The sequence below is a fragment of the Rhipicephalus microplus genome, chromosome X (assembly GCF_043290135.1).
Source record: "Rhipicephalus microplus isolate Deutch F79 chromosome X, USDA_Rmic, whole genome shotgun sequence".
In the NCBI taxonomy this organism is placed as follows: domain Eukaryota; kingdom Metazoa; phylum Arthropoda; class Arachnida; order Ixodida; family Ixodidae; genus Rhipicephalus; species Rhipicephalus microplus.
The window spans coordinates 445,156,333-445,277,489 of NC_134710.1; the positions used below are offsets into that span (position 1 = coordinate 445,156,333).

The window sequence follows — 121,157 nt, forward strand, 5'->3', positions numbered from 1 at the left end:
GAAACCTAAATGGTTGCATCTGAATGTATTGTCATCTCTCTTCGAATTTTCCACAGTTGCATAGGTTGAAATGCCATAAAAAGGTACACGCACAATGCACACTTCGTTATTTTTTGGGTAACTGCAATATTTCAGAACTGAAAAAATTACTGCACTTTTTGCCTCAATTTCCACAATAGCTGCGCATCCAAGCATTATATATCTGTATACTATTTTACCAAATAATGACCCACAACACTGTCGCAATACAACTCCTGTGCAAAAACAAAAGAAAAAGACAGACACTCATAAAATACAATCACATTGTTGTGAATTCACATATATCTCAAGCTAATGAGCAGTAAATGTCAAAATGCAATTCTAGAGATGAATATTCTCATTGAGAGAAGGCTTACTTGAGTCTTATCAGCACTGCAAAGCACAGTTTTCTACAATGCTTAATCGAAGAAGATATGGTGCTACGATCGTTGAGTCACCATGAGACTGATGGGTAGTACACGGACTTGCCTAGTCTTCGTGCCGGCGGCTTAATACACTTGTGGCTTCGTTTATTGTTGTGCTTTGGAATTTGTTTCGGATAAAACAATAAATCGTTGTGAACTTAACGAACAGATATAAATTAGTGAGCCGGCAAAGGTCAAGGTGAAGTGTAACCTCTGCATTGAATTTAGTCTTGCAACCAAGTGAATGCAGCCACATGGAGCTAAGCAGAGCGAAAAGACAAAGTCTAGACAAATCTTCGTACTACTACTAATCATTGCCATGCTGGCTAAGTGTCATGCATTGTAGCTTCTGTTACAATGGGGCAAGCATTCCCTGTCTGTGCTTATGGGAAATTATGCTGAAATCTACTGGATGTCAATAGGCAGGCAACAAGTCTGTCACAAGCTAGGTTGAATGAACTCGTAAGAGAGTTGTGAAAGCACTGTTAACGCTGGGCATTCTAAGGTGCAATGTAGTGCAAATATTATTGAGATTTTGATTTCGTCCTGTCCTCACCAGTATGTTGTGCAAGTGTGACTAAACTACTGTGTTGTTCCATAAGACAAATCTTAAATGAACAACAAATGACAGGTCAATGTTCTGGTGTGTTTCTAATAAAAATACCATGAGAAGTATTATACAAGACGATGCCAGGCATCAACTGCATTCAATATTAACTTCAATGAAAGCTCAAGGAGCATGAAAAATAACCCCATTCACACTCAAACTGGTGCCTCAATTTGCACAGCCATCAACTTGCTGTCCTTTGAAAACACCGACTCCTTCCTGTAAGTTCATACACAAGAAAGCACTGAAGTCTTTCTTTGACTCTAGACAAAGAAGTCTTTCACCAGCAAGCATACAAGCACTTTAAAAAAATAATATGCAACAACCTTTCTCAAGCTCATGACAACGTTTCTTATACAAAAAAAGTTCACATATGTAGAAATCTTAAGAAATTGAAACAACGACCCATATGTAGTACCCAAGCCAAAAGGAATCCCATACAAATTTCTCTCGAAAGGCGTGCATGAGAAACTTGTATAGGTCCTTGTCAACTTTGGTCAAAGGGATACAAAAGAGATGTACGAGGCCTTTGCTTTCTGCCAGAGAGCCAATCAATGTGCGTGCATTCCGTCACTTGATCTGTTAGACAAGAAAGTCCACTATCTCACGTCGCGCACATGAATAGAATAGAAACCCAATCTCTTTAATGCTTTCCTTTAGCTACATATGCTTCGTTTCTTCAATAAAGTGTTCACTTGAGAGTCGGTGCCTGTCCTAGTGTCCCGATCCGGGAATAAAATAAATTTTTTGGCAATTGAGACTCTTTCTTTCTGAGAAATCTATATGGCCTTGATGCGACACGCTACAAAGAGGTGGCTGTCAGTTCCTCTTTCTTGCTCTTTCCACCTCTTTGTGAGATTCCACAGAACCAATTTCCAGTATGCCACAGTAATCGGCCAACAAAGGATTTAAAGTTGACCATGTAGAGGAGTGCCAGCTAAACATAATGAACCTAACTTTTTTGGAGAGCATATGCTCGTAGCACACATTCTGTTTGAATGATTGAATAAGAACTCTGCAAGAGGAAGCAATTAAAAAGGATATCTAATGTGGTCAAAGAATTTTATTGCGGGCACCTTGATGTCCTGGCGACAATACTGAAGCAGTGCAAGGACTGCCCCACATGTGTTCTTTGTAGCCCTACGCAGCTTTGCAATATACAAAGCTCCTGAAAATCAGTAAAACGTTCTTTTGCAACAACATCAAAAAAGGGATCCAACAGGAGAGTTGTTCTTGAAATGGTCACTGACATTCATGCTCCCCTTGCTGATGTCTCCTGAGGTGGTCTTGCTTCTGATGGCATAAAGGGGTCTGAAATGGCCGTTTGCCTATATGAGTGAGCAGGTGGCTTTTCAGTGCACCCAACTGTAAGAAGCTCTGGGGGCGTAGGTTGCATTTGTAAGGCCGCTCACCAGTGTGAACCAGAATACGTTTGTTTAGGTTACCTATATAACAAGTGCTATAGTCACAATTGTAACTCTGGTGGCAGCCCCGCTGACGTGACTTCTTCCCACCATCTGTAGTAGCTGGAATGCAGATCATCATTGCTGCACAAAGAAAACAAGATAGGTGACTCCATTTAAATTATGGAGTTTTACTAGTCACTATACAGTTATGCCACGTCTAAGTGAAAAAATGTGGGTAAACTTAGACCTACCTAGGCTTCTTATATGTATACCTAAATCAAACAAGTGTTTCAGAATTTCACCCTTATTTCAATCTAGTGACTAGCTGTAATTATATAAGACCAGGGAAACAAAATGAGACTAATGCTCTTACACACTAAATATTTCTTGAAAATGCTTTAATGGCAATTTATGAAACAAGGAACGGCAGGTGAACCTTATACATTGCTAATATACGGTCATTGAAGAAGCTGATCCTAAATTGGAAAAGTCAGATCGACGTTTATTAATGTCCACCTGCGTGCGGCAGTTAACCTAGCTCCGAATTAGCTACAACCTAGAGAGATAAAATTGATCAGCAAAACAGAAAAATATGAAATTAGGTTGTTTGCAAAGAAAACCACAAAAAGGATCTGGTGCAAAGATGCAAGGTATTTGCAATATACACCCATTAACAAGAAAGTATTATCACAAATTCAGCAAAATGTAGGCTTCAGGGATACACTAGTGTTCCCCATCTAAAAGTAGAATCAGATTATTCTTGATATTTGGCAACCTTAAAAGAAAAAAGAAGGGAACAAAAATAACGCCAATTGTCGAAACTATCAGGCATAAAAATATTACTACATTATAAAATTAGGTTTTGCACGTGTTTCAGGCTTGTTATCCAAATACATCAAGCGGAAAAAATGTCAAATTTCTTCGAGGAAAAAAATAGAAAGCTGTCACACTCGAATGTTAGCCATAACAACACATTATGAACTCCACTTTTAAATATAACACAATTCTGGGCAGTTACAAAATATGCAATATGGCAATGAAGTTGGGACTTTATGAAGACCACCATTAAACTCATTATTGGTGTCATATACATGCACTGACCAACTTGAAATTATCACACCTCTACTGAATATGTATGAAAATGTTACTCAATGAGGTGAAATGCTATTTGTACTTAATGATGCACAAAAGCCTCATAGCCTTCAGCTATTGCGAACAAGGTTTGTAAAATCAAACGACATGGACAGTACTCAGGGGACCTAATTAATATATTATTGAAAAAAGATGTCATGCAGTGACTGCAGCACTGACAAACTATTGCTGAATTGATGTAGAAATAAAAAAAAGTTATGGATGACAGCACTTGTATCATAATGCAATGGTAACAATTTGTCATAGCAACCACATTCAATCAAAACAATAAATGAACATCATTCAGACTCCATTTTAGAATTCAATAAAAGCAAATGAAAACAATTTTTCAATGAAATTATTGGTGGTCTTTCAGGTGCAAAGCTGCACCATACAGCTTGAAAGTGCCTGAAATAATATGATTTCATACATCCTTAGAACAAACATTCAAATAAGTAATCACAAGAAATTAGCTTTCTAAATAAACTGAACTGATTTAGTCAACCAAAACACCGGCACACTAGTGATTTCATCAAAATATGTCAAATGGTGCACTTTTAAAAGACAGTGAAAAACTAATGATATGAGAAAATGTACAGTACTTTAGAATGCACACCGATAATTTAGAGCTAAGTGATCTATTTGAAATGCTTATAATAGTTGCCAGCATAGTTCATGGTTAAATATTGTCCCGAGTGTTTCATCCTTATCACAACTCGGCCACTGCAGCCATAATTTGAAAAGGCAAGGAAATAAATCAAGACGGATGCGAATAATAAATTCCTCAGTAAAAAAGTCATGAGGGCAATTTAAGAGCCAAAGCGGCACCGATCTGCCTTTTAAATTTACTTTGTCTGCACATCTGCGAGTGCAACAATGCGAAGTTGTTTAGCTACGTTTGCAGTTACCAAAAATATACATTTAACGCAATCGCTCACTTTCTACTTTTTTGCAACTGTATAAAGAAATTTTTTGCATATCTTTACACATGCAAGCATACACTAAAAAAATGCTATAACAAAAATTATGCCACTCTGAATAGCACAAATAGTGGCAACAGAAATATAGATTCCTACTTCCTCAGTCGTGATGCTGAAATGGCAAGCGGATGCCTGCATTGAAAGAATACTGGAGAGAAAAACTACTTTTCCCATCTTTGTAAATCACCCTTAGACAATAACGAAGTCACAACAATAGCATTGAAAATATGCTTTGTAAAGGAGGAAATCTGAAAACGTAATGCCAAAATTACAATGCTACCTCGTAATTCCCACCCTTGCTCGCTACAACGTCGTACATTTGGGCGGCACCTACGATAGGCCAATGCAGTCCTTAATCAGTGAAAACTAAGTGCGTTAAACAATGAGAGGGCCAGAAGCAAATGCATGGAGTTTGAGCGTACTTTTCAGCCGACAAGGTAGAAAAATAAAGAAACACTTAGAAATCAGCGAGGCCACGCTGGCATCCGCATGCTAAGATTTTGCCATGTAATTTGAAAATGAAACTTTGACCTTCATTACCCGTTTTAGTATAGTTGTTAAAGCTATTATGCCAAAAATATTGATAATAAAGCTTTCATAAAATAATTTATCAGTCTACATTGATTCATCACTTTACTTTCTCAATGCTCTAAGGGGAACCAAAGATAACCAAGCAAAAATAGGAATAAAAAAGAATTTAAATACCGAATAAAAGGCACTTTTCTGAAGTTTACCTAAATTGAAGCAATACCATGAATAATGAATGATGCTCTCAATACATGGATATTAAAACACAGCCAGCACCACTCCCATCAAGTCCCTAAACAATAGAATCTCTGCAAAGTGAATATGCTAGAGCCCAGAGATAACACACACATGTGCACAATAAAAAGGACAAACTTATTTTGCATTGTAAGCAAAGAATGAAGAGATGCAAGATGACTACGAAATACAGCCAGCTGCATAATGTAACATCACGTAATCAAAAAGACAACAAACTAAACACGTAGGATTTGTGACAATGCCCTTTTTCGAACACTAATTGTCCCCGAGGATTTGGTGGTTTTCCCTCAAAAAAAAGGAACAGATGGTTACCAATAAGCAAAATTTCTTGGCTTAAAAATATCGCTTCTACATGAAGTGCACTTTTGTAGTGCATCTGAATTTGGCACTATCGAAGTTGTAAACAGAACATTGTGTTGATTGTTTTTTCTGCTTTATAAGCCAATTATTATAAATATTGTTTGTCTTCCACTTTCGCCTAAAGATGTGTGTCATCAGGTCGCCGGGCGCGTTTTGTTTGAGTCAGCAGGATTAACACATAAAGCGAACACATAAAGCGAACAAAAACACGAACTTTGTTGCACACACACACAGACATAAAAGATTACACGCAGAAAAATATAGCCAACAATAAATAGATAGGTTCCCGGAGCAAAGTATAGTACCATTCCTATACAGCCAAGTCCCACGCGCGTCCATATCGACCAACTCAGACACTAATGATATGCAAGGTCAAATGATATGCAACTAAGGACAAATGATATGCAAGGTCTCGGCTATTTACGACAAGTATCAGTCGCGCCGACACCTGAGCGTAGCTCACCACGTGCATCCGGACTTGTTCCTGCTGATGTGGAAAGGCCTGCCACAAACGCTCCAAAGTGTGAGGATGTATTTCTGATGCGGTGGTTGAACTAGTGCCGGCAGGTACTCCGGTCACGTTACAGGACCCTCTGGCCCGTGCGCCGTTAACGGCACAACGGGTGTCTGCCAACCCGGGCCCATTGAAGGTCGGCGGCGTGATGCTGACCTGTCCCAGCCACTCGCTGCACCACTTGCCAGCTGGACGACAAGAGCGCAAAGACAGTAGCTTGCCGAAGTGGCGACTCAGGCGAATCTCGACGCATCGCAGTCATTGGACAAGAGACAGGCTGCCTCTATCACTCGCTGTACTCTTCTCCGTCGTGCCAACATTTTTCTCGTGCGCGCACTCCTCCAATATGGCGTCTCCGCGGGCACTTCGTCCTTCCCCTCCCACCTTTTCTCTTTTGGGATCTGACCCATTTATTTCTTGTCTTGCTCTCTTTTCTTCACTTCTCTTGTCATCCCTGACAATGTGGCATGCATGCTGGAAAGAATGCCTTCTTTTTATCCCAGTACGTTGCCAACTATGCAACACACTATGGCCAATCTACAGTGCAACGAGTTGCATAGAGACATTTACCGCTACTTACTGCCGCAACTTTTACTGCCGCAATTGTGCCGTCATTGACAAGCTGAAATTTCCAATAGACGCTGTTGAGCTGCTTCAGAGCTTCCGATCCTGGGCATCCTTTCAAATACTAGAATTTCATTTTGCTTGGATGAAGTTCATTCATGCAAACACATAGAGGGTATACGCATGTGCAGGGTTTCCCTTCAGGGGAATAGAAGTGATGGTTTATCCTAGACCTCCCCTCCCTCAGGAATGTAGGCAGAAATTTTTGGTGGGACGAACACCCTTCATCTGAAGTAGGGGTGGCCCGGCAGATGTGGTGGAGTGTCATTTTGGGTGCATTTTGGGTATATAATAATAATAATAATAATAATAATAATAATAATAATAATAATAATAATAATAATAATAATAATAATAATAAAGACATTGCGCCGGGGGGCACGAGCATGGTGTGCCCCCCCTGGCTATGCCACTGCCCTCCTTCTCATCCCCGTGCACACACTTATGCTTTAGCCCCGCCGCAGTGTCCAGTGGCTAAGGTACTCGGCTGCTGACCCGTAGGTCGCGGGATCAAATCCCGGCTGCGGCGGCTGCATTTCCGATGGAGGCGGAAAGGCTGTAGGCCAGTGTGCTCAGATTTGGGTGCACGTTAAAGAGCCCCAGGTGGCCGAAATTTCCAAAGCACTCCACTACGGCGTCTCTCATAATCATATGCTGGTTTTGGGACGTTAAACCCCCTATATCAATAAATCAAAACCTATACTTTAAGGTGTCCGACGCCTTGAGCTTGTGTTGAATTCCAATGGCATGGTCAAAACAAGATTTTTCGTTACTTTTAGGATATGTGTGTACCAACGGCAGAATGAAGGCGGAAGTCAGCAGTTCCAAGGAGAGAATCAGAGTAGATTGAGAGCGGGTGTCACTGTGGAGAATGAGAAGCTACCCCATTCGAAATTTGTAGAATGGACCGAAACTCGGGGTAACCTAGTTCCTTTAACACATTTGCTTGCTTGGAAGCACCGCGGTAGTCGCTTCTTTTGGTGGTAATGGTGGATAACATGAATGATCGAGTCGACAAATTGTGCGGCATTGCTTGCGCTCCTCAATAGCGACAGTTTCATGTAAACGAAATTCCACACATGCGATTCATCGGATAGTGACAGAAATGTTGAAACTACTGCGTATAAGGAGGAAGTTGGCAGCCAATAAAGTAACTGTATGCGAAGTACTCTAGACAACTCATCACTCGAAAGATAAATATTTCCTCTCTGCCTTGCGCCAGTGGCACGTATTCTGTTCCAATCACGTATCCAGGGGCATCACTCTACGCCATAGTCGCATGCTTGTTCGCAGAGTCCATTGTCTGCTCCGACTCTGCCATTAGAATACAACATTAGACTCGTGGTGTAGAGACACAGCAAGCACCTACAAATGCAGATAACCTTGCATGGCGATACTGTGCTGGTAACGGTGTTGTGTATCATGGTACAAACTGTAAGCGATTGCTTGGGTAAATGCCAGCAGTTTAAAACGGTAACACTTGTGGATGAATTTTTGTCGGGCAGGTCCTCACAAATGTCAATTGAGTTGCAAGCCCACCAGTGAGCCTTACTTGATGTAGCTCTTGATTCAGGAAAAGACAAAACTCACAAGAAGGCAGATTTAAGCATCAGTTAAAATGCTCACAAATAGTGCCCTCATGATACTGCCAACATTGCAAGTAGCACTGTACATTCGCAAGCACTTTCTTCAAAAGAGAATGCAGATTGCGGAGCGGATACTTAAATATTGTTTAACTGAGTAATGTGCTGTTTGTTGAACCATGAAGTTTGCAATAGAATTTCAAGCACCAGTGTAGCACAGTGGTAAGAGTACTGGCTTGCCTTGCAGGGGGCCTTGGTTTGATTCTTATTCTGTCCTCAGTATACTTATTTCTTTTTATTTCACGCGATAGTCATTATAGACACTGGCAATGGGAGACAACTACAGCGTCGGAATCAGCCCTTGTGATCTCGTAACAGGTTTCGCTCCAAAAAAGTATCTATGGTCCTAGTACAACCATGGTAAATAATTAACTTTGTTTAATTGTAATATGAAAGGACACCCCATGCGCTGTCTCTTTTTGGATGTTTACTATTGGAGAGCACCACGCATGTCATATTCGCGAAGGCTTCAGAGAGATGAGAACTGTAATGGGGCATTCAACATTTCCTTGTACAGTATTATTTTGCCTAATGCAAATAGCAGTGCACGTGTCAGTCCAAATGTAAATTTTTATTCCTATAATAAAACAGTCGTTGTGCCATTGTCAGCAACAACATAACTGCCGATTACTGAGCTGCAATCGAGCCCACTGAACACGCTGGGAAACAGGAGTGCATCGCTTGCACTAGGGGCATAAGGCTGTAACCATCAGCAGAGCTAGAGTTCAACCTAGCTAGCCTTTGTTAGTAATGCCAAGCCTTTGGTAGAGACCCTAAGTTTCTACTAGTCATACTAAGTATGGCCAGACTAGGCAGGACATGTAACATAACTGCCTGCCACGTGATGTTGTGATTTTGGCCATGTGAATAGTTGTTACATGGTTGCAGGTGAGATCATGTCATATGACTATTTGTTACATGATTCATGGATGGCTTGGCCGTGATGTCATGAACACAGGTTCTAAAAAGCAGAAAAACAGGGACTTCACTATCGCGGCTTTGAAGACAATTTTAATCGATGGCAAAGCAACGTGGCACAAACATCTATGTGTGTTAATAATGAAATAACCTCTATGTGAAGTTTTGATGACATTAATGTGACATCAGAAACGTTGTGTCCCCGCATGCTGGTGCTCCAATAATGTGCTTTCAGTGATCTCAGTGTACGGCAGTGTACACATTATAGTGTACCTATTATGCGATGTTGCACAGTTTTAGTCACATGACTGCATGTTACGTTATTTTTAGTCATGTGACTAGATGGTGCGCGATGTCATGCAATTTTTCTCCACCAACTGGTAGCACAACGTTGCATTATTTTAGTTGTGCAACTAGTTGAGTGATTTCAGTCTTATGATTATTGCAAGATATTAATTCACTAGACGAGTTACGCAATTTCAGTACTATGACTAGTTGTTACAAGATGTTACACGATTTGTTAGTCACGTAAAAGATTCAGCTATCATAGTTCTTGTATTTCATACCCGACAAATCGATGCAAATGTTGCGGGAGCAAGGCATAAATCGGAGAGGATGAAGTGAATGCGTACCGCTCCACGATAATGATAATTACTGTTCACACTATCAGTGCATTGAAAAGCTCAGAGAGCTTTTCTCTTGAGAGCAGTCTTAACTGAACAGCGCTTAGGTCGTGCTTTGGAAGAGCTGAAAAGAGTAACAGTCCCCATGTGAGATACAAAAGTACCAAGAGGTGTGACCCGATATGTGAACAAAAACAAAAAAATAAATCATTTGACCTGTCACTGTCTACGAGGGTTTGCAGAAGAAGGTAGCTGCGCACTGGTGATTGAAATTGCATATTCATGTGCAATTCAGAGCGAGGCCTTTTGATGATGCAGCAGCCCCTTAAAGCGAGTACAGGCACGACCAACACAGTCCATCTCCTGAAGGATTCACCCAGCAACACTGTAGGTAATCAATCCTCAGAGTGCCTTGGGAGCAGTGGAGCACCTCAATAGGCCAAGAAGTGTCAAAAAGTCGGACCTAACGGGCCCACACACCACATCAACATACCACATCTACAGTATGAAAGACAATCAATTCATTAGACTGTGGCAAGGACCACAAGACCTCAATATTATTGTAAACAGCAGCCTTGGGCACGTTGAGGTTGCTATCAATTAAGTTGACAAAAACAGGCAAGATCAACCCGTTGTATTGGTGTTTCTAATGACAGGGTTAACCAACTAAGCACAGCACTCCTTTACCCCTACCAGTGCCTCACTAAGTACCACAACGCGCTGCTATCTTCCAATAGTGTTGAAGACTGCTTGAGTTATCTGTACACCGATTTCCTGATTTGCTGGTCTTCTGTTCCCATTCAATACAATAATCACGGTTTGTAATTCGTCTGTTGAGTTAAGTTTCTCTTGAAACAGTGGTCGCAGATCTGAACCACTTGTTTGAAGTAACTACCAGAACACTTGAGAGCACAGAGAAGCAAGAACATGAAGATAATTATGACATGAGCACTCTAACGAAGCTTGTGTACTGATCACTTCCCTCTTTCATTATTTGTGTGTGCTTAAGTGCTCTTCTATACAATACACACCTAACAAAAAATCTGTGCTCTTGTGAAGTAACTAGTAACTAGATGATTAAAAAAAGAATCGAGTACTCTAGGCAGGCATTCTCAGATCGCGAGATGTAGTCCACCACTATACTTCAAAAGAAAGAAATAACAGATGCATATCGCTGGTACTTACAGGACTGAAACCTGGAGGCTTACAAAAAGGGATCATCTTATATTGAAGATGAAGCATGGCATGTAGAGAAAAGAGATGACAAAAAGAGAGCGAAGTAAGTCAAGTAGCAAACGGTTCTTGATTTCGAGTACGACGTCTCACTCGAAATCAAGAACAAGAAATGGGCATTGGTAGTGCATGCACCAAGAAGAAGATAAGTACTGATAACTAAGAGTAAAAGATTAGATACAAAAAGAAGCCAAGTGTTCTAGGGCAAGGCAGAAAGTAAGACGGACAGATCAGATAAAGACGTTTGTAGGAATAACATGGCCATAAAAGGCGTAGGGCCAGGTAGGCTGGCAAAACATGGAAAAGGCCTCAACTCCCTCCAATGAGCATACCTAAATAGACGATGTAGTATTGCGTTCAAAGAAAAAGAAACAGCGAAATAGGACAGCTTTTGGTGTAGATAAACAGTTTGTGCTTTTATGTCAAACTTATCTTAGTGTGTAGCATGGACCAGCCCTAAAAATCATAACAGTGTTGCCATGAAGGAGTCGGAATTAGACAATGCTATCATGTCATGTACTTGCCGAGAGAATAGCAAAGCAATCTAGCCCTTCCTTGGAAGCAGCCTGATAACAAGAATTTATTCACCTATAAGCGCCATAAGCAACGAGTGACGCTCAATGCCCTCTTTCAGACTACCTTGTCTTGTGCCAGCGGAAGTTGTCTAAAGACCCTAATAAAACTTTTTAAAAATGTAAAATGGGTGAAATCGATTAAGCTTACGGCTGGATATGATAGTGTGGACATTAGGGTATTCACAAATTTAATAAGGATCATAACTGGTAGAAATCAGTATGAATGTACGGGACAGAAATTGGCAGTGGGGATGTGGCTCCAGAGGAGGCCAGCGGGTTGGTTATAAAACCACTGTTCTGGTGTGGTCCTGCATGTTATTTCTCGTTGCTCAACTTTACCATCTGACGACTTTGTGACCTAGAGCGCCTGACGACATTTGGTGGATGAGCTGGGTATTTCCAGACTTGGAACTCCAAAACCAGACCCTCCCCCCCCCCCCCCCGTGTCTGTCATGTCTAAGAACACTGGGCCGAGCAAGCCTCTATAGGAACCGCCTGCGGTCACCTGTTGAGGTGCGCTACGCCAACGAGATCCTACCATGTTCAGTGGAGCTAAAGATCAAAACGTCTACAATTGGTTGTCATTGTACAACAAAGTCAGTGTGACTAATAAGTGGAATGAAGCAGATAAGCTCCACTACATTAACTTCTACCTCTCAGGAATCACCAATACTTGGTTCCACATGCATGAATCAGAGTTTTCCGCCTGAGCGGCACTAAAGACTACACTCCAAGATGTATTTGGATACTTCGCAATCCGCAAGCTTCGGGCAGAGCAGCCGCTTCGTACTTGTGCTCTACATAGAGCTGAAAACTTCACCAACTACATTGAATATGTAGTGGACATTTGCCATCGCATTAACTCGAACATGACCTATGAGGAGAAAATAAAGAGCATTATGAAGAGCATAGAGAACGATGCCTTCCAAATGCTCTTGGTGAAGAACCACGAGATGATTAACGAAGTAACGACTATTTGTAACAGCTACGAAGAAATACGTAAGCAACGCATTTCAACGCACCGAGATCTCGGACTACATGGCGCGCTTTTGGCACTCAGCATCAGTTCCTGTGCGGCCCCCTCCGACCAATCGTTTCTCGATCAAGTCAAGCAATTTGTTCAAGAAGTCGCACTCCAACTGTTTCTTCTGCCAGTCACCTGGCGTGGCATACTTCAATAATGCTAAGTATAGCCGTAACGCCTCTATCTAGAATTTGACTAGAGGCTAAATCTTGTAGGCTGGCGAACCAGAAAAAAAGGACACACCCGACTTCTAACACTAGCCGGACCTCCATTTTGTGTATCTTCAAAAGTGCATTCCTTCTCATTCCAGATGTACGACGGCGCAGCCTGCGCAAAACACCCATTCCACATACACTCCTTTTGTCGCGACGTATTCACTGTAAGGGTGCCAATTCACATCTGCATTACAAATAACTCCAAGGTGTTTTAATGATTCTTCTTGGGGATTATTTTGGAGCTTATAAATAACAGATATGTGCACGCGGTCTTGAACAGGAAAATGAGAAAAGCACACCTGTTAGTTTTCAGGTTTAGCTACAAACCGTCAAGCCAGTTTTCCAAGTCCTTTAAGTGTGTTTGCAAGATAATATAAAAACTAAGAATTTCATTTGCCGTAGAAGAGAAAGCAATTGTGATTGGCATAAACATAAGTCTTCACATCTGGATGACTGAATAGTACTGAGCGGGATGTTCAACAGTGCGGGAGAAAGTACGGAGCCTTGAGGTACACCGTGGGTTTGTTTGTGCTTGCAAGCAGAAAGGGAACCTTGGAAACAATAATATTCTCCTAAAATTATCGAAATCCATGCTACAATATAAGGAGAGAACATATGTCCCGATAGCTGTATAATTAAATTAGTGAGATCTACGCTATATTAAATGTCCAAGGTCACTAAAGCTGAGTACTGCATTTCGTGCCAGGAATTATTATTTCGACTTTATAAGGTCTATACGCGTTTGCCATATTGAATATTCAGATCTGAAACTAATTTCGTAACAGCTCAGCGATTGTTTCTTAACAATAAATTTTCATAGCAGCTCTGAAGAACCCTTTCGATCAGCTTCAATACATTGAATTTTAATGCAATCGGCGTTATGTTGTTAACAATAAAGCTACCCTTTGCTTCTTAAGCAACCGTATAAACTGGGCATTCTTCCAATCATGGGGCATCCACACCTTAATAAAAGAATGGATAACAAGACCTACATGACAGCTTGAATATTCCTATCTTTATAACTGTACTTCTTATTCGGTCGCGACCTTGTGCTGCATTCGGCAATTATTCCATAATCTTATCCCGTTTGGACTTCCATATTTCTTTGTACTTCCAGAAAAAGGATGTCGACGCAAAATTGGGACGTCGGATATCCAACCTACGTTCTAGTTCTTCAGCCAATTGCCTTAATCATACCCGTAGTTTTTGCGTGGTGTAAACCACCAAGGCTACATTTTCTGGCATCAGAATCTTTTTTATAGCGCGGAGAAAATTGAACAAAACGCGAATGCTATTCGATTTAGACAAGTAATCGAAATCCCTCACACATATCCACGAAGATGATTGGGCAAGAAGTAGAAAAAGTACACGCAGTGTTTACTGATTCCGCGATTTGCGAGAAAAGACAGCGAAGAAACTCGCGTTTCATACAGAATCACAATGAATTAAAGTAAGCAATCGCAGTCATTTCTTAATTTCGAAAAAAAAGTGAGACAGACTCTATGTCACGATGAAGGGTTAGCTCGAGGGGATGAAATAAAAGGGAATACGCGTCTTCTTTTTCACTCGAGTGCATGGCTACTTGTCAATTTTTGTTTTTTTTTCAATATTAGATGGATGGAGGAACTTGTCCAGACAAACGCGACTAGCGCGTAGTGGGGTTTTTCCACGCTGTTACGGGCAGTCTAAGCCTTACCGGCACGTCGTGGGCTCTCTGGATGGCCCGAAGCCGATCCCCCTTGTAGGGGATTCTGATGGTGAAGCACCAGATGGCCGAATCGGCTTGTGCCCACTAATAAGAGGCATCGCCCGAACGTATGCTCTTAGTTGGCTGCTTTCCCAGAACACAGGCATAGTTTTTTCTGAAAATACCCTATGTGGTTTACGGCTAATCCATCATATTGGGTACGCGAAGTGCAACAATTTATAGTATTGCTATATCATAGTAAAGCCAAAAGCTGCTCTATTTTGGTGCAAAGTTAACTCGAGAAGTTTCAAATGCGAATGCATTTCATAAGGCGCGGTCACACTTGAGAAGTGAAGTGAAAATGAAAATGGCAGAGCGGCCGGAAAACCACGACCGTGTCCGTCGAATATGTCCCCATTCGTTCGGCCCCATCCCGCCACTGTTGCCGTCGCTACCTTTGCAATTACGATAGCTATAGCGCGAGAACAGAACGACAATAAAGAGAGAAGAACACGTTTGTTTCGTGTCCTTGTTGTCTCTTTGTCGTTGTTCTGTTCTCGTGCTAGAACTATCGTCATGTCATACCAACTAGCCCAAGCTGCCACGCTTCTAACTTCACAATAATTTCATATGAGCGTGCTTTCTGAGCACTAAAGGTCGAACAAAATTTTAGCTATTCACGCAAAGTACCGAAAAGAAACAACTCGCACCTTTTTAAACGTTGTTTCGAGAAATATTCCTGCAGAAACGACACGAACGAACGCAGCGGCTGCGGCGGCGATTTCAACTAGATTACACAAAAGCGACACAAGTACGTTGGGGCATGCCAACTCTTTGGAGGTGCACCATCTGATTCTAGTGTTCTCGGCGTTCGTTATTCAAACCAGGCTCTCGATGAACGCATCCTCGTTCTGGCCGTCAAGCTTCGTTGTGTTAAAGTGAGCTAGAATAGGGTAGTGGGCTCCCTCGCCGGTCGGCGCCATGCGTTGCGGTGACGTCACCATTGTCACACAAACGTGCTTCGGCGTGCCTCCTGGGCGTGGCGCCACCGCCGCATTAAATGTAGCGAGAGTTGGCGCTGGGGCAATTGCTGCCTGTTTGGAGTGGCGGTCGGTGTGTGCGAGTTTTATTACTTTGAGAACTCGTCGCGCTTTGCATCCTCAATCCCCTAAGTTATTCGGCGAACAATGATGTGGCCTGACAAGCAGTGACCCTCAAACAAGGTTGAAATGCTTCCGTGGCGGCAAAACCACTGTTTTGCGCCAGGCTGTCGTACAGGTTACGTCCACGTGTAGGGCGGCAAGAAGCCGTCTTTGTTCGGTGTTCCGAAGGATGCAGCCCCGAAGAAGCAATGGGAAAGAAATTTGCCTCGAGCGGACAAAGCCCTGGACGACACATCTGCCGTGTGTGACCTTCATTTTCAGCCAAGTATGTGCTACGGGACTACGTGCATATAATCTACTTGACTGGACTGCGTGACACTATAACCAGTGCGCTAGATATGTTTTCTTGTTTGACAGGGAAAGTAGCATTTAAATACATAATGACATCAAAGACCAGTCAAGACCCATTAGAAAATTTATTTGGTATTATACGTCAATCATCCGGCAGCAACAACCATCCCACGCCAACTCAATTTTTGCTAACCATTACTTGTCTGTCATTCTATGGGCTCGTGAAAACAGTTAGCAAGAGAAATTGTGACCAAGGCGAGCTAGCTTCATTGCTGGAGATCAATGCTGCTACTGACACACTGCCACAAGACGATTCAGTTGGCCGTGCAAGCACTGTGGATGAGCCTGTAGTGCCAGCACCTATTGACCACAACCAGCATATTGCTAGAAGTGATTCCAGGCTGATCTTTTATGTTGCTGGCTATATTGCGCGAAAGTGTGTCATTAAAACAAACTGCGAAGTTTGCATAACACTACTCACGATGCCAGCTGAAGGAGAATATTTTTAGCTCACTCGTCTAACCACCTTTCGTGACAAAGGTGGACTGTTGTATCCATCTAGCCACCTGTATTGTTTTGTGAGCAAGCTAGAAAACATGCTGACAGAGTGCTTTTCTTGCTACAAGTTGCATTCTGACAGCATTTTGGATGTATTGACAATCGTGAAAGAAAAGTTTACCCAAAAAGTTGGGTGCGCACAACATGCCCCTGGTCTCTCAAAAGACGTATTCAGCTTTTATATTGTTACGTGGTTTTGTGAAAGGCATTAATTCTGATAGAACCGAAAAGCTGGAAAAGGCAAAGCATCTAAATTTGAGCCGCTGCTCCTGAAGAAGAAATATCCAGTAAGCAACTGTGCTCAATATATATCTGATAAATAAATTTTCATGTACTTGTGCCCAGTACTTGGAAAGAGTGGCTTCCTGTTTTTCCTATCTGTGGATATTTGAAGTCTTTGCGTAGGAATATTCAATGCAGAAATAGCCAAATAACCGAGCCAAGATAATGGAGATCTGCAGAAAGATGAGCAGCGTAAATTTTTTAAATGCTGTGAAATGTATAACATTAAGAGCTCGTGGGTGTGTGCTCACTCCTGAGCATGTGCCAAGGTCAGTATCGCTAACAAATTCATACGCTCGTAAAAGGCGTGCGTGACGAAAGTAGGGCCCAAGAAATGCAAAGAATCCAGTTTACAATTGATAGCCGCGCCACGTAAGCTTTGAAAAGTTTGCCATCGCTGCTTATCACTTGTAAGAGAATTTAAATGCATCTAATGTTTGCACAGCATTCCTTGCATGCATCGAGTTCTGCATGCAGTTTATTCGCGCGAGTTACGCCGACAGAGTTTATGAAAAGAATGTTCTTTACAGCTTTATTCGCACGAGTACTGACGGTATTCGATGTGTTTCATATAACATCAAATAATGAGCTAACAGTTTAGCTGCATACACCATGCTACAGTGTTCTAGATGGTTACCTACGCGCACAAGTAGGCCCATGGCCTACGCACCTAGCTCCACGCAAGTTTTCTTTATTTTTATTCTCTTAGCGACATCAGCATCACCGTTTACACTGCCGAAATTCGCGCGCATTTCCGTCCAGTGCATGGGATAACAGCGCACAAAAAGCATGATTTCAGTTGCGCACCAACGCCTGCGTTGGGCAGTGCCCTACATTGAAGTCGCTGGTGGCGCCACCACAAGTGTGACATACCCAGCGTCAAGCAGCGATTTCAGCAAAGCCATTAGCAGCATGGCTAGTTTGCGATTTGAGCCGACGTGAGCCACCGCAATTGGCCGCGAGATCAAGCAGAGTTGCCGCCTGGTAGCAATCGGCTGAAACGGTGAAGCGTGGTTGCTCCTTGCGTCGTTTACTGGTGACGTCATGTTTCTAGGTGCACGCACGCCATAATTGATTTCAAAGTGCGGTTTGTCCGGTCATTTCAGTGCGGGTGTAACTGTTTCTGCGTATGTCTAAAACGACGTACGAAATGATTTGGTCTTGCTCGGATGCTAATGCATTGTAATAAGTTTGACGAGTGCAGCTTTCCACAGTGCTGTTTATTGTCGTCACTTCCTCCAATCACCAAATAATTGCAGAGCTGGTGCCACTTTCTGTTTCAAGCACATCGCAAAATGCTCTTGGTGTCTTCTCAAACATGAGGAATAATAAATGCTGTGTGTATGCAGCGTTTTATGATGACTCGATTGTAAAAAAAGAAAAAAAAACAGGCTCACGGTAAAGCACTTCCGCGCTGTTGGTAGGAGTACAACCACGTCACTGTAGTTAATCGATCATGCGATGTGCCTTAGTGGTGTTTATCTAGACGAGGTACCACTACATATAAATATTACTATATGTCTTCACAAATATCACTATTATATCACTCTGAAACGTGGTTCCGAAAACACAGCGCGGTTTATTATTGCATCTCCACCGTTGTTCCAACTCCTTCTTTTTTTCCTCAGCAGAGTACCCACTACTAGCTAATGTCCCAAGTGTGTCGTGCCAGAAGAAGAAGAAAAGTATGCCACAGATAGGCCCCCCCCCCTGCAGACAAGTGGCCGTGGGCACTTGAAGAAAAAAAAGATCAGACGGAGCTTGTCATAATGGGTGCCGGCTTGATCATTTCAATGCTGACTGTGTCTTCATGCCCATTACGCAGGATTGTAAAATGATGTTCAGAACGCTTGTTGACTGGGAAAGGACCGTCATAGCGAGGCTGAAGAGCACGGCTAGACGCATCGACACGAACAAAAAGGTGTGAAGATGTCTCTAGGTTTGCCGGTAGAAAAATGTCGTTCTTAGTGTGAGCTCAAGTTGATGATGGGCGCAAGGTTTGCATGAAGATCCGCAAACGCTGGGCGAAAAAAGATGGATCCGAAACTCTCTTCGTAGTAACAGGGCTGACGAGGACACCAGGCAAACGGAGTATGCAGCCATAAACCATTTCGGCTACAGAGCAGGCAAGTTTTGGCCGAAGTGTTGAACGCAGGCCGAGAAGCACGATTGGGAGGTGTGATACCCAATCTTCTGCATGAGGCTGCGAGGTGAGTGCTGCTATTAGATGACGGTGGAGTCGCTCCACTAAGCCATTTGATGCTGAATGATACGCAGTTGTGCGAATACGCGGAAAACCAAGCAGAGATGTGACAGAGGCGAAAAGCGCTGACTCAAACTGTCTGCCTCGATCAATAGTCACCGTTGATGGTACACCCAAAACGGCTAATCCAGGTAGCAAGAAAGGTACCAGCAACTGTTTGTGCCGTGATGTCGGGCATTGGAGCTGCGTCAGGCCACCTAGTGTACCTGTCAATACACGTAAGCAAATACGTATTTCCCCGACATGGAGGTAATGGCCCGACAATGTCTAAATGAATGGTGTCGAAACGTGCATCACGGAGAGGGAATTTTCCCCGTGGAGGCTTGGTGTGCCATTGCGCCTTGATACGCTGACATGCTCTGCAAGTGCAACCTCAGTCATGAATTTTTGCGTGTATGCGCGGCCAGACATAGCGTTCAGTGACCAGATGTTGCGTAGCTCTTACGCCTGGATGGCAGATGGAGTGGAGGGTGTCAAAAACAGCACGACAAAGCTGTAAAGGAACATAGATACGAGTGCAGCTGTCGTCGTCGTCGTCGGGAAGTTGATTTGTTCCAGTCGGAGAGGTGAAGAGGATCGGAGTCATGGAAGCTCATCGTCTAATGCATGTGCCTCCGCGAGCGAGGACAATGAAAGGTCGGTGGTGCCTGTTGTGGCATTGATGGTAATACGACTGAGAGCGTCCGCTGCACTGTTAAAGCTGCCTTTTACATAAAGATTGTCTGTGGTGAATTCGGCGATGAAAGCAAGGTGTCGAAGTTCTTTAGGAGTGTGCGTGGCACTGCAGGAACGTAAAGCCCAAACAAGGGGCTCGATGTCCGTAAGAATGGCAAATTGTCGCCCTTCAAAGAAGTACCTGAAACGCTTTACCGCAAGGTAGGCTGCGAGGAGCTCCTGTCCGAAAGTACTATATCGGTGCTCAGTGTCGTGTAACTTGCTGGAAAAGAAGGTAATTGGAGCCCATGCACAATTGATCCATTGATGAAGAGCGGCCCCAACTGCTTCTGAAAAAGCGTCCACCATAAGGCTAGTGGGAGCAGTTAATGAGGCTAATGAGGCAGTGGCCTGGGCGAGCGTGGTCTTAAAGGTGGCAAAAGCTGGATCCGCGACCGTGTCCCAGGGAAGTGCGGCTGACTCGGCTTGCGAAGACAAGAGTAGTGCTTCCAGAGGCTGCGGCAGTGTGGAGCGTGTAGGGATGAAGCGGCGATAAAAATTGAGGAGTCCGAGAAAACGTCGTAGACTGCGTATGGACGTGGGAGGCGGGTACTCGAGGATAGCTTGAACCTTGTCAGGTAGAGGAGTGATGCCATCTTTAGCGATCTGATGTCCGAGGAATGCTATTTCCGAGACTCCAAACTGACACTTTTCTACATTGACGACAAGGTCATAATCACGCAGTCGAGTTAAAAAATGGCGTAGATGTGCCTTGTGCGTTTCAGCGTCCTTGCTGGCAACGAGAAGATCGTCGATACAGGAGAAACAAAACAGTAAGCCTCTTGTGACTTCGTCTATAAAACGCTGAAATCTCTGAGCTGAGTTTCTCAAACCGAAAGGCATTCGTAAATACTCATAGAGCCCAAATGGGGTAATTATTGCAGTATTGAGAATGTCAGAAGGCTCATCGGGGATCTGGTGATAAGCTTTGACAAGATCAAATTTCGAGTATACAGTTGTGTCGGTTAAAAAGGCAGTACAGTCCTAAATATTGGATAGGGAGCGATGACTGCATTCAGAGCCCGATAATCACCACAGGCCTGCCAGTCATTGTTCTTCTTGGGAACCATGTGTAGCGCCGATGACCACAAGCTTGATGACGGACGAATGATTTGCAACTGTAACATATGCTCAAACTCGTTGCGAGCAATTCGAAGTTTATCAGGGCCAAGTCGGCAAGGGTGGCAGTGAACCGGTGCGCCAGAGCTAACAATGCAGTGGGTCACAGTGTGCTTGGGGGTCTTATCTCTGGGAGACTGCGTTGTAATCTCCGGAAACTCGTTTAGCAGAGCTGTATATGTTGATGTGAGCGGTTTCACGAAAGCGGGCTTTAGGGCCGTAGCACGTGACAGAAAACCATTGACCGATAAGGTGGTATAGCTATCCACCAGGCGACAGCGGTTCATATCCACGAGCAGATGAAACGCCCAAAAAAAATCGGCGCCTAAGATTGCGTAGCGTACGTCCGCTATCCAAAATAATCACTGCAGTTTCCTCTTAAGACCGAGATCAAGGGTCAGAAACTTCTGTCCGTAAGTTGCGATGACCAAAGAATAAATCACTTGTAAAGGAGTTAACTTCTCCCGAAGAAGCTGGTCAGTTTTGGACGCTGGAATTATGCTGACTTCTGCTCCAGTGTCCACCAGCAAGCGCAGACCTGTGGTTCTGTCGGTAATGTGAAAGAGGCGGCTTGATGCTAGGCCTTGATCACCGGCCGCTGTTATTAACGATCTGCATGAGCGGTTCCCATGCGCCATGAGCTAGGTGGTACACATCTGCGAGCCGGGGCACGAAAACGCCGGTGATAATAACATGTGTTCTGCGGTGAAAACAGTGCTCGGGCGTGTGGAGGGGCCGTTGTGGAGCAGCCGACGTGAGTGATGGTCGATGTGGACGAGGATGGTCATTTAAGTTGCGAATGCTTAGCAATTGCAGACGCAAGTTGGCGACTTCAGCTGCGAGACTTTTTACCGTTTTTGAAGGGAATCTGCTTCGGAAATCGGAGAGGTGTGGGCAGCGTTTATGACTGCCGAAGCAACGTCCTTCATGTCATCGGCCATTTCTGCCAGCTCCGACAGCGGCTTATCCTGAGCTGGGACAAGAGCCATTCGCATGATAGGTGGAAGACGCTGTAGAAACAACTCACATAGTATGGATGTTTTCGAGCCGTCCGGATGGTCCCTAGCACGTGCTGCAGGTGACGTAGAAACTGTGTGGGACGCTGGTCCCCGAGCTCTTCGTTGCACAGAAGTTGCTGAATGCGCCGATGCTTAGGCGGAACGAGTTGGTGAAGAAGAGCCTGTTGGACTATCGTATATGGAGTGTAACGAGGCGGGCGGACGAGGATGTCACGTATTTCAGCGATTGCCTGTGGCGGCAACACTTCAACGAGGAGCTCATGCTTGCGCACTTCTGACGTGATGCGATGAATGCGAAACTTGTTCTCGGCTTGAATTAACCATAAGGAGGGATCGGCATGCCACAGCTGTGGTAGCGTCATGGTAGTAGTACCTCCAACAATACCCGAACAGCGCCCATGGCCGGGTGCAGTTGCAGTGGTACCAGAGCTGAGGCTCTCGAGATGCTCACGCTGCTCCACGGAAGGTCGCGTTCGTAGTCCGGGTCACCAATAAATATAGCACTCTGAAACGCAGTTCCGAAAACACAGCGCGGTTTATTAATGCATCTCCGCCATTGTTCCAACTCCTTCTTCTTTTTCCTCAGCAGACTACCCACTACTAGCTTATGTCCCAAGTGTGTCGTGCCAGAAGAAGAAGAAAAGTATGCCACCCTATCACATAAACTGTGAGAGTTTGGTATTTACCTAGTACTTAGAATAGTGTTACCATGCGCAACCGTGTGCATAGATTTTGAACTGTTTAAAGACCCCATACGTTGAAAATAATTCAGATGGCATGTTTTATATATATTGTCGTACAATTTCACTGGGAATTTCATCTTTTTACTTTGTTTTCAGCGCTTGTACGGCATTGGTAGTGACCGACGAAAGACAGTGGTAACTTTTTGTCTGAAAAAAAAATGCTTGTCTCATTAACCAGGCCTTCGTTGTAGCACCGTCATGCACGTCATTCATCCATGAAAGCTTTCTGCTGAACTCTTATATAAGGTTTTTCCTTGTGCGAGAACATGTGCGTACACGTTGTGAACGCAGTGTAGTGCAAAGCGCCGTCGCCCACTAAGCTTTCTTGATTAGATTTATCGACTGTCCCGCATGTCATGGGGAACAGAATGAAAAAAAAAAATCATATGCGTATAAGGTGCGAATGATGGTACTGAAATATTTGCCTATATATGCGGGCTTTCTACGATCTTCCTTTCTCACTTTTTTGTAGTATGCAGATGAAAAGGTTGTAAATAAGTAGTTCAGTCACGCTACAGCCATGCTTAGCAGGCCGAACACAAGCTAACCCCGTACAAACAACGCAGCAAAGGCGTGATATTGTGCGAAAGCGTAAAGAGAGTGACCCATGGCAAGCATCCCTATGAAAGGCAGAATGCAATTTACTCGCGGGTAATTTTAACGTTGCATAGACGTTGCGCACCGATGCAGTAGAGAAGAGCGTAGATATTAACAGTAAATTGTATTCAACGCATTTTATCCGCTGACAATCGGCTCAGACCGCAGGCAACGAAGCGCTGCTGCGTCTATTTGGATACGCGTCGTCGACCACCTATCCGCACTTGCGTGGCAAGGTGCAGCCACCTATTGAACGATCTTACCACAAATAGTGCCTAGAATATAGTTTTATTCTAGGCACTATATCACCCTCGAAGCCTTTGCCGCCTTGTTAAACCTGCAGCTGGCTGGTTAGATCACGTGGTTTGATGTAGCGCATCCAGAGCCATGAAGCCCAAACCAGATTTGCTTTCGCGTGACGAGAAATTGGTCTCGGACCTATTCCTGCGCCGTGGCCACGCGACATGGTATTCCGGCCACTCGGGCGGCAAAACGAACCAGTTTCCGAAAAGCTCAGCCGCTTTCGCTCTCTTCATAGCCTGTGAATGCGCCCTCAGTCGGGGCTATATCATGCATCCGGCGTTGTCCACGGTGGTCTCCGCGTACTGGCAGGTGTTATCTCTCCACTCTCACTCCTTCTCCCATAGCAACAGCTTCGGGCGTGCACGCTTATCCTGGTCCCTACCAACTGGAGCATGTGGTGCGAGAGAATGAAGGAGAGAGTAAGTACAGGGCCGGGTCGGATGTTGTAGGCTATGCGCGTTGGCCTTGCCCGCTGTACCTGTCTAGGAGAGCAAAATTTGTTAAGGCAAATAAATCATAGCATTCCAGCTTATGCACTCCTCAATAGTCTCTATAGCCATCCGGTTCACGACGTAAAAAAAAACGCACGCTCATTGGTGCAGGCTTCTCTGCGTCGGCCTTTGATATGCAAACGGTACTCCTCTACAAAGCTGTTTCATACACGGTCATAGGTTTAGATTCTTATATTTCATGTTTTTTCTCCTGCTAAGAAAGGTGGAAAGAAAGCAGTGTTGCTGAATAGGGGTTACCGATGACTAAAGTTGCTGGTAGAAGAGCGATAACCAAGAATCCTTTGTTCAGGGAATGATTGCAACAACATTAACGCAGGAAGAAAGCTGGGGATGGAAAGAGGCGATGACGGAACACAATTAGACAAAGTTTACTGGATAGGCGCTGTCCTGTCAACTTCTTGCGCTTGTGTTCTGTCACCCGCCTGTTTTATTTCAACCACGTTCAACTTTAGTCATCAGTAACCACTATCCAGCAGCACTCCTTATTACTACTTTTCTTTTGCAAGAAAAATGAAACTTTGGCCGTATACGAAGCAACTTTGGAGAAAAGTGTCATTTCCATATACCAAATGCCGGACGTTTGAAGCCTGCACCGATGAGCATGCGTGCAATACTGACGTCGAGAAGCTGATATGGTTGGTGACAACGCCGTGGGAGACTATTGCGGAGTGCTTGAGCGGGTCTATTTCGTCGCGTCGACAATCGGCGGCGGCGCTTCAGTTACTTAAACGACGAATGCGTGCGTGCGTGTGTGTGTGTGTGTGTGTGTGTGTGTCCGGGGGAGAGGGAGGATACCATTGTGCATTAGGATTTTATATACGACATAGCAAACAGCAAATCCAAAGAAGAGCGTGAGAGTCGGCGTTATTCACGAGCGACCATGGAAATCAGTCGGTGGAACAGGGTGATATCAGCGCAGAGATATACCTTGTTAGTATGTTTAAAGCAGTACTTACACCTTTTTTCGGAGGTGAGTTTCCTCTGCCATACAAATCTCCCCTGAACAAGAATGTCTCTGAGCAAGTGTGACGCTATGCAATTGCTCAGAAGATGTCTTAATAACACGAAATTGCTTTATGCCGGGGTCCACCACGGCTTCACTGACGTGCTTCTGTTCCGCAAGTGACGATAAAAATATATACTGAGACATTGCAAAGATAAAGCAGAAAGCAAGCATTCGTCACGTGGAATTGAACCCGCTGACTCTAAATTTTAAGCACGTGGCGCTAACAACTACGCCACAAAGCATATGTTGTTTGATATGTGAATGACAAGCCATTTATATTCACCATAAACTGTTTGGCAGTCACCAGAGCTTCCTATCTTGAGCGCGTTTACGTTATAAGTGATGCAACGGGCTCGCGTTAGCCACGCTCTGAAGGTCGTCGCCTCCACACAGCGTGGTCTCTCTTGCGCACTCACTCATTAGACGCAGTTTGGGAGAGGACGGTCCCTTCGCACGCTGCCGCGGCGCGTTTACGAAAGGAGCGCGCTGCTGACATAGCACGCAGGAAGAATTGTGAGAGTTGTTCGCGCTCGTCTTATGTATACTTGTGCGCTCGTTTTGTGCGTCTATCTGTTTGAACAGAGTGCTTTAAGTGTCGAGCTGTCGCAGTTGTTAGTCCGGGCTTGTGCTGTGTATGCTAATATAGTGCGTGCTTTTTGCTTGAAGTGTGCGCATCGAATTTCGAGCTGCTTGGCGATCTTCACTTGACTTTGCAATTTATTGCTGTTGCCAAAGCAATGCACAATAAACGCTCAAATATTTGTGTATTGACACGTTTATATTTCGTGTGATACGGATTCCTATGAATGGTGATCAGCTACGTTTTTTTATCATATTAGAGCCTGCTTTGTCGCGGCGCACCTACCGCCATCGACAGTAATTTGACGTCAGCCTACAGTACTAATTTTAGGGACTTCATGAGTGGTTGTGATGATGTCAAGCAGCAAAACAAAAATCAGTAGATCCCACGTACCGTAAGAATCGACGTTATCCGAAGCATGTCGAAGGAAAATGAGCGTGTCACAATTTTTTTATTGAGCAAGACGTTATGAAATGACACTAAATATATGAACAAATATCGCACTCACATACATATGTCGAAAAGTTACGGATGTTTATATAACCAGTTGTTTCCACTTCAGCAACAATGCCAATAGGAACATGCCGACTAGCAACACCAGAAGCTTATATGAAGCGCTGATACTCGCGATGATGCTGGCCCTTGACACTGCGACATAAATCAACTTCAGCGCGTGGCAACTAACCACAATTGACGTTAACGCGACGTGACGGCTGCATCAAATTAGTACATATGTAATGATAGGCAGCACTGCAACCACTATTGAAACTTCACAATGAGTAGCGTCTATTAGAAAAGCATTTCCGAGACCTGGCTAGCTCTTTGGTAGAATGTTGCATTGCCACAGAGAACACTACAGTTTGATTCCAACTGGAACGCTGACACTTAATCTTTGCATTCGTCCGCTCAAGCTACCGATTGGAGTTAATTCTTGAGGCTCGTGCGTTTTAATTACCTATGTGTGTTCGCGTCGTTTCTCGGTAGATCCTAAGTGCCAATCACCTGCGGTACATAGGAGCATATCAGTGGCACACACTCCCCCATGGACATGTGCCACTGTCAGGCGGGAAGTGTTTGACGACATACGCGACAGTAATGTGACCATGTTCATGTTTTATTCAGTGCATTATATTTGTCAAACCATCTTACCCTCTCATGCCAATTTTGGTTCACGCCAAGTAAAGGGGGTGATCACGAGAGCACCCAAACGTAAGGAGCTAGATGGATAGATATAGATAGATACGCTCAAAGCCGCTGAAGTTAGCTAAGAAATGCATCGCATTTTAAAAAACTCGGCAGATTGCACGTACCTTGGGAATCAACGTTATGCGAAGCATGCAGAAGGAAGGTGAGCTTGTCGCAATTTTTCATGAAGTGACACGTCAGGAAATGACGCTAAACATATGTACATATATTGTACGCACACACATACGTTGAAGAGTTGCAGATGTTCAAATACCCACTTGTGTGCAGTTGCGCAACGATGCCAGCAAGAAGATGCGTATTAGCTACACCAGACGCTGATATGAAGCTCTGATGCTCGTGAAGATGCTGGTCCTTGACACTGCTGCATAAATCAACTTCAACGCATTGCAACCAACTACGATTGACGTGAACCCGCTGTGACGGCTGTATCGAATTAGTACATATATAAATATAGACAGCACTGCAACTACTATTGACGTTTCTTCAAGAGTAGCGTCGATTTCAAAACTAGTTCCAAGACCTGGCGTAGCTCAGTGGTAAGCGGCTCCATTGCCACACAGCATGCTTAGGTTCGAATACAGCGGGGACGCTGACCCTTATTTTTGCATTCGTCGGGTCAAGCTACTGATGTGAGGTATTTCTTTACGCCCATGCGTTAAAAATTCCCATCTGTGTTTTCGTCGATCATCAGTAGGAACTAAGTGTCAATCACCCGCGGTACATATATGCATATCAGTGGCACAGAATCGCCCATGGGTTTGTGCCACTGTCTGGCGGGTAGTGTTTGACGACATACGCGACGGAAATGTGAATTTATTCATGTTTAGACAGTGCGTCATATCGCCAAATCATCTTACCCTTTCATGCTAATTTTGGTTCACGCCAAACTAAGAGGATGATCACGAGAGCACACTAACGTGAGTGAATAGATTGATAGATATGCTCAAAGTCGTTGAAGCTTGCTAAGAAACGCTTCGCATTAGAAACAAAATGCCTCCTTGCGCGCTGACTTTTCAATAGTCATCTCGTGCGTGCAGGCACTGTCATCGAACGAACCTGTGAAGCGAGTTAGTCGAGTCTGGAATGGTGTACACGCGCAAGCACGTGAAATATATGTTTATCAGAGATTGTTTGGTTTCAAATTTGTCATCATGGCACCCAGATTTTGCCCTGTGGAGCTTTGCGCCAGTGCATTTGGGAAGAATAGGTGCATGTTTCACCGATTTTCGTCTAATCTGGCGCTGATACAAACGTGCGTCGACATCATGTGCCGTGGTTGAGGAGGAAACTGTGTGCCAACCAAGCGCAGTTTACTCTGTTCGCTACACTTTACTACGGACGCGTACACGTGCGACATTCAGTTGCTGACCAACTTCGGATTGTCGACAAAGAATCATGCCAACGTTTTGTCCCCCTGTCGCAACAGTTGTCACACGCGCGGCGCGCAGCACACCAAGAATGCGATCAAAGAAGCAACGCATGGACGTGGATGCGTCACGAAAACTTGCGCGTGCACCTACTACTGCCTGGTGGCGCTGCTCTTACTATATATATCACTTAATCAGAAACTATCGGCAATAGGCCATTAGAAATATGCAAAACAAAGAACAGACTCTTATATATAGCTTATCCGGGTATCACTGGGGCGTATGACAACGTAAATGAGAAAATTTTGCAGGATATACTGAAGACAAGAGGCATATGCGACGACTATATACAGCTCTTGAGAGAGGTACACCGACCATATACAGTTGAAAACAAAAGCTAAAAATTAAGCAGCAATCACAGCGTTCAATTAGCAAGAATCTGAAACAGGGATGTCATTTTCCTCGCTGTTATTCATGGTGCTCATAGTGACGATAAAAAAAGCACGAAAAAATAGCAGCATCGGGTTCAATCTATCATATGATCCAGGGTAGTGCGGTAGTAAGCAGAAGCTTCCAGGTCTGTGTTATGCTGACGACATTGTCCTATTTGTGGACAGTCAGGGAGATACAAAGCGGCTGGCTGATATATGAGGAAAGGAAGGCGAGGCTCTAGGACTAGGATTTAGAGCAAGAAATTGTGCATTAATGGTATTTGATAATCATGAAGACGAGGTGGTCGCAATACAACGCCAAGTAATACCGAGGAAACCTCGGATTATGGATAAATGAGCGAGATAGTTATATGAATTTACACGAAAAAACAACCAAAGCAAAGGGAAAGGAATGTTTCAATGGTGAAAGGCAAAGCGTTATGGGGATACAATAAATACGAAGTGCTTCAAGGTCTGTGCAATGGCGTAATCGCTCCGGTACTTACATTGGAAACTCAGGGGTGTGCATGCAATCAGAGGTGCTATCAGCAATCGATGTAAACGAAAAACTGTAGGACGCCTCGCGTTGGGCGCTCACGGGAAGACAATATATTAGGCTGATGAGAGAGATATGGGATGGACAGGCCTTTAAGTAAAGGAGGCTTTGAACAAATTAGGATTAGAAAAGAGCCTTAATGAAATGAAGGAAAATTGGCGGGTAGGAAAGGTTTTCAGGTGTTCGTATAGAAAGAGCGTGGACACACTGTGGAGAAAAAGAACTAGGAGGCTCACCAGTACATCTACGGTTGGCAGTGTGGACGATATGGCAACGACAAGCAACGTCAGAGAGAGCGGAGAGGATTTATTGGATGACAGTGATGAAAAAATAAGCCGGCTTACGGTAACTACCAGGGAGGGCAAAAAGAAATAAGAAGGTAGAGGTTTTAGAATAATTCAAGGAGAAGCGCCTCACTGACCGTATAGCGATGTCAGTTTGCTTTAAAACGCGTGGGTATAAACAAAATTCAATAAAGAAGAACAATGCGCACTATGTTTCACAATTACGGGAAATCTCGGATCGCATGACACGTGATGTTGCTAGCGCTGTACTCGCGTTCCGCCGTATCAGATGATACGGTTCAATATATGGCCCTTCCAGTGTCTGCACATGCAGGAGCTGCTGCCAATGCATAACTGCAGACCTGGCCATACCGCGATTCGCGCATTTCCCCAAGTGTGAAACAGACTGTACATGGTGTGGGAGAAGTAATAAAATGAGAGAACATGTTTTGATTGAATGTGGCTAGATCCGCCAAGGCATTCGTGTGGTTACCTGCTGACATGAACCTTGGGTTTGAGGGACAACTAAGGAAAGCTGAACATGTCCGCGATAGAAGCAAGTAAGAGACGGTTAGAGTATTGGTGGAAGTAGAAATAACGGAGAGCACAAAATGAAGTCATTCTGCCTGAAGAGGCAGAGAGATGTACCATGAATTAATATTTTTCTTTGTTACGATAAGATCGAAATACTCGAATTAGTTAAGGCAGTTGACGAGCATAAAAAGAAAGATTTCTTTTCGTTTTTTTTTGTCGAGCATGGTTGCACGCATGCCACCACCCCGTTATAAAACGGGCGCTCATAGCATTCATCCACCCATGCATTCATCTATGTCTTCAGGAGACAGTGGCAACCAAAACTAACTTTTGAGAGCTGTATGATTACTTTTTGATGGCGCACTCACGCTTACAGGTACACAATCTTATTCTGTCCGGGGCTTAGCTCATCAGTTTACGCAAAAAATGATAACTGAAACATTCTGTGTAAGTAGAGCTTTTGATTTCGTAAGCGAAAGTTATTGTTTGCGGGAGTTCTAACCCTAAACGCGGCCACACTAGTAATATATATTGGGCGTGGCTATGCAGACATTTTGTAAGGGTGTCTTGATTGATTTGTTTTGTTTATTGATTGATTGATTTGTGGGGTTTAACGTCCCAAAACCACCATTTGATTATGAGAGACGCCGTAGTGGAGGGCTCCGGAAATTTCGACCACCTGGGGTTCTTTAACGTGCACCCAAATCTGAGTACATGGGCCTCTAACATTTCCGCCTCAATCGGAAATGCAGCCGCCGCCGCCGGGAATGGAACCCGCGACCTGCGGGTCAGCAGCCGAGTACCTTAGCCACTAGACCACCGCGGCGGGGTAAGGGTGTCTGCAGCAGCTCTTCCAATGCAGGCAGCTTTTGGAAATATTGCAAGTGATAACTGCAGAGTCTCTCAAGATGATGACACGGAGAACCACACAATTAGGGCTCTACTGACTGTGGTATAAGACTAAGAATGAATGTGCTTTTCAGCAGTTCCTATCTGGTCAATCCTGCCATCTTGCAAGACTCCGCAAAAGTTATTAAAATTTTGAAATTTTCCATGACCATGTCCTTCAAGTTGCTAATTCACATTTGCACCGTGAGTTGCTGAATTACAATAGACTAACCACCACGGAGATCCTTAGTTCCGAGTTTAAATCCTGGACATGAATAAAATTTTATTTAGCTTAGCTTTTCTTTCTCATAAGTCTGCATAAATTTTCTTGTGTGGTCACGCGATGTACGGTTGTTTGAAAATATAGATGGTAAATCTCTAGGAGCCTGTTCGCTCTGCGCTGACAACGCTCGTCACATTTTATTGCTTGTCCAACACGACATCCACAGTCATCGCGTGGCTGTCGCCTTCGGCGTAGGCGACGGTATCCCTCGGCGGAGGGACTTCTTCCGCACCCTTCCCTTCCTCTTTGTCTTCGCCGTCACCGGAGATGATGACTTTGCCCCGTTTTTTGGCGAAGCTTAAGTGGCCTAGCTCATGGGTCTGCTGGTCCACAAGGTTGTTATCGTATGACTGGCGTCGGTGGCGCCTCGCCTTGATGGTCACCGTCATCGCGGTTAATTTGCGGTGCAGCCGACCCGGCTTATATTGTCGGGATTCGGGCCAAGACCTGACAACGGCATTCAACTTCTATGGGTGACCTACGAGCAGCCGGCCTCACACAGGTCCCGCTCGGAGATCCAGCCCGGTAACCGGGGCTCAATGCCCCGGGCTGAGAGCCGAGATTCCGGTGGATGAACGTCGGCACCGTTTCGTGATGAGCAACGCCTGCAACGGTCAATGGCAAGACGTTTTGAAGAAACACTGAAAAAAATAGAGTTTGCCAATTTATTCAGCTGTTTTCATGGTACCGAGAGCAGCGCTTGCCGGAAAATTTGCGCATGGTAAGCGAGAAAACGGGCGAGAAGGAAACGCGGGTGGCGAAGCCACCTCGATGTTCATACACACTAATCGTGTTACCGTTATAACTTTGATAATATTTACTAGAGCCCATAGGTCTGTAAAAATATGAACGCACTCAGACTGACTCAAGAAATGTATCTTGATCTTTGCAAGCACTCGAGCCCAGAGTCACTATAATATTACTCACACGGGATCACTTAGACTAAGACTAACAGCTAGTTCTGAGTAGGTGGGAGTCCGCATGAGTCTACTAATTAGCCAATTATCATTTTCGACCACGATGCCGATATACTTATATACATATATCTCACCAATACAATAAGAACATTGCTGTAACAGATCACGAGATAAATTTATTAGTAACTTCCCAGAAAGATTTGGCCGGGGGGTGAAGGGATTAAGGCACGCGACATTTCTGATCAATAAATAGTGTAATGCCAAATGAATGATCCTGTTTTGTAATATGTTGTGTAGATGTGAGTATAAAACAGAATCCAGTTATCGCTGATAGTAATGTTGAAGATGAGCAGATGTGACCATAGCTTGGCAATAAAGTACAGCTCACTCAGTCTTACTGAAGAAATGTAAGTGGCACTTTAGACACACTGGGACTAACTCTCACCGAACTAATTCAGACTCGGACTCACGGCACGACTTCAGTCTCAGTAAGTCCGAGTGAGCCAATATTTGCTAGAGCCTACGAAGTGGCGAGTGGGTTAAAGGGAACTACTTTGGTGCTTTTACGTGTGGTATCACATCGTTTCTTCCTAAGGCACTCTTCGTTTTGCCTGTACTGACGTCTGTGCTCTAACGAGAATGCTGACGTCACGTAACACCGTAAATAATTACCCAACGTACAGGTGCGTACCTACTCTTTCGCAAGTGGAGCGGCAAACCTAAATCTCTCTCTCTCTCTCTCTATATATATATATATATATACATTATTGCGCATTATTATGCAATAATGTATATTATTATTGCGCATTAGCCTAGAGAAAGCATCTGAGGTCTTCCCCTCAAACATTACTTATTGATTTGGCGATTTCAACTTCCCGTCAATTGACTGGGAAAGACTTTCTTCGTCATGTAACCTATCAACTGAATTCATTCATTTCACCATTTGACCTTGGACTACAACCTCTACCAAACTGTATCCCAACCAACCCCTGGTCCAAACATACTGGACCTTATCCTTACAAGTCATCCTGAAACATTAGTACACATAGAACATGTAGACGGTTTCAGCGATCGTAGTTTGCTTCAAGTCATTTGAAATATACCTTCTCCCGTTACTGATATTGCCACAAGGCAGTAGTGGGATTAGGGCATAAAGCGGCAGACGGTCCCTGCCTGAAAGAAAAGACTACGAAGTGGATAGAGACTGGTCCCAGGCCGCCAGTGTGCCAGGCATTGTCGTAGCGTGTAATCGACGTAAATTTATGCAAATATACGTTTCCTTGAAAGATTATTGGTGGAGGTGCTGGGTATGCCTGCCTGGCTTTCCCGGCAAACCAATACGAAACTTCGGAGTGGTCGCCACCTTCATTTTCCTGCAATGGCTCAACAAGCCAACCCACAAGAGGAGGAGGAGGAGGAAGAGGGGCAGCAGCAACAGCAGCAGCAGCAGCAGCTGACTGCTGCTGACTGCTGCTGCTGCTGCTGCTCCTTGACTTCTCAAAAGCGTTTGATCACGTGGCACATTGCCGCCTCATATCAAAACTTTCAGTTCTAAAATTGGACTCCTCTACATTGTCATGGCTACGTAACTTTCTATCTTGTCGAGAGCAATTTGCTTCTGTTAATGAAGTAGATTCCTCTAAATATATCGTTGCTTCTGGTGTGCCACAGGGTAGCGTCCTTGGGCCTCTGTTGTGTTCAATCGATATAAATCATCTGCCTAAAAACATCACCTCTCGCATACGAATATTTGCGGATGAATGCATCATTTACCGCCCAATAACCAACAATAATAACCATTTCACGCTTCAACGAGACCTAGAAATAGTAAACTGGTGGTGTAACACATGGCTCATGACACTAAACGTGTTGAAGGGTAAAATTACGTCTTTCACCCGCAAACCTAATCATTCACAGTTTTCTCATCACATCAACAGTATTGTCATATCACCGACCACAACCTATAAGTATTTAGGCGTGCACCTTACATCTAATCTATCATGGTGAGAGCACATAACTTGCGTATGTGCCAGTGCATCCAAATCATTAGGATTCTTGCGTCAAAACATGCGCAGTGCACCCTCCCCCTTGTGAAAACTTGCGTATCTAGCTTTTGTGCAACTGCAGCTTGAGTATGCCTCTCCGATTTGGTCACCACACCAGAAATACCTTATCGAAGCATTAGAAATCATTCAGATAAGGGCAAGCCGTTTCATTGCTCACAACAATAGTAACCTGCCTAGTATCACGCAAAGAAAAAGTAAACTATCATTACCGTCATTAAGTACCCGCCGTATTATTGCATAGCTGTCATTGCTCCATAAGGTCATTCACTCTGACGACTTATCACTACCCTCTTTGAATCATCGAAACTATACATCGCGAAGATTGCTTAACACTCTCAGTTACGCCCGCCTATATGTTGCGCAGCAACCATTCAATTTTTCCCCACTACCTCGCGCTATTCATCTCTGGAACAGCTTACCAGACAACATTGCTTCACATAGAGACCATGACACTTTTCGTTCGTCTTCAATTGAAGCAACATTTTTCCACACACTTGGCTTCGTATCCTTGATTTTTGATAGTAAAACTTCTTTTAGATAAGCTATTGTAAGGGTGCTTTTCAAACTTATGGCGTCTGTCTATTCATACCACTGTCATACATTTTTTAGTTTTTTTTACATTTACGTAATTGTATGGTGGCTGTTAAAACGTTTCTTGTGCCTGTACTTCGTAATATATTACTCCTACGCAATACTTACTATGTCGTGTGTAAATAATTTTTTGCACTTATAGTTATCTGTTAATCTCTTTTCTACTTGTTATTTCATTCTACTGCCCTGTAGTTGTACACTGTGGAAATCTTCCTTTACAATGTATTGAATTGTACAGTATACCCCCTCACCCTATGCCTCTTGCGGGGCCTGTGAGGTATTCTCAAATATATATATATATATATATATATATATATATATATATATATATAATTATTGTAACGAAGAGCGGCCATTGAAAAACCAAGCCTGTGTGGTGTACTTAGACGACATCCTGGTCGTTGGCAGGACGGAGGATGAACACCTTCGCAATTTGGACGAAGTACAACACAGACTGTATGCAGCAGGGTCTCGTTTGAACCAAGAGAAATGCCAGTTTGGGGTGTCCAAGATTTCGTACCTGGGACATAATATATCTCCTGTCGGCCCCTTACGGAAACGCCATACATGGCCCATATATAAGTTATATGTGGCCACATAGCAGCATATATGGCAGCATATGTGGCCACATATAAGCATATATGGCAACATATGTAGCCACATAAAAGCATATAAGGATGTATATCTGGCGGAATCGGTTCATGTATGGGGTTATATACGGCCATATATGACGCGGTTGGCTCATATAAGGAGTCAAATCCGGCCAAATAACCACCCCATATATAACATATCAAGTTGATCCTTATATGTGGAATTGCTCCCTTATTTGGGATGAACCACGTATATATTTAGCACCGTGATCACATTATTATACAGATTGTAATATATAACAATGTGTACACAAAGCTGGCCTGCTTATTTTTTACAACAATAGGAGTATTAATTATATATGTTGTTTCTGCCATGCAAAAAAACCGCAATTTCAGGTCAGCTTTGTGTACGTGATAGTTGCAACTCAGTTGAAGTCATATATGCATGCATTCGTGTAATATAACTCGTACATTTTTCATGGCATTTAGGTTTGAAACAATAAGTTGCAATTAATACGACGTAAAGAATGTATACAAGAGCAGACATGTTTTACGAGGAAGGAATCGTGTCAAGTCAGAAAACGTATTGAAGCTTCCGAACCTCGATATTACTATAGAGCAATCCTATATAGTATTATGTAAAGACAAAATGCATGCATCTTATATTGTTCACATTATTGCATTGTTTGAAGTGGCACCAAGAAATAGTAATTTCAATGCACTTTTAGCTTCCACATCGGTGGACAAAATTTCTGATTATTTGAAAGTTTTGATGGCTATGTGCTCCCTTCATATAACAAAGCGCATGACGACGTTAATCAGGAAGTTTTGTGGGACATAATAAAGGATGTGGGCATAGGTAACGACTGCGTACAGCTTTTGAGAGAAATATAACTAGAATATGCAGTTTGCATGGAATGGGAAGGAATAAGTGTCAATGAAAAGGTTGAAATTAACAAGGAGCTCAGACAGGGATGCTCCTTGTCCCCGTGTTTATTTATGCTGTACATGTTGAGGATGGAAAAAGTGCTGGAAGGTAGCAACATTGGATTTATTCCGTCACACAAACAGGCTGGCTTGATAGTTGAGCAGACGTTTCCAGGTATGTTTTATACCGACGATATTGTCCTACTTGCGGACACTCAAAACAATATACAGTGGCTGGTAGATATATGTGGAAGGGAAGCCAGGCTCTAGCACTAGAACTTAGTGCAAGAAAATGAGGAATTATGGTATTCGATGATCACAAAGGCCAGGCAATCTCAATACAGGACCAAGAAATACCGAGTGTAAGCGAATACAAATACCTCGGTGCATGGGTCAATGAGGGTGGTATATGAAGATACAGAAAAAAAAGCATCGACAGCAAAGGAAAAGAGGAATGCTGCAATATTGATCCGCGGAAAGTTATTCGGATATAATACGTACAAAGTCCTTTGATGTCTGTGAAAAGGCGTAATGGTTTCTGGGCCTACGTTTGGGGAGTCACCTATATATATCTAAAGGCGTCGCCCGATAAGCAACGTCTGCCCATTGAGACTGACGTATCAAGACGATAAGGCCATGGCGGCAGAAACGGTGATAAAACAGTGTCAATACCTTGAAGCTGTTTCTCGCTTTGGCAATATTGTTGCTCAAGCACGTGGCAATAGAGCAATCACTAACGGTCGTACAAAGAGCGTTCGAGCATTCCATCAGCGTGCTGCAGCCATATGTGCGTTGACGCTTCGACTGCAATGAATTTCTGTTGGCGGAAACAGTCATTTATTGATGAATTGATTGATGAAATAATTGATGAATACCAAAAAAATACTAATGAATTCTTCTAAAGGGAGTTTTTGTAGCACGTGTACTCTGCACGTAAGATGCATCGATCGATATATCGATTGACCCCACCATCAGCCTCCGGTTACCAGGTCAAACTACTTAAAGAATAATTCAACAAGCAATTATTAACCTACAGTGCAATTACAAGTGAAAGAAACTCGAAGTGCTGGCGTAAGTAACAGATATGTGCACTGAGTGCAGCTAAGTGCATTGCATTTAGTAACTACGAGGGTCCTTTTTGCATTGGCCCAAGACGACGCGAAATCAGAGCCATCTTATTTTCTTCGAAGTCGATACTGCTAATCATCCTCTCCCTGCCAAGAGCTTTCTGCACGCATACTGTGCTCTTTTTCCTGCCTCCGATAATGGATATGTATTGCAAGCTTTTTTCAAAACGTCAACTTTTAAACTGCCTCCGGTAACGGCCCACTTTTCACCAAGCGGTGATGCTATGTGATTAGATCTTCATGTTACGTCATAACCACAGCAGAAGTTTTGGCCATGTAAGCTGTTTATGATTATTATGCTGACCACTTGATGTCGTGATGATTTCTTGTTTTTCGCATCACTCGTGCGGACGCCGCCAACGGTCGACTGTCGCCTTTGATGAGGCATCTCAGGCTTACGCCTTAATGACTCAGAGTCGTGTGTTCAGAGTCGTGTGTTATCGTCGCCTGCTGCGCAGGTCACGGTTTATTGAAACATTGCACTCTTGGAGCCCGAACTTGAGAATGCACTATTGTGGGCACCAGTCATCATTTTCCGTGGCCGTATCCTCCGTGCCCGTATCCTCTGTATCTTCCTCCATGACCTCCGTAGCCTCCATAGCCGCCTCCGTTACCTCCGCAACCTCCTCCGTGGCCTCCATAGCCACCATGACCACCGTAGCCACCATATTAGGGACCGTGGTAGCCGGCGAGGGCGACAGCAGCCGTCAGTACGAGTACAGTAATGTAGGCGATGAAACGCTGCCGAAAATTCTCGCAGTGATGGATTATATTAAGTGGATACATTTTTTTCCGAACTTGCGTTAGCTCGCATTCCTTCGCTCGTCCCTAGCCATTGGACGTAAAGAAGATTATTAGATCTGCCATTGCTAACCTCTTCATACAACACTAAGCCTTTTCTCTCCCTCTTTTAATGATCCAATGTCCTGAGCCCGCACGTTGTATTCACACACTTAACAGAGACAGTGCAATCAGAGGGATACCAAAATATTGTGCATATAGCTTGGCGACACACAACAGCGCTTAGTTTTAAAGGCGAGATCACGTACCGTCCCCACTATCATCACAAGGCTTGATGTATATGCTGTTTTCTCAGTAAGCTTTAAAGTAACACTTCAAAAAATAACAAGAAAACTCCGCATTTTTTACAGGATGATTGTCTATGCAATGCAAATAAAAAGCGAGTGTGTTCAGTGTTCACAGGTGAATTGAAAGGATACTACGAAACTTTTTCTAAATGAATATTACTACACTACCTAAAATACACGGAAGCCTCCGGGACAACACACATATTGAACCCGATAGTTGGTAGGTAAAGCTAGAATGCTATTGCAACACCGAACAGGCTTCGATAGTCTGGTTTACTTTAATTACCCCTGAGCATGAGGACGGGTTGTTGTAGGTCGTCGGTCATCCTAGCCTTGCGAAGATTGCAGGCAACAGCTCCGCCGATTTCCCTCTTTTCAGAATATAATGAACTAGTCTGTGTTGTAACACTATTCGTCTAGTTATATTACGAAGCCGTAGTGTGAGTTTCTATTTGAGAAACGACTGTGACGAGATATTCACTAGGTCCTTCTCTCGTGCTTCACACTTAGTGCATGGAGGGCAAGGAACGAGCTTCTTTATTAATACAATACTGAATAACGAACCGCGCTAAGTAATAGAAGACCTTCAAAACCAATTCAATGAATTAGACTAAAAGCTCAAACGGAGAAGTATTATTTATTTTTTTATTTTATTTATTTATTTATTACATACTGCAGTCCGTAGACCAAGCAGGAGGGGCACAAAAAGGGAGCATAGCGAAAAAAGCGAACAAGTTATACAGGAAGTTAGAATACACAAAGCTACTGAAAAACAAGTCATACTAAATAGGATGCTTAGTTATACATATCTAGAAAAAAAAGCGAACAAACTTCTAGAAACAGTTTCAAGCACAAAAAGTAAAGCTACACAGTTGAAATAATAAGATGAGCTAATCTAGCATTGAAATATCAACAGTGTTGATTACACAAAAGATGCATGTAGTTTTCAAAGTCGGGAATGCCACGTTCAGGAAAAACATTTGAAGGCAGTGCATTCCATTCGCTAATGGTTCTAGGAAAGAAGGAATGTTTGAAAAGGTTAGTACGTGCAAAGTAAGGTGTCAGATCATGATTGTGAGCATGCCTGGTTTGCCTGGAAAAAGAGGGAGAGATGTATTTACTGGGATCAATATTAAACTGATGATTACGAAGCAGGAAAGGAAACTTGAGTCTGGCGATAGTTCTACGCTGTTTCAAGAGCGGAATGTTGTTAGTAGTCATAAGTGATGAAGGAGAATCAAGATTGTGATAGGCATTATAGATGAATCTTACCGCTCTCCTCTGGACCATTTCAAGTTTATAAACGTCCTTTTTAAAGTACGGGTCCCAGGCTACGCATGCGTACTCTAGACGGGGTCGAATAAATGTATTATATGCAAGAAGTTTGATCTGAGTTGGCGCGTTTTTTAGTTTGTGTCTAAGAAACCCTAGTTTTCTAGAGGCGGAGGAACAAGCGTCGTCAATGTGGTTACTCCACGACAGTCGATTGGTAATATTGACTCCCAAGTATTTAAAATTGCTCACTTCGATCAACGGATTATTATTTAAGGTGTAGCGTGATGCAAAAGGGGTAATTTTATTTGAGATACGCATATAGACCGATTTACTAATGTTTAACTCCATCGACCAGGCGTGGCACCAATCGGAGAGAGAATTTAGGTTGTTCTGCAAGCACTCTTGGTCTCTTTCACTTTTAATTGGCTTGTAAAGAATGCAGTCATCTGCAAAAAGCTTTAAGCTTATGGCGGAGGTGTCAACTGATGAAACGATGTCATTGATAAAGATGAGAAACAAGACAGGGCCAAGGACACTGCCTTGTGGAACTCCCGAGGTTACAGGTAGAACCCCAGAGCAGCAGCCCTCGACCTGGACAAACTGTTTGCGGCTGGTAAGGTAGGAGCGGATCCAATTAATTACAGTAATGGGTACGCCAATGTTTGAAAGTTTGGTGAGTAATTTACTGTGGCAAACACAGTCGAAAGCTTTTCTAAAATCTAAGAAGATGGCGTCTATTTGGTCGCCCTTATCAATTGCCATAGCGAAGTCGTGAATTGTGGTGACAAGTTGAGTGTTAGTCGAGAGGCCCTTCCTAAAACCATGCTGGAAAGGAGTCAAAATACTGTTTTCTTCAAGAAATGACATTATGTAATGCGCGATGATATGCTCAAGAAGTTTACAAGGACAGGAAGTTAATGAAATTGGCCGGTAGTTTTCAACATTTAGGCGATCACCTTTTTTAAATACGGGAATAACACGTGCCGTTCGCCAATCATCGGGAAGAATTGAATTATGAAGCGAAAGACGAAAAATATGGGTGAAGACATGCGCGATAGGTTCGGCGTAACGTTGCAAAAATGCATTAGGTATGCCGTCGGGACCATCGGAAGATTTAGTCTTAACATTCAGTAACAGTGAAAGGACACCTTCGACAGTTATGAAATCGGCAGATATAGTAGACAGAGAAATAATGTTTGTGTCAGCATGATCTCCCTGAGTGAATACTGAGTGAAAATACTGATTAAATTGGTTTGCAATTTTGACTGGATCGTGAACAATACAACCATTTACTGATATCTCGGTTGGTGTTTTGTGCGCATCGCTCAAGTACCGCCAGAATCTATCCGGGTTAGTTTTCAAAAAGTTAGGAAGCGAGTGGTTGAAGTATCTTGCCTTAGCTTCGCTTAGCCGAGTTGCAAGCTGGGCCTTCAACGAGATAAGTCTTCAGGGTATTGTTTTCTTTTTTCTAGCTCGTTTTAGCTTGCGGTGCAAATGTATAATATCTCTAGTTATCCATGGGTTATTGCGGTTTTTCCTAACCCGTTTGCTTGGCACAAACTTATCAGTGCAGTAATGTATCGCAGTTTTTATTTGGTTCCAGGCTATCAACACATCATCAGAAAGATTATCACATAAGAACCACAGATAATCCAAAATGGCTTGGTCATCCGCCTTCGAGTAATCCTTAATGACATGTCTGGTCTCTTGTCGGTGTGCTTTGTTTTCACCAATACCGAAGGATAAAAATACTGCTTTATGGTCGGAAATGCCATCTTCAATAGAGACCGTGTATTTGCATACATTGGAATTTAAAAAGACTAGGTCGAGTGTAGAACGGGTGTTTCCAGCCTCTCTGGTGCACTCATTAACAATCTGCACAAGATCGCACATCAAGGCAATGTCAGCGAGAGGGTTTAACGTTGTTACATCAGAGCCAGAGTATGGAACGTGCCAGTCAACATTGGGCAAGTTAAAATCACCTGCGAGAATCAGACGATCATTTTTAAACGTGAACATGTGGTCATATAGTCTAGACAGATATTCGTGTGTTGAAGAGGGTGGTCTGTAGATGGCACATACGGTGAAGTAATGGCCCCAGCAGCTTACCTTAAGGAATAAACTTTCGTGCTCATGAATTTGTTGAAGGGGCCGAGCACTAATACAATCTTTGAGGACTATTGCTACACCACCACCTCTTGATGGCCGGTCACGTCTGAAGATTTGATATCTCGGAGGAATTAGTACTGAATCATTTATACCTTCGTGCAGCCAGGTTTCTGTGATTATTGTAATGTGAGGGTCGTAGGTGAGTAGAAGGTACTCGAGCTTGTCAACTTTATTTGATAGGCTTTGCGCGTTTACGTTAAGCACTCTCAAACTTTTGGACGCACACTGTCGAGCGGGTCAATCAGAACCTGTAGCTTGCGGGTTAAGGGCTACACGCACATTTTTGGCTTCATCCCAGACAAAAAGTTTGCCATCAATTTTGATTTTGTCGTGAATAAGTGTAACCCGTTTCCTGCTGTCGCGTTCAGCTTTTGCACTTTCCCAAAGCAGGCGGCGCTTGCGCAGCGTGCACTGGCTATAATCATTTTGCACATAAATATTGGAGCCCTTTAATTTATTTGAATTTTTTAAGACTTCTTGTTTCTCCTGATAATCTTGAAAGTAAGCTATGACAGGCCTACGACTACCTTGGCGGCCAAGACGGTGAATGCGGGCTATGGACTTGCATTTTACTCCCAATGTTTTCTCAAATATATCGGTTACAACAGCAGTTCGAAGACAGGTGTCATTTTCATTTGTGTTTTCGAGAACACCATGAATGATAAGGTTTGCCCGACGGCTTCGGTCTTCGAGATCAGTTAACTTAGAGCTCTGCCATGACAGCACAGTTTTAAAGGAAGCTGCAGTGGATTCAAGAGCTGCAACTTCCGGTGATTTATCTTTAAATTCCTGTAGTTTGGCTTCAATTGCTTGAAATCGCAAGTCCATGTCGCACATCATTTGTTCGTTCATCGATTTTAAGAGCAGTATTTCAGCCTTCATATCTGCTTGGCCCTGAAGAATACTGTGTAATAAATCAGCGTTCGTGGGTCCTGGGTTTGTCTCAACGTCACCACAGAGTAACATTTTGCATGCACAATAGCACTCATATGCAATACTTAAACAGGTGCTTGGGCACGGCACAACTACTAACATGACTTCATCACTAGTTTTTATGTTGGAAGCAGAGTAGCTAACCTGTACAACGAAGAAGAACTTCGTGGTCAGCAACATGGTCGCTGTCGTCTCGCCGTGCCCACTGTCGAAGAAATGCTGCAGTGGATGCTTTATAGCCTCGGTCGCTGATGTCACGGACATGCGCAACTGTCGCTGCGTCGGAGCGTCCATACAGAAGGTCAGTATCGGCGTCCGCACATGCAGATCTGCCACGGAAAGGTAGATGGTGTCAACCGGCGGCGCGCACGTGTCATTCGTGCTCGGTAATCCTGTGACCGTCAGCAGCGAAACCTGTACAACGAAGAAGAACTTCGTGGTCAGCAACATGGTCGCTGTCGTCTCGCCGTGCCCACTCAAAATAAAGGTCTACATTATTAGGAAAAGCTTAGACAAGTATACAACAAGATGAAGGGAGAACAGTTGTTTTTCTTGACGGCGTAAGCATCTACTTTACTGCAATTAACAGCTTTATTTTCATAACTGTGCACTAAACTATATTGCTCACCATCTTCAGCTTCTTCTTGTTGGTGTGACTCTTCTGAGCCAAAGAGACCGATGCTGACCGGAGCCTCTGGTTCGGGTATTTATATACTAGCAGACACCACCCCTGAGCTCACGTGGGCACTGCACGTGACTTTGAGGTAGATTCAGAGAAGGATAAAGAAAGTAGTTTGTCGAGAATAAGCAAGTGCGTTCATTGCGCATTCAAGATCGCAGGAATTGAATGAGAAAAAACAACGAAACGAAACAGTGTTAACACGGACATTGTCAATTAAAACTAGAAAGTGTCGTGTTCAATGAACCATGAATGCTGCCCCTAGCTGAACAAGCACCGGCAGGCAAGCTTGCACTGCTGCCACAGTGTCACTTGACGCTTTAAGGCACACAAAATCAGCAAAACCAAGGAATTTGCAGTAATGTCGCCCCAGTAACAACCTAAAGTTTAACACCAGTCCTCAAAACAAGGACGAAACGAACTGACGACAGCTCCTTAAGTGAAATGAAGAAAATAAAAAGCATCAATGAAGAAAGAGAGTTCTAAACAAAATGCTTACTTTCCTGGTTTTTCGTTTTGTTTGGCGTGGGTGGGTGCCGAAGCAAAAGTATGCAGGTGTGGCATGGTAGGCCGTTCCGCAACGCACTCTAAAAGCGTTGGAGCGTGGCGCGGTCGTATGATGCCGAGACAGAAGCAGAACGACACAAAATTGGCGGCGACACCGATGGCGCCAGTCGTCGTGACCGTGCCTGGCGATGCGACGCGCCAAACTCGACTTGTTTTTCTAATTGATGTGTTTCGCGTCACGTTGCATGTGGGTATAAGACCACCTTCTCAACACGTGCAAAACCTAGTCTGCCTAGGCCACAATCGTTGGTATGAGCTTAGACCGTCGAGATGCGGGATAGCGTACAGTCCCCCTGGGCTGCGGCACGATACGACTGATGTACGGCTCCAACACTTCAGGACGAGAAACTCCGTGAGTAAAATGAGACTCGGTACTAGGTGCCTTGTCATATTGTGTAGAGTTTGAAAATGATCTGCCAGTGGACTTGAATGGCATAATAAATACGCTATGGTTATACCATATCAGTGGCTAACTTGTGTGTCTCAGACATTTATTAGCATTTTATTTATTACTTTTGTATTCCACTTGAAATTCAAATAACTATTCTCTGTAATTTTTCGACTTTGTTATTATTTGCATGTTTCATTTTATGAAAATCAACAAAAACAAACAACTCAGTTGAAGTGATCGTCCGCCTCGGTGTTAAGGGGTTGCGGTGTACTTCATCTAAGACAGTCGCAGTCGACCCGTACTTTCTGACTATTCACAGTTTTATGACACTCTGAGCAAGTGTGCTACGTGCTGCAATGCGTGATACCATGATTTCTTACCTCTCTTTCCTCCTCTATACTTTTTTCCTTTTATGCCTTCACCTTTGTAGGGTAGGACACCGCGTTTAGCCTAGTTAACCTCTGTGCCTTCTTGTTGCTTTTCTCTCTTTCTCCCTCTCAATGGTGTTCATAAATTCAGAGGCTCAGTCAGGATGGATGTAAATCAAAGAACTGTGTGACGTCTCATGGTGGGTGCTCACGAGAAGACAACGAACGGGGCTGTGAAGGGGGATACTGAATGGGCATGCTTTGAAGTAAGGAAAGGTGAAAGCAAATTGAGATTTGAAGAGATGCTTGGCAAAATGAAGGAGAGTAGATGGGCAGATACGGTGTTCAGTTATTTGTATAGGAAGAGCGTAGACAGCAAGTGGAGAAAAAGATCTGGGAGGATGAGCAGCATACCGCTGGAAGTGAGGGTGACACGACAACAAAAAGCGTTAGGTGAAAAGTAAGAAAAGTGGAGAGGATTCATTGGATGACAGCGATGGAAAAGGAGCCGGCTCTCAGTAACTGCCGAAAGGGTAAGAACAAAATAAGACAGGAGAGGTTTTATGATAATTTAGGGGAAGAGCTTTACTGTTCGAAGCGAGGTTTGGTTGCTTTATAAAGCATAGTCATAAAGCGAGATTCAGTGAAAAAGAACAATGTACATGCTGTGGGTAAGCTAAGAAAACGAGGCAACATGTTTTGATTGTATGCAAAAATGTCCACCTAAGTATACGTGTGGCTATAAACCTACATTATGCTTTGGGTTTTAGGGACAATCATTGAAAGCTGGACACGTCGGTGGTAGAAGCAAGTAAAGGAGAGTGAGAATATTGACGGCAGAAAAGTAGTGTTGAAGGACAGAATTGTTAGAAAAATGAGGTCATTCTGAGGCAGAGCGATGAAACATAAATTTATATTCTTCTTTCATATAATAAAATTAAGCCATTCGAAGTAGATAAGCTTTTGGGCAAACATAAAAAGGTTTTTTTTTCTGTGAGCCTAGTCGCACACGTGTCAGTGCCCCGTTATGAATTGGACGCTCATACCACCCGGAAAGTACCGCGACCATCCAGCCCGCCGCCATCTATGGTCGCCGCGCCGCGGTTGTCTAGTGGCTATACTCGGCGGCTGACCCGAAGGTCGCGTGCTCAAATCCCGGCTGTAGTGGCTGCAATTTCGATGGAGGCGTAAATGCTGTAGGTCAAGATGCTCAGATTTTGGTGCAGGTTAGGAACCCTAGGTAGTCGAAATTTCCAGAGCCCTGCGACGCAGCGTCTCTCATGTTGATATAGTAATTTTGGGACGTTAAACCCTTCATATCAATCAATAAATCCGTAGATGGTCCGATGTGGCTGATGCTCCAGCGGCGCCGTTGATTTTGTGCGTGCAAGGGGATATTGGTGCGTCGCGTGCGTTTCTGCAGTCTCCAATGGAACATATCATTGTTGTTTAACTTGTTAGGAAAGAAATAACGCCAGTTGTCACTTGATCGCACGTGCGCGAGTGCGTACTAACGAGATAAAGAAATGCGAACGTCGCAACATTTGAGTGCTCGGTTTTCGACATTTATAAAAGCAGAAGATTACCTAACGAATTCTTCGACTTTGTATCATCTATCTATCTATCTATCTATCTATCTATCTATCTATCTATCTATCTATCTATCTATCTATCTATCTATCTATCTATCTATCTATCTATCTATCTATCTATCTATCTATCTATCTATATATCTATCTATCTATCTGTCTGTCTGTCTGTCTGTCTGTCTGTCTATCTATCTATCTATCTATCTATCTATCTATCTATCTATCTATCTATCTATCTATCTATCTATCTATCTATCTATCTATCTATCTATCTATCTATCTATCTATCTATCTATCTATCTATCTATCTATCTATCTATCTATCTATCTATCTATCTATCTATCTATCTATCTTTTTGTGCACTCGTGGCAGCTTCATTATATGGATGTATACACCATTTGGTTTGGAACAACAGGGCTGAGTGACGAAGGTAAATGGCAGGTGGTAACATGAAAGGAATGAGGTGTATGCTATGTACGGCATGATGTACATGCCGCGCTGATGGTGCGCTCGCATCTAGTGCGCTAGGCTGGTATACACCAAAATTGATAGATAATGGAGCGGTGTGGACCAGACGATATACATGATTGCGAGGCAATAAATTGAAAATTATGAAAATAATAGCCTACATAACACGTACCGCAAAATTCCCATTACAGTGTCAGGCTGCGGGTCCACGCATTTTTTTCACTGGATGTATACCAAAACTGGTGTGGTATGACGCGGGTCCGTGACGATCATAAGTGACATGTTATGTGCTATCTATGCCAGAACATACGTAAGTGCACTTCATTCGCCTGAAATGTTTGATAAAGCTAAATTCCCGCTTTGTCTGGGAATGTATTTTGAAACGGAAATACCTTACTGCAGTTGGCATTCCGACATATACAGTCACCAACTTGATTTCAATCATTAGGCTGTGATATAGCAGAAATACGCATTTGTTGTGGATCTAACGTGAAGCAAACTTTTGCTGTTGATAGTACACGAACACCCTAGCTGGAACTTCTTTTCGGTGGAGGGGGAGGGGGGGGTAGGCCTTGCGGTTCAACCGCGCTTGTGTGTTTTCGCTCGTGCTTTCATATAGGTACATATGTGGCATCAACAACGACTATCTCGTCACACTCACGTTTCGCTGGGCAAGCACAATGCCGAAGCTGACAACGCCAGTGTCCTTGTTCCATTTGGGGCGCCCTCAGCTTTCCTGTTCAAGTAAACTTCACTCTGTCTCTCATCTAAGGCGAGTAGATCAAAGGTTCGCAAGATATGAGGTGACGTAAGAATGCAGCGGAGCTTGCTGGATTCATCGACATATGTAGGTAGCGCGCTTAAAGGTCACTCTGGCGGTCAGTGAAATGCACTTTACTTGTGGGGAAGCTGTGAATGAAACGAATGAAATAAAATCAAAGGCGCAAAAGCTGGAAATGCATTTCATCGCCAGTTAAAAAAGTGCAGCAATGGCACACAGTGTAGTGGTATCCGAAAGCGCACCATCTCGGACGGAGAGAGGGCCCAGAATAAACCGTTTTCGTGCGCCAAGTTCATTGTAGCCCAGGGTAGTGACGATAGCTTCGACCTTTTGAATACATATCAATCACTAAGTTATCTGAAAAGAATGCAGTACCATTCAGGTAGCAAAGATTCATCTGCCACTTGAAGCCGCGAGGAATACATTGATTATTTGTCCAAACCTTGCAAGCACGTATCACAGCCCAAATCACGTGTCAATGAATTGCTTTCCGCCATTGGGTATAACGAATGCGGTCGAGGAGTGGTCAAGTTCAACCATCGGGATTGCCAGCCGGAGCGCAGGTCCAACGAATAGACATAAACTAGATCCTTGGTGGCGGTGGTCACCACGTCGTCTCAACGAGGCTAGGGATAGATGTCCCTAGGTGTGATCTTCTTCAGCAAAATGTAGACCACGAAAACTTATGGCGATTGCGCAACCTCTTTCTTTCTTTCTTTCTTTCTTTCTTTCTTTCTTTCTTTCTTTCTTTCTTTCTTTCTTTCTTTCATTCTTTCTTTCTTCCTTTCTTTCTTCCTTTTTTTCTTTCTTTCTTCCTTTTTTGTTTTTTTTCTTTCTTTCAATTTTTCTTTCTTTTCTTTTTTCTTTTCTTCTTTCTTTTATTTTCAATATTTCGACAGGTGAGACCACTGCGCTGCTTGAGGTCTGCATTACGCCGTGCTCAGCCTTTTCGTTGCTTAAGTTTGGGCTTCAATACATCAAATGACGTTTTGTTAAGAAAAAAATGGGAATTACAATGCGTTTTCCTGTGTTGTTTGAAAATTAATACCTCAAAACTGGTGGCAACCACAAAGAATTCTTTCCACGTGGATCAACCATGCGAAATCTATGGCTAAACTTTGCGAATGAAAAAGGTGCAATAATTGAATCAGTGTAAAAAGTAAATTTTCGTTAGTTAGTCAAGTATGCCTTTCAACTGTTTTGTTACTAACCACTTCTACCTCTTTATGTGAACCAGCTTATGAGCTGAAATTATACAATATCCAGCAGCTAACCTTCAAATAATATTGAAAGTGTTCGCTGAGACATTAGTAATCATCGTATTGTGGCACACAAGTACTCCGCCCACCCTAAAATGCCAACGCACAAGAGTGCATTTGACATGAATTAATAAATGAAACTTAAGCACACGTTACACTCACCGACAACGCTAAGGCTGGAACATGATTGGCCTTTTGACACGTTTTTTGTCGCAGTAACGATACGCTTATGAAAAAAAAACATCCCAGCATATCCACCGAGTGAATGATGATTAGTGGGGCGAAGCATTCGTCAGCCCGTGCGTGCTTCAGTTCGTCCTTTCATTCTTGCTTCCATCCGTCCATGCGACTATCCATGCGTTCATCCATGCGTCCATCCGTCTTTCAGTGCGTCCATCCGTGAGTCCGTCCATCTGTGTGTCCGTCCGTTCGTGCATCCATCCGTTCATACGTTCGCGCGTCCGCCCATCTGTCCGTCCGTCTGCTAGTCAGTTTGTTCGTACGTGCATGCGTCCATCCATGTGCCCATCTAGTGAACACTAAATGTACCGCCATCTCCCATCTCGCATCCCCCTGTGGCACATACCCGCGCTAGAGTAGAGCGGGTATGTGCCACCGGTGGCTACTTACTACTACTACATACATCGGAGGATGTACAGACCCATGCCTTCAGGAGCTTCGCCCTTAAAAAAGATTTGCAATTGTGTACCAATCATGTGCTCAAACTTGCGCATTTTTGCTTCACAAATGGGTGATCATCATCTTCACCATCACGAGCAACACGACTATGCTAATCGTAGGGTATATGCCACTCCCATGTTTCTTCAACCTCCCTGTCTTGTGCATATGGCGCCCACGTTAACCCCGGAAACTTATGAATGTCATTTGTCCATTAAACTTTCTGCCTCCTTTTTACGCGCTTGTCTCCTGTTAGACTCCATGCTGTTCTTTTTAATGGCCACCAGTTGTCTCGCTTTCTCGCTGCATTCCTAATTTTGACTAAGATATTCATAACACTCATCTGTTCTCTTGTCCACTCTGCTGCATACTTTCCCATGGTAAGTACACCTATGACACATATTTCTATGGCTCGTCACACCGTACTCAATTTAAGTTCAACGCTCTTCGCCTTTTCGTAAACCTTGAAGTATTCTTCCATATAAGAAACTACCGGTCAAATGCAGCTGTTATACCTTTTTTTTGGAAAGATAGTGGTAAAATGTCCTTCATTATTTTAAAATAACAACGAATTCCACACCACAAAATTCTTATCCGTCTAGTTACTTCATTCTCATGGTTCGCGTCTGCGATGGTAACCGTTGCTAAATAGACATATTTGTTTACTACACAGAGTTTCTCCGAGAGTATCGCAATCCACTGTTTTCGTCTAACTCTGCTCAGCACAACATTTGATTTATGCATAATAAATTTGTACACATGGTCCTTCTTTCATGCATACTTCAATAATTATGATTTTCAGTAGTTTTCCCGAATAGCTCAACATGACAAATGTCGTCAGTAAATCACACTTTACTCCACTAATTGTAATTGCATTTTGTTCACAAGTAAACGCTCTAAAAAGTCCTGTGAAATTACAGTGAATTCCATTGGAGACATCGTATATGTATAGCTTGCTGCCATAAATTATTACTAATAAAATTTCATTGTATCATTTGTTTTTACAGAGAACTATGGTGGCTGTGGAGACGCTCTAGACGTGCCGCCGCAATGGTACAGCGGCTATTGAGATTGGAGGCTGGTGACGCAAAAGTTGTAGGCTCGGTAGGTCGCATTTTGATAAAGGTAAAACGGTACAGGACCGTAGTCTGCGATGTCAGTGCGGCTTAAAAACACCAAGGGTTGAAAATTTTTGGCGTTTTATCTCCTCGTATTCGCATCGTGGACTGGAATGTAAAAATCCAGATATTTATAATAATAATTACTCTAGTTTTGTAAAGAAATCATGTACCAGCGAGCGTTAGATTGACATTATTTTGGTAGTGTTTCTTCCTTCGTTGAGTACTTAAATGAATGAAATGAAGTGACTGGCCGATATCATGTTCGCTGTCATGTGTGCTATATGCGCCGATTAATGCATACCATGAGCCAACACTTATTAGGACGAAGACCTTCTACTCTAATAACCATAGTAATTTTGGGGGTTTTGCTTCTCAAAACGACCATATGATTATGAAAGATACCGAGGTGGAGGTCTCCGAAAACTTCGACCACCTGGGATGCTTTAACGGGTACTTTATTTAGGCACATGGGCCTTTTTTCACCTTCATAAAAAAGCGATCACAGCGGCCGTACTTTTTACATTAAGCCATAATTTAGATAACACCTTGTTAAGAGCAGGACCGAGATCACGGCCACACTTTTATGGACGCAATCTGCTAGAAGCTCGAGTGCACAGAATTAGAAGCACGTTAGGTATACGTCGCCGAACTACACCAGGCCCTCTAACGCGGCATCTCTCCCATAAATATCGCAATTTTTGGACGCAAGACATCCTATAAATATTATAAAAAGTGTCTCTGCTTTCTGTGCAGCCAGAGAAAGCTAATTGAAAGAAGCTTCAAAAACATGGAGACGACAAGTTAACCTGCGCTACAAGTTAATTAACCTCAAACTCAACATTGCCAAATGCTGGCATGCGACTGTTAGGTCATTAGGTGTATGCCAACGCGTTCAAGATCTGCCATCGGTGGAGCCTTTCAACACGGTAAAAAAATTGCTCAGCTTTCGCCGAGTCGTGCAAGGCTGAGGCAAAATAAAGCTAGGTCGGCACTGGCCTGTCCAGGTTTGACTAGGCACACGTACACTCACACGGTCATGCACAAAATATTCACGCGATCACATTGCAATTCCCGTGTTTTGGCTATAGGTACATCAACTTCCATTGAGAATCACTTTGCAATTGCACCATCAAGAACCTTATTTTACCTAATTAAGCAATTAGCCTAATTTGGAGGTTCAAAGACTAATCTGTATTAGGTCTCTAGCTATTTACCTGAAGCAGCATTTTAATTAGGCTCAGTGTTAACCAATACTATACTAAGCTTCCCAATCGCTAACACCAATGTCGAAAGTCAAGGTTTTTTCTTGTAGGAGCCTAAAATTCACCATGGGTGTCATGACCCCCGTTCGGAAAGTGCTCATTTTGCGGGAAGAAATAAATATCTGGGTGATAACATAATTCAGGTGCAGGCACTCAGTATTATCAAAATTGGGTTTCTAACTGGAATTTGGTTATATTTAAGCAAGTCAGGGTTGCATAGATGTGATGCACGATAAAGCGCGAAGCGCTTTTTTGGAACGGTGCAAAAATTAGCAACAAAACTGGACCAGACATTCGCTCAGAATTTCACAGTACACTATTTTCTCAAAATTTAGCTATGCCGATGCTGTATGCTAAACAGGAAGCTCGTAGGCTGCATTATTTTTTGGACAGCAATGATCAATGCACATGCCACCACCTACTTACTACTTCACTCGGAACCAGCCATCCCTGTACTTAATATGGAAGATTTAACGTGCCCAAACCCCTATATGAAATTCAGGCACGCCATTGAAAATTTTCAGTTTCCTATGTTCTTTCATGCGAACTTACATTGCACAGTGCAATTGCGAGCGCCACGATTAAGATCGCATCCAGAACTTCCAAGTCGGCAACAAGCACCATAATCATTCTACCATCAATCTTGGGGGCAAGAATTGTCTCACTCGTGGTCCCATGCTTAGCGCGTACTATAGTAAAGATCTTTTTTTATTCCGCATCTCAAGTCCGCGCTCTCGCCCTTTGTGAAGAGGCAGTGACCTGTCAAACAAGTGATTTTTTTCTCACTTCACACACGCGGTTACACTTGTGTGTATATGTCTGTCTATTCTCTGCCCTCGAGCTGTCAACACGCTCATCTTGTACCTCTGCTGCACAAAATACCTAGAAAGAACACATGTTTCAATCATGTCTGCATTAACTAGCCAAGACCATGGTTATACTCTGGCTATTTGTTAAAAGAAACAGAGTCCAGGTATCTGGTATAGCTATTACTGAAGTATAGTGCGAGGACCAAAAGATTGACTTTTTATTTGTAAAGACATGTGCAAGTAATTTGTGATTGGTGTTACTGGTACAGCTAGAAATATTAGATATGCTGTGCATTAGCTAAATAATCCCTAAAAAGTGAGCAAAAAGGTACAGGTAAGTCACAAGTATAAATTTGCTTCATTACTGCAGCTTGCAGTGCAGTGCTTCTTAGTAACCTAAGTCGAAGTAGTAGGCATTAACAAAGTGTCAGGACCTTGCATGTGGCGCTACATTCCAGTATGCGAATACCATCATTATCACCCGACAGAGAAGGCAAATGGGTTTTTTTCATTCATATGAGATGAATGCTTTATGTATTTATGAATGAATCCTTTATGTATTTAATCACTCTGCCCAGTCAGTCTCACAAGCTGTGTTGGCAAGTTGATGGAAAGAATTGTATACAGTAGAATTCAACGGTGGTGTGAACATAAAAAGGGTTGTCAGACAATACGACAGGTTCCAGTCAAAGGCGTTGCACAATGGATGCGATATTAGGCATTGTCACATGTGTTGAGCACGGAACCACGTGGGAAACATCACAATAGCAGTATTTCTTCACATTCAGAAAGCATTCGACTCATTTGGTCACATTAACATGCTGGCGGGGATGTTAGAACTTGGACCTTGTGGTCGATCACTGTGATAGATTTCAAATTTTAGAGCGATAGCAAAATGTACACTGAAACAACTGAATGACAAAACAATTATCATTCCGTCACACATGGCGTCCCACTCCTCTTTAACTGTGTTATGGCAGCATTATCGTGAAGGTTACCAAGCGGATTGAGGTATTCACTCTACGCAGATGGCATCTGCATTTGGGCCTCAGGACCAGATATATGCGAAGTTCAAGCTGTCCTACAACATGGTCTTGAGGTGGTCAACAAGTTTTTGAAGGACAGAGGCATGAGTCTCGCGTGCACGAAAACAGCGGTATTACCTTTCAGCAGACAACATATGAACAACTTCAAACTCACACTGAATGGACAGACGTTGACATTGGTGAAAGAACATAAATTCCTTGGCTCTATCCTTTAGACAGCTGTCGTGTGCGTCGCACATCCGCACTCTCAAAAAAGGGACCAACATGGTTAAAAACGTACTACGTCAAATAGCTGGCACAACATGGGAGGATCAGTATCTTGATTACTGCAAGTGCATAACGCACTAATAAAACAAAAGATTGCATATTCAGCACCAATTATCCGGGATATATCAAAATATGCAGAGGAGCGCCTTCAGAGATTACTGGCATGGGCGTTAAGGGTATGCATGGGAGTCCCCAGGCAACATCGAGTTCACTCGTAATATTCGAAGCTTGTCATTCGCCATTCTCCGTAGTACAAACTGTCAGAACTTGTCGCCATATTTTACGTATCACAACTCAGCATGAGTCACATCCATTAAAGCTCGCACTTACACAAAGAAATAAATGTAAGCTACAAAAATTTGCGCATGCACATAAAGCATTAGTATGTAGGTATGAGATAAACAGAGTAGATATCAATTTTCTTCCTAGGACGCTGCCAAGACCAAAAAACAAAAGCAGTTGTCTGTAGGGCGAATAATATACAAAAAGGACATGTTCATGACAGTTGCACAGCAGCTGGCACTATTTTAGATTTATTCCCTATATAACAGTATATTCACGTGTATACAGACGGTTCTTGCAATGCAAACTACTGCTCTTGAGCTTTTGTCACCCCATTCTTGGCAATAGAGCAGACATTTAAATTATGTCGAGTGACGTCTTCCACTGCTGCGGAGATGTTTACAAGTCTATGTGCGCTATGCTTCATAACATCTGAAAAAGAGGCACAAAAACAGGTAATCTTAAGTGATCCGAAGGACAGTCTAGCGTCGCTACAGAGTGATAAAAACTTCTTTTAGAACACTACCCTCATATATGAGACCTTAAAAAACATGCCAGAGCAAAAAATTTGAACCACGTAATCAAGTTTCAATAAATTTCAGGTCACTGCAGCATTCCAGGAAACACTGCAGTGGACGCCGTGGATCATAGGGCTCACAATAACGAAGAGAGATTTGTTAAGCCAATTTCACACACTGAAATACGTTTACTTCTGAGACAGCTAACATGTGGCGTCGCCAAAGACAAATGGTTCGACAAAAATTTAAAAGTTCCGACTTATATCTCATAGACACTTGCAGAAAACTAAGCATCCCGTCAGAGTCAAGAAAAATTAGATTTGAATTATTGGTTCACCATCTACGGCTTCGTACAGCATTTAGGCGACACTTCCTACACAGAATAAAGCGTGCGCCTAGTACAGAGTGCTCCTGTGGTCCCCTGACGAAGACGTATCTCACCTGCTTCTGAAGTGCCCAAAATATGAAACACAAAGAAAAGTATGACGAGCAAGCTTGCAACCTTTAGATAGGAGGCCCTTCACTGTGACGAAAATACTACGTTCATGGCCAACTGCAGGTCTTGAGAAAAAAGCACTTGTTGCCTTCAAGACGTTCCTTTGGGAATCAAATATTTTATGTAAATGTTGACCTACAGTATGCGATGTCGTATTCGTGCAAAAAGATGATTCTTTAATATTGGGGGTTTAACGTCCCCAAACCACCATATGATCATGAGAGACACAGTACTGAAGGTCTTCAGAAATTTCGAAAACCTAGGGTTCTTTCACATGCACACAAATCTAAGCACACGGGGCTGCAGCATTTTCACCTCCATCGGAAATGCAGCCGCTGCAGCCGGGATTCAATCACGCGACCTGTGGGTCAGCAGCCGAGTACCTTAGCCACTAGACCACCACGGCGGGGCTCATGCCAAAGGAAGTATGTAATATTTAAATAGTATTTTAGTATGTGTAATCATCTGTCTCACTACGAACGTAGCTTGTATGTGTAAATTGTGTGCATATGTATCTAGTGTGAACTGATCGTGTATGTGGAAATTGTGTACATACCTATCTATTAGGCGAATATGAACTGTCATGTGAGGAGAACTGACCTTTTGTGTGGAATATATGGACCTATTAACTGTATGTCAACTGACGTGTGAAATTTCGTAATTGTGTACTTTCACATCGTATGCTATACTGACTCACATTTTGTGCCCTTGTTGTTGATTACAGTATACCTTGCCTACTAAAAGAAATGGAGTAGCTGGTGCCACCAGAATGGCATCAACCTCTCCTACTTCATTCTTTTATCAAAAACAAAATCTACAGTGCCAATGGAGACCAGCTCGCTGCAAAAGAGAGTTACTCCTGGCCCAAGCGCCAGCTCCTCAACTCGACTCCTGCACTCACTTGCTCCTCACGTCACTACTCCCTCATCGATTGGTCTTGTGCAGATTCTCTGCCACGAACAAATTTTTCAATCTCTGGTGATGTCGACTAGCAAATGCTCTAACAACTGGTTTTGGGCTCGTGCGACAGCTGCCGTGTTCAATTCCTAGGAAAAAATTGCTAGCATCAATAAAAGCTTGATATGGATCATCTCAATTTGGCTAGATCCAGATGTAACAAATCGTGTAACAAATCGTGTAACAAATCGTGTAACAGATGTAACAAATCGTGTAATCGTGTAACAAAGATGTAAAAAACCACCACCTTCATCTCCTTAAATCAGCTCGTCTAGCCAGGCACTGGTTCCGTGAAAAAAAATTAATTGTATAGTTCCTTCACATTGCAGAAAAAGGCTAACAAGGAGACTGTGACATTGTCTATAGCTAGAAGCTTATGGCACACCATAACTGGGGCTCGTATGTGAAACTTCCTCTGAACCAGAAGTTAGAGATTTTGACTGTCAATACCACATCATGTAAAACAGTATATTGCTTGTCACTGCTTAATGTGCACTTTAAATTATCTAAACTCCATGCGTTATCCTGACTCTTCATAAAAATTCTACTTCAGCACCCAAGTGCACCAAATGGGGGTTTTTATGTACAGTGCCATTCTGATAAAATCATTGTAAATAGTGTCAGAATATGCCAAGCAGACAGGAGTTTCACGGCATTTATTTCACAGGAGATGAAACAATCTGACATATTCATCCCAGTTAAGCAACAACAACATCCACATTGTAAAACAGGTTTTTTTAGGCTAATCAACCTTGTGCTCAATCACACCCTCTGTATGGGGACTTGTCACTTTAAGGCCGATTGGCGATTGGTGATGAATAATTGGCTGACATGTGCGTCGAAAACTCTGCCGACATATTGCGCACAGTATGAAATGTTATTACAACAGTATTCTGATTTGACCACATGCCTCTAATATGCTTAATACTCATGCTTGAAAATCTAGGAAAAGTAGTGATGTAGAAAAAAATACGGTATTTTTATGTCCTGAATATAAAAAAGCATGAAACAGTGAGAACGTGCTAGTGATTTTCTTGAAGTGCTCTTTCTTTAGGCTTTAGCATGCAAACGAGGTCTTTGTAGTGCTTTTTACCTGCACCTTCAAGTATCTCACCCTTACGGTATTATTATTTGCAGCAAGCATACCGTTATAGGCCCTGTCAAGTCTAGACCTACGGTATTTCTTATTTCCGAAATGTCACCTCACTAAAAATACCTGCTTGCCCTTGGCACATAGAAGACTAATCTGTAGCGGCTACCTTATTGCATGTCACCCGCTGACGACAACATACAGCAAAGCTACGTAGCATGTAGTCTCTCACTGTACGCACTTTCATGGAATCTTTACTTGCAGCATAACTCTGTCACCCAGGCAACCTAGCACATGTGTAAAACAATCATCTGGAAGCACTGCTAGAAAGCTCTATCAGAGAGAGGTAATTAAGAGAAAATCGGAGAAGCTTGTCTTGGTGGGCAGGACAAGTTTATATTGGATCTTAGCTTTTTCTTTTTTTTTCTTTGTTGTTCTCGGAAAGCAGGTGGAGGAGCTGCTCACCTTCTTCTTTGTCACATACACACAGCTGGGCTCTCTAATTTCATTTTGCGCATAACATTAGCATTGATGCGTTGTTGCATTTCACAGCAGTTGATTTGTAAGTGAAATATAATGTCCCAAAATCGCCATATGATTATGAGAGAATCATAGTCGAGGACTCCGAAAATTACGACCACTTGGGATACTTTACCGTGCCCCAAAATCTGAGCACACAGGCCTACGACATTTTCGCCTCTATCGGAAATGCAGCCGCCGACTCCGGGATTAAATCCCGCGACCTGCGGGTCAGCAGCCGAGTACCTTAGCCACTAGGCCACCGCGGTGGGCCACTTCACAGCAGTCGTCTGCCGATTCTGCAAGATTGATGTGCAATATTAACTTTAAGACTAGGTTCCTGGGAGAACCTTTTTAAGTTGATAACCGCATACTGTTTACAAAATGCTAATTCAAATATTGTTATTGGTACGAGGATTTTTTCTTTACTGTGCTTGTGTTGAATCCTAATAACTGAAGAAGCAATTTCACAGCATACACCTGTATGACTCTTCATTTTTTGCTCTTTAGAGAAGTAATGCTGGGAGCATTTCGTACAGAATATTTTAATAAATGTAAATGTCCATCTAAGTTTTCGGGAAACCTAAACACCATAATACCTTCTTAAAAAATTTCCTAAAAACTCTGCCATTTGATAGATTTCTCCAAATGAGAAGTCAGATGAGCTAGATATACTATATATTAGCTTGTGCTTGAAGCACTTTGTAAGTTATGACTTCGTTAAAATGAAAATATATCATAGTTTAAATGTTGGCTCTATTTTTGTTACTTTAGAAAGACAGACAAACAAGGAGCCAAGATCTGGAGCTGCTTCTGGAGATGCAAAACATTGAAGTGAGCAGTCTTCACAAAGAAAATGCGTCTTTGCTGAAGGAAAATGAAAGGCTTCGGGGAAAGCTCGAGAAAAAAAAACGTAAGCATTTTACAGGTTGTTTTGTCACTTACACAAGCTTATTACTTCAAGGGACAGACAACTGGCCAGAGCATGTAATAAGACTCTGGTGGAAGTAAAAATAGAATAACAGTAAATGGAGCCTGAAGAGACCATAAAATTTGTTCTAATTAACAGAAGTTTCTTTGACTGGGAGATGAAGAAGGGTGGAGAATCTCAACATATAGCAACTTGTGCTGGAGGCAGTTGTTAATGTAAGCAGCAGTTCCATTTAACGTATTTTTTTACTGGGAGTGTACTTTAGATTCTAGTTACAGGTTCTACAATCCTCTTTGCGATTTGAGCGGGATTATATCATTAAGAGTCATGAACTACCCTTCGAGCTTGATCAATAAATTAAGACATCATGAAGACGTAGAGATGAGGACTTCAACCAAATATTACAGTTCTGCATCAAAGTCTGCAAACTAAAAAAATTATGATAAACGAATCACATTTTTTTCCACTGTGCCATTTAATGATAAAGCACTCTGATATGTAATCGTTAGGTTGCACTTAGCAAAGCAGGTTCTGTAAAAGTTTCTTGTCGGTCCCTCACATTGCGGCCAACACCTAGTGTAGACACAAAGTAGGGGCATAGCACGCAAGTATCTGTGTCCTGTGCCCCTACCTTTTTCTCTTTGCCTATTTTGCGCAGTGAATGTGAATTACTTAAAGTAAGATCGCCTAAAACAGCGTCTTATTTAGTGCATTAGGTTTGAGGTTGTTGGAAACAATTGAAGCTATAGTTACGATTCATCCGTTTGTAATTTTCAGCTGCAGTAGGCTTCTATGTAAGATAAGCACAAAAAATCTTGAAACAATGCTTTATTTCAAATGTGCTCAACATCTTATTGCAATGGTGGAAAAAAGTTTACAACGTGGTTCAGTTGTAGCAGCTTATGTTGCACTGAATATGTGTAATACATTCATTGTTTTCTATGGAATCAGCACGACTAATATATTGTGTTGAGTGCAGCATTACAGAAGTTCAACAACTGTTTGCTGCTTTGTTTGGTGGAGTGCATAATTTCCTGTTCATTATGGCTATCATAAAAACCTAAATCTCAGTTTGTCATTTGCCATAAACCACACGAATAATGTTGGAAAGGTTATTTAAAAAAAACGTGACAAAGGCACTATCAAATGTTTGACCATTTCCCAGTGCGAAGTATGTAATGATGGCAGCTTTACTGTGTATTGCGGCACTGATGTTGGTGCTTTGCCCAGAGGGACCTTTTTCCTATAGCAGTTGCTCAATAATTTTCTAAAAGAAAACTGCTACGACTGTTTCATATACTACACATTCACCACATACCACCAGTGACACAGTGGTGCATGAGAGGGCATGCAAACAGTGCTGTACTTTTGATTTGATTGATATGTGGGGTTTAACGTCTCGAAAGCACCTGATGATTATGAGACGCCGTAGTGGAGGGATCCGGAAATTTATACCATATGGAGTTCTTTAACGTGCACCCAAATCTGAGCACACAGCCTACAACACTTCCGCCTCCATCGGAAAGGCAGCCGCCGCAGCCGGGATTGAAACCCGTGACCTGTGGGTGAACAGCCGAGTACCTTAGCCACTAGACCGATACACATTTCCACCAACATTGCACATGGATGCCTACTCCTTGTTGTACTGCGGCCCATAATACTGATTACCTCAAAATTGTACAACTCCATTGCGCATGCACCCCAGAACGAGAACACAAAAACGGCAACTGGTTCACGCACACCGACACTTGCCGCTTATGATTACCGAGGCCACGCGAGACACCAACTGGCTCGCTCGAAGTCTCTGCAGGTTCTGTTTTATTCGTTGAATTATTACTTTTTTGAGCTTGGGCGTCAAAACTGAACAATTGCTCTGATGGGCGAGTAGGAAAAGACCCTAACGGTACTTCTGATTATGACGTTCAGGGCATAATAGCCCTTTCTGGACATGAAGCTCGCCGTGTCGGCCGGGCAGTATCCCTCTGGCTTGTGAACGGCGACCAACGTGCAGTCAACACACGCCAGCACGCCTTGGATGCAACCACGTCGCGCAAACTCCATCTTTGCCTCATCCTTGGCAGGTGTTGTCAGTGGGAAGTTCACCACTATTTTCCTAGCAGCCACGGTGATGATGGCTTCCGTCACCTCGGGGATGACGTTGCTCACCGCCGGCTGAGACATGTCGATGTGCTCCTCGCGACCAATGCTCTTCTGCGAGCTATCACTGGCGAAAAATCGCAGCGCACACAACACCTTCCTCTCTGTGGAAAGGCCACTGGCTCACTGGCATTCGATGATAGTGTCAAGTTCGTCGCACAAGCTGTGCACTGTTCGTTTGGACAGATGAAAACATTGCCGGAACTCTTCGCTGAACTCTTCAAATGCATCTTTCACCTCGCGTCATCGTCTCTGCTCGGCTGCAGCTGCCGCACAGGGGAGACAAAAAACCGTAGCAGTGAAAGGAAACGCCATCTTATCAAAGTGACCGGATGCTGAAAAGTCACGAAGTGCTTACATTTCAATCCAATCCATGCCACCTCGCAGCCATTCGAATCTATCCGTTCTGTTTCGGACGTTCTCTCCGACCGTTCCTTCGCCTTCGACCGAAAACCAGAGAAAAATGATCACGTGATACTTTGACCCATGTCACATTGAATGTCACGGCATTCGTCATAGCTTAGATGGGCCAATCGCTTGCGACTCTATGGAACGGAACGCCTCTGTCCGGATTTGGAATTTGTACATAATAGCACCATAGATGTTCGATCACAGCATATGCACCACTTGCAAGCTGAACGCAAGAGCTATTGATACTCTTGTTCTCTGCGTAATTCCTGTTGGTAAGGATAGTCTGACCACTGGATGTGGTCAGCTTTTCATGATTTGCACCAGTTCTTCATTTCGTGGAAAAAATCTCGTCTACCCCAAAATCACCATACCGACACACCGACACTGCCTTCTGGGTTACAACTTTATCACAATGACGAATAGTATGCCAGTATTTGGAGTGCCTGAGCCAGTTTGGTTAGTTCGTGTACTGCACTTCGAATTTGCAGAGAGCGTCACATATGACCCGGAATTCTATTTATTGCCGTCACAGTTGACTTGAGGAAGCCTTTTCTAGCTTCAAATGGAAAAAGACAAATGGGACCACAGTGGCCGCTACTGGTGCACACTTTTGGCTAAGTGGGTGACTTGACTCATGTTGTAGGTCATGTATCCTTCCCGTATAAATATCTCTCTTTTTCTATGGAATTAAAGCAGGTATTTTTTTGGCTACTGCCAGGTTGCAGGTATGCAACTCGTCCTCTGAATGAAGTGAAGCTTTCGCTTCATTTCACTCAGAGGTGTTACCGAGAGCAACCGTTGATCTAATAATTTTAGGTCGCGGCCTGCGTGATATTTTTCTCCAGTGTCTTGGAGCCACAACTCAAGAAACTGTCGCTCAAGGCCTAGCAGGATGCAGCGCACATAATGTACCAATTCAGAGACTATAATGAACTGCTGCAAGTTTATTAGGGGCGACACCGTTGTAATGCCACGGACAGATGTTCCTTCCTTTGCTCCAGGTTTTATACTCTGCAGCATTTATTATTCTGTGTGCTCAGGAGACTCACTTTGCTGCACGGAATATTTCGTAGTACCCGTGAATATTTCTCCTCGCTGTAGACACCAGTTGCACCTATAGTGACTACTAAATTGTATTACACCCAAAATGTGTGTTCTAGCAACTCAGTCAACAGCACAGAAGATACAAGAGGCTTTAAAGGACCACTCACTGGGCTCCCGAAAAACGAAAAAGAGCGAAATATTTTTTTCTAATATTTCTCGTCTTTCTTGGTGCACTAATGTGACGTAGGCAGTAGTTCCCGAGACGTTTACAGCGTGCCTGTTCTCGTTTCGTTAATATCCGCAAATTATCCCACGTGATTTGTCTCCTGCACTGATTTGCCATGAAGCCGCCACTTCATTTTTTATTATCTCGCATGATTATCGTGTACAATCAACTGATCAAACTCCATTTGTGTGTTTACAACTGCGCAACCAGTGATAACATCGTGCAGCCAGCGCGAAATCCTGATAGGCTCTAGCGCTTAGTGCTAATATCGTTCACGTGCATTCAAGAACTAAGAAGCAGGTCGCGGGTTCATATCCCGGCTGCGGCGGCTGCATTTACGATGGAGGCGGAAATGTTGTAGGCCCGTGTGCTCAGATTTGGGTGCACGTTAAAGAACCCAAGGTAGTCAAAATTTCCGGAGCCCTCCACTACGGCGTCTCTCATAATCATATGGTGGTTTTGGGACGTTAAACCCCACATATCAATCAATCAAGAACTAAGAAGCAAGGAGGATCCATCATATGTATGAAAAAGAGGAGAAAACCATTCCCTCGTCTTTAAACGCAGGGTGGTGATTGGCCCTTTATATACCTTTCCTTTCTCTTAATGTTGAGACAGGAATTAATTTCTCTAAGCGTTTTTAGCAAGTCTAGAAAAAGCCCTTGAAATAATTTCATATATGGCTTTCTTATCCAAACCAGAGTGATTGATTCATATGGGGGGTGAAACGTCCCAAAACCGCTATATGATTATGAGAGATGCCGTAGTGTAGGGCTCCAGAAATTTTGACCACCTGGGGCTCTTTAAGGTGCACCGAAATCTGAGCACACGGGCCTACATTTCCACCTCCATCGGAAATGCAGCCGCCGCAGCTGGGATTCGATTCGGCGACCTGAGGGTCAGCAGCCGAGTATCTTAGCCACTAGACCACCATGGCGGGGCAAAGCCAGAGTGCTGCTAACACAAGCTTGTTCCTTCGGTGTTCTGGTGGAACCTCACTTATAAGAAGTTGAGCTGGCCAAACGGCCGTACTATTAGACTTGAAACAATATGTTTCGTCAGTGTTTAAGATACAACTGACGCTGCTGCCAGAACCAACTGTAGAGATTACAAATTTGCGGTACGAATTTCCATCTTAAATGTCAGACAATGTGTTGCGGCATTTACGTGGTTTTGTGAGGTCAAGATTTTCACGGTTTTTTACTAGATTGTCCAGCTGCGATGGCATATCTAGAACAAAGAATAGTGCATCTGCCATAAAGAAACTTTCATGACATGGCGACCATTTGGACACTTCAGGGACGTGTTTGATTGAGATTGACCTGCATGCACATTAAACTTTGTACAAAAAATGAATCGTCATTTTCGCCCTAACAGTACTGCATTGTTTCTTGAACATGTACTGTAAGTGAGGCAAAATCGGTTGCTTAAACATAAAGTCTCACTGAGATTTGAAAAGCCTGTTAGAGACAAGTTTGTTTTGAGTGTATATTACGTGACCATTAAAAGAACGACACCCCTTGAAACTAATTTCCTTTTTTACAATTTCTCGAAATAAGTTGGTGATATTGTCACATATGGGGTCTCCTAGGTGGTTGCTCCTGCAACAAATGTCTATGAAGTAGTCCTATAATAATCAATTTTACCAGCATGAGTTACACAGCGTGCATAAGGTAATCTCAGAAAATTTACAGGATAGATTACACAGCTTTTTTGCTATCGAATATAGGTATTCATAGTTTAAAGTGTAACATAACCGTTATATCTGACAATAAAGTTCCAGAAATAAAAAACAGAGGTGTGCTCATATATAATAGTGACAATAGCATTTTAGGTATTGTAAAACTGTAGGATGCATGGGGCAGTTATATCAGTAGTCGAGGTAGCACTTTGTCACCAAGTTGCGAATAATACCAAGGCCTCAAAGCTAAATATTCTTTCATGAATGACCATTATAAATGCCATAATATTGACAGTTCATCAAGCACGCAGTAGCTTCACGGACATTAAAGTTTAAAACAAATACTCCTTCATTCAATTATTAGTAGAGCTTTCACGGTTCCTTCAAAAGCTTGAGCTGCATGTATTTCGGCAAATCACTAATAAAAATAAAATGATTTATAGATATCTAGACATGTTTTTCCTTCAAGAACTTTCCAGTCAGTGCTTATTATAAAAATTATCCATAAAGATTCGGGAATTCAAACATGCAATTTTCGATTTGAGTATCGAATCAAATATAGGTGTATTCAATTTATGATTTAAAATGTTCTAGTACTCAGCCACCCCTAATTCATAACACAACTTCAAGCTTAATTTACTCACTTTATGCTAATGAGAAAATAGCTCTGAAATGACAGAATGTAAGGGAATCTGCTGAACCAAGAATGAAGAAGCCTGAGCTGAATTCCTGACAAGACATTGTCTAAATGGTGCTACCATGCTGCCACGACATGTCTCACAGGAATCGAGAAGTGCATCCTTAATTGGTTCTCATGCACTCTGCAAGATATCGGTAAAGGTCAGCTACAAAAGGATGTGCTCCTGCACTGCTGGCCTCAAATATTACGCACAGCCTCTTACCACTGTAGCAACTATATCGTGCACTCTGTTCATTTGTTCTAATCATTTCCATTTTAGAAGTGCATGAATGCTGCTCGCTATGCGTTCATAGAATGCCTCACTTAAGTCGCTGGGTGCATTTTCAGGTTCTCGTGCAGACTGCAAGATATCGGGAATAATCAGCTGCAAACAGATGTGCTTCTTTACGGTGGGCCTCAAAGAAAAAGCACTGCCTCTTGCCACTATGGTACTCTTTGCATGCCCTTTATTCAATTGTTCTAATGACTACCATTTTTGGAGTGCAACAATGCGGCTTACCATGCTGTCACGGGATGCCTCACTTGAGTCACCAGCCAAGTCTTCATCTGGCTGAGGAATCTGCATACGATTTCAAGTTCTGAGGTTCAAAACCATGAGCTGATTGAGGTCGATGATATCTTAGACATCTTGAGCAGCTAGTGCATGCAGCATAAATAGGACATAGATATGGCTAGGCATGCACAATACGATTACCTAAAGCAGCGTAGGGTACATCCAACCAATCTAAATAAAAAGAAATTGGTTCTCAGTGCTTCTGCATATATTCATCTAGAGGCAAAACATCGCTTTGCACAAGAATTGCCGGACAGCTTCTGGTTTTGGCAATTTAAGATTTTTGGCAATTTAAGATGCTTATTTATGTAAAATGAAAGTGTAGGAAAGGTGTACATGACACCCACTGTGCGTGCAGGGGTTGCGCCAGCAGTGAGTACGGGGGGGGGCAAAATAAAAACAATATATGCTTGCCCCATTTTAGCCCGCAAGAGAAAATATAGACAAAACATAGCGCCTAAACTTCCCGTCTCCTAGCCCCATGCCCCTCCCCCCGAAGGAACGTTCATCGTGGCTGTCCTCTACCAGTAGAAAAAATCGGTCACGCTTGGTGGATATTAAGCTGAATGAATGTGTCATCCGCGATCTGTCACCAGCGTAGCTTTATAACGGTGCCCCGTTCTCGGACTCTTTTGACATCCCTATTGCAAAAACCAGTGGCACTGGCCCAGCCCTATACCTGATTACTGGACCAGTGTCCAGTGTGGCGCTGACCCTGGGACAGTACCATGCTGCACGAGGCACGTTGGCACTGCACATTGGGACACCTATTATCAGCCGAAATCTGGCTTTTAAATTGTGTTTAGAATTTGCGGTCATGCGCACATCGTAATTAAGGCTGAAACACGCACTCAGTGAAAAAAGAAAAAAAAAGAAAAGAAATTAAAAAAAACTGAGTGAGCCGGAGTCGAAGCTATGCCATTAACACATCATGTATTCTGAGCCAGACACGCTGCCACTACTCCACACCTGATGTTTTTTTCTTAAATACCGGTTTTGAACTAGGTACACACATCAATATAAGTCACTGTAAACAACAACATACACAACAGAAGCGTTGACAAAATAGTCGCGGAACTATTAGTGGTTACAGTGCTAAAATTACTTGAGGTTCACCAGGGTTTCAACCCTGGAGAGCTATTCGGGAACAAAATCTTGTTCTTTGAGTATATCAATGTACTAAGCAATGCTTTCGCGGAAAAGCATGCGCGCCGGACGCCTGTCAGGGTCACAGTAGTACCCGGCCACTCTTGCCCGTCCTAAACAATGGAGGCCAGGCAGCATTATAAGATCAAAAGGCAGTCCCTCCTCTTTTTCTTTTGTTGAAAACCTTATACCCTACTGAAAAAGTCCGTATGAAATCTTACGGAAAATATATGGACTCCACATAGTTTCCTTATGAGTTATACGGAAAGAATATGGATTCATATGGAAGCGTACGGAAGTTGTATGGCATATACGGAAAATTTTTTAAGGAAAATACGGAAGCATACAGAAATCATGTGGGGCATACGGAAAGTTCCTTATGAAAGATATGGAAGGATATGGAAGTCATGTCGTATATACGGAAAGTTATTTAAGGAAAATATGGAAAGATATGAGAAGTATGGAAAGATTTACGGAGTATACGGAGGATTCTTTAAGGAAAGGGAAATATAGAAAGATATGGAAGTATGGAATGGTTTACGGAGTATACGAAAGCGTCCTTAATTGGAAAATAAACTAAGCATACGGAAACTTCTTTACTAAATTATGGCAAAATACAGAGTTCCAGTGAACTATTAATAATAAGACTGGAGGTATTATTATCACTAGATTCAAATAACACTTTCAACCACGAGTGCCATTCAATCCGTGATGGCGCTACACCACATCCCGGAAAAAGTTAACGCCATTATGACCATACATGATATCAATGTTGACCAATCAGAAAGAAATTGCTGGAAAGGTTGATGAAAAGAAATGTAGAGTGATAAAAAATGTAAAGGTATGCTGAAATGAATAGTCAGTTTCGCACAAAAATAACTACCACACAATTGAAAAAAACACAGACAGGGTAGGTGCTCCCTTGTAACTGTCAATTACTTTATTATTCTTCTGAACAGACAAGTGGAAAGAATTTGCTAAATAAATATGTGCACAGAATTTTTATATATCACAAGAGCCAGAATGACCTGCTTAACCAGTACAAACAGCTGATAGAATAACCACAAGCAACACACCATGCGCAGCATGACAGAAAAGAAAGCGTCAAAATGAACGTCCTTATTGTGTCTATTTAGGTTTTCTAGAATGCGAAGTAACATATGCACACCTGGCTTGTGGTGCATAACCTCCCACATAACCTTATACATAACAAAAATCCAGAGCGTTTCGCATTTCTTCGCTTTAAAACACGGTCTTGCACGTGCACGTGAAAAGCTGGCAACAGAACTGCCGCAGCTTTATGAAAGCAAGAGTCTCTGCTTGGGTTCATTGCGCTCATGCAGCTGAGCCATCACTACAAATACATGCATATACATGCCCAGAGGCATCCGTATGTTTACATCATCGCCGACAGCATCGGCATCCAAGTGCCACTCAGGTGAAAAGTAAAGACATTTGTGACGGCATTCTAGTTCAAATTATAGATGCCCTACAAAAGCTACATTATTAGCATGTACGCATGCATGCAGGTCAAATCGGTAATGCTGAATGCGACCTCTTAAAAAGGTAGACATTTTGTTTGACTGCGACGGCAAATGTGTTTCTCGAACTGCCTAATTCATTGAATTCTAATGGTATATATCTCTGTGTAGCAGCCACATAATCTCCTTAGATACAAATCTCATTCCATTCGAATTACACTGAAATGTCTACTGCGACAGGGGTATCTAATACACAAACGGTTTGGAAACGAATGGATTTTGTAAGGTGCACACGATAAATGGCTTTAAGTGCATGGAAAGTGCATGAATATACAGTCATAGGTTTCATCTAAGAGGTGAAACAGGTTTCACCTAAACTACAGGTTTCGCCCAAGAGGGGAGTGTGCAAAATATGCCTCATACTTTCACTTCAAAGTAGGGCAAGAGAGTTGCAATGAACCTTCCGCCCCCCCCCGTGATGGAGAACTGTGGGTAGACCGAGATATCCCAAATATTTATTTAATTATTTCTATATACTGCAGTCTTACAGGATCATGATTATTGGGGATGATGTATAGATTGCATGAAAAACAGGCTTGAGTAAAGAAAAAGCTTGTAGTATCACAGGAATAACAGTGATGCATATGGAAAAGTAATAAAACAGATACAGATGTTTTCGTGGAAAAATGTTACTTATAAGCATGAGTACGAACTCCAATTCATAGTTGCCTGTTCACTATAATTGTCATACTACACCTGCTCACACCCCTTGACAATTACCCATAATCAGACTCGTAGGTACTGTAAAATGCGAAGCAAGCACCCTCACCCAAGCAAGTGCCCTTCTCCCTTTTGCGGGAGGTCTTGAATAAGTGCCAGGGACTAGTCGAGTAACGAGAAACTGCCCCCTCCCAAATCTGGTAAGGTTATTATTCGCTGTAGGGGGAGTGGGGGGGAGGCTTGCTTAAAATCTTTTGGTACTCGCATTGATAAGTATTCATTTTACTTGCACACATACTTTACTCACATCCACACATAACTTCAATGAAGAATATTCTCTCTACTCCCCCCTTCAGTGCTCACCCATTCGCCCCCTCACGCCTACTCTCATCATTGAGTGTTCACTCATGTTCATGATCACATCACTCTTCACTCACTCAAATCATGAGTAGTCACTTGCATTCAAGCTCAGACTGACTCGCACTCATTGACATTCCCTCACAATGATGCTACATGGAAACTTGCACTCATGTAAGTAATCACTCATGTTTATACTTAGGTTTTCTCAGGACACTTGTCACTCACTCATATTCATACTGATGCCTTTCAAATGATTGAATGTGTGCACTTATGATTGAGTATGCCAAGGTAGTTTCCATAATTTCTTCAGGTACATGATAATAGCTGCTAACGATTCAATTCAAAATAAGTGAGCTCTGTATACAAATATCCATGTGCATAGGTTTGTTACCGTGCAAAAGTGTGTCACAGTTCTGTGTGCCAGTGTGGTCGAGAGCTGCACACACTAGCTGTTGATAGTTGCACTCGGTTGCTTCTCGTGTTTGAAGCTCTCTCTCAAATCGAAACCGAAAGTGGTCAATAATGAGGGGCCTGTAATTATTTATCAGTCATGTGCTGCAGCAAAGGATGCGTCATGTTATGACTAACAGGCCCCCAGCAATACATTGCAGCAGAAAAACGCGAGGCCAAAGTTTTTGTGTCAGTACCCTTAGAAAGACACTTGAAGCAAACAACTATTCATGATAAAGTGAAAGGTTGATGTCCAAGAACATCTAAAGCATTTTAAAGATTTGCATATTAGTAATTGAGAAATTGAGCAAATGTAGCACACAACATGCACCACCAGTGGAACGCAATAGTACAAAACTCGTGACGTAGCAGACCCTCAATATAATTTAGAAAAATAGTAAGACTGCCTTAAAAAAACAAAGATTGCAAAAGGAAATATCAGAAAAAAGGTTCCAAAATGGTATAAAATATTACGCGTGCATTCTTTTGTTAAATTGAAAGAAAACAATTTCTAGTGCCGTTGCCTCTCAACACATAGGTGAAAAAAAAGTTTCATTTTTGCCAAGCTCTGCACGCTGATGCGCCATAGTCTAAACATAATTTTATTATTCATTGCTGCTAAGTGTGCAATGCTGGCTCATAAAATTCCACCTAATAGCAACCTAGAAGTTTTGCCCTACCCTTGCGATGTCATAGGTTGCTCAAATTTCGCGTACAACTTGATCAAGAGCAGCTGTAGGGCAAAACTTAACTTACTGATGGGTGCCTTGGAAGGAACCTGTATACTCAAAGTAACTGAGTGTTGCACTTTGTCAATGCAATGGACTGAAAGGCCTACTTCTGAGCTTGCTAATAGCATGCAAAACTTAATTTACTGATGGGTGCCTTGGAAGGAACCTTTATACTCAAAGTAACTGAGTGTTGCACTTTGTCAATGCAATGGACTGAAAGGCCTACTTCTGAGCTTGATAATAGCATGCAAACTACCGAACCTTGGTTTCCTTCCAAACTAACGTTTTTTTATGAAACATGCACCTTGAGGTTTCTGGAATGGCATTTTAGAAGTTCAGGCTAAGTTTATGTACCGTCGAAGCATGCAATAACTAAATTTTGAGGGAACCCAATTCTTACTGCGACAAAATATTTTCGAAGAATCTGTAAATGCACAAGAGAGTCACTACGTTTGATGACTCACGAATACGAAACATATTTCAACAGCAGTCCTTGAATAACGAAATTCTTAGAAAAAAGTGTGTAAATAATTCACTATCGTGACATTACCTGCATTAATAAATTGCTCAAATGCATGAGTAATACACTTGAATTGCAAAAAAACTATGACCACAGTGCACTTGGGTAGCCACCACCATGACTGTTTATGAAAAAGAGAAGCTGGCGTTCATGATGATGATCATTCGTTCATTGCTACGAGCCACTGCAGAGTGCCCAAGCCAAAAATTCATTTACCTAGCAGTAACTACACCTTTACATCTTTAAATGCAAACCGCAAGAATCTGTGACAACATTACAGTGGTCATGTGGTAATATTTTAAGACTTGCACGATAACACCCGCTTATTATGCTGACTCGTAATCATAGACTAGGTAGCGAAATTGGCATCTACATGGAGCTTCTTGCACTGCAGTAAGTTGTGGTTCACTAGCTTTGTTGGCTTTGCGTGCCCATTGCTGTCGCACGTGGTCGCGTGTGTGGAGTGGTAGCAGTGACTGTGTATGCTTAGTCCAACGTAAATTGCATGAAGCGATCGTGAAAGCCGATTTGTCTGCCCACAAAAATGCCCGCTTCAATGAAAAAGCAGAAGTTCATCACCCTAGTAAATAAGGCTGAAATTGTCATTCAGGTAGAAAAGGGCAAAGAAAGAATGTACGTTACTAAGAATGCAGCATCTCGTCCATCTCGCTGTCCACAATCATCAAGGGCACCATTAATAGAGGGCAAGAAGAAGGCCCCCATTATTGGTATGCTTGAAAATGGCGTGGGAGCTAGAAGCAAAACCTGGATGGTTGCAGTGGTCCCGGACGTAGGCAAAGTGGTGTCCGCGTAGTTTTGTGAACAGCAGGAAGGGTTGATACAGTGTGCGAATAGACGTTTTGCAATAAAATGTTTTTTAGTCAATTTCCTCTTCTCTGTCGCTTTCTCATGCCACATAAGTTCCCGCAAGAGCAAATTTTTTCGCTTTCCTCGCCGATTTGCTAATTGCGGGAGTCAACTGTATTGTTCTTTAGTGTCCCTTCAGCATTTTTGCACTAGAAATTGCTATGACATATCCCATAAGGCATCAGTCTCGTTCGATTGAGTTCGGCAAATCACACACATACATTTTCTCATCAGCTGGAAATGCAAGTAACAAACAAGGTGCAACAATATCCGAAACCTTCAACACAGATGGTTTAGACACATGTGAAAAAAAACACTCCTTAATGTGGCCAGGCAGTTTGACATTACTTTCAGTGCATACTATTTTCTTGCACAAAAGAATTATTTCTTCAGGATTGTGTGAGAAATTCTGCACAACAACAATCCTGTCGATCACGAAATATTCTTCTTCAGCAGTGCGCACAATGCTGCTATCACTCTTTTTTGCCCTCTTATAATGCCTGCTATGCAAAATCGTTCCCTTGAAGGCAAAACGAAAATGTTCATAGAAAGCACTTGCAGACATAAACACTGAGTGCAAAGCACTGATTTCCTCTGCTGTCAACTCAGGCGAAGGATCAGGATTTCCAAACAATGATACTGAGTCAATAGATGTCACTGCCAAAGTTTTTGGATAGCCAAAAAGAGAACAGGTGAAATCTTTGACCTTAGTTTCAAAGGACCGTAGTTTAGTGACGAGATGCAGCTGCTGCCACATCACGAGCCTCTCTACAACCTGGTTTGGCACCCCTTTTGCTCCCGTGATTGTCTTCAGCAGTCTTCCATTGCCACTCTCGAACACAAAGGCAGAGTGTGCCCATAGTGGCCCGAACCTTTCCACAGAAGACGCAAGGTGCAGCAGTTGATGCAGGTTGAATGTCATCATGCGTGGACTGTAGAGTGTCTTCGTCCGGGAGACGAACTCTTGTAGCAGACGACCTGGATATTAAATATTCAGTACTAAATGAACGCTGTAGTTCTGAATGGAATTGAACACTTCAAAAGGCCTAGTATGACGCAATGGGCAATGCTAAAACCAAAAATTACATGAATTAAGATATTAAACTATTTTAGGTCGTGCATTTCAGTAATGCCACTTTTACATTTGCACCTCTTCATGGTAAAACAATGCGGTAAATGAGAACAGGGGCAGAATACTCGTCACGCACAAAACATCAAGTTTTTATAAGGCAGTGATTATATATATCAAGTCCTATTATTTTAGAAGCAGTGTGGTAAAGACCTCGTCCTAACGGGAACTGAAAACAGAGGCTGCACAGAAACACCTAGAACTGTAACATGCAACTTCAGCACAACTTCTTCCGAAGGCAATGTGTCAGTAACCGGCACTACACTGGCCATCTAGAAAGCACTAGTTTTTGGTGGTGGTGGCAACATACATCTTGTTTTATATTTGCGTTGTGTTGACGTCTGATTACAACGCCATATTTATTGAAGAAGTTTACTGTAAATAAAATGTTCTCTGAGCCACGCCACTTTCTCTCATTGTAAACATTGAGGTGTGGAGTAGTTTCGGCATATCAAAGGAGACTATTCTTAATTTTTTTACAGCAATTATGAAAGTGACCATGTTTATGACAACAATCTTTCACAAGAACTAAATGGTCGAGAAAGCACCAACAGTGACAGTGATAATGCAGATGATGCTAAAAAGCATGCTGCACATCACATCATGTGCTGCTTTTAAGGGACCCCGAAACGAATTTGATAATTCGGCATAAACACTTTGAAACGCTTAAGAAAGTCCCAAGAATCATTTTCAAACAAATTTAAACTCTTTGAATAACTGTGTATTAGTTTCAAGGCTTTAGACATATACATCAACATTGATTGCAATGGCTCAGTTGAACGAGTTTTCAGCTTCTTGCATAACCTTACGTAGCTTTTTTTCACATTACATAGCACCGGCGACTGATTTGACTGGCTATGACCACAGTCTGTGTCAGTGAACTTCTGGTGGTACGTGAGCTTTATTTACCTGTGTTACAAAATGCCTTTTAAGTTGACGTGAGCTATGCAATAGTGTTTACTTTGAGGTTTTTTTCATCGGGCATCTTTCTATTGCTAGTTTATTCATATAAGAGAAATCATTTTTCTTTATAGCACCCCTTTAAGGCACGTCGCCACCTTTGAAAACAATACTTCAAAAAAAAAACTAACTCCCCTTTTCAACATATTCAAATGTACAAGCATTCAGGATTGCTCTGCCGCACAAACGACTTCTCTATATATTTCTGTTCGACAGTTATCTTCGTTTTTCAATTACCAGTACACTTCCATAAATCTGGAAGTGATGCTTTGTGAAAATGAAACTTACATTTTGATCAGTAACACAAAGTTATACTTGTGCCCAAACTCGCAGGATACATTTATATTGGTTTGTGATGAAGTATTGTAAAGCCTATTAAGATGGGGTAATGGTAATTGTGGCCTTTTGTATTGCTAATTGCATTATTTGCTCGTATTGAGGCTCAGAATGTGACACAATGTTTACATTGCACCAACGCGCTGTACTACCATTGTGAAAGCTATTTTTCATCAGTTCAGCAAGATTGTCATCTTGCCAATAAAAACAAAATCTGGCTAAGTTCTGAGTTAAACAAAGGCTGAAATGCAAAGTGTAAGAAGTCGATGCACCTGCAAACAATTGAGTGAAACCTCTGGGCACAAGTCAATACAAGCACAAGTGATGTTTTTTGAAAGACATGCTATATGAAGAGAAGACTGTGTAGGCACACATCTGTTTAAATATGTTTTTATGAATTATGCCTGCGCAAAAACCCAAAACATGAATGAATGCTTCAGTCTGGCACTTTTGCAGCATGTTCCCAAAACTGTCCACGTAGGCTCGCACACCGCTTTCTTTGGACTGTTAGATTGAACATGTCAGTTCTGTAATCGAAATGATGGCACGATAGATATCTTAAAGCAAGCTGACATCAATCCTAGTTACAACAGCACAGTAGCTTGTCTCTGCAAGCACCGCAATCACTCGAAGATTGTGAACCCTCAGTCAATGGCTGACAAGAAAAACATTTATAAAACTAGGAGCAGCTGAACCACCAAACGAGGATCGTGGCAGCTGAGGAAGGTCCCAGCTATGAGCCTAGTGGCTAGAGGAAAACTCCTTTTTTTTTTTTCAAAACTTCATTTTTGAAGCAGGACTGATAGTTGGCTTAGTTGGTGACATATTATAGGCAGGAACAGCACCCAAACTCACAAGACGAAGAGACACAAACAGCGCTTGTTTGTGTCTATTCTCTTCGTCCCGTGAGTTTGTACGCGATTATTGCCCATATAATGCTTCATTTTTAGTTTATTCTTGCGCCAAAAGTCATAACTTTTGAATGATTTAACATTTCTCAATGAAAATCCCATGCTTAATTATGGAACAATAATCAATACAATGCATTTGAATAATTGGAAACCACCAATAGCTTTTGATGCAAGGTTTTGAGTGGATTGCAACCATCTAAAATTACCCTCTTTTGTTTTTTTTTGATATGCTATACTTATTACTGACAACAGTGCAAATATTCTAGTTCACTGCATAGCCCGATTGTACAGCTACATCACCGCCAGGTGATTTTCATTTGGTGTTAAAGGATCGGTATTTAATATCGTTCCCGCAATAAGGGGCAGGAGGGGGGCATATTATGGACTATTTCCGTAATTCATTGTGAATACTTGCACTTTTTTGTCTAATATGCCCAAATTGTGTTTTTAAACAGCCACTTTATTGCCAACACAAAGCCATCAAAATCAAAAAAGATTTCTGAAAAGGTTGCTATATACCTTAAGTAATGCAGCATGAATTTTTAGGAGGTAAATGTTTTTCACTGTGAAGTGGGGGGGGGGCTGCACAGGTGAGTGTGTAAAATTTGTTGGTTAATGCTAGTTGTCCCATGCCCAATACAAACTTTGGCATTGGCACATGCCTCTGTGTGCCATAACCAGCTCATATCACAGCTGCCATATTGTTTCATTTATCTCCACAGTGAGTGTTCAGGCACTCATCATCACCATCAAAATTTTCATGTATGTGGTCGTAAGCCTGGTCAAAGGCAACTGCCATGACGTGATGCTAGATTCTAATACTTTTGGTGGGCATGTTGATGTGAGAGCAATATTTATCATAATTGTTGTGCTGCTGTTAATTTCTATAAATTTATATCTTTATTAATTTCTCTAATATGATTATCAGGCAGAGAACTCCTCATTAAAGCATTAAGGTCTGTTATATGAGTGAAGTGCCCGGGTGAAGTGATTTTTTAATTAGGCACGGCAAGATGGACTACTGACAATGCGTTACCTGTGCCAGTGCGTGAAACACTGGTAATTGAAAAAGGAGAAAACCCACAAGAAAATCGCAGAAAGGAATCCAGAGCCCCGGCATCAAAGAAAGAGGAAGAATCGTGTGGGTGCTTTTTTTTACATTGCGGCAAATTAATTTCACAGTCAAAATACAGTAATCATATTCCCCTAGTCTAGAAAATCTAAAGGTATTGACTTGCATTAACCACCTGCTTCTTGGCCAATCCCCCTTAGTGGGTGAGAGCCACAAAAGAAAGGAACAAGCAAGCAAGCAAGAACGCGGCTAGGGTGCCGAATGTGAGCTGATCAGGTGCAGGTACCGAGATGTCAAGGCATGCACCTAGCCGGCGACGACAATTACGGGGTCCTGGGGACGATTCAACCACCACCAAGGCTATCGGCTAGTTCCCGGCACGGTCTGGTTCTGGTGTTCGAGCTGAAGACAGTGCCGCAGATGACGTCGTCTACCGGGAGTGGGAACGAGCCGTCGAGCTATGGGCCTGAGCTTAAGCACTCCCACCACGGCAGCTTCACCGCTGGACTGTTAAAGAACGCGAACCACTAGTGAGCCGTATCTATCTCCTTGCGTGTCTGGACTTCAACTCAACTGGAGAGACTTTAGACTCGTAGGGGTTTCCCCTCGTGAACGAGAACTGCCAGTGTTTGTTAGACTACCTTTTGCTGATCTTAGAATTCCCCAATTTGTGTTTTTTTTTGTTTTTGTGAAAACATTTTTTTCAGGCAAATGAAACGCTCACCTGTTTTTTTCTCCAGAGAATAAGGTTTCACAGCTAGCCCGACTAGTTTTATTTACCGAACCTGTCACAAGGTCACAAAGAAACATATGGCTACTACAGAAGCCCTTCACATACCTTATTGAGAATCATGGTTGGTAACAAGTTGCAAGGCACTGTATGAGGGGCATCTCTTCTGAACTGTATTTGAGATTGGTTCATTATAGAGCTGGTTCAAAGAATGTGAACCGTTTTGTTATGATGCCTTCTACAGGAAACAAAACAGACTCAGCCAATGCACACACCCCCTTTTTCTAAGTTTAGCACACACAAGTGGTGTACCTCCCTTATGTCCTCTGAAATTGTGATGTAAGAGCAAGCCACATAATGTGAAGTGACAAGGCCCCAATGACTTTCTTTCGGTCTTGCAAGCTGCACTTGCTTGCGCCTTTGTCCCACAAAATTTTTTTTCTGCATTTCTTCTCAGCGCCTTTACACTAAGCACTTGGCACTACCCACTGTACAACAAAGAACTGCAAACACACGCTGTAGTAAGCGATCCACCTTCATAAGGCTAGATAGAATCAAGCGAACAACAACCAGCTGTGGAACTTCCAAGCAGTGCACCATATGGCGGAATGCGTGTGTGCTGCCTTTGCCTCTCTCAGATCTAACTTTCATGAAGAACGAAAAAAACACAGCTTTGTTTTAATTTTCCACCATTTATGTGCCACTTGGGCACTTTATACTTTTCAGACATGATCATCACCAACTTTACTACAGAATGCGTTTGTTTTTTAAAAGGCCAAAGTCTATAAAGAGACTCTTAAACAACCATACTTTTAAACAACCACATTTCTTAGAAGCAACAAGAAACCCACACACACAAGATTTCACATTTGAACAAAAGCATTTGCTATGAGAGCCATGTTACCCTCACCTGTATTTGAGCATGAATTTTACCTTTCGTATTGACTTTGCATCTAAGAAAATTATCAAGCAAACATTTTCATCTCTTAACGGATAACCCTTTACACTCTGCAGTCAATCTGAGCAACTTACCAGCACGCTGAACTTGTGGCGAAGTCAGCTCTTCTAAAAAGAGTATGTACACAGCTTCAACAAGAAGCACAAAGTGGTTTAGGTGGCGCTGTGGCAGGATCTCTGAGCAGCATGGCACGGCATAGAAGAGGAGCCAGTGGCGCCATTCACTCGCCTTCCAATGGCAACGTTCTCTGATCGAGCGTGGGAGCCTAGTGAAGCACTGAGGAGGCTTGATGAAGAGCAGCCTCTTGTCCACCTGTGCGACAGTTGATGGGCGCCCTGCCGTATAATATGATATCAGTAACCCATTCCACCATTTTATAAGAGGGACATAGTTTTGCAAAAAAAATACCATAAAAGAGACACTGCCATATTGAAGCATAAGCATCTATTGCAGGCACCAGATATAAGCCTCTGGAGTGCTGAAATACTGAACTGTGTGATTAACAAGTTGCTTTTTTTTCTACTTCCCAGCATGTTTATGTGGCAGCATAGTGTACTCCACATCAAATGAGTTGCAGAACTCATGTACCATTGCCTGTGGATGGTAAGAGAATAAACTCGAAATATCGTAATTGGGCCATATATCTTGATGCCATGGCCAACATTTTTTATCCAAAATATACTGTTCATCTATAATTATATAATAAGAATCATTTTTCAAGTATTTAAAAAAATGATAGGCCTGGGCAGATAACAGTTGGTAATGTTAGTAGTTAAGTGCAACTCGTGAGTAGAGGCTCTAGCATATTACTTACCTATGTCATTCGGTTTGAACCACCAACTGGAGATGACAGCTATCAACATGTAAAAAAAAACAGCCCTCTAGCCTTTAACTTCAGCTTCAGTATTGTTTGCTGTTAGCCTCCCATGACTTTATACTATGCTCTTTCTTATCAAGAGTGTTTACACTTGCCAGTGATTCTTTCATATAATGTAACTATATTTGAGAAATCGTATTTACCTTATTGCAAATGACTTTTACCAAATTTTTGATCTGAATAAAAGTAGATGCTTGGAAATTGTTTACTTTGAGCTTCAATTAAGGCCATTTGCTACAGGTCAGAAGTGGTCTGTAGCATTTAAAAAAACACAACCCCTACATTGCCTTCCTTCTGAAACAAATTCTTTTCTCTTTTGTATTTTGTTTCCACTCACTGCTTACTAAGGTTAGAAAATATTGTATGAACTCAATCACTCTAATGGGGAACACAGCACTGCATGGCTGTGCTTCACCAAGTGCATCAGGGTGTGGCAGGGCACTTGACCATAGCGGCGCACATGTAATGGGATGTGTCACTCTAACTGTATAGCACAGCTGTGCGAGTAAAACATGCTCCATTGTTGAAGTAAATGTTGCAAAGCACCCTCTGTGGCTGCACTACATCGCTCCAGTGTGCAGTCGCACCGCGTTGAGTGGCACTGCGCTCAGCCTCGCCACACTAAGCTACGTTCGAGTGGATAAGCCGGTCCATATTGCTCTTTAACAAAATATTGCTGCAAGAAAACTACGAAAGCAAAACACAGATATATATTATATTTCAAAGCCTTCATCGTTGTGAAAAATCCAACAGGGTTTTATTCTGAAGTTGTTGTCCCAATATGATATTTTTAATGCAACCTGTCATCCCTGATGTAGTCTACTTATGCCTTGCTGCTTCAGCATTTACACCTGTTAGCAGCATTAGCTAGCATTTTTGATCTTTTACTATGTGTGTATGTATGTATATATATATATATATATATATATATATATATATATATATATATATATATATATATATATATATATATAAAATATATAATACTAAGTTGTGAAGTGAAATACTAAGATACACGACTTCAGCTTTCGCAGAAGTGACGTAATCCCATAACCTGGACACAATGGACACAAGCATGCCAGATTTGCATAATTACATGAAATGGACACTCACATGTCAGATCAGCATAATTTAGATATTTTGGAAGCGTATGTACTGAATGTTTCTCTAACAATCATACCATTTATATTTAACGACACATTTCATGTACAATATATGTTGAAACTGTTTCAGTCCAAATGTTCATGCATGTAATAATGAACTTTTGTGACACTGGGCTGCCTTCTAAGGCACATCACCTGAATAATTTTTTTTCAAACACATGACAAACTGCCACACACAACTTAATATTGTATATGTCAAGGAATCGAGCTGTGTGAATTTTGTGAAAGCTTATTGATTTACAGTAAACTGACAATGCGAATTAGACATGGAAACTTATTGAAACTTGCACTGCAGAAACTATTAAACTTATGATGAAAATTAGGCCATATAAACAAACAAGACAAAAGAAAAAAGCAGGTACACATTGTGCCTTGCTTTCTTGCTCTGCCAAGTTTTCATCATAAATCTATACCAACCAGCCCACCTATCAACCCTTCTGCATTGTACGAAACGAATGTCTCTTGAATTCCATAAAAAGGTTCTCACTAACTAACGACAAGTAGCCCTTATAACCTGCGCCCATCATGTAGCATATATTTAGCTACAGGTAAGCACGTTACTCCAGACATTTTCAGGACATGTTGAGACAAGCTGGGGGGAATTCGTTCACAACGAGTTATGTTTTGTCCTTAGTCAAAAACATGGGGCTGAACCCCGACTTGTATTCTACAAAGTAATACCAACCTATGTAAAATGCTTCCTGATTGTTGCTGGAGTCGAACCAAGCATCCGCGAAACACTTGGTGACACCAAGAAGGACACAATGCATGTAGTCCACAGTTTGGCCGAGGACAAGGTCAAAGCCCTTCAACCTTGCAAGCGGGGAAGGTCCTTTCAGCCCATTCACTGGCTCGCCGACCTCAATGGCAAATTTCATGTCTCGCATCATGCCTTTTGGTGTTCGCAGTTCATCTGCCACGACATTCATGTACCTCTGGCCTCCTACAAAAAATTGGTAGAAAAGCTTCAGTAACCACAAAGCCCTTATCATCAGACAATGCAAAAAGTGTAATTTAAACACAGCCTCACAGCTTTATTTTAGGCTATGAACCACTTGATGAAATTATGGTTTTCTGTATAGTAGATACACTGGGCCCTATTGCTTTCTATTCTTAGATATTAGGCATTTTGAATTTGAAAATATAAAGGCTTTACAATTCTAAGTTTTTGATAGCAGGTTACTACTATTAGCAAAACACTATATTGTAGTTTAGGCACCAGCAATATTTTCTCAACAGTGAGGCACTCAATGAATGCAATATACACAATGGGAACAAATTACCTTCATGATGCTCTCCGCAAGCGTAGCACCAGGGACACCCAAACAAGCCATTAAACTGGACCATGCTATTCACAGCAGCACGAGCAGGTGCATCGACGCAGCAGCAGACAGCATGGATGGTCGACCTAATGACTGATGATGCTGTATTCTGCATCATCAGTCATTCATCATCTGCTGGTGGCCAAAGTTGTTGACTTCTTCCACGAACTTGCCCATGAACAGTGACATGTCAGGTTGCCGTCCAAACCAAAGGCCCGCAACCAAACAATTTTTCATACGACACTCAGGTGGCAGCTCATTTATCAAGAACTGGATTGGCCATATCGATGATGTTGACGATTTAAAGATGAGGCTCCCATCTGTATTGAATGTGAGCGTCAAGTCCATGCTGCCAAAAGTCCCACTCCGGCGCAGTTTCCTGAGAATTGCCCCATCTGTTATGTCGTCCAGGGCCCCTGAGGTTTCGTTGCTGCCTTCATTCAACTGAATAAGTCGCTTGAAGAGATCATCCTTACTTCGGGCAATCAATGATTTTACTTGCTCTTTCAAGTCTAGAATAACAAAAAAATTTCCTTTGGCCTTCAGCGCAGAGACGTCACTGTCTACAGAACAAGTGGGGCACCTCATGGTACTTGCACCAGTTTGGGAGTTCAGCAGGCTGCCACAGACATCACAGTAGAAAAAGTGCTTGACGAGGCTCCTTGTTCTGGACGACCACATCTTCCTGAACAGGTGCTTTGTTCGTGGAAGAGTGTTCCCCTTGAAGCCAAAGAGGCCATCAATAAGGCTGAGAAGATCACCTAAGGCCACCCAGCTTAGGCCATGAGTTATCACAAAGGCCATGATCATAACTACTGCCGCTGCCTTCGATGTTGTTGACCCAGGCAAAGTATGAGAGTCCAAGAGCGCAAAATCTGCTGCTAGTAACTCCGACTCATCTAGAAAGGTCGGGAGCGCCTCTTCCGATTTGTTGCTAGCTTCAGTGTCACCATCGTTCTCAGAACAGTCGCTGCAGTCGCTGAATATGTCATCCATAAAAGGCTCATGCAGCTGGGTTTCTTCAACACTTTCAGCGCACGCACCATTATCCGTCTCCGCGTGTTCACAGACAGTGTCGTCGTCAAAGTATCTATCGGTCTGTGATGAGCGCACATCCTCGGGGTCCAAGCCGACGTTGTCGCCGCGACTAAGCGCATCGTCTGCGTCGTCTACGGTCAAGGCAGGCTCACTGGTCGATGGCGACGGGTGACCGCTTGATGCCTGCGCGTCCGCGGAGACTTCGGCATCGTAGCGAGGGTCACAGGGGCCGCTGCGCTCTCGCTGTTTTTTCCAAAACGCCGTCGACCGCGGCAGCACGAAGGGCTCGTCTCTGTCGAGATAGCGTTTTCGAGTGTTCCTTGGTGAATCCTGGCTCATTTTTTGTCCAAAAAGCACGGCCTCACAGAGCAGCCGGCGCAGAAAAATGACTTGAATGTGGTCGTCCCTAGAACACCTGGCGCAAACAAACTTTGGGGATCGATGAGCGAACTCATGTCGAACTGTCAAACCGCCACGACACACAGGAGCACGTCCGTAGTACTCGCATGAGTTGTGAATTTCTCTAGGCTTCTTGTATCAAATTGCGAACACATTACTGTTTTTTCGGTTGAACGCAAAAAAGATGTAGCGTCATCTATTGAGTAAAATACTTACTATAATTTGATTATTTGTGCTTTGTTGTTGTTTTGAGGTAGTGCAAGCTATAGTTAACTTTCAAAAAATTGAGTCAACATTTTTTCAAAATTTTAGAACGCAGTTTTGCAACTCATACAGTTAAATAACTTTGGTGTTGGCTGAACTGTCATCCGAACTCAATCTTGTAAGCAGAGGTAGTAAGTTCTGTTAGAACTCTACGTAAATGCAGGAAAAAAAAGAAGTGTGTATATTTATTAAAACAAAAATTAAAATACCACTTACCCTGATGACACGCATCATGCATATTCGGATTATTGTCTCAGGGCGCTCCGGGGGCTCTAAACACTTAGGGGAAAAAAGCAACTAAGTACTGATACCAAAATAATCAACCCAATACGTACCATACCAATACATGGTAAATAAAAGGCATAGAAAAAATGGTGCATTTTTAGATCTTCAAAATATGTTGAAATCACCACTTTTAAACAAGGTCAGTGCATTCAAACGATCAACCGATTTTGCTATTGAAATTGAAAATTAAAGTTTTCTTTATTTATTCCTCACCCTCCCCCCCCCCCCCCCCTGCGTGTTCAGGATTCTCTGATACGCTCTACCCAGGCAACATACAGCAATGTATTGTCATTCATGTTGCGTTGAACTACTTGCAGATATTCATTGCCTCTGTGAACTTCGACTGATATCAAACTGCCCGTGCTGCTTTCCAATTGTCGAAAGCCGTCTGGAAGACTACCTGCTCCTGCGTGTTCTTTTCAATAAACAGTTTTAATGATACATATATGCCGGTCACGATATCGATTTGTCATTGAATGATTCACTAAGGTAAACATAGATTGGCAAACACACTCGGTCACCAGACTCTGATCGATCTGCGAGGTTGAGTACGACTGCGCCTGGCTGAATAACATTTTAGTCTGAGTCCCCGTGAGCCCTAAGGGCAAAACATAGGTCTTGAATGAGTCTGAGTGAGCTGTGCCTTTGTTAGGCGACCAAATTACTCACGTTTACAATCGCCTGTGCACACATATCTCAACGCACGAGAGTTTATGATCGGCATCAATATTTATCAATCAGAGCGTGATTTAGCGGATGGCGCCCATGTGCCACCTCTCCTCCCAAGCTACATTTCACGGGAAGTTCTTGATGAAGGTATATCGTGTGAGTTCCTCGCTAAATTGGAACCACCGAAATTTGTATTTTCAAGTGCAGGTCAAAAGTTGTATGACAGAGTTGTGTGAGGTATTGACATTGAAGAGAAATGACACCAGCATCGAAAAGGCTAAATTAGGCTAAAGAACTCATAAGTCGGCTTCCTTAATTATAGGCTCAGACTGAGGTGAATCCGTGAGTCCCAGTGAACACTGCAAAGTATAACCAGAGTCCTTCAATGCTGGTATAACTATGGCGAGCCTGTTTTACACCCGTAAAACATGATATCCTGACCAAGATGTGCACGCAAAAATTCAATTCAGTGGCGTGCAAAGAAATTTAACAGCGGTATCGCTGACGCAATCAGCTCCGCTTTTCTTAATATGATATTGCTTCTAAAGGAAGCCACGCATCCCCATATACCCGCTTCTACCTAGAATCAGCTCGTCATAAAACCGAGGTGAACAGTAGTGAAATGCCGGAGCTCAAACGGGCAATAAGATATGCCCATTTGTCTGCTTTGTTAGCCATTTTTACGCATGTTCCTTAAGACTCTCGTTTTCGCATCGTCCCATTTGCCTGATGTAATATTGTCAAGTTCCACTATGCAGTTAAGGTCGGTCAACTCCTTTTTCAAAAAGCTGCTTAATTTAGCGTCTAATTATTTATAACATAAATATTGTTGGGGTCTTACGAGGGACGCCCTAGCAAGCCTCATCGGAAATTTCGACGAACCAGAGTTCTTTTACGGAGCTAGCATTTTTTAAATTCTAAGCACACGGTTCTCCAGCATTTCGCTTCTATCAAAATGCAGCCACTGCAACTGGTGTTATTCAATAATACGGAAAGACGGGCTAGTTGGTACTGCTGCATAATTGAAGTTTTTGCGCACACACACAAGGACACAGAAGAAGGGAACACAAGGACCAGCGCAGACTAACAACTGATTTTTATTCAGTAAGAAAACAGAATATATACGCTTACTTGCACCCCATGATCACCGCGCATGAGCAAAAACGGCATCGTACAATCTTAAAAACCAAATATCACATGTTGTTCAGCAATTCAATTTCTTTTTCACTAAGCGATATCGACGGATGGCTGACGCACATATCTTTAAGTCTAGAGATGTGCCACGCTTCTACTATTTCTCTTGTTGTCTGATTTGGGTGTACATACACCACCTCAGTTTGATCAAACAACGGATTACATGCACTAAAAGAACAACGCGCACAGTGCAGTGCTAAATGTGTTTCCGGCCTCCCTTTCAAGTTGGTCATGTGCTCCTTCAATCTCACATTTAAGCATCGGCCAGTCTGACCGACATAAAAGTTCCCACAACTGAAGGGGGTCTTATAAACTACCTTTCTTTTGCACTCAACCACCTGATGACCTGCACGCTTGGAACAATTGCCTCCGATATCCCTCGTCCTTTCCTCGTACAGATTATTTACAGCCGGACATACGCCCCCTAGTTTGTTCTTTGCCGAGAATACAACTTTGACACCATATTTAGCTGCCACCTTCTTAAGTTTATGGGAGAAACCATGCTCGTAGGGGATTACCGAAATTTTCTTTGTATCTTGGCTTCTTTCCTCTTTCTCCCCGGATTTCATTTTCTTCATTAATCTTTCGCTTGCAGTTAGAAGAAACGAGTTAGGGTATCCTGCCTTTTCCAGCTTTACCTTCTGTTCAAGGAAAGATTCTTTTAACTTGTGCTTACATGTTTTTGTAAGAGCTGAATTGAAACACCCCATTGCTATACCGTTTTTTACTATCCTTGAATGGGAGGAAGCGTACTGCAACAGGGGCTTCTCTGTTCTTAGATATGAAGCTTGTTTTTGAAAAGAACCATGTGTGTTGGAAGTATTCGCCTAGAACAGAGAAGCCCCTGTTGCAGTACGCTTCCTCCCATTCAAGGATAGTAAAAAACGGTATAGCAATGGGGTGTTTCAATTCAGCTCTTACAAAAACATGTAAGCACAAGTTAAAAGAATCTTTCCTTGAACAGAAGGTAAAGCTGGAAAAGGCAGGATACCCTAACTCGTTTCTTCTAACTGCAAGCGAAAGATTAATGAAGAAAATGAAATCCGGGGAGAAAGAGGAAAGAAGCCAAGATACAAAGAAAATTTCGGTAATCCCCTACGAGCATGGTTTCTCCCATAAACTTAAGAAGGTGGCAGCTAAATATGGTGTCAAAGTTGTATTCTCGGCAAAGAACAAACTAGGGGGCGTATGTCCGGCTGTAAATAATCTGTACGAGGAAAGGACGAGGGATATCGGAGGCAATTGTTCCAAGCGTGCAGGTCATCAGGTGGTTGAGTGCAAAAGAAAGGTAGTTTATAAGACCCCCTTCAGTTGTGGGAACTTTTATGTCGGTCAGACTGGCCGATGCTTAAATGTGAGATTGAAGGAGCACATGACCAACTTGAAAGGGAGGCCGGAAACACATTTAGCACTGCACTGTGCGCGTTGTTCTTTTAGTGCATGTAATCCGTTGTTTGATCAAACTGAGGTGGTGTATGTACACCCAAATCAGACAACAAGAGAAATAGTAGAAGCGTGGCACATCTCTAGACTTAAAGATATGTGCGTCAGCCATCCGTCGATATCGCTTAGTGAAAAAGAAATTGAATTGCTGAACAACATGTGATATTTGGTTTTTAAGATTGTACGATGCCGTTTTTGCTCATGCGCGGTGATCATGGGGTGCAAGTAAGCGTATATATTCTGTTTTCTTACTGAATAAAAATCAGTTGTTAGTCTGCGCTGGTCCTTGTGTTCCCTTCTTCTGTGTCCTTGTGTGTGTGCGCAAAAACTTCAATTATGGTGTTATTCAATCGAGTGACCTTCAAGCCAGCTGTCGAAGTGAATAACTACAAGAATATGTTAAAATTGTACTTGCAAAATGTGCACGCCTTTGTAAATCATTAATTGAAGAGCCCTTTCCGTAAGGCCGCATCCACCATGTAAGATGTGCGCGATGACCTTTCATATCATGGAGGAAGGAATATTCCTTACATATATGTCGCTCTGATGGCTCTTGAATAAAAGAAATTACCTTATTCATTCACTCACCAAATAGAATATTTTGTTTTTGACAGATAGTTAGTGTGGGTAGTTTAAAAATTGGTGCTGTTTCATATATTTACCTCCAGAAGCATAGCCAGAATTTTTATCGTGAGGAGGGGGGTCAGTCATCAATTATGCATGTTTATGCATACGCGTTTGTATGTGCGCCTGCAAATAGAACGATGTAAATTGAAAAATTCTGGCAGGAATTGAATGTCCTCCACTGGCTACGCCTCTGCTTTTCATTCCTACATGCATGGTTTCAATGCTTCTAGTGAGAGCAGACGACGTTTAGAGCCCACCACGATAGCCAAAAGCCATGAAAGCCCAAAGCAGACGAATCCATCCGTAGCCTAGCCTCTAAGGGCCATCTGCTTGCACACTTCCTCGCTGTCGCGCCGTCTTGTCTTTTTGTATCATTTACAATTGTTTTTCTTCTTTACCTTGATTTTTATAATAATGTATGCGTACGTTATATACAAGGATGGCACCAGCGCTATCGTGTCGCACCGACTGGTGAGGGATTTCTCTCCGTCGTCTGAGAAAGACATCGCAAGTGGGAAAAATAAAATGATATATTGGCGCCAGAAGAAAGACAATGGAGATGGCGATCTTGAGGATTTCTTTCCCGGGGACGTCATCGAATTGGCTGGTGAGTGGCGTACAGTATGCTATAAAGTGTGTCTGATCATTAAGCCTTGTACATTTTTATCTTTTGTTTGCTATCTCTGCGCCTTTTTTCAGTACCATCGGCGGACAGTAACCGATTATAAGTAAATTTGTATGGCGCCATTTGATCTCGCTGATTTTTTTTTGTCGTTACGCTAATACCTTACGCATATGCAAAACGTTTGACTGTGCCAGAAAAAAAAATTAAGGTGGTTCATATAACACTGAAAGCTTGCGTATATCTGTGCACTGTAGACGTAGGCAAATTGCACATACATATATTGTTGTACCACTGTGCTCGCTGAAGAAAGCACTAAGATTATTTCCTTGGCTTTTATCAGATGTGTTGATGAGTTTTAGATTTTGGAACTTAAGGGTACGATAAATGGCCGTCTAGTCGAGAATAATTGAATAAAAAGGCTAGGGCGCCGACCACAACAAAACAAAAATGTAACGACGTTTCGGCACCCAGAAAGGGAGCCTTCTTCCCAATGCAAAGGCACCCTTTCTGGATGCCGAAACGTCGTTACATTTTTATCCTGTTGTCGTGGGTGCTCTCGCCTTTCTATTCAATTTTAGATTTCTGTATAGAAGCATTATTTCACCCATTGGGTCATCGTATCTCGCATTCCTAGAGTGCAGCTCTGCTCTAAGTGTGCCTTGTTGCTTCAAGAAAGTTTCCGTAACATGATTATAATGCTCCCTTTGATGCCTTGAATCGTGCTGTGTTTGTAAATTGTGTTGCAGTGAGCTATCACTTTGAGTCGCTGCAACATCAATTTAATTAAATGCATCAAACATAAGTGCATTTATGAACGGGTGTTAAAGCCAGGCTGCATTCTGAACCAAAGAGCTCTCTCTCTCGACAATGCTATGCCTGTTTAGCCAATGAGAGCAGTGGCATTGAATCAGCTGAAGCAGCACATCAGAAAGAACTCCAGTCTTTTACATTTTTATGCTGCATATGTCTTGGATTGAGTAGAAGTTATGTAACAAATACGGACAAGAAAAAAAAATTGTGATATCTTCACTGAAGAGAGGACTGCTTTTAGCAATATTATTCAGATATTCTCTTGAAACAGGCTACAGCAACAAGTTCACTGTGAACTAAGTGCATTGCTTACTTACCAGTGCAGTGCAAATCTTCTTACACTGCGCTTATGAACCTGCATCATTGCAAATAAAGCACAGATGTCTTGACAAAAAGGTATGCATTAAGTACAACATGTGCAAAACTTTACGTCACTATTCTGCGGGCAATCGCCCCCTTGCCTTGGTCATGATTTACAATTGTTACCTTGTCAACTAGGTCACAACTAATGAGGCGTAGGTGATAATATACTTGGTACAGTAATAGCCCTTTGGCTTCTTTATTGTATCACGTCGTCCACTTTTAGTGTCTGTAGATTCTAAAAGTTAGGATGTCTGTCTAGCAGCTAGCTGCCAATATGAAATTATTCTTGTCCAATAACAAGTCCATAATTTACTACTTAGCTGCATAGCTGGCAGTCACCATTTATTTTAAAAGTGCTCATGTTTCTTTGTCAATAAAACTTTGCATGTCTTAATTATATGTACATATATGCAGACTTTTTATCACTTGTGCATCAGCAATATTGCAATATTGTGCATTCCTTTGCCTACTGCAACTAATATCACTTTCTCTGAGTAGCCTTGTTGTGGTGTTGTTACAGAATCCAAGCAGGAACTTGCACGAAAAGTGCAGAAGCGTCGTCTACGATGGCCAGATCACGTATTTGACGACGTTCTTGGGGCTTCCCCTTGTGAGGTAACTAAACTTTACCTGTGAAGCATCTCTGATAATTTATCCTGACAAATGTCTCAATAATCCTTTCTTTCTAAGTCTATTGAAAGGGTAGCACAACAATTTTTGAGCGTGGCGAGAAAATGCTGCGAATCTGTAGTTGAAGCTCCTGAGAACATGTGAGCCATTCATTCTAGCTCAGCATGTCACCTGAATCTTGCAATTATTCATCAAAGTCAGCTTGAACTTGCTTACTGTTCTCTCATAGTGATGCCGTAAACCATAATGACCACGCCCAAGGTTTTTGATCATTGGCCAATTTTAGACTCAATAATGGCATATAGGGACAGCTGCGACTGTGGGATTCCAAGACATGCTTGCTCACTCTCTGGCAAATGCTAAAAAAGTTTATATATATGTAATTCCTTACAAGACACTGGAAACATTACAAACTATTACTTATATGTAACATTGCAAATATTGCTTATTATGTGTTGAAGAATGAAATTTTTTTTCAGCAAATTCATTATCAGTGGTAATCAAAGAATCTGTGCATGTCAAGGCAGTACTCTGCAGCCATGCAAAGTATTCATGCAGTGTTGTTTGCAGGAAGAATTGAGCCAAAAAGAAAGAAAGAAAAGGAAGGAGGTGGCAAAGCGGAAAGAAATGGAGACTATGTCAATGGATTGGCCTGCAGATGATGAAGCTGGGCATGAGCCGGAAAAAAACGGGAAGTATGCTCGATTAGAGCAGGAGATTATTTCCCTTAGAAAGAAGTTAGTGGAAGAACGAAAAAGAAATCAAGATTTGCAAGACGTTGTGGTCAAAGGAATGGGTAAGCACTGCATGTTGGGTTCATAAAGGTCCTTGAAAACCTTGAAAATGCTTGACTTTGAAAAGTGCACTTTCAGTACCCTTGTTTCGATAGATAGATAAATGAATAACTTCATTCTTCCATCCATCCATTCATCGAGGACTTTCAAGCTCTTTGGACGTGTTGGCATAGAATGCTCTCTTTAAAAACACCTTGAACTTCGGGGCCATGGCTATTTAATATTAAATTGACAGTACAACCTTCTCTTCTTTCTGTTATACATTTGCATTAGTGCAGCAAACTATCCATTTCGAAAATAATACACAGTGCAAGTTTGCATATTTTCTGCTTGTTCATGCTCTGTCCTAATGTCTATTTCAATCCTCAACCCTCATGCCACCTCATCTCGCTTTCTCTCTTTTACTATCATCTTTTAATGAGTTCACTTTTGCCTCTTGCATTTAGGTTCCTCTTTCTCGCTTTTTTCTCGGTCAAGTGAGTAGTTCATGTAGTTAATATGCTTTTAAAATGCCAAGACTTGCTAATACTAGGAAAATTCTTAGCACGTGTCCTGAACTGTTGTGTGTTGGGGCACTGCTTATAATGACATCAGCATTGGACTTTTCTATGGTGTAGTGATAGTTAAAGCTTGTTCAAACACAGCAAACGTTTTTGCTGTTTTTAATCTAAGGTAAAACCTAACACCCTCTGGTAGGTACTCAGAAGGTTCAAGTTGACTTGGAAACAAAATAGATTAAAAGAAGTTTTTATGAAGGAAATAATTAAAGAGGCACTGAACATTTCAATTTTTTTTCAAGATGCTTTTTTCTTCAAGCGTTGGTACTAACGCTGATAGATATGTGGCGTTTAACGTCCTAAAACCACCATATGATTATGAGAGACGCTGGCACTTATGCTATTGTGTTAAAACATTTGTCACCCGTAGTCACTAGCTTGGTCTTGTTTTCACAAAGCTACATTCGTTCAACAAGCATGAAACAGTTCAATCAACCTGTTGTTTTCACGTAGCAGGTAGTATGCAGGTGGCAGCAATTTATTGTTCTTGTCAATGCTTTCGCATGAACATGGCCATCTGCTTTTGTTTTTCATGTGATGGGAGTTGTCTCCACGCAACTTTTTTGTTATCCCTGGTTGCAAAATCGCTGCATTCATTCTGTTCATGGTTGCATTTTGGCTGCATCACATTCTATGTTACTGTTTACCTGGTCTTTAATCACCTGGACCAAATATATGAGGTTTAAGTTTTTGTGCACAAAAACTGGCTATTCACACAAGCACTCATGGTTTAGCAAAAAAAAAACAGTCATAGAAGACTTAAAGTACCTCAATTTCACAATTCCAGGTGTCAATTTTACAAACCGTTTCATTTAGCAAAGTGATTTAATTGTAATTTTCACTTTCAACTGGTTGTGTAGAAGTGCGATAAATTTAGTCAGAGTTTGAAACATCATATTCATACAAAAATTTCTCGTTGGATGCAGTGTTTCATAGGTTGAAACTGCCTTGAAATTTCTTGACTATCTTTGGATTCTCTACTTTCAAATCTGTGCTAACCCTGCTATATATCATGTTTCCATTTACCCCCTATCGATGCAGAAAAATTGCTGAAGAAAGCATGCTGCAACTGTACCAGTCAGCAGCAGAAGGTATGTGCACATTAGTTATTTCAAAATGGTGTTTGAGGTCATTGAAAAGTGCATGACTTCTGTGTTGAGCTGGTTGGACAGGGCAACTTGTGACAGGCATTCTTTGTGTGGGAAAGCAGCTTCGAGCTATAGGAAAGTAGATGTTCATGAAAATGTTTTCAAAGTGTGCTTCTTCACCCACTGATTTTCATTTAATTGCAAGAAAGATATTGCACTAAATTCATGCAGGCCCTGTCCTTATAATCTCCTTGACACTTACAGGAGTACTGACTGAAAATATTCAAGACGAGATAACTAGGAACTAGATTTATGTGAACTCATGCAATTTCCATGAAACATCAATGGGTAATACAGCCAGGAACAAACTTGAACATAGTTTTAAAGTATGTGATGTGCAATTGCACACAGCTATGCTGAAGTACAATGAAGAAACTTGTGACATTGCCATCAAATATATAGGAATGTGTACAACTAACCAACTATGACATCACTAGTTTGGTACCTGCCTTGCTTCACGTTTGTTTTCCCCCTCTGTTGTCAAACTGGCTCACGTGCACATGTGCACGTGAGCCAGTTGCCAGTCGTGAGCCAGTCGTTTAGCCTCACGTGCACATCTGCACGTGAGGCTAAACGTAAACAGTGCATTACAGTATTGCATGTTAAAAGGCGCTGCAATGCTTTTCCATCTGCTGTGCTGAAGTGCATGTAATGCTGAATACTGAGATGAATGCAAAAATAATTATTTAAAAAGAGGCCCAGTAACAGAAATTAGCCTTTAAACTCTAAAACCCCAACTGATAAGAAAAGATGTCCTCTGTTACATTTCACTCTCCTACTAACGTCAACTGGTTACAAGCACCGTGTGTTTTTTAGTGAGTTACTATAAGAATCGCCGCATGGTGGCCCTTGTGCAGCGCTCCGAGTGTCAGTGTGTAATTGTTTGAAAGTTGTCAAATTAAAAAAAATATTTAAGTTCTTGTGCTTTTGAGGAAAGATAAAGCATATTTTTTTTTAATTTTTAATGCACAATTGTGTGGCCTATTTGTGGTATTAAAATATTACGTTAGACTTACCGTGTCAAACAATTCAAAATGCACAGTCAATTTCCTCACTCCCACATAATGAAGCATTGCTTCTAATCATAAAAATAGCTGCTCTGTGCCACTGTGTTCCGAAAACAAAGTTTAATATTAAATTAAATCATAATAGCATTGTTTCTGTGGTTGCCACTTATGTAACGACAGTGCATTCTACAGTTGGAGAAAAAGGGGTGAAAACTGCATGCTTAATTTGGGTCACAGGATTCCTTCAATTTAGCCATCTGGGTTTACAAAGAAACCACTCCTGTCCCGCACCTCTGCATGTTCTTTCTGTATCTCTACTACAACTTCGTGCAATAAAATTGTCTCCGAAAATAACAGGCCAATTATCTTGCTGTAAAGTAACATTTGTAACCTAATGATTGGGTCGATAGCTGCTTATTTTATTGAAATTAACAATATGTAAAATTTTGCTGTACTCCTTTGATGGGACGTACGAGAAAAACAGTGAATTAGTTTAGATTGATAAATTGTACTCTGAGAACTTTATTGTCATTTATTTCACTACCATTGGTTTATTACTAAAGAAAAAAAAACAGTTCAGATTTTCATGTTTAAATTTTGTGCCGAAGTCTGAGTGTGTGATGTCAAAGATTTTAAAGTGTATTTATTGTATTTAGGTTACACTGTCTAAATGCGATTTCCTCAACCTTAATGTGTTAGGTCTGTGCCATCCTCTGATGACAATTTACTGAATTTTCTTCAATTAGAAACCACGTAGACCTTAGTAGGAGCCCTCAAAATTTGTGACGTCACAGCAAATGGTCTGGAAACTTTAAGGTGGCGTTGTCACCTGTATTTTTCTTGCGGGTTTTCTCGCTTATTAAGTGTATTCTCCCTGCAAGTGTGGTGTTTTGGTATCGTCGAAGGCTACTTTACTTATGGGGTGAGAAAAGTCATCTTGCCCTTTAGTGTCCCTCTAAACTTGCAATGTCTTATTTTAGGTGCCAGAGCCAGGTGCACAGGGGTTTTGTGGGCCAAGGGAGGAGGACCGCCACGCTGCTGGAGATGACGTGGTTGACAGCCTTCAATATACGGTATGCATCAATGGTCGTTAGAAGTGAGCTCATTCTGGAGCAGTGTTAGTGGATAATTATGTCCAAAGTAGGAGTACTTATTTTTATAAGATTTCATGAGACTATAACATTGCTCTAGGGTTTTGAGCGATAGTTTTCCTTCCATTGTGCTGCTATGTCATTGCTGCAGGCACTCCCAAATTCAGTGTTAGTTGCACGACAAGTTGTGCAGGAATATGGCTCGTTGAACAGGCATCCTGTCAGGGCATTGTTAAGCTTTAACAAAAGAAAAATAAGATAAGTACTGACTCAACTAAACTTAACAACAAAAATATGCAATGCATATTGTTGTCATTGCGGTGTCCTTAATTCACATGAGACCTCGCAATAAGAAATGGATTTACTCTCACAGAAGAATTCACATGCCACACAGGCTTATACTCAAACGGCACATAAGCAAATCGCGTGTATCCCTCTTTCTACAGAGTGCCATCTTCTTTTACTCATAACAGGGCACGTGCACCTAGTGCAGGCGCTAGTAGTCTGCCAATAATATACACCCCAAACGCACATAACGAAAAAAATTTGCGAGCACTTTGATCAAAAGAAATGGCAATTCTTTATAGTACGTATCACGAGATTTTTCTTCATGTGTTTGGTACTTATGCTCTGTCTACTTGTTTATCTTGTTCCATGTTCTTTTTATGCATCATGCAAGTACCAACTTGCACAACTCTCTAACTTCTATAGAAATATAATATAAATTGCTGAGAATTAGTCTTATTCACCATTATTGTTGAATAGCTTACTTAATTATCTTTTCGCCGATAGTGATGGTGAAATACTACTGATGTAAAGTGGGACAAATGACGTGCTGCATCGTAAACTGTTACTGTTGTTACATTTATTTTAAAATGACGGCCAGGAGCAAAAAGAATTGCACTATACTGCTGGCATGAGCTGGTGCTTTTTGTTTAGTACTGCTCAATAAGCATCAGTTCTGACCCAGTATGCATATTTTTCTCCTGTTGTTAGTCTCTTTGGTTAATGTGATTTTTGCAATAATACGTCTTACTTAAATTTCTGTCTCCCCATGAAATACATATTGCAAAGATTTCAATACACATCCATGCTCTTATAATTTCACACTTAATTAGCAGTACTGAAATGTTGGAATCCTGTATAGCAAAGTTTTGCAATAAAATGAAGGCATTTTTGACACGTAGAGTTAGTTTGTTTTTAGATGTTGAGATATTTGTGTGTTAATTGAATCACTGAAAGTGCTAACATCTCGAATATTTACTTCAAATACAGGCACCACATGCTGCAACGCCAGTGCCACCTCCAGTAGCATCAGCAGTAGCAGCAGCAACACCACTGCCCCCACCACCAGCAGTGCTGTTAGTAGATGCGCAGCAGACACTACCACCACCAGCTCTGATGCCAGTGGTGCCACAAGGAGCTCAGCACTGTTCCGAAGCTGAGACTACCCAGGTAAGGTTCCCTGTAAAACATTCATAATTGCCTGGTATACGCCACACACCACTAATAACATGATCAGTTATGAAGGTGGACTTACTGTCATCTTTTTTTCGCTCCTGTTTTCATTGCACAGAAATCTTGTGTGTACAAATGCCGAGTACTGTGCAGGTGCACCGGTAGTACAGTTGCTAACCGTCTATATGGACTCGGTGTGAATGGGTGTGAAGTTTGAATACTTGAGTGTAAAAAAAAACAGGAGGGGGGGGGGTCCTACAAAAACAGCACCTATATTGGCCTTGTAGCTGAAAAAACTAATCAATATTAGTCTGTAGATGCATGCCTATGCACCACCAAGTCTGCATGTATTTCAACCAGTGTTTGGCCGAATAAACGGTTTGAGACTGCATAGCTGTTGTAGAATTTTGCAAGAAAGTTAGCAGCGAGTTCCCATAACTGGTGCTCTGGCTAAGGTGAAAATCGTCATCACATGGCATTCTGCATCGACCTACTGAAGAAAGGTGAAGGGTGCAACCCATGTATATCAAAAAAAAGGGAGGGGGGTGGGGGGCTGGACAGGATGTTGTTTCTGTAGCCTTTTTTTTGTCATCTGTGTGGGTTGCGTCCTTCATCTCCTCTCTTCAGAATGAACCAGCTAGCCCAACAATATATTCTAGAGTTTTTCACCTTTACTTTTTTATCCCTCCAGTGTCTTCCTGCATTAGGAACAGAAGCAATACTAGCAATGCATTTGGTCATGTCCCTGTATACAAGCATTTTAATGACACAGCAACTTATGACAACTAACTTTGTTTCCCATGTGCCACTTGCTGGCCCTGTGTGCACAAACGTAAAAGCGGTCGGGACATCAAGCCATTTTTTATGAAGGGGGACACAGTCATGTGTCCCTTTATAGGGACACATGATTTGGTGTTACAAGGGTACATATTGCTGTAAAACCCACAGGTCGGATGCGCATAAAGCCTGAGGTGCATTTTGGGGACACCTAACGCAAAAACATTTTACCTGTGTATAAGCCAAGGAAAGCAGAAACTGAATACACTGATTTATGCACTTATCATATCTACTGAAATCTAATGTGCATCTTCTTTTTATGGTAAACTGAGTCTAAAACGTGCATCCGCGCTAAAATTGAGCAGAACAGGAAAAAGCCTGCCTGTTGCATTGCCATTAGCATTTCAAAACTGGCCGTCTCCTGCGCATCCGACCTGGCTGTCTGGGTGCCATCTCTGCCATTGTTTCTTTCGTTTGCTGCAGTTTTCAAAGTCAAGGTAGGAGCCAACAGATGGAAACATGTAGTGGGATAATCGAAGTGAACAGTGGAAATGTCTCAGACAGGCTGGCCGACATTTTGATAGGAGGACCTATCTTTGTCATCTTGGCGTGTTAATTTTAAGGGGGTTTGTAGTGACGTCATCTGGTGGAGGCGCAAGTCTCTGTTCATAATCGCCGTCTCAAAATAAAAAAAACTATAAAGGAAAGGAGTGCAGTCCTTGCTTCATTTCAAGTTAGACGGTAGTGGTTCAAAATGTTCTTGGAGGGTGGGGAAAAAAGGGGGGAGGACGAAAAAAAAACAAGAAGAGAAATGCGCGAAGTAGGTACGCTGCTATCACCGGCAACTTTTTGTGTTGGCAGGACATGGCAACTGTCTGCAGGCTTCGAACTTTCCTGCTTTTTGCTTTTTTCATGTCTGTAGTGGACATCGCTTTGCAGCACACTGTTCCTACTTTGTGTGTTCTTCCCCTTCATTTTTTCCCCCATTTCTGAATGCATATTGAATCACTGCCATCTAACTTGAAATGATGTGAGGACTGCACTCCTCTGCTTAGCTGCACACTGGGTGCAGCTGAGATGCAAACTCCCCTGGGTGATGACCCGCAGCAGTAGTCACACAGCAGTCATTTTTTGGTAGTAACACCAATAGACGTCGAGCACAAATGTAGATGAGAATCCCGGCAGTGCTCCATGCTTCTGATTCAAGTCTGGCAGTACCCACTCAGCATAAAAAATGTTTTAAATGCAGCTGAATGCTGCTTTTTGCAGTTATATGGTTTAAAATCTTGGGCATCATGATGTGATTGCAACAGTACTTGTTGCATAAGCTTGGTGATGATGATAGCACTGCACAGTGTCAAAACCGAAACTGAATCCTGGCAAGAAAATTTTCAAATCAGCATATATAGTATGGAGCAGAAATGTTGCATCATGAAATTTGAGAAAAACTTCAGACTATATGTGAGTTTTTACAGTAATATGTTTGACCCTTTGTATCCCATGTGCCACGTTGATGGCAGTTTTGTTTCAATTTTTTTCTACCCCCAAATTTCACTCAGGCACTCTTGATCCCTAGCTGTCACAAAGGTGAAAGTCCCAGCTTTTGCTGAGGCTCGTTTGGTTGGTGGCACCATTGGTACAGCACTTGAGTGCTGCTTTCATTGTAGAAATGAAGATCACGTGCAGCCACCAAAGACGATGTTTACTTGGCCTTTTCATGGTTCTCTTTTATGTGTAATATCTTGTTATAGTAACAATACCTCTATTCCTTTTTGTGTAGTCTACTTAACAATACTAGTTTGTATTATTTTTGTGCCATTAATTATTGACAACCTTGTGTGCAACTCAGGCTTGCATACACATTTGTGGCACTCGGAACTAGGAAGTCCAGCTTTTCCCTGTGTTCTCAAATGTGCTGCAGTTTGCAGTATGAGGTAGTTTTTTTATTTTTTACAGCAAAAGAACTTGAGGAGCATCTCAAAATCTTAAAAGGTTTTTTTATTCATGAGGCCAAGAGTTCAATGACAAATTCAAGGCGTTTTCTTTTAAAATGAATAACCAAGTCTAAGTGAAAACAAAGGCTTGGAAAAACACAAATTGCGTAGAAATGTATATTCTGCCTGACAGAAAGCAATGCATGGGTGGTGAAAGCTATAGAGATGTTGAGGATGAAAAAGTTCAACTTACATCCAGTCTGATGAACAAACAAAAATGATGGTACATGCTGAAGCATGATAGAAGAAATAGAAAAAAGCAAGCCAGAAAAACAGTCACCTGCAGCTATGTTCAGCTAGGAACTGCATGTACTGATGTGTACAGGCATGCATTGCATCACATATGCTATCTCTCGATACAGTAAAAAAGCATTCCTCTGAACTAAGAAGCAGCTGGGAGAATTATATGGAAAGAAAAAAATATTATTCAGTTGCACATGTGTAGTGGGACCATAGGTGCAAAGGTTGAATTGGGGAAGTACTCAAGGTCTGAAGATTGCTTCAGATAAGGGCTGGGTGTGTGCCTCACGCTGAGTGATGATGACACTACATTATCATTCAGCGTGCATGTATGTTTACGGTAAAGTTTTCAACTGAGGAATTTCCTGGTTGTCATCGAAATTACATCCAACTTAAATTTTTTATGTTACTTTGTCAAAAATGATTCTTTAACAATTGAGAAGTCAAGATTTATAAACAAAAATTCATATAAACTTGCGTTAAGACATTTAATTAAAATTGCTTTCATTATCCATGAATGATCTACATTATGGCATTATGTATTCTTTTATGCAGAAAGATCTTGGGAATGGAGTCAAAATCTCCCAAGAAAAGTGGCTCTTCCTGATGGCGCAGCCAAAAGATACCCTTTTTGTGAGGGACACAGCCAAGGCGATATGGGGGATCCAAAATCTCTACAATAGGAGCATCACGGGCACCCCATGTCGCCGCTTTCTTCACAAGGAGGATGGTGGGCCACCAAGCGTACAAAAACAAGCATTGACGCCTAGGAAGCTGGATGCCCTGAGGAGTAAGCCTTTTATTTTGTATTTATGGTAACTGTTTGCACTGCCTATGGTAGCCAGTACATTACAAGTACCAGAGCTAAATTTATTATCTCTTTTTCGTAGGAGTATCGTCAAGTTTGTACAGTTTGAGGTAATTCTTACAAGCATTAAAATGAGGAATGTACCAACCATGCACCTAGCACTTGAAACCATCAACATAATTTTCAGTAATTTCCCTGAAAAAATATTTGGGTAGCAGAGAAATATTAATGTGGAAAATCTCGTCGGTCGGTGAGAACTCATTTGTGGTTATGCAATAGTCATAAAAACAACTTGGGGTTTTAACTCAATCTTGAAGAAGTACATGTAGTCGAAAACTGAAATATGTTGCAATTGATCATACCTAGCGTATGAACAACTCTGCTAAGAAAAAGCACTCGATTAACTAGGCTTGGCCTTTGGATTTGGCATTGCAGTCTGATATGGCTAAATCCAATATAAAACAAAACATTATGTGGAGCCAACAAAAGCATGGCATTTGATATTGTCCATTCTCGTTTATGAGCCTGTCAAGCAGTCACCCCAGAAGAAGGAGAGGAAATGGTCCTGAAACAATGGATCAGTTTATAGTTTTCAAATTTCAAGTTTAAATACATTGGTCTACAAGCGGCTGGAAAGTTTATTTTATTTTTATTGATTTTCACCAAGCCAGACTCTGTTGAATATGTTCACCTTTAAAATATTACTATGCATGGATTGTGACACCAGCTATTCAGTTCTTGCCAGTATAACCTTGCAGTTTTGGAAGACTGGTAAAATGCAGACATCACTGACTCAGATCACTATATATTACACTTATATTACATATATCACATTTGATCTGGCAGCCATTGAGGGCAAAATCAAAGGGAACTCATGGGCACCATGACTAATGACCTTTGGTCGTGGTTCTACATTATATAAACAGGATGAATAAATACTGTTGCTGCCCATGAGTTGAACTAAACAAGCTTCTTCGAATTTTTCACTGTCAATAAAGTGTTGGCTTCTGTGTATTCACTCAATGTGCTGTTGAAGTAATAATATTAAAATAGTATTAAAACTTCCTCTCATAACCTTTCCTTGCTTGAAGTACATCAAGGTAGTCACTACGGTGTCATATCAGCCTCGATTACATAGTTTCTAGAGTGTGTTAGGACCTTCATAAAACAGCACAAATAAGAACAGGGGACAAGAAAGAAACCAAGACGATTGCTCACCCTGGTCTCTTCTCCTGCCTGTGTTCTTACTTGCACCCTGTTTTGTGAAGAACGATGAACAACTAACAAGTCCAAGCAATTTCCCTTTCGAAGAGTGTTTGGAGTTTGTGGATAAGTGATTGAATATTTCTTTAGTCTGTTTTTTGAATCAATATACATTATCAACGTTGATGAGTGCTAGTACTTTTTGGTTTTTCAAGTTTCAAACAGTGCAATTATTTCGATTTTTTTTGCCAGAGATCAAATAGTAAAATTTAATTTTGTATAGGGGTAATCACATAGGTTATCATACTGATCCAGCTGAATTACAATTTACTTTTCATTATGTCTTCAATATGCCAATGAATACTAGGGTCATGCTTTTGCAAGGAATGCTGCACAGTGCAAAGTGTTATTCAATTTTTTTATAACTGATTTTATTAGGTTTAAAACTTGCTGTTTGCTCATGCGTATTCTATTTGGTGGGCTGTTGCGGTCTGGGTAGCACGTATTTTAATGGCGAATACGCGATCCTGTTTACGTGTGTGTATATCTCTCAGATTCATAACTTGCAGTGTTTTGTGCTGAAAAGGTGTTCAAGTAGTAATATTGCAGACAAACCAAAGTTTAAGGGAAGTAAATGTGCTTATATATATATATATATATATATATATATATATATATATATATATATATATATATATATATATATATATATATATATATATATATATATATATATATATAGTGGGAGTAATAATTCAATGGGCCAGTTAGTCTTCGTGAAGGTATGGGATATGGCACAACGGGAGCGTTGTCAACAAGGATAAATATATTTATTTCCCAACAGTTTCGGGAGGGGACCTCCCTTCATCAGGGGATGAGTTATACTGACATGAGCTTCCAAACTTCCTTGCTGCCGCGTCCCTCTCGCCTTGAAAGACGTTTGCGAGAGTGAGAGGGAACTGGAAAAAGGAAAAAAAACAAAAAAGGGGAGAAAAAAGACGAAAAAAGAAAGAAAAGAAAGAAAGTAAAAAAGAGGAAGAACCACTGTCAACACTGAGAACGAAGCCAACTGTCCGTCTACATTCACCTACGGTTCATATCATGTGCTGTTCAGTTCTTGGCGTGTGTCGGGCCACCCAAGATTGTCGCCGCGGTGCCGGGAGGGTCCGGGACGGCGTGCCTAAAGAAAGGGGTTTCCCCGTAATTGGTCGTTCAGCGGGCGGTGTGTGTAAAGGAAAGGTTTCTCGTTAATGGGTCGGTCGGCTATTTACCTTTAATCTTCGTCCGTTTTCCTTCAACGGTCATGAAGTGGTAGGCGAACGTAAACACTTTGTATGTGCATGTGGAAAAAAAAAGAAGAAAGGACAGTGTACACGTACGAGTCAGTCAGAAAAAAGCATGGTCTCCAGCTATCAATCTTTGTCACCAATTTTCTCCTGGCTTACTTCTCGGAGGCAGTTGAGTTTTCCGGGGTCCTCGTTGATACCGGCTACTAATGTACGAAATTTGAAACTAAAAAATGCCTCACGCTGTTCGCGCTCGCGTCTGTTTGAAAAACCGGATTGCAAAAGAGTTACGCTAATATTTTCAAAACTGTGGTTTGGCAGGCGCAGATGTCTAGATAAATGTAGCTTCGGCAGTGAAGTGGCGTGGTACCGGTGATTATTGAACCGCAGCCGAAATGGCATGTCTGTTTGGCCGATATATTCTTGTCCGCAGATGTTGCAATGTAGCATGTATATTACGTTACTGGAGTCACAAGCCACTGGAGTCAGAAACGACTAACTTCTATTTTCGCGAAGCCACCTCACGTGGTGTACCGCCGGGATAAAAATCTGAAGGACATTCTTGTCAGAGCAAAAACAAACACCCCCAAAATTCAATCAGGGTGCCATCCCTGCGGAAAATCTCGATGCAAGGTATGCCCACAGATGCTCACAACACGTGAATCCAAAGCGAACTTCTCGGATTTCAAATTCTGCATAACTGAAAGCCTTAATTGTGACTCCAGTAACGTAATATACATGCTACATTGCAACATCTGCGGACAAGAATATATCGGCCAAACAGACACGCCATTTCGGCTGCGGTTCAATAATCGCCGGAACCACGCCACTTCACTGCCGAAGCTACCTTTATCTAGACATCTTCTGCGCCTGCCAAACTGAACAGCACGTGATATGAACCGTAGGTGGATGTAGACGGACAGTTGGCTTCGTTCTCAGTGTTGACAGTGGTTCTTCCTCTTTTTTACTTTCTTTCTTTTCTTTCTTTTTTCGTCTTTTTTCTCCCCTTTTTTGTTTTTTTTCCTTTTTCCAGTTCCCTCTCACTCTCGCAAACGTCTTTCAAGGCGAGAGGGACGCGGCAGCAAGGAAGTTTGGAAGCTCATGTCAGTATAACTCATCCCCTGATGAAGGGAGGTCCCCTCCCGAAACTGTTGGGAAATAAATATATTTATCCTTGTTGACAACGCTCCCGTTGTGCCATATCCTATATATATATATATATATATATATATATATATATATATATATATATATATATATATATATATATATATATATATATGTATATATATATATACATATATATATACACTCACACACACACATATTCTGAGTGCGGGCTTTTAATGGCAATACTTTAATTTTAGTTAGTATCCAAGAAATATTTGAATGTTTAATTCAAGATTTCACATAATGTGATTTCACTATAGATTTATCATCCCGTTCAATTTAGTGAGAAAGACGTACTTAGTTATTTTCCATGAGATAAGCACGTAATTTACATGTTCTTGCTTACAATGGTGCTCATTCACGCACTTTCCATTGATATTGATGTATATACAAAAAAATAATATGGGTATTTCTTTTTCAGTGTCATTCTGTATGTTTTATTTTTCTGCATTATTAAGCTGCCTAAATGTGCTTCTGACTCATATCTGTTTATGATTTATGTATTCAGATGCATACGAGGAACACCTGAGGGTGCATGAAAGCCAGCTACCAGTTGCTCAGCGTCGCCGGAACATGAACCGGCATCTGGCAGATTTATTGAAAGTTCTCAAGAAATGAGCTGGAAGAAGCATGCGGGGGGGGGGAGGGGTATCCTCTCCTTTTCTTGGCAAGCCAGTCGCAGCGGTCGCCACCTGACAGTACAGGTCGTCAAAGCAGCAACCGTACCAGCAAGAAGACTGTTTTTTATAAATTGTTCATTTTTAAATTGTTGTTGCACATTATTTTGCCCCATCTTTTTGTGGGTGAGCTATCACTCGTGAAGTGGTGGTGCAAGGTCATGTTATTTGAAGTCAGCATTGAGGTATGCATGCAAACTGATATCACAGCTAGGATACACAGAAAATAAAAAAGATTTAGTCCTTGCAGCAAGGCTGCTAGTGAAGTGCATGTAAACGCTTTTCTTGTGCAAGGACTGATTTCATTAAATTCTAACAGAAGATACATTTATTATGCCGTCCTAAGCAGCTATAGGGAGATTTAGCTGGCACTTTTCTATTACATAAACCCTGCATTATTTTGTAGGAGTATGAAGGCAGCTTGTGATGTCCAGCATATTAATTAAGTAGGTTCTTAACACATTTGTTTCTTTCAAGCCTTTGTTTACTCATCAAGGCTGTTTCAGATAGCAAACGTATTTCACCTTCATGCAACTTATTAAGAATGAAATATACATATATATTTCTACACAGTACTTGCTTTTGCAAACAACGTGATCGGCCAATTGCTTTTACTCAAGATCTATATGTCCATTTGTTCTTTGCAAGATGCAGTGGATAGCTGCATGGTTTCTGCATTATGCTGATTTCCGTAAGCTGCTTATCGGGTAAATTAGCATGATATGGCACTTTCCGTAAGCTGCGGATGTCCGCATCTTTCTGCATGATATGGCGCTTTCCGTAAGCTGCGGATGTCCGCATCTTTTCGCATGATATGGCGCTTTCCGTAAGCTGCGGTGTTCGCATCTTTCCGCATGATGCGGCTTTCCGTAGTCCAATAATTGCGTATGTACGGATCCGTACATGCGGAACGTTTCAGTAGGGTACCCAGTGAATGTAAGGGAAGTTCCTTTTTTTAGAGTTCTCTGTAAAACATTCCAGAAATAAACGCCTTCCCAACAATGCAAAAAAACGTGATCTATTGTCTCCGGCTTTCGGCAGATAAGCAGTTCAAACCCCATGGCATATAAACTCCTCTATCTTCTAAAAAAGTCTTAACCGGTAGTGTTCCGGGGTGTAATTTAAAGAAAAAGCTTTTTGCACTAGGCTGAATTTGCATTCTCGTAACACGCTTAAGAACATCATTGCCTTCTCCCCCGCTATTGATTAACCTATATATAGGAACTGGAAAAATCATGTCACATATGTCTTTATGCAATTTCTTTCGCCCGACCAAAAAAGGGTATTCATTGGAAAGCCGAACTAAGAAGAACCGGACGCTGTCCGCAACTTCCTAAAGAAACCTCGCGTAGCTCCGGGCATGCTTGTGGTGCTAACCACAAAGTTAGGCAGAACACGACAAAGGCGTAACAGGTATATATATATATATATATATATATATATATATATATATATATATATATATATATATATATATATATATATATATATATATATATAGGCAGGCATGGTGGTTGAGTGGCTGTAGCGTTGCATATAGTCTAGTAGATCCTCCGTGAGCGGTCACAACGTGGCTTATTTCGACGTTTCGGCCTAGAGTCTGGCCTTCATCAGGAATAAAGATACAGTTTGTCGGCGCTCAGCTTTATACAATCTCAAATCAGAGGGCAAGAAAAGAGGGAAAAAAAGGAAAGAAAAAAAGAAAAAAAGGAAAGAAAAAAAAGAAAAAAGGGTGGGTGTGGGGCTCCTGGTGTATCAACATACACCAGGAGCCCCACACCCACCCAACACCACAGATGAGTTCCCGACGATCAACGAAACTGTGACTCCCGCGAGCCTCAAGCACCCCCTCACCATCATCAACAGCGCACCACTACTAGGGGGGAAGTCTGCAGAACAGCCAACACGCGTCCCTCCATTGCGGATGTCGAGACCAAAAGCACTACACGACAGCACCACTACACCACTCCTCAAAGGGAAGCCTGCCGAACAACGGAACCGCGTCCCCCTATTATGGACCCCAGAACTGCCAACGAACACGTTCGCCGGGAGCCCAACGCCGAAATTCTCCCCACAACGACGAAGGCCTGCCGGACATAACTACAACCTGCGCACCTCATCAGTGCCATCCCCGCACCCAAAAGAAGATTGATTTCTGAAATGTAAGTCCAGCTCATCACTTCCCAGTTGCAGTGCCACTTTCCTTAAAGTACGAAAACTTGCTGACAAACGAATTAGACATGAAATGCATAAATCAACATTGCAAGTGTACCTTCGTGCTAGAATAGCCCCCAAGGGTATGACACTCCCCCTCACACCAGCCGCTACAAATCTAGATAAACACGACCAAATAACATGGAAAAACGTCCTCCTTGAGGCATCTCTTAAATTAACAGAAATTGCTCTTAATCATAGTGACAAGCAGGTAAAGAAACTGGTTGCTATGACCAACACCATTCTCCGCCACAACACTTTATCGAACGAAGAAATCACGCGATTAACAGAATTTGAGCAGAATAAATGCCAAGACATCAGGACCACAAAAATTCATAAACTCGAAAGAGACCATGTGCCCAAACTCGCGTTCCCTGATACAGTGCCTTATCATTACAACACCACCACCCAGGAAAACACTAATGGTACAAACGAGCACCCATCTAGGAACACACCGTGTGACACTGTGGTTGTGAACTTATCGGACACGAGCTTGTCACCTGACGAAGTAAAATTGCTATCTAAGGGACTAAGCTTCTGCCCGACCACAAAATTTTTCGATGAATTCCACTTACTCCGAGACCTCGACAACTTCGCTCGAAGCTTAAGGTTGCGTGAATATTTCTTGGATAGGCCTTCTAACCACGAAACAATTCAGCGTCGTAAATCAAATGATTGGACACCGAACAGTAATCGAGACAAGTGCTTGGACCTTTATATCACCGAGTACAGAAAGATATAGTACACGAATACCACAGACAGAAAGGAAACCGAGAAAACTTGACCAAATCTGAAAAAATAAGTATGAAAAATTTGGCATCTAGGACAGACATAACAATAAAACCCGCTGACAAAGGAGGAGCAATTGTAGTCCTTAATACAATCAACTACCTACAAGAAGCATACCGCCAACTAGATGACTCAAGATTTTACGAACGCCTCTCAGGTGATCCGACAGACGAATACAAACGTATCGTATCAAAATAACTAAAGAAACTGTTGGACGCAGAAAAGATAACCAACACTGACCACAAACTGATGCAAGCAGCATACCCACGTCCAGGTCGCTTCTAAATCCTCCCAAATTCATAAACCCGGTAACCCAGGTCGACCAATCATATTAGGCATCGGTACAATAACTGAACCCATATCAGGGTACGTGGACAAACTAATAAGCCACATTCCATGCACCCTCGCGTCGTACATAAAAGACACCACACATTTTCTTCGAGACATTGCGGGTATCTGTGTGCCGAAAAACTCGTACTTGGTTACTCTTGATGTCTCTTCATTATATACAAATATTCCTCACGATGACGGCATAGCTGCATTACAAAACACGTATACAAACCATAGACAATCTAACACCCCAGATTTCTCTGCCATTGCAACATTGACGAGGATGGTCCTCGAATTATGTTCATTCGAGTTTAACCAAGAGTATTTTCGACAAATCAGCGGGACCGCTATGGGCATCAAAATGGCACTTAATTATGCCAGCATATTTATGGAAAAGCTAGAATCTGAATTTCTTGCACAAAGTTCCTTAAAACCAATGTTATACAGAAGATACATAGACAACATCTTTCTTATTTGGACCCACAGCGAGGACAAACTTCTCAGCTTTATAGACACTTACAATGCTGTACATCCGAACATACACTTCACACACACATACTCGCAAGTTACCGTACATTTTCTTGATGTTACCATAAACATAGAAGAAGAGAAGCTCTCTACAACCCTATATCGCAAACCAACGGATCGACAACAATACCTTCATTACCAAAGCGATCACCCACGCCACTGTAAAAACAGTATTCCATATAGCCAGGCTCACCGGTTTAAGCGAATCTGCTCTAAAGACGCTAACTTTGACACGAGCTCACAGAGGCTAAAACTTATGCTCGAGCAACAAAAATACCCCCCACATGTAATTAAGGACGCTGTTCAAAAAGCGAGAAAACTAAAGCGTGAAGACTTGCTTATGAAGCGACCACCACGAGAAGACCCACAACGAACAAACCTCTGCTTGACTTACAGCACAAACTTCCCCAATGTAAACAAAATCCTTGAACGACATTACAACATTCTGGAACAAAGTGACCGTCTGAAACGCGCATTCCCATCCGCTCCAGGCGTCGTTTACCGACGATCACGTAACCTCAAAGACACCCTTGTCCACTCCCAAATGAACACATCACCCCCCAATAATTCATGCCGCCCTTGCTTAAAGCCACGATGTCTTGTATGTAAGGCGATGCGAGAAACAGACAAAGCAACCAGCACGTAATCCAAGTTTTAGATTAACATACGAGGAAACCTAACATGCGATTCCTCTAATGTGGTGTACCTATTCGAATGCAACGTGTGTGGTTTGCAGTACATCGGACAAACAGAAACACCATTTAGGATTCGCTTCAAAAATCACAGAGCCCATGCGAAATCAGCCCCAAGTCTACCTCTATCAAAACATCTCAATCTTCCCGACCATGCATGCATTCGACAAACTATCAGTAACGCTCTTAGAGACGGGATTTAAATCAAATCGAGAACGTGAACAACGAGAGTCATACCTTATCCACCGATTTAACACCCTCGATAGAGGAATAAATGAGAATCCTGGTACACTTGCAGCAATTAAAGCATTAGAAAACAATAACGGCCACAATGAAAATAGTAACTGAGTTCACGGCACTGCAGCTGCGAAGGGCACTGGACAACCCAAAACAATTCCAAGTGTAACTACTCTTCCTAAGTGCAACTGTAGTCTCTTTTCTGTTTTATTTTACTACCCAATCAATTGTGCCATGCACGACATGCCCAACAGCAACCATGTGCACAGCGGGAGGCCCGCACGACACGCGTAATTTAGAAGCGGGCCAGGAATTCGCATTGCACGTGCTTGCACAGCCTACTGCAATACGTGGCACCCCTATTTTTACGACGAAATGTTGACAGGGCGCGGAGTAGTTAAAGGCTCAGAACTTCCTAAAATGCCCGCTGACCAGCCTCTGCCACAATACGCGGCCCCCGTCCTTCTACGACGAATCGTTTACGGGACCCCGAGTAGTTAAAGGCTTAGGACTTCCTGAAAAGCTCTTTTTTGCCCCACACCGAACCGCCAGTGCCAGGAGGGGCCGTCTGATCGGGAGGACTGCGCTAGTGAACGGAAACATACACAGACCGCTGACATCAGAAAGGTGAATGGGAAAGGGGGGAGAGAGATGAGGGGGGAAGTGGAGGGAAAAGTGGAAGGGGGGCACCCGAGGGGCGTCCACCGTATATTATTTTTCTCTTTTTTCTTTTTTTCTTTCCTTTTCTTTTCTTTTTTTTTCCTTTTTTTCCCCTCTTTTCTTGCCCTCTGATTTGAGATTGTATAAAGCTGAGCGCCGACAAAGTGTATCTTTATTCCTGATGAAGGCCAGACTCTAGGCCGAAACGTCGAAATAAACCACGTTGTGACCGCTCACGGAGGTTCTACTGGACTATATATATATATATATATATATATATATATATATATATATATATATATATATATATATATATATATATATATATATATATATATATATATATATATATATATATATATATAAGGGAAAGAAGTGTATACCTAAGGGCTCGTTTTTCCGTGTTTTAACACAATATTAATGAGATATAACAGACAGTAATGCCAAGGATTGTACAGGGGAAGTTATTAGAACCAATGGAATGTAAATAAGAAGAAAGAAGAAAGAAAAGTGGATGAAAAAATTACCAACTGTGAGCAGGAATCGAACCTGCGACCTATATATATATATATATATATATATATATATATATATATATATATATATATATATATATATTGTAGGCATCTATTATGCGCTTCATCCTCATCTGAACAGCAGTAAATCATCATCATATGTTCTGGCTGACAATCACCATCTTCTTTGAACGTGCGCTTCCTTTTCGGGTCCGTTGCGCTTGTTCGTTCCCGAGTTCACGGCCAATAAACCTCGTAACAACCGAGTCGTCATACGTGGTGGAGGTGGACTGACGATCCCAGTACCTCTCCTTACAACGCCTACTCGCTCGAGTTCCGTTCAGGCCGCCGCTTGGACCCTCAGTCCGCCAACATATCTCAGAGTGAGTGGGTGCATGCCCTTTCTGCTCCCGTCTCTGCGCCGCAAGCCTCTCCTCTTTACATCGTAAACCACCAGCGCGACCCTCCGATCTTCGCTGGTCTCCGCGGCGAAGATGTGGAGGACTGGCTCGATAACTACGAGCAAGTAAGCGCAACTAATCACTGGGACGACTCTAACAAGCTCCGCCGAGGATCCCTTTATCTCACGGGCGTTGCCAAGACATGGTTCTTGAACCATGAGATCGACCTCACTGACTGGCCTGCCTTCAAGCAGCCGCTTCGCCAACTATTCGGCACGCCAGCCGTTCGACCCGCTCTAGCGAGGAGGGCCCTAGATACTCGCCAACAACATCCCGGCGAGTCATACACATCTTACATCGAGGATGTCCTTGCGCTTTGCCGGCGCGTCAATTCTTCGATGTCCGAGTCGGACAAACTGCGCCACATCCTGAAGGGCATCGGAAGCATTGCCCACAATGTCCTTGTTGCCCAGAATCCTTCTACTGTCGCTGACGTCGTCTCTACGTGTCAGCGTCTCGACGAACTTGATTCTGTTCGCCTTCAGTCGGGCAATAGTGAGTGAACACCGTACAGCAGCCCGGGACCTGCGTGACATGATACGGGAGATCATACGCGAAAAACTTCAATCAATGGGCATCTCACCATCTTCTCCATCTGTCACACAGCCTTCAAGCATGGCGCTGCGTGACATCGTAAGGGAGGAACTAACATCATTCACCGGCCCAGCCTACGTACAGCCACCTCCGTCTAGCCCTTCAACGTACGCGCAAGTTGCGACCGTGCCTCCTCGCAACGTAAACTCTACTTCGCCGCTGCCATCATTCACGCCGGTTACTGCTGCACCAGCGGTCCACTTCCGGCCAATGCTACCCGACCCTCCATCTGTCCACTTGAGTGCGCTATGTCCCGGTGCGCCGAACGCCCTCTACTACCCGCCTTAGCGCCCATCTCGCCCAACATGCTTTTACACTGGATATCGTGGCCATATATCGCGCTTCTGCTGCAAGCACCAGCTGGACGAGCGTCGCGGGTAGGACATGCGCGAACGGGACTTTTCCAGTGGGGATTCTTACGCTCGGCGTTACTCATCTGGACAGCTATGGTCTCCATCTCCGCCCTGTTATGGTTGAAAGGAATGGTCGCTGGAGGAAGTTGCTGATGGCATCCCACCGCTGCCACCAGTTTTAAAGGATGGGGGACTACCCGGTCTCCTGTGGTAGCGTGGTGTAACCGGGTGGAGGAAACGAACGCTGACAAGAAGAGGATACGAAAACAAAACAGGTTTATGACACTATTTACACATATTTACAGCAAAGAAGGGTTATTGGTTTCACAAACCACGAGCGTGGTGGTTGAACCGTTACATGGTTCAGAGCGACGTCCAGCACTCTGCGGCGTTGTTTTAAACCCTGTTGGGCTCCTCCTCTCCGAGTGGAACACCAATCACACACACACAGGTGAGGGGGACGAGCATGCATGGCCCCCGTGAACGTCCAATATTGAGTCGTGAACACTGAACTGCAAGGTGGCGCCAACAGGGCTCTTCCTCGTAGTGTGTGTGCCGCTAGTCGAGAGTTCCCACGATCCTGACAACGTATATCAAAGGGTCTGCCGCACAGCTCGCCTAATTAGCGGGGTGATTTGCGGTGGCCGCCGCGGTTCCTTCCAGGAGGATGCTTTCTTTGTTGTCCTCTTTCGTCGTGGCGTCGTGACGACCCGAGGTCTCATCCTCCAGCAAGCAGGGACAATGCCTGGTGGGCATAAGCAGTCGGCCGGTCGGCTACTTGATTGGGGATTAAAAGGAGCGCCGCTCTTCTGTAAGCCCTGGCGCAGGTCGCAACAGCTTCCCCGTCGCCAGATGAACCACCGAATACCTGCACTGAATACCTTCTCAATGCGCATACCGTCATGTATGTTAAGTGGCATTGTGCTTTTGTGCAATACAGATAAAATATGTATGTGTTGTTGCGTGTCGTACTGTATTCCTTTTAATTAACTAATCGAATGAGTACCATGGTAGATCTTCAGAAATACACATGCAGCTGTGTTGATGCATACTTAAGCATAGAACTTGAAATTCACTTAGATTGGTCGTTTCATGCAGCTAACGGAACATTATCAATTTGGAGCAGCACCTTTTTATTCGCCTGCGCGAGCAAGCAGAAAGGGTAAAGTAAGGTTCATATACGGCACAAAAGGTTCTGCCCCAGCGCGTGTTTTATTGCGTTTATTGCTCAGCATACCTTTTCTAGCATTTCTCACTGCAGTGGAGCCCGATGCAACTGAATATGCTTGCTATGCACTCAATTTATACTTACACATAAGAAAGCAGTTAGTTATGAATGGTGCACACTGTATGTTGCACTCTTTGTGAAATTTCAGTCATTCTTCCTTGTGTATTTATTTTAAGTTTCCAGGATTGAATTTCCTGTACAGAAAGAACAGCTTCGCCCCACTTCTCTCGAAGGCACCAGTCATCTTAGCAGCTGAAGATGATTGTGCAAGCAGCAGTGACGAGTGGTTTTGCAGTTAGAAGTTTACCAACACTGACATTACATTAATACAACCTCAATTACACTACCTTGTTGAATGTTCTCTTTTTTTAGTGTCGAAATTTATACTGCGAAATGTAATATGTTGTAAATGTGACTCTAGGAACTCGCTTACTCTTTCGACGTGTTTTTTTCCATTGTATAGGTATCAATCAAGCGTCATACGTCTCAGTCGTTTGACCGACTAGCGTAAATGTTTTGAAAGTTGTGGAGATTTATTGTATTCAAAACAATCAATTTCTAGTATAGAGAGAAAGAAACTTGGTCACGTGACATATTTCAAAATTTTGCAGAATACCATCAGAGTCCTGCTTGTCAGAGTTGCAGTTTTTCTATAATAAAGGCAGATGTTAACATATGGGCTTAATTCTTTTTTGCTTCGGCGTTATGTTCGGTTGAACCTTACGCTACAGGTTACTGCTTGCATTACTGTCGTGTGGTGCGTGCGTGTGTGCGTGTGTGTGTGTGTGTGCGTGTGTGTGTGCCTTCCGCGTATTTGTCATTTACGGCCCAGTTTACGTACACATATATACACTGGTCTCATCCAGCTCATTCAAGACCATGGCACCTTATTTTGTCAGCCGCAGAGAAGGTTCATAAATGCTTCTCCCTGAGAACAATTGAGGCTTGGGCCAGTTGGTGATGCATATTTGATGGAATGAAGTGCTATGAACGGCTCCCCTCAACACACAAGTCTAAGCGTCATCTCCTGTGTCTCTGCTTTTGTTGCCCATTAATTGCGCTTCATTTGATCAAGTATGCTCATTGTCACGGACGGCCATTTTTGGCGATCCCACGTCACGGCAATTAACGGGCGCCGTACTCCCCCATGACCATGGGAACGGCGGGGGCATTAAAGAGAGCCGAGAAGTGCAGAATGGGGTGCTCTTCTTCGAACGTCGCCACCGACGTTTAATTCTTTGTAACTGTGGCGGCGTCTGCAGGGTCGTGGAAGGCCGCGATGTAGCCCGAACAAGGATTAGACTACGGGACGCACCGGCTGAGAGCCAAACAGTCTGACCGTTTCCACGGGGAAAACCGCGCGAAAACCTCTGGTGGCCAAGCCGTATGACAACACCCCAACCGGTTGTCACTCTCGCTAGTGAGGGCCCTCTGGCAATTAAAAAGGGGTGGGGTCAATATATTTTTGGGGGCGGAGTTTCCATCAATGAAACGCGCATGATTGGACCCATGTAGAGGTCTCTTGTCCCCAAGGAAGTGAGCGAGGAGACACGAGGAGGATTTAAGCGCAGGATTTTGCCCTGCTAGGCAGACTAGTCGCTGACCAACATGGTGTAGAAACAGATCAACAAGCATCTCTTCTAGATGTTTTTAGTGTGGCTCTGTATCGGCTGGCCACCTAAACTTAGCTGTTCGTCTAGTTGTGACGCCATATTAACGTCTGCAACGTAGACGTCAGGAATTTGCCTCGAGCTAGCCCAACCTGCCCGAAGTCACCTGCAAGCACTAGCCTCCCGGAGCCACCAGCATTGCAACAACACCCGACATCGCAGTCGTGCCAGAACTCTCTTCGACTTCTCGTATCCGATCGTCGGGGACGCAACGCCGCCGGTCATCACACGTATGCCTTCACCTGTTTATATTTTCGAACTTTCTCCTCCGTAGTTCTATTGTGTGTTAGTTTGTGTAGTTTGTGATAGTTCTCTCTCGTAAGCTGATTTATTGTTTTTTATATATATTTTTTAGTTGTATCAAGTCTTGATGTATTTTGTTAATTGTATTGAAGTGTTGTACTAGATCCCGTGTGCTGCAATATTACTAGAGTAAAGTTTGTTTTGTTTTCTCACCTCTCTGATCTCTTCACTGTCTTTGTTTGCCTACGGAACGAACTAACCTGCTGTCATTCCCGTCGCCGACTTCGCGCTGGCGACGCTAGAGTGGCAGCTTGTGACACTCATCCATATAACTGTCATCATATCAAGGAGGTTTTCAGTGTGCACCCCACTCGCATGAGTGTAGCTTCATTCTTCATCCATAGTTTAGGGGTGTTCATAAATACCTATTGAAGTAGGGTGTAACGTTTATTACACCCTACGGTTCAGGGTGTTTCTAAAAACCTTATTGTTTAGGGTGCTCCTAGACACCCTAAGAAGGTGTTGTCCATGGGACAAAACAAATACATCCTTATGGGTGTAAAACTTTTTAGAGTTTACTTAGGGCAGGTAATAACCACGGAGCCGAACCACGATATTGAACTAGAAGAATAAGAATGGGGTGGAGTGCATTTGGCAAGCACTCTTAAATTATGACAGGTAGATTGCCACTATCCCTCAAAAGGAAGGTATGTAACAGCTGTATTTTGCTGGTACTTAGCTACGGAGGAGAAACCTGGAGACTTACAAAGAGGGTTCAGCTTAAATTGAGGACGACGCAGCGAGCAATGGAAAAAAATGGTAGGTGTAACTTTAAGAGACAAGAAGAGAGCAGAGTGGATTAGGGAACAAACGGGGGTTAAGGATATCATAGCTGAAATCAAGAAGAAGAAATGGAAATGGGCCGGGCATGTAGTGCGTAAACAGGATAACCGCTCGTCGTTAAGGGTAACTAACTGGATTCCCAGAGAAGGCAAGCGGGTTAGCGGGAGACAGAAGGTGAGGTGGGCAGATGAGATTAAGAAGTTTGCGGGTATGAATTGGCAGCAGCAAGCACAGGACCGGGTTAACTGGCGGAACATGGGAGACGCCTTTGTTCTGCAATGGACGTAGTCAGGCTGATGATGATGATGATATTGTCATAGGGTCGTGACGTGGACGAATAGAGCACAATGCGGGTCGAATAATAAATTGTTTATTTGGGCGAACCTGTGCACAGTAAGCGGAAAGTCGGACTACAGTATCAGTCTTGGACTGATAGTGGCGAACCGAGCGTCAACCGTCAATCAACAACTGACAAGCGGCGAAGTGCGTCGGCATTTATACTCTTGCCATCGAATGTATTAGCGTTATCGCTGGCAGTGACGAGTGTTCCTGAACAATCTGTACAGTCCAGGGAGTGGGCGTGATCTTATCGAAATGATCTAATACAGTCCCCAAGCTTCTCGAAAAGTGCAGGCGCGGTTTGCGCTGAGAATTGTGTAGTGTATTGGGGCGAAAACAAAGCTTGAGGAATGGAACGTGGCATTGCCCCCCTGTGAAAAAGGCATCGTCCCGATGCTTCAACTAAAGATGAAGTACAAGAATTATGCAAGAAAGTACAACGAATAAATTACGATACAGCAATAATACAAACCACACTGTTTTAGTTAACGCGCATGAAACGGCTTGAGGCGCGCGACATGGACGACTTCAGGTCGCGATCGGTGTCGTTGAGAGTTCGTGAAGCAGTCGGGTACAACCTCGTAATCAAGTGGGCCGAGACGTCGAACCACCATGTACGGTCTGAAGTACCGTCGCAGAAGCTTTTCACTGAGTCCACATCGGCGTATCGGCGTCCACACCCAAACACGTTCACCGGGCTGGTATTCCACGAAGCGTGATCGAAGATTGTAACGGCGGCTGTCGGTCGTCTGTTGATTCTTGATACGGAGACGCGCGAGTTGTCGGGCTTCTTCGGCACGTTGAAGGTATTCGCTCACATCAAGGTTTTCTACGTCGGTGACGTTGGGTAACATGGCATTGAGCGTCGTTGCCGGGCTCCTTCCGTAGACCAATTTGTATGGAGATATCTGCGTCGTCTCCTGCACCGCCGTGTTGTATGCGAAGGTCACATACGGAAGAATGGCATTTCACGTCTTGTGTTCGACATCGACCTACATTGCTAGCATTTCGGCGATCGTCTTGTTCAGCCGCTCGGTGAGGCTGTTGGTCTGTGGTTGGTACGAGGTCAGGATTCCGGCTCACGAGGGGCTAGTTCGTTAAACGTCCACCACGTGCCGCATGAAGTTGAACCCTCCCTCTCGTTCCCTCTTTTCTCCTCCCACCACGACGCTGACGAGTTTCCTACGGAAATAGCCTCGCTCGTCAACCTGTTCTCGCCCGCCCTCATTGCGGTAACCAACGAATAGCGCCTCGCTGTCAGTGCATTCTTACTCACGCCGTTTAAGAGCCGGCCAGTGTAGAGTACGCGAACAGGTTCCGGACCGGTCATGAACAATTTTTCAGACTTAGGACTTCTTTCTTTCCTTGGCTTGGTTGAATTCGAGCCCTCACAGTTTTGATATAGTCATAGATAATTTATATACGAAGAAGCTACGACCAACTGCATTAAATTTTTTAGCTGTTTTTTTTCGTCGCCAGTAATCTATTGTAATCATAATATCAGGTTCATTACTTAATTTGTGGCTGAGTCATAATATTTTCAGACCCAAACTTTTTGTAGGGCAGAACAAAGTTTTTAATCTTGTTTTTTAGCTATTAGGCTATTGAGAAGCACGCAAAAAATTAAGAAAGGTGTTAGTAGAACGATTTTCACAGGAGAAGCATGTCCAGTATATTGGACAATGGGATTAATTTGTTGAACATATAGGTACACACATTCTGCTATTCTCTTAGAAAGAGCACTGATTTTGGTCCTGTTAGGTTAATAGTCTTATAAAACACGAGCGGGGTTTGTTTTGACCCGAGAAAAAGTTTCTCGTGGTAGAAGAGAGCGTGCCTATGTTGTCCACAATTCAAATTCATCATACGCTGATCCTCTTCATGCTTCATGCTGTTGATAAATTCCCAGCATGCCACAAATTTAATTTTCTATGACTGGGCTTGAAGAGTGTCACAACAAGCCACATCTTGGTTTTTCTCTTCTAAATTGAGCACGATGTGCACCACTTGCATTTTTGTGTGAGTGTACTGGACATAGGTAATTCGCGCACTGCCAGCAGAGTTTGTATTAGAAAAACTACATTTTTTGCAACGATGTACCGAAAAGACATGACAGAGCTCTTACAATTCAAATGATTTCAATGGTGCAAATATATGTCCTGAAATACTTTTGTATACTCGACCGCATCATGCGCACGCAGTTTCACATAGATTACGCAATTAATTCTGGTGCCCGAAAAATAGGTGGGGCTGAAGGGTGAACTACAACTAAAAACATCTTACTTGACTCTTACAGAAGCTACCAAAGTGGTTCAATTTCCGACTGTAGCTCTGCTAAAAAAGGCATCGTCCCGATGCTTCAACTAAAGATGAAGTACAAGAATTATGCAAGAAAGTACAACGAATAAATTACGATACAGCAATAATACAAAACACACTGTTTTAGTTAACGCGCATAAAACGGCTTGAGGCACGCGACATGGACGACTTCAGGTCGCGATCGGCGTCGTTGAGAGTTCGTGATGCAGTCGGAGACAACCTCGTAATCAAGTGGGCCGAGACGTCGAACCACCCTGTACGGTCTGAAGTACCGTCGCAGAAGCTTTTCACTGAGTCCACATCGGCGTATCGGCGTCCACACCCAAACACGTTCACCGGGCTGGTGTTCCACGAAGCAAGATCGAAGATTGTAACGGCGGCTGTCGGTCGTCTGTTGATGCTTGATACGGAGACGCGCGAGTTGTCGGGCTTCTTCGGCGCGTTGAAGGTATTCGCTCACATAAAGGTTTTCTTCGTCGGTGACGTTGGGTAACATGGCATTGAGCGTCGTTGCCGGGCTCCTTCTGTAGACCAATTTGTATGGAGATATCTGCGTCGTCTTCTGCACCGCCGTGTTGTATGCGAATGTCTTTATGCATCACTTTTACCGTCATGTTTTCGTCAGCGACTAAGTATATGTACCACCCTGCTGAAATCACCAAATGGTCATTGCAGTAACTCTAAATAAATAGTAATAATAAATAACGTGTTCGACACATTAGCCATGGGGCAGTAAAGGAACGTGCTTGTTAACTACATAGTAAACGCTTCGAGATTGTACTGTTCAGTTATTCCTTGCGGAAGCTCTTTCGGTTTCTTATTTCTTCGTAGCGCTTATTCTTTGCGTCAATGTGCGTAAGAAGCTAAGTATAGTTCCATTGAGAAAAGAGCACCAGATGCTCGGGACGGACAGCACAGTTACAGTGTAAGCTGGAGGAGTCGCTTTTGTAGACCTTTTTGTAATTTAGTTTTAACATCTCATTTGCTGGCATCTCATTGCAGGCGTATTATAAGGTACTCAGCATAGTTCCATAAATTGTATTTAAAACAATGCCTTCTTCAAGGGACAGTGTATCCCTGATTGTTTTTGCACTACTACTTGATAACATTTAATCAACGAGCTTTGCAACTTCAGATTATGCAGCATCGTGTGTTTAACAAAAGATTTGCTACACCTAGAACTATTGTGTCTTTATGTTTTTGGCTCATTTCGATCGCCTTAATATATTACAAAGAGTAATAGATAAATTATTTATGTAACACTTCATCTGGTGAGATTTCATTGCGACATGTAAAAGGAAATTTCATAGCATTATTGCGCACATTACAAGTGCTTTATGCAACAGATATTCGAATGTGCAACGATCTCCGCGTTGTTGATATATGTGTTGAAGGCATGTGCACCAATAAAGCAGCTATCGAATTGGGTCCTTGGCGTTCGATGTAAGGGCTAACATGCTTAACTTAAAATCAATTTTAAACCCACACTCTTCATTTAGGTGTACATCTCAAGTACGTAGTGCATCCTCTCGCCCCCGGATGTTGTCGGAATTCAGAGCTTGATTTTACGACAGAAGAGTGAATGCACCCTAATTATTGACTATATTAGATTGGGAAATATTGATGATAATCCAGCTCTTTACTCAATGGTCTCGCTGATGTATGTGTAAACATGGCAACGGCAGGAACACTAATCCTGCTGTAGCCAAAAAAAAATGATGCAGGACATTTTGTATTAGTCTATAAAACAGGTATTTATTGATAATATTCCATTAGTTGCTATCGTGAGGTCATTACTGGCAGCAATATGCTTTTATTTTTCTTTCCAAGAAGAAAGAAAACTGATGTTCACGTTTGGTGCCATCGTATAGTGTTACAGCTTCAAATCTCCCACAGTTCAGACAAGAGTGTAGGATGAAAATCTAGACGAATCACACGCTTGATACATGTAGCATTTATTTTCAACAGCAAAGTGTTTAAGCTTTATTTCCAGCCTGGCCGACGGCCTCTCCGATCTCGGAACACATCTTTCCAACTAAGTGGAAACAAAGCATTGCCATATATATATATATATATATATATATATATATATATATATATATATATATATATATATATATGACGAGTCGATAGACTGATGCAGCAAGAAGGGAGAAAGAAAACTGAGGAAGAGGTAAAGTAAATGAAAGGAGCTGGGGTAGGCCACCAGCATCGTTGCTTCCACAGTCTTCTCGTGTGCGCCATAAAAATGTACTTTTTTTTTCTCTAGCTCAGCAATAACATTCGTTTATATATTATGCTATACAATTCGCATTTCTTCGCGCAGTGCTAAAGCGCCCGAAGTGGTCTAGTTTTTAAATGTCACAAAGGGAAGCGACAATAAAATGCATCATGGAACTGGAATAGCATTCTGTTGATAAGCCTGCCTTTTTTTTTTAAACTGTTCATCGTATGGGTAGTTGAGCACACTAAATGCTCATATTAAATTATTGATCACAGATGGTAGGGTTACATTGTTCGTGCTGAGGTGTACGTAACGAACTGCTGGAGCAACAGCAGAGTTTTAGTGCCGAAAGCAACACAGTAACACAATATTTACCTACGGCATTTTTTTCAATTATGGCATACAATAGCATAAATCACTCCTAACATTTCTTTCTGTTAGCTTGCCACTAGTAATACATCTCAGCAACCTGGTTTTACATTTACCAACAAAAACGTTCACATTTTACACTTTTGTGACCCCCCTCGAGAGGTACAAACTGACAAAAATATTACCCAGCGTTGTGCATCTAGATAGCTCTTGTTTTCTTTCCGTTTTTTGCCTGCGTTTTTGTTATTTAAGCAGGCGTC

General features: G+C 42.5%; 1 protein-coding gene across 2 annotated transcripts; it reads left to right on the forward strand.

The window, feature by feature from the left end:
• The first annotated feature begins 44,494 nt into the window (after positions 1 to 44,494).
• On the forward strand, positions 44,495 to 104,378 carry LOC119187206 (uncharacterized). 2 transcript variants are annotated; one of them, XM_075880584.1, is made up of 11 exons: positions 44,495 to 44,746; positions 50,937 to 51,033; positions 59,071 to 59,209; positions 88,090 to 88,258; positions 89,970 to 90,064; positions 90,650 to 90,875; positions 92,472 to 92,521; positions 94,566 to 94,658; positions 95,952 to 96,131; positions 99,701 to 99,935; positions 104,121 to 104,378. In XM_075880584.1, exons 3-11 carry the CDS (start codon positions 59,174 to 59,176, stop codon positions 104,228 to 104,230), a joined length of 1,194 nt encoding a protein of 397 aa, XP_075736699.1. In that variant the 5' UTR covers positions 44,495 to 44,746; positions 50,937 to 51,033; positions 59,071 to 59,173; the 3' UTR covers positions 104,231 to 104,378. The 2 variants fall into 2 exon arrangements, with proteins under 2 accessions (XP_075736699.1, XP_075736700.1); XM_075880585.1 differs by lacking the exons at positions 89,970 to 90,064; positions 90,650 to 90,875.
• The last annotated feature ends 16,779 nt before the right edge of the window (positions 104,379 to 121,157 follow it).

Excerpts from the sequence above, each read along its gene's own strand:
- LOC119187206 (XM_075880584.1), top strand. The coding sequence starts at position 59,174 with ATGAAAGGCTTCGGGGAAAGCTCGAGAAAAAAAAAC. Across the intron at positions 88,259-89,969 it reads GGACGTCATCGAATTGGCTG|AATCCAAGCAGGAACTTGCA; the intron begins GTGAGTGGCGTA and ends GTGTTGTTACAG. Across the intron at positions 94,659-95,951 it reads TTGACAGCCTTCAATATACG|GCACCACATGCTGCAACGCC; the intron begins GTATGCATCAAT and ends CTTCAAATACAG.